At 47.9% G+C, this 101,456-nt stretch overlaps 1 protein-coding gene across 2 annotated transcripts; it reads left to right on the forward strand.

Moving 5' to 3' along the window:
- The first annotated feature begins 13,320 nt into the window (after positions 1-13,320).
- On the forward strand, positions 13,321-88,687 carry ralgapa2 (Ral GTPase activating protein catalytic subunit alpha 2). Of its 2 annotated transcripts, XM_056591253.1 has the most exons (38): positions 13,321-13,736; positions 28,349-28,459; positions 29,245-29,294; positions 37,129-37,186; positions 38,806-38,849; positions 38,985-39,165; positions 39,912-40,027; positions 40,194-40,332; positions 40,968-41,176; positions 41,632-41,925; positions 42,314-42,496; positions 43,404-43,538; positions 44,129-44,277; positions 45,148-45,259; positions 46,068-46,305; positions 48,106-48,294; positions 51,620-51,742; positions 52,443-52,531; positions 53,173-53,263; positions 53,463-53,642; positions 54,849-55,046; positions 57,307-57,500; positions 57,764-57,862; positions 58,402-58,557; positions 64,514-64,642; positions 65,417-65,533; positions 65,986-66,044; positions 66,149-66,257; positions 68,227-68,337; positions 70,399-70,467; positions 70,897-71,034; positions 74,270-74,453; positions 76,345-77,176; positions 77,835-77,906; positions 79,056-79,179; positions 79,661-79,816; positions 86,292-86,450; positions 88,080-88,687. In XM_056591253.1, exons 1-38 carry the CDS (start codon positions 13,631-13,633, stop codon positions 88,431-88,433), a joined length of 6,057 nt encoding a protein of 2,018 aa, XP_056447228.1. In that variant the 5' UTR covers positions 13,321-13,630; the 3' UTR covers positions 88,434-88,687. The 2 variants fall into 2 exon arrangements, with proteins under 2 accessions (XP_056447228.1, XP_056447229.1); XM_056591254.1 differs by lacking the exon at positions 54,849-55,046 and having other exon boundaries at positions 13,322-13,736; positions 88,080-88,686.
- The last annotated feature ends 12,769 nt before the right edge of the window (positions 88,688-101,456 follow it).

Genomic DNA, 101,456 nt, shown 5'->3' on the forward strand with positions numbered 1-101,456 from the left:
AGGAATAATATATACTGTATATAAATAGATATATAGATACGTAAACAGTATCACAGGATTACACAGTAACTATTATTTATGCCTGGCTAAGGGCCAGGGATTGTTTTGATAGACAGGTTACTGAGGACAGCTTGGCCTGAGGAGTCCCTCTCTTTTTCTCCCCCCCTCTCTCTCCCTCTACTCTCTCTCTCTCTCTCCCTCTATCTCTCTCCCTCCCTCTATCTTTCTCTCTCTCTCTCTCTCCCTGAATCTCTCTCTCCCCCCTATCTCTCCATCTCTCTCTCTCTCACCTTCTCTCTCTCTCTCTCTCTCTCTCTCTCTCCCCCCTCTCTCTCTCTCTCTCCCTCCCTCTCTCTCTCTCCCTCCCTCCCTCTCTCCCCCTCTCTCCCTCCCTCTCTCTCTCTCTTTCTCTCTCTCTCCTCTCCCCCCTCTCTCATCTTCTCTCTCTCTCTCTCTCTCTCTCTCTCTCTCTCTCTCTCTCTCTCTCTCTCTCCCTCCTCCCCTTCTCTCTCTCTCTCTCTCTCTCTCTCTCTCTCTCTCTCTCTCTCTCTCTCTCTCTCTCTCTCTCTCCCTATCTCTCGTAGGCATGCGTATAACGCTATTATCTCAACTTATCCCTGGGAACAAGTCTGGGGGCCGCCAGGGGCCCAGCAGGGAGCTAATAGACTGGGACAGGGGTGGCCCCCTGGGGCCCGGCGCATTGTGTCACAGCCTTTTCTACTTCACACACATTAAGGATCACATGCCACAATTTCGCGCTACAGCGGGGGGACCTGCCCCGCAGCGCGGCCCCCTGATTGGCCGGTGATGGATGGTGTTGACAGTTACAAGGCGAGGAGAAAGTGTAGCAACAAGGAGGGCCAAGGTCAGAGCGGCCGGTGTGGTCTGCTTAACAAAGGAAGCTCTTTTGTCGGGGGACTAAGCGAGTGCCGCTGTTTACGTCTGTGTGCCGTTTCACACCGGTGTGTTTTATATCAGCAGCGACACAAAGGCCGTGTATCTATGGACACAGTCACGGGTGATTTATAGTGTTATTGGACAAGGTATTTGGCACGCGGGCAATGGACCACAGATGGAAAGGTGTAAACTCTGCTGCCGCCGATCAGGAGCCTATAGGAAGGAAAAAGTATTATTATACAGACAATGAAAGGTGTATTTTAACAACGGCGTGAAAAGCACCGCCGGCTGACAGGTAGAATCCGCTGAATAAGTCTGCACACACAGGACGGCCAAAAAAGCAAAAAGAAGGTGAAAAAAATAAATATGTCCAATGCAGTTGTCTTGCAGAAGTGAATTTTTTCAACATGCCACTTCAGGTTGAAGACATTTCCACTGTCATTTTCCTCCGCTACTTCAGTGTAATTCTTTTTTTTCCCCTCTCTCCCCTCCATTTTTTCCCCGGCGACTGCAGTGTGTGGCAGTCTGAATTGTGTGTTATTACCCAGCAGGAGACAATATCATTACCACATATTTGCTTTCAAGGGCCTGCAAAGAATGGTGCTGTCTTGGGCCTCACTGATCTAACAACCTCACACAGGGATACAGAATTACCCACTCCTGGTTGGGGGAAGTCAAACACTACCAGTTAGAGAGGCAAGTGAACAATAGAGAGTGACTCTATCTCTTTCAATCTCCCTCGCTCTCTCACTCTCGCCATCTTCCCTGTCTGCACCTCTCTCTCTCGCTCTCTCTCTCTCTCACTCTCTTTCTCTTTCTCTCTCTCCCTCTCTCTAACTACCTATCTGCCTCTTTCTTGTTCTCTCTCCCATATATATATATATATATATATCCTGTCTGCTCTCTCTCACCTCTTCCTCTCTTTCTCTTACTCGATCTACATATCTTTCTCGTTCTCTCCCTATAAATATAAATAAACACACACGCACACATACATATATATATATTGTGGCATCCCGCCCCGTAAACCTCGGCCCGGACCAGCCCGAGGGTTGGTCCTGGATGGCCTTTACCACCGTCACCCACCGGCCGGCGACGGAGAGCACCGACCGAACCCCAATCAGCTTGATTGGGGGACACCTGGCCGAAAGCCGAGGAGCCAATATAAGAGGACTGACATTTGGGCAGACCAGAAACGGGAGCGAGGAAGGAGGAAGCGCTCGTGTCCGCGAGAGGCTAGAGGCTAGAGGCTAGAGGCTAGAGGCTAGAGGCTAGAGGCTAGAGGCTAGAGGCTAGAGGCCCACGGAGGCCCTAGAGACCGCGTTTACTTTGTTTGATTTAAGTCGTCTGCAATAAATGCCTTTAATGGCTTAACCCACACTGCCAAGCGTGATTTATACCTGGAACCCGGCTCACTCGAGGAGCGGGTTGCCACTATATATATATATATATATATATATAACTATATATAACTATATATATATATATAGATATATAGTTATATATATATATAGTTAGATATATATAGATATATATAGTTAGATATAGTTATATATAGTGTGTCTGCTTTCCCTCTCTCACTCTAGAAGGTGGTATATACCACCTTTGCCGGATACAATTCTACCAGGCCTTGATAGCATAGTATGTTGGGTTCAAGTGTTAAGTGATATGTGCTTGCATGACCGACATAGACAGGCTACTGCTCTGACAGTCTATCATCTTAGAAAAAAGGAAGAAAATGTATCCCTGTTGTATATAAGGACCACTAGCTCACAGTTATGACAATTCTATGGAGCTCTCTCCGTAGAAGCTCTATACTCTGTATAGAGTGTACACGTACACTCTATACAGAGGGCAGCCATCAGTTTGTGTGTCCAGTCGTGAGATTGAAGCTGTATAGATCTGAGGGAATGTCAAGGATTTGTTGCTGTCATTGTTTATGTGTGTCTTAACATATCTCCTAAGGACAGGCGTATGAAATCATACAATGGATATTCAAAGGCTGTCGGAAAAAAAATCTTTGGAATTGACAAATCAATATTTCTTTTTTTTCTTTTCTTAAACCTACCAGACAGCCTTTGTAGATTTTACGTTTTTTTTACGCGACGAATAGAATTGCTATCATTTCTGTTGACAGCATACAGCTAACAGACAAGCGGTTTATGCATGCTGAGTGACAAAGCCATCTATTTTGTTTCCAGAAAAATAAGCAATACGGACTCTGGCAATTGAACCGCAAATGAGGAGTGAAAATTCAAAACTTACTTCCCCCCCTCCCCCATACCTCCATCATTCATACAGCGGAAGAATGCCTCGGAAATATTTGATTGCACTTGCATATCTCTTCATTCTTACTGCCGCCACGTAATCAGCTGAGCAAGACGCCGGGTGCTGAAACAAAGCCGAGAGGAGAGGCTATATCAGCCTGTTGTTTAAGAAACCAAAGGGCTTCCAGTTTACAATCAGACGAGGGTGAGGAAAAGATAGGCAGGAGTGGGGGGCGGGGGGGGGGGGGGGGGGCTACCAATGTTGAGAAGCTTTAAACAGAGGCTCTTGTCGAGTGAGAGCTGTGTGGCTGTGCATTCTAGAAACAGCTCTGTGCAGAAGACCAGTCCTTGATTGTACTTTTTTTTTTCTGAACAATGGGCCCCAGCCCTTGAGAAAGACACATTGATAGTCATGAATTAAATATCTATAGTGATGAATTATGAGTGTGTGCATCTCAGGCTCTTGCAATCACTCTTCATTGGGAGCACGAGGTCCAAAAAAAGAGAAAAAAGGATTGGGATGAAGAAATCACCCAGAATTATCAGGCACAATATTGATAATGAGTTGTTCTCAGATGGGCTATTGAAGGATATGTACGATGAATAATGCACAGCAACCTTTGCCTACACGTGCAACAAGCCTTAATACCAACTTTGCCTGCAAACTCCATCATACAAATACATACAATTCAAGATCAATATAGATTAAACTTGCCGCGGTATGAGAAACCAACAGTACGTTGTATTATTTTGCAAGTGATCTCCAAGATCCTGCGTGGGTGTGTACCACCATATTTGCGATGAACAGTTTTACCCCACAGGCGAAGAGCACTCAAAAGACACGGGCTGATGATATCAAAGCATTTTGAAAGAGTTGCCACTAAATTAACCTAATTCTAATAGGATTTGAGGTAGATAGCATGGAAAATTACTCTTTTCTTATCAAGGCAATACACAAAAAAATTGAGGCAGTACAAATTGATTTCCTTTCCCTTCTGGCTGCCACATCACACACAGACTCCCCCCCCCCCCCCTTACTATCCCCCACCCCTCACTATCCCTTCCCCCACCCCTTCCATTTTTTTCATAATTTGAGATGAGGCGATACAGCATTAATTTTCACAATCTTATCTTGTCACATCCTGAAATTGTTGGAGAGGATATGATTATCTGAACAATGGCATGAGAAATGCACTTTTATGAAGGCTATCCCGGTTTGATGACAAAGGGAGTGTGGAGAGGTGAGGACACAGGGCCAGAAAGCCGGCAGGATGGCAGTCAAATGCTCTCGTCCCTGGATCTTGATTCGACACAGTGGCGACACACACAATTACCGTTTGATTATTGTGTACAGGCCATTCGGAAATGGAGGAATACCTTTGCCGAAGGTGCAAAGGCTGCTCCGAAGCACATTTTTTGTGGTTGTTTTTCTGGTACAGGTTCAATGCACCATTAAGCCTTTTTCAGATGAGCTCCACCCGTCAGAGGCTCAAAACAAACAGGCCATTTTCTGGCTATCAATGGGCACCACTCAGAGGAGACAATGCCCTGTTCAGACCCACCAGTTTCCTCATCAATGAACATCAAAGATGAATGAGTCAGGGCAGACAGCTTTGTTTTGACTCCAATACCCACAAAGCCCTGCTCAGCATTGCCCCGGGCCTGTCCCTCTGAGCTGCCCCAACAGGTGCGACCCCTCTCCTCAATGCATCGTTTGAGGGGAGCAGGGATGGGGCATGTGGAGGGAGGGAGGGCGGTCTCGTCCCTACGGCCACCTTAAGCCAGCTCAACCGTAAAACACTTCAAAAACAAACATTTGTTTGGTCAAGGAAAATCCCCAAGAGACTGGGGGTTCATCCAAATGTCTGGCCAGGCTTTGGCCCTCTTATTCTAAAGTCCTCCTACAGGGCTCCAGCTTGTATGGAGAGGACATGTAACCAGGCCAAGGAGGAGGCTGGGTCTGTTCTGTCCGTTAACATAACAGGGTAATGCATACAGTTAAAGCGCTTTGTTTGGAGTTCCCTGCAGGAGAGAAAATGGAGAATAAAATAGAGAAATAATAGTCGTAACTGTTCCACACACAAACATAGTTGGTAATTAAAAACAAAACAACCACCCAAAGCAGCACACATATACTGCGAGGAATGCATCACACAAGCAGTGGTTTAGGTGGATGGCACCGGCAAGAAGGTTCATTCTGAATCTCTGCTTCGCAGCAAGAAGTGTTTGTGTTCTACCTGTGATAGTCTTCGGCTACTTGATGGGCTGATAAGAGCCTCTCCACTCAGGGTAATAGAAAGGCCTACGGTCTTGCAGACAGAGAACGAGAGAGAGAGAGAGAGAGAGAGAGAGAGACTGAGAGCGGGAGAGCAATATAGATAAAGACAGAGAGAGCGAGAGAGAGAGAGAAAGAGAGAGAAAGACAGAGAGTGTGGGAGAGAGACCGAGAGCGAGAGAGCGCAGAGTTTTTTAATGGAGAGTCACAAAGATAAGATGCTATTGCAGATGGGTATGTGCTCTATAGGGGCAGGGGGAGACCTTGTCTCTCTCTCTCTTTCTCTGTTCTGAGGAGCCTCTACCCCGCTTGGCCCGTGGCTTCATTTCCTCACACAGCAACAAACCGTGTTGCCACTGTCTGCCGTGCATCCCCGACACCTCCTGCCCAGCCACGTTTAACCCCTCGCAGCATGCCGCGCAGGCGGCTAACATCTAAACGGGATCACCCAGGAAATTCTACCAGGATAAATCTCTCCAGGAATCAACGTGACTGAATGTGTGCACATGTATGTCTACACTGTGTGCCGGCGTCTTCTATGTTTGTCCGTGAGTCTGTATAGGTTCCGCCGTGTGTCCAAGTGTGCTCATACATTGTATGTGTGTAGGTGTGTGCGTGTGCGCGTGTGTGCGTGCACGTGTGTGATGTGTGTGTAAGTGTGTGTTAGTGTGATGTGCGACAGGAGACATCGCTGAGGACTGGCAATCACTTCATTCAGCATTTGCTGCCACACAGCTCATATTGTCAGCGCCTAGTTTAAAGAAACCTTGAGCGGCTTCAAAGATCTTTTCAAAGCCCTAATCCTAATAGGTCGCGGTTTGTTCTGTCACATCAAAAGGGGGAGAGAGGGAGGCAGAGGGAATAATGCGTTGGGGGAGGGGGGAAGGCGCTGGCAGAGATTCTTAAGGGCGGAAGATTGGCAGAGGATTTGCGGCGCGGGGAGGACTGAAATCTGAAATATCGGCCGCAGAATGCCTGCTGTAATAGATATGAAATAGGTCTTCTCAACAGCTTGAAAGGCTGACATTTCCAGAAAGTTTGCCATGAGAAGGCCCTTTTATTCCCCCCCGCCTATCAGCGTTTGTACTGCCACCTTGTCCGCCGCCAGGAAATGTGCAAGTGTCACTCTTAACAGGTTACAGAACAGGATTGGATATTTTAGTCTTTTTTTTCTCCTCTCTCCTGGCTATGTTATCTTTATTGAATGTTTAGATATTCCTAGGAGAAAGCAATTGAGGGAAGCTATTTAAAATAAAAAAGCCAAAACTTCTTGCGTCATAAAAACAATTACCGAAACAGATCTCACATGTGTTTTGGGATGTTATTGCAACTGGATTTCCATTGTAGGCTATTATTATTCATCTTAGAAAAGTTTCTGCATTGTGCATGGTGCACGACAATACACATGACCTTGCCTTCGTTCCCTGTAAATCAACAAACAACCTCTAGCACAAAGCACATGCTCAAATGACAATCCGATAAAGTATATACATTCTATGACTACTATGCGACTATTCATTTCTCTACAGTAGCTGTCAAAAAAACAACGTTACATAGCGCGTATGCAAGAAGGCGGGCGGCCGGAAGAGGAACGTGGGTTTGACCGTCAGCCCCTCGGCTGCCTTGAGACCACCGAGTGGTAAACAATAAGGGTCCTCTGTGTACTAACCCCTGACCTCCCTGACACTTTATCAGCCGCCGTGGCAGATCTCATGCATTTCACCTGATCGACTCGGCGGACAAAGAGGGCCCCTGCCTGTGTATCAACGGGCCACAAGTGTCCGGCTAATTAGCCGCTCGTGGGAAACCAACGATTGATTTTCTGCCAGCGGTGGCCCTCCCCCCGGAGGAACAAGAAAACACGGCTGTTTGTCTTTGCGCGGAAGCATTGCTCGCCACAGATAACGGTGATAAAACAGGTCTCTCTTGACAGGAGCGCTAGCAACTAGCCAAACAACACACACACACACACACACAAACACACGCGCATACACACACACACACACACACACACACACACACACACACACACACACACACACACACACACACACACACACACACACACACATAGACGCAAACGCCTGTGGGAACCAATAAATAATGATGCTATTTTATCTATAGGATTTGAGTAAAGTAAATAAGTAAGCTGGGACTAGTTGTGAGAAAACTAAAGTTTTATGCTGGGGGGTGGAAATGAACTGAGTTGTCTGACACACACAAAAAAAACACATATTTTCAAGCCAGTGAAATGCAAGATATTCCTCAGGATGAGGCGAGTGAAATCCCTCTTGTGCTTGTTATTTCACACCCCTGTGGTTGCAACTGCAACCATGGCTGATGGCAGTATGAACAACAAATAAACAAAGCTCAAACCTACGGACACACACACACAATATAGATTCTCAGTGTACTAATGATCGGTATCACTGAAACTCTTACAGCCAGGGTTTGGTATTTGGTTTGAAAATGAGGCCAGCCGTTTATTCCTTTTTCTTTCAACCACAAAGGGTAGTTCTGAGTAATACATAATCTTCTACATGACTTAGGACTTTAACCACTACTCTGTTGGTCTTGTTTCACCCACAGCCCACCCATGCAAACCCATGTTTGTCCTTATGGCTGACTGCATGCCAGGGAGCGGTGGATCCAGCCAAACACAGGTATAGTAACCAGGCTTTGGGTTACAGAGGGACACCTGGCCGCGGCTCACACTGGCATTGATTCTGCCAGCAAACCAATCACCATCGGGGATGAACCTCAATTCTGTTAGGGGGTCATGGGTGTAGGTGGAAGAGGCAGGAGTGTGTTGAGCGAGGGTGTTTTGCACACAGCTACAACAGCGGTGGCAAAGCAGGACACACACACACACACAAAAAACACATGAACCCTCTTTGTCTATTAGGGTTGGAAGAGCACCGGCTCTTTATAAAAGGACGGGCTCCCCCGCATGCTATCCGTGCTGGACATGTCAGACGCATGCATGCTGATCCCTTCAACTAAGCCATGATACCATGAATGCCTGCTTCACTCTCCCAGGGGATGGATGTCTGAAGGTCTAAGCAGAGAACCCTGTTGGAAAAAGGAAAATAGACTGAGCTACAGCCTGCTCGTCGGAGTGGTTCAATTTACCGTTCGATAAAGTAACATTGTCAACGGTATTATTAACGGTATTGTGATTAAGGACATTTGAAGGGAAGAAATAATTGTAGGCTGCATGTGAAGGTGAAAGAGCATTTTTGAAGTGGAGTATTTCCTCTCAAGCGTTGCCTTGGTTTAAAGTACAATCCATGTAAAGAAGTAGCCATCTTTGAAATGCACGGCTATACATTGAGATGCATGTAGCCGTTTGAAACCGCCTTTAAAAAGAGATGCATTGTTTAGCACAGGCATCGTTTACGCTGCTTAACTGATGGATTGGGGAAGCCATTCCAAGTCTGTCTCAAAAAGCGTGCACGATTCTCAGGCAGGAGGTAATTTTACATCTTAACAGAATCCAATTAAAAGCAGAGGCGTTTCAATTTAACGTCCACTGGCAAGTCGCCGCTGTGTCAGACCACAAGTTAAATTGAAATCAGATTAGGGAGAGAACCAGCAGATTTTTTTTCCCATTTTTTTTTCCTTTGCATAACATGGATCATGCATTCCAGGAATGATAACTCTGTCATGCATACTGAAAGAAATAGTCTATCTTAGCCTCCATTACAGCTTTAATTCTCCCCTGTTCATTAATTCCGCAGCAGATTACCTGAGGAGATACAATATGCCGTCAGCATAGAGTTTTAATTAAGTATTGGGTTATGTTGAGACGAGTACCTTATGTGGAACTCCTGCCTTAGAATGCTCTTGTTTTAATTACCTCAGAGTGCCCCCTCATTAACCTCTATGGAGATGTGCTCACTAAAGCCGTGTGCATTACAAACACTGCACTCACATATTGGGGTTTTATCCATATATTAGGAATTATATTTGAAATGATACCACTACAAAACACAAGTAATGTGTTAGCCGTGGTAAACAATTCAAATTATTCTTAAATATGTTCAATAGTTGAATTATTATTATTATTATTATTACTACTATTGTTGGTATAATTATAATCATACCAACAATAATAATATTATATAGATACACATATGTATAAGTAATAGGATTCATGGTTGTTGTATAATTATTGGTTGTAGTGGTAGTAGAAGCAGTAATAGTGAGGGGTAGCATACTTAGTAGTAATAGTTATATTTATAGCTATTATTATTTTCTTTGTTTATTATTTATTTATTATTATAATTATAAGCATTATCATTACTAATATTAATATTGGTAGTAATGTAGTTCCTTTAATAATTTACAAGAGAAGATCTTTATCTTATTGCATTGAAACAAAAAATGACAACATGCAGGAGAATTATGCATGAAGGTCTTTCGTGAAGAGTTAACCTTGGTTCAGCCAAGGGCACTGTGACGACCCCTGGTGGGCTAAGCCAAGCCACCATCACCAACCATCACAAACCCAGTCTCCCTCAATGACTTCCTTCATTACACAACCATCTGGCCAGCACGCCAGAAACACAATGCAAAGTCACCACGAGACTTGAAAATATACTTCAAAATTGTAAGAAAAAGTATGAGGAATATATGAACCTTCAAATTGGGAGGGATATTGTGTGTTATTGATTATTATCTATTTAACACAATTGTAATTGATATTTTAGGACAGACCATTATATTTGTATGTTGTGTAGTCTGTCATATATGCTATGTCTCCAGAAAACGCCTGCTGCAATGGTAGAATGGTTAAGAAATTGCTTGTAATATAAATTTACGTTTTTATTTTAACTTGAACGATTTCCTTCCATTTGGAACAATAACGGATTACACCAGAAAAATGCACAATAATGTAGATGTTAACATATGGAATGCAAATGTGAAAGCTAACAGTGACACTGCCTTATGTGTCAGTGAACCTTTAACACACAGTCAAGCATTCTTACATTCGTCTCTTTGTGCCCAGACCGTGCTCTCTGCACAGGATCTCCATTCCGCCACATTTTATAGCTTCCTAGCCCATCCGTCTTACACATGTGTGGGTGGTCTGACAGCAAGGCGAAGATCTTCTCGTCTCTATCGACCGCTCCAGATCTTTTCTTCTGATCTTTTATTTCCATATCTGAATTTCCGTGCCTCAGAATGTGGGCTTTCTAATTTGTTTTCGGAAGGATTCACCTTAATGTGTTTTAATGGGATAGTCCTGCATTAGCGTTTAATGGCACTTAATTGTACAAAAAGGAAACCATAACCATAACCACACAAGGAGAGAAGTCAAGTATTTCCAAGCTCTTTAGAAGAACAATTTAGAGCAGACAAGTGCTTTTCAAACCTTGGATTGGATTCAGTCCGAACGCCTGGTTGTTAGAAGCGGGCTCCTACATTCATGAGGCTACAGTGCCACCATCTGGCCGTGAGAGATAGATAAACGTCACAGCGGCAGCATGCCGTTTATAGCATGCGGTTAAACTTTCAGCCCTGCATCGAAACGCACACATGATTTGTATGTATTGCGCCCAAAGCATAGGCGTACTATTATTTTAAGCATTCCTATTCGTACATACACACTCAAATATTCTTCAAAATCCATACACCATCTTCAGTAAAGCCCACCAAATAAGTTAATTCCATTACTCGATCATGAAGTTAAATTGTCTTAGCCTGTAATATCTTTGCAACACTATTTAGCCTGCCTCAAAATGTTTGCAGGTGCAGCACATAACAGACATGCAGCCAGATATTCAGCCCTATTATTATTGTTGTGGATCGATCATTTTTAGGTCCATGCCATTATAGATAATGAGCAAAAGCCTGCACTTCAAGAACGCAGGAGGCTTGCCAAGAAGGAATGGTGATTACAATCAATTAAGACTGATGACAAAGCACCAACAATAACCCAGTGTCTGTAAGGAGAGAGAGAGAGAGAGAGAGAGAGAGAGAGAGAGAGAGAGAGAGAGAGAGAGAGAGAGAGAGAGAGAGAGAGAGAGAGAGAGAGAGAGAGAGAGAGAGAGAGAGGGGGGGGGGGGTGAAGACAGAGGGAGACAGGAAGACAGAAAGAGGGAGAGAGACAGAGAGAGAGAGATTGAGCTTGTGTATTATTCATGCATCCTTCTAAACTACCCTGTTTTGTGTAATCAACATCTGTTGTGATGGGCAACCTCCCCTTTTCCTCAGAATGGCCCACTTCAGATAATGAGTGTCATACCAAACTGCAGGCCAAAGGCTGATTTTACTCTTCTTTTACTCCTCCCCTTTGGCCTCCACTCTCACTACCCTCTGTTCCCTCTTCTTCCATTCAACACATAGCCATTGTGTGGAACCTTGAGAACTGAGAGAAGCCGCCTGGCAGAAATGTCTGTGCTCAATGTGTGGTGGTGCTGCTGTTAGGATGAAACAGAATACAGTCTCAGCCGTCTTTGTGGACGACGTAGACACCTTAACAAGAGTCCTCAAGGAATGTGTTTTATACTCTCTTCATCAAACTCACTCTTTTATGAATCTGTCTTATACCTTGGCCACCTTTTTATATGAGCTTGCATTGTATAAACGCTTTGGATTTATCCATTGTACATTCCAGTTTTCAGACAGCATTTATATATTTGTATATTTTCGGGTAGTTTTACCGGCATTCCTTCGTTTTCTTTGTGAAAGGGTTGAAACAAGTATTTTTGTAAGGTTTTTTGATGGATCTATAGAAGTTGTTCCATTTAAATTAAAGGTCGGTTTATGCACCTCCTTGTGGTCATTATCAGTATCTCTTTTCCCTACAGAAGGCTGAGAAATTGCATCGACTGAATGATAGAAAACAATTAAATAGCGTTATAATCAAACGGGTATTAAAAAAAGGGATATTGACAATAATAAAGACTAGATTTCAGTAAAAAAATAAATAATTTACAAGATTTCAATTAAAGTTAGAGGTAGGATTAGGATCTGCTATCCCCCAGGCTTTACTTGGAAGAGTTATCCCAAAAATGCGGTGGCTCCACACAGGTAAAAACAAAGGATGGCTTTAAGTGTTCATTATGTGCATTTTGGTGAATTTATTCAATTTTATCAGATAGCTTAACTCTCAGAATTTTCTCATTTCCAAAATGGTATTTTCTTGTCTTTTCAATTATTAGAATCCATTTATATTATTTATTTGACTTAATATTGACGATTCTATTGGCAAGCTGCAATCTTAATTAGCCTACCCTTATCTTCATTCAACTTAAATAACCATTTTCAAACATGCATTTTGTTTGCGAAAATCTTTCAGATTCAAATGAAAATTACAGGATTTTACTAAGACTCGTCTGTATTCTATTAGGCCTAATTCTTTGCCCTGATATACATGTTGTGGAAGATATATCTTCCACAACATGTCCATCCACAACATTTTGATAATATGACAAAATTATTATCATTAGCAGTATTCTTAATATTACAATAGTCAACAAAAGTGGGACAGGTTAATCAAACATATACACGTTGTCAACTGATTGCAAAGTGCACTGACTTTAAATCGTGTATTCTTCTTTCCATACAGCAGATGGCGCTTCAGAGTCGATGCAATTAATCGACTCAAAGCATTTCCATCTTCCTGCATAATAAATAATCTTGAGTTAAACAGCATAATCTGTTAAGCATCGTGGTCAAACCTTGAGCAGAAGGAGTGTACGCTCAAACGCCGTAGACACCAGGATGAAATGCAAAATTGTTCATGTGTCTTTCCAAGAAAGACACTGTGCATGTTTCTTTTAAATAAAACATTGTTCATGTTATTTCGGTAAACTACCACGTGGTTAACAGCGAGTCTCCCATCATAACAAGGGGCCACCATAAAGCATCCACCCTGGCAACAACCACACATGCAGGCGCTTGTTTTGTCACTGAACGTCAACACTATTTCAACCGTAGGTGCGCCATATCATCTTATAAACAAGAGGGCGTACTCACATAAACGGACCACCTCTACCGCCGCGTCTGTAGCTGCGCTTCCGTGTTTACACACCCACAAACCAGGAGGAGGACTAGCTAGCCCTATGTTTACCGAGCGAGCTCAGAGCGGGGGGTATAGAAAGTGACACTGTCACACACGGGAGGCTTATTGTATGGTCCTAAATAGATAATTTCAGGTTCCACGATTGCATTTTACAGCGGCATGTTCACTCGAAGGGGCCATGGAGACATCAAGAAATCTACACAGAAAGTTCTGGACCCAAAGAAGGATGTACTGACTCGACTGAAACACCTCCGGTCACTGTTAGGTGAGTGAAATGTCACCGAGCAATTCACACGGCGTTACCGAGACCGAGCTAGTTGTGGCTAAGCTAGCCTACTCTGGACAGCTAACGTTAATGACAGCGCTGTCACCACAACACTGCATGCTGTCTGTTGTTTTAACTAGATAGATGCATAACGTTGGCTCCCATGCATGGAGTGTTTGCCCAAACGTGCACGTCTGATGTCCACCGTACGATGCACAACACTGAATAGCATATATTGTAAATATACCGGCGCGAACTGACATTACGTTTAATGTTAGCTTCTTTATTGCGGCTAACTAGCCAGCTAACGCGGCAAGCGCTAATAGTGCCTGGCAGACATTCGTCTTTGATGAGTAGTTGACATAAACAACAATTTTATTGTATTAGAATGTGTGGACCGTCCGATAGCACGGTCCAGTTTAAGTCTCATCTGCCTCGTACAGGGGGGAGTGCATGTATGGTGTTTGCTGTCAACCAGACTTCAATTAAGGGTCCTCTAACATGGGTTATTCTAGACAAAAAGCTTTGCTATCGTGGACCATAATCCCTTGTGAAGAAAATCTTCTTTTGTTATAACAGTGTATGACGGATTCATAACAATCTTCACTTGTGCAACAGGATCTTTAATTCATTAAGCATGGTAAATGTAAATGTGTCCTTAGGCAAACTGCTTGAGTTTCTACCCATAGTATATGAGTAGCACATATATTTATTTTTTGTAAGGGGATTGAGCACAATAACATTTTATTGCTTGTATACCCTCATGTCCCTGAGTTTTTAGGAAGCTTTCTGATCTTTGAAACATGATATATTGGACCAATTCTAACAAGATAAAAATATATATTTTAAGATAATAATATATTCTTCTATGCTTATCAATGGCTAAATTAACAATCCCAAAGTAAATGAAGATAGATTCCTAGTAATACTTACTATACTTAATACTTACCATCAAAACACAAAAGTGTGTTGGAAGTACAGAAGAGAAAGAATTAGTTGTGATTATATTTGTGCAGACCTAATGTCAACAAACCTATGTGGTCTGTTTAAAGTTTATTCTAAGCTAGCTGAGTCAGTCAGTCAGTTCACTTCGTATTTGATCCATATGTTTTACATTGGGCCTACACTGCAGTCCTATTGCCTCTTCAATAGCAAATATAAACCATAGCCTCTGAAGTCTCTATACTGCAGTGATAGCCCAGCTTCAATGTCAAGAGTAGCACTACCCAGCTTGAGGTCAGGGAGCCTGGTTCCCCCATGTGTAGTTAAAGATAAGGTTGTTCTGTTTGTCCAGTGGCTGATTATGGTGGAGATTTGTTGCTGTCTCCTTGCAATTGCCCTCTATTAGCAGTGCTTTTGGCCCTGGAAGGATTTCCTCCGGCAGCTGCTGCTTCCTCTGTGGCCAGGAAGAGCAGATAGAGATGGGTTGATGTGGAGAATTTATACTGAAAGGAGTGTCATTTACTGAAGAGAAATGGTGATTTCGATTAAGAGAACACATTATCGTGGTCTTTTAAAGAATGGCAAAGGGGAACCATTGGTATGATTGAGGAACTGGGGAGACCAACTGAAAAGTCAAATGAATCATCAAACACAATGATGGCAGTTGACTTGTAGTAACCTAACCTGTAAATGTCATTACGATTTCAAGAGATCATCCTTGTGTTTCAGTCTGTTTCAAGATTTTACCAGGAACTTCCAAGATATTGTCAAGGGGTTTCAGAGTTGAGTAACTTTAGTGCGGCTGGCTTATTATGTAACCTCAAACTGACCATTTGAAGAAAAATAGAATATTTAAGACACTTTAATTTAATGCGGGCCTGAAGGAACATAACACATTTCCTGGGTCATCTTGCATCAAGTGTTGCATCAGTGGTATTGGGCTTGGAAGGTCAGTTGTGCTCTCTCCTTAGTGGCCTAGTGCTGGTTTTCTGCTCACTGAGCAGATTTGTGGGAAAGAGTGTGAAGGCTGCTGCATGTTAATTTGCCAGTCATGCCTGGCTGGAGTTGGCTGTGGCTGTTAATTACTCAGGCCCCGTAGACCACCTCTGGATGTCTAATGGCTATTTCTGTGGCTCTGTTTATCTCCCTTGACTCATTATATATTCACTGTTGCATATTATCACTGCTTCAGTTTCTTCAATGAAACATAAGTTATACTTGGACCATGGAGAACAGGTTATTTAGTTGAAACAACACAAGAGAAAGTAGACCTAGTTTATGTTCTGCAAACCAACAAAACAGTTGCTTCCCCCCCTGTGGCATCCAAAATGCTCAAGCCTAACAAGTTTCTTCAGAGTTGATGGCATAGCACTCTGTGGTGCATCCCATAGAATGAGTGCTTTGTTTTCCTTGGAAATTAACAAAAGCTTTACATATTCTGGCTACCATGCAAAGTCTCTCCTTTACCCAGGCAACAAAAAATGTAAAGGTCCACACTAGACTAACAATCAGGGCTTCACTTGGGCTGTTTATGTTCAGTATACTGCTACAACTGTTCTGGACAAACCGGTAAATAAATGTAAGCTTTGTGGGAGATCTGAGAGACTGATGCGTACGGCATGGCTATTCACAAGCACGCAAGTTAAACGTGTGTGTGTGTGTGTGTGTGTGTGTGTGTGTGTGTGTGTGTGTGTGTGTGTGTGTGTGTGTGTGTGTGTGTGTGTGTGTGTGTGTGTGTGTGTGTGTGTGTGTGTGTGTGTTCGGCTTGTGGGCTTAAAGCTATCTCTGCACTCGTCTTTTGAGAGTACAAAGGAAGTAAGTGGGTGTTCCTTCCCTCGTGCATCTCTTCACTTGCACACTCTGAGACACAGGGTTCAGGGTCAACCTGCCGTCAGGCTGCTGTGTGGAGAGGGGAACTCACAAGGCCAACGGCCAGAAGGGAAGACAATAAACGCTCCATCAGAAGCCCCATCGAGGAGGTCCTCTGCGCGCCTCGATGGGCCTAAAATCTCTTCTTCACTTCTGGTACTCTCTGTTTCTGGAAATCCTCAGGACAAAGCTCCCCACTTATCCTCGTTTATCTCAAGACTGCGTTGGCAAGCGAAGCTGTTGGTCCACTTGTTCTTTGAGTGTAATTCAGTTTTACTGCAAGTATATGATAAAGGGTCCTGTTCTTGATTAAAGCTGTCTAAGGGTGTTTATTTTTCACGGGGTTGGTCATTATTTGTCTGTGAGGAGCTAACTCAACTTCAACTTGAAATAGCCTGAATTTGTACTGTGCTTTATGCTTTTTTGTTTAGTGGTTGTTCTCTTTTGTGTTGGTACCAAGTAGTGCATTTGCTGTTTTAAAGTGATTAATAAGGTCAAGGAACTTTTGTATGAAACATCATTGAATTGAACAACTCAGCAAATGGTTTTATGGATCCATGTACCTTTTGAGATTGTGGCTAAGCATTTCAGTGTCATAATGCGGTTTCAACATAGGAAATGTGCAATTGCTTTCTTGCAATGTTTCAATCATGTCTACTTAACTCTGAACACTGTGTTAGCAATGGTTAGACCGTTAAACCTTATCATTTTGACAGTAATTAAGTTGCTAGGTGCTACCTTGCGGTGATTAGATGCTAAGTGTGTCGTGGATGCCTTCACATCTTCAGAGTTGTCCTCTGCATTCTGATGCTGGCCCTGACGCATGGTCCTGATGCAGTGATGCAGTGTAGCCCCCCTCTCTCCCTTACTGCTCAATTAAGGGGATTGATTGGCCGCTCCTGTTAATCACTCTCCAGTGTCTCGTGTGCTCTGGATGGTACTGGACAGCCATTAGCAGGTATGAGGCTGTGGTTGCTTATTAGATCACAGCTTCTTGATTAAGGACCTGCAAGTGTTCATCTCTGCTCCTTACCTCAACATGGCTAGACTGTTCAAAGGTAGATCAAGGCATTCAGAGAGAGGTAGAGAAAGAAACAAAGCCTTTAGGAGTTTAATTCATGCTCTATTATGTTGCATTTTGTTTGTCCAATGTTTTTTGATTTTAAGTTTGATTCTTCTAAAGCCATATTTTAAGCATTTTAACAGTTTCAATTTAAGGTTTATATATTTACACAGAGATGCATTCAACACATTTGTATTGGTTGTCCTTTTTTGTGTAGTGCTGTTGGTAATACTCCTAGAAAAATATCACTGTCCTGGTTTCTTTACAGACTGCCTGCCTAATTGCATTTTCTGTCACACCCATCAACTCAGTCCACACAAGTGCTCTTGTCTGCCTCCTGGTTCTGCCTGTCAGAGTGAATCGTAGTCATTAGGGACATGATTGACATGGTTCCTTCCTAGGGATGGGTTGTCATTCATTTGATGCAAGTAGATATATTTAGTTGACTCATTATAAATGAATGGCCATTACTATTCCTAACCTAAAAGGGGCATAAAGGTAACTTATTCTAGCTGCAGCACTATAAGCAGTGTAAAGTGGTCTGCGATCCCTACAGATTTAGCATCAGTGTGTGTCGGAATAATGAAGTGCTACGTGGAGCATCGTTCTGCTGCCAGATTTATGTCTCCCACTGTGTGCAGCAGGCAGTAGGCCAGCATGTCCAACTTGATCAATCAAGCACTGCCCCTCTTAGCATGGGGGTTTGAAAGCATACTGCTGGTTGACCTTCAGTCAAGCTGCACTTCGCTAATTTATTTGTTTATTTTTTCTTTAATGGTAGCCGCCGCACCAGCTTATCCTTGCAACGTTTATGCTAGCATTGTGACTTTGTTACTGATTTGTGAGACATGTCATGTGACTGTAGTGTCATGTGTCGTGTACACTACTCACAGAAACGCAGATACAAAGGCCCTCCCTGAGTCTCAGGTGTTGTTTATGGCTTGATCGGTCATTTCCGTTGACTCTGAAAAATGAGTTGGTTAATATTTAATATCTTTAGTGTTAATATTTTACCAGAAAGGTCTGGTATAGGCCTTGTTGTGGGAATGTGACACATGAATGCACAAGAAATTGACCCAGGCCTGATTTAACACCCATCGTGGTTAAACCACTCTGTTTGAAAACATCCTAGGCTTGACTCTATGGGTGTGTATCTTGTTATTGTCTAGCATGGGGTTTGCTCATGTAATTAACCTTTCATCAGCGGCTACTCTGAAGCATGTATCTCGTCCACTGGCATCATGTTAATCATATCATGATAACTAAGCGCAGTGTTTGAATATTATGGTGACAAATCTCATCCCCGTCGAGTATAAAGAGGCTTCTTTTTTTTTTTGCAATGCCCCGTTGTTCAGTCGGCCATGTTTGATTAAGACGTCACATGAAAGTCAACAAAACTAGTTTTTCCAGTTTTGCTGGTTACCTGGACGACAACCCTGTAAAACCCAGCTCTCCATATAACCAAAGCTTCTGTTCATATCTCATTATCATACAGTGCACACAGCCATTGCCTTTGCTATGGTCGGTCAACAAGCCAGTGACAAATAAAAGGAAGTATATTCTTTTATGAGCATATTGTGGCAAAGTATTTATTGAATTGACTCACTTTTGATGGACAGCGTATCATATCCCTCTGCCTGAAAATGTGATTTAGAGAACTCTCGTGTCGCTGATTAAGTTTTCATCATGTAGTAGTGGATTGCATTATCTTTTCCTCCCATTACAGCATGTCTAAGCTTTCAATCATCATCATAATCATCATCTGCTCTGCTTCTCTTTAGGCTCCGGAGTGTTAGAAAAACCAAACTCTTTTATGGCTTAACTCAAATTTGTCACGCACTGTAGGAAAAACGCTGCATTTGCCGGGAGTTTAAATGTAACACTTGATTAATCTCCAGTTTATTGATGTTTTTCAATAGTGTCATTGTTTCTTGCACACAGTGTGATACTTAAGGTGGATTAAGGCGAGTATTTAAACACCAGCTAAGGAAGAGAAATACTGGACATTGGCAGTTTAGTCCCTCCCGAACACCCAAGATGCCAAGATCAGCCACTATTCGATCAATGACCCTACACTGTGTCAGGCCTTTGCCAATGCTAGACGGTTCACACTGTGCTATGGGTACACGCACATGGCCAGACCTCAATCTGTTGCACAGCCAGACACTGTTGTCATGAGGAGAGACATCCACTCAGTGTTTGGCACTGCGGTGCTGAAATCAAATCATATGCACCATAAGTCCAATGATTGCTGGACAATAATTATTCATCTTGTGTGTTTATGTTTTTAACGATAACTCGATTAGCAATTACTATGCCACAGAGTGCCACTCAGTGGTTGCCGCAAATAGGCTAGTCAAGCCTGTGGACATTTCATTGTAAAGTTTATCCTTCGTGACAGTTCAGTGCACCACATACAAATCAAAATCCGCATTGTGCAACTGTTAACTCATTGTAGTAGGAGTCAGTACATTTTCACCGGCTAGTTAAACACAGCACTCTGAGTAGATGATGATGCATGACATCCTGACGCTCTGGCGGCGCTAAATCTATACCTACAGGACCGTCAGTCATGCTGCCACCGTGCACACTCAGACCCAGCTGTGGACAGGGGATTTATCCGCTCAACCAGCAAATTAATCAGATCACTCTCTTGTCAATACTGATGAGGAGTGCTGATGGGATGGGCGCCCGCTCGCTCGGTGTGACTGGAGACCCTGATGTAATGCAGTGGGGGACTGAATTATGATCGACATATCGGCCGGCTCCTGGGGGGGAGTTCATTGAACAGCACAAGGAGCAGATGTGTGTCATGTAGACCTGTTAAGATGGAGGCTCATTCACTGCGCTACCTAACAGCACTCTCTTTAAATGACACCATGTGACACCCTCCTCTCGCTCAGCCCAGCCGGTAGCCATGGATTTATGATTAACCTTTCTTCAGCAAGGTTCAAAAGTCAACCCGCCGCGGCGCTGACATGGGGCCGTCAAGGGCTCTGAATGGTTCCATAGGTAGTTGTTTTTTTCCCTCTGCCCTCGCTGGCCATCGCTCAGTTGGAAATCGAACGTCCCCGTGGTGCAGGCTGGGATTGATTTAGAACGGACTGCTGCGCACTGCTGCTAGACGGGGAGGAGGCTACTCAAGGGACAGCAATAGGAGGGGGAACCTCCTGAGAGCATTTATATTCCTATCAAATGTGATCATTTGGAAGTGTCTGAGCTCGGCGACGTTCTTATGTTCCATCAATGGCTCCTTTCTCAAGCCGTGTGTGTGAGTGTTTGTGTGTGTGTGTGTGTGTGTGTGTGTGTATGTGTGTTAGAGTGAATCAGGTTCCCTAATAAACACAATATTTGTGTTTTCCTGGTGATTTGGTTTTTGGGCTGTTTGTGGTTGTCCTGGATATGGATAGGAGGGTGTCTATTTTCGCTCCCTCTGGCAATCCTGTAAACCATTCTCTGAGTATTCATTATCCTCTAAAGAATAAAAGGATATTATCCATCTTCTGCAGTCACTTATTTCCACCATGTCCACGTGTGTGCAGAGACAAAAATCCTGCTGTGTGCATCCATCAGCTTCCACATTAGCAGCCACCCCATGTCTCCCTGCTCTCTGCTGGTGCCCCCACAGGCTTCCCTGTGCCTGCTCTTTTAAAGAGAACCCCTCTGTGTCTGCTCTCCGCTCTCTGCCAAAGGAACCTATCACTCCCCTTCCTTTCTTTTCCTCCCCCTCTCCTTTCTTTTCCTCCCCCAGCTCCTTTCTGCCAGGAACTGAGTGCACCTGCAGCGCTAGCTCTCCCGGAGCTAATACTAATGAGGCTGAGTCTGATCAAAGGCCTGATGGGGCTTTTAACCCACCTCCGAGCCCCCCCAGGGGGGTTAAATATCATTTATCACACTCTACAGTACATGGGATTTCTGGGTCGCGAATGGCGTCGCCACCACCACCACCACACACATGGCAGGGCTGATCGAGTTTAAACAGGGATCTGTGGGCAGGCAGGCTAGACATGTTTGCCCGGGTAAATATGCCATAGGTGCCGCGTGCTGAATGACCTTCACCCATTGACTCAGCCGACACGGTGGACACGCGCAGTGTGCACACACAACTGGGTGCACTGCACACCCAACTGGCTGCACACACTCCTAACTGTTGGCTCGGCAAATCTAGGTAAACGGCGGCTCATTCGATTAGAATGACATTAATTCACCGTGAAAATGTTTTTCCTGAATGATGGGATGGGTTCATTTTAGCGGTGGGAATTTGTTGTGCATTTTATTTAGAGGTAACCTGCAATCAGGTTAAAGCCCTGCGACCCTTGGCCTCATATGTCGCTGTGACGCACACAGAGAACCTGAACTGATGACATCTGCCATGATGTGAACTCTCCATGAGCCATTCGAGGGGCAGGGGAACACTGTATAAATATGTTCTGCCTGACATTTGGGTGCGATCGTTTTCCAGTGAGTGCGGGGAATCAGTGGGAAAGAGAGCAGCCCAGTGATATCGGCCTCTACCAGATTGCGATGAGGTGAAGCCCACCGTGTCTCTCTCCTGAATATTTCATTATGGCCATCAGCGCGGGCAGCAGGTTGTTATTTCCCAGCAGCGTCCCCCCCACATGCTGTGAGCAACAGCTGTGCTTCCCTGACAGCCGGCCGGAAAGACCTTCCCCGCATCACAATACAACCCCAGCCCGTCAGCTCCAAACCTGCCATGGCTCCATCCTCTTTCGTCTTTCCTGAGAAATGCTAAAAAAGAATGCACATTTTAATAAAAATGTATTCCCCAGAAGGAATCCGGCCTGTTCACCAATAAGAGGGATGCTGTTGGGAACCTTTTTAGGAAACGTATCCCATGCCCCACTGCTGAAACTGACAATTTATTATTCATTCTTGTTGACCGAGCTCACTATGAATGATGTGTACTCAGTGGTTTTATTTCTCTTGGTAAAAACGTAGCGGGCTACTGATCCAACATGGTGTAGAGCCTGTGTTTCGTGGGTCTGTCCTCCTCCATGAAGCTGAAACCGTCCCTGGTGTTGCGTTGCTCGTCTCCTTTCTCGGCCTCCCGAAAAGCCCTGTGCTCCGTGGTGGCAGGGTGCTGTCAGGCTGTCGGATCACATGAGCACGCGCTTCTCTGCCAGACACTGGATTCTCAAAACAAGTCCGCGGAGGATGGAACCATCATCCCAGTCAGCTCTGCCCGGTCGTCAGTCCCCCCCTCCCCACCCCGGTTCGAAAACACAACACTTCCCCTCCCAGTACTAGTACGCTGGAGACAGCATCCCCCTTCAAGGCATCTGTTGACAGTGACACAGTATCTGAGCTCTCTCTCTCTCCTTCCTCTTTGCTGAGCAGGAGGAAGGGCATTTTAAGGGGCAGATTCATGAGTTACTCATTACTTTAGATCTGCTGCTCTTCAAGGTTTATTTATCTACATGTACAAGGAGATGTACGCAAAAAGTTTGCTGTCCTTGTTTTTCATGAATGGCTGTTAAGATGGTAGAAAAATAACACTCTCCTGTTTTCTTAACAGACAGGCCTAATTGCACTTTTTGTCACACCCATCTACTTAGTCCAAACGCGTGCTGGCGTCTGCTGCCTGGTTCTGCCTGTCAGAGTCAAGCTTAGTCATTAGGGACATGATGGAAATGGGGATTTGTGGTCATTCATTTGATATATGTATACATATTTATTTGACACTGAACTAAAACTGGCATATGTGTGATATATTCCAGCGTCAGCCTGATAAGCAGTACAGTAAGTGGCCCGCACTCCCTGAGGAACAGGCATCAGTTTTTTTGGAGTTCATATTATAGTGGTTATTATCGTTTCTGTATCTAAAAATAGGTAGAATCTTTTACAACCTTTTCTTGAGCTTCAGGGTTTCATTTACTGTTGAAGCAAGCCATACTGATGACTATATCAGACTGTACTGGGGAAGAAAAATAAATTATCGATCCCTCTATCTGCATTGTCAACATATACAATATATTATTGTTTTAATGATAATTTAACACCAATCGTCAACATATCCACGCTGTGATTTGGACTGTATCATGTAGGTGTTATTAAATTGTGTCCACAGGGCATGTTGGTGTTTGTCCTGGGTGGTATTATGGCTTAGGCTCCGCCCTATTGCATTCCTGGAGGCAGCAGAACTGGTTCTGTGCCAACCCAGACCTTAGTCTAGGACTAAGAGAAAAACAACATCAGGGCCACCTGCTAAATGCAAGGCAATTATTGGCTGTGGCGGGAAAACGCACTATAGCCATTTTTAGCTCGGCTTGATGTGTAGCTTGGTGTGTGTGTGTGTGCGTGTGCGTGTTATTAAATTTATGTAACCGCTGTTTCAGTGGTAGGTCCAGATTTCCATCTACCTTCAACAGCGACTGGGGGTGGGATGTGAAAATTAGTACCACAGGATCCATTGGAAATCCTTGGGAAGAGGAATTTCGAGGCTCTAGCTTCTAGGAACACCAAGATTAGTGTACTACCGTGTGGGCCTTGAAGTGTCCACTGTCTGCAACCCTCGTCGGCCAAGCTCCAAACGACTAGGCATGGTAGGCTGCCATCCTCCTCCTCCTCCTCCTCCTCCTCCTCCTCCTCCTCCTCCTCCTCCTCCTCCTCCTCCTCCTCCTCCTCCTCCTCCTCCTCCTCTTTAGACTCAAGCATGCTATCACAAGACTGCTCATTTTCGTCTTGCATTCAGGATTTTTATCTTTTTTTCTTTCACCCCGCTCCTGTGGTCTCATCCCCTCTCCGTCGCGCTCCAGGGGCTGGCCAGGGAGATCGACACAGATGGTAGAGCAGGGAGAGCGGAGAGTGGAGAGGGCTGGATGAGAGGCACTTTGACGCCTTTCTGACAAGCATGAAGCATGTCAAACGGAACACACACACACACACACACACACACACACACACACACACACACACACACACACACACACACACACACACACACACACACACACACACACACACACACACACACACACACACACACACACACAGGGTCTAATTAATGGAGTTGAAGCTTCACAATTAGATTCTAGCTCAATGATTTCATTTCCCATTTGCAGGTTGCTCTGATCAGTTCTTGCTCGATCTCCATTTTCCAGAAGGCACAATGTGAGTGTCCTAGCAGTCAGTGGCCTATCACAGGTATAAATCTGGCAGGCAAACCAAATGGTCAGTGTCACAAACGTATTCATTAGCCTTTTTCATGAAAGATGGTTCACAATGATAATGGTACATGTCCATTATCCTGTTTCTATTTTTTCGCCTGGATTGAGGATCTTGTTGGCAAATTATTCAGTGATTCAAATTTAAAATTAGTCATTTCTGTCAGGATTATGCACTTCCCACAATATGGGAGGAGGTATTCCAGTTCTGCTTCGGTATTCATAGCACAGCAATTTCCTCAATATACAAGAAACCAAGCCTGTATGGTAGCCGACTAAATACTCAATACTCATCAACCGCAACTGACACAGTCCTCGTTTGTTTATCTTTATAGAAGGATTTCCTTCTTCTTTCCTATCTCTTCTTCTTTCTCACCCGACCCATCCTCCCCTTCACCTCGGCTTCCCGTCATGGGGCCGTTCATGGGGTTCTGTTCAGGGGACAGCTCGTGACTCCACAACTAGCTGGCCCGCTGGCGGACAGGAAGGCCAGTCCGGCAGACGGAGCAGCGTCTGATGAGCCCCGGGCCATGTGCCGGCTCCAGATAAGAGGTCCCCTTCAACTCTTTGGGGCGCCTCAATACCACTGGGCTCACTGCTCTGTCATCAGTCCATACCTCACCTTGTTTTTGCGTTTGTATAACACGTCAGGGATACTTTTAAAATAGTTCAATCTTTAATTATATTCATGTTTCCCTGCAATGTGTGGTTATGATATGAAGACCGGACCGTGAGCATATGTTTCCTACTAGTAGTCTAGTGGCTAGTAGGCCCGTTATTGAGACCGGTCTATTGACTCCCTATATTGGCAATTCTATATTCTCTTTATATAAGAAGACACATCAGCTGATGTTGAAAGGCTTAAAGTGTATAGTGAGGCCTTTATGACTTTATGAAATGTAAATTACTGAGTCAACATTAAGTTATGAAAGGCAGTACAGGCTCAGATTTGAATGCAGAGCACAAATGAGGATGAGGCAGCATTTTACACTTTAATGCTTGTAGGAGCGAATATTATTTAATGAAGTGTTGTCTCCTTTGGGGAAGTGTGTGTGTGTGTGTGTGTGTGTGTGTGTGTGTGTGTGTGTGTGTGTGTGTGTGTGTGTGTGTGTCCAAAAAAGATAACAATCGTCGATCTAAAGCACAAATGTGATAAATGAGTCTCTTCGTGTTTGAGAATGAGAGTGCAAAAGAATGATGTCAGTTGATGCCAAACGGATAAAAAACATTGTTTTTGCATACACACAAACACACACAAACACTGTCTGTGTGTGACCCCTCATTGATTCCGGACTTGTTGTTATAGTAGTCTTAAGTAGAACAGGCTGACCTAACAACTCCACGATGTGACACAGCCTGCAGGTATATACCTGGCTCTGATATAACCCAGTTAATCACGTCTTCATTCTCATCAGCATTTCTCTGCATCAGTGGCAGAAGGAGAAGCCATCAGCGTCAACAGATAGGGCTCTACTTTCACAGTTGAATAACAATATTCAGAGAACGCTTGCCCCCCTGCATTTAAACTCTAAAACAACCATAATGACTAAATAGGATTCAGTGCTTCACTTGCAAACTTTTCTAAACGGGGACTTAGTCTTGCTTACATTGTGTACTTTCCTGTCTTTTATCTGCTTAAAGCGGTGTTATGTTTGGTGACATTTAATCCCACAAAGCCTGAATAGGCCTAGGATCTTCCATACATTTTTTTGTAAACACTGCTCATGGATTTGGAGATAATGCCTTGCAGCTTGACACTTGGCACATTGTTATGCATTATGCAAGCTTTCTGGTTCACTGCAAAAAGGAAAGATCTAGCCAAGATGCTCTGTAGCCCGATGCAGCTTTTCCTGCGTGTCCAGCTTTGCTTGGCTGTCCAGAGACACAGGCTTGTCAGTTGTTTCCTGTGCAGCTGCAGTCCAGCTCCTGTCCCTTCAACATAATGAGCCTCTCTCCAGGGAACAGAGTCTCTAGCAGGGAGGACAGGAGCTCTGGCTGGGGAGGTGAATTTGCCTATCAATCAAGCTCTTTTGCGTTTGTTTGTGTGTACGTGCACTTGGGTGCCCGCGTGTGTGTGTGCGGGCGTGTGTGCTGTGTACATTATATAAATATATGTGCTGTACTTGCAAGTATTTTATCTCTGTGCATTCACTCCAAGCCCGTTAAACAAAAAGGAAAAGTGTCATTACCACGGAGTTACGATGTCTTCATTGTCCGCCAACATTAATCTCGGCGCCTCGGGAACGTTGTTTTCTGACACGCTGCCCGTTACGTGCCAGCCCTCCTCCAGCGTGCCATGCGGGGCGTGGAGACGCGCAGCAGAAGGTGAGCCTTAATTGCTGGGTTAGAGTGCCAGCGCTCCTCCCCTAGCCTGTATCTGATCATCCAGGCCCGGGACGCCTCTCTCATGACCGGCGTTGTACGTGAGACACCCCGGTCGCCCGCCCAACACCCTGCTTTAGGAAGCGTTCCGATACCGCTGCGCAAACGACTCCCTACTTGTCTTTGTGTCCCGCGGCCGGCCTGCAGTTTCCCTCCTTGAGGGCGGTGGTGTCTGTGTGTGTGTGTGTGTGTGTGTGTGTGTGTGTGTGTGTGTGTGTGTGTGTGTGTGTGTGTGTGTGTGTGTGTGTGTGTGTGTGTGTGTGTGTGTGTGTGTGTGTGTGTGTGTGTGTGTGTGTGTGTGTGTGTGTGACCGAATCGTTCCCGGCCCCTTCAGCCCGGCCTGGACGGAGGCCAGGCCAAGCTATGTCTCCTTCCAAAACCAAAAACCTGATCATACCCACTGCCAAACGCACACACCGTGATGAAGGTCAGAACATTTTAGGGGATTTTCGGAAAATCCCTGCAAAACCGGCAGAGGTCACGCTGTATTCTACACACAGTCACACAGACTTACTTACCTACTTATTTGTAAGGGTTACTCTGGTGAAGCGAGGCAGATTGTTTCGTAGAGGGAGGACCGTGAGGATGTCCTAGATACAAGGCACAAGTGTGTGTGAGGTAATTCCCCACTGATCAACGTGTGTGTGTGTGTGTGTGTGTGTGTGTGTGTGTGTGTGTGTGTGTGTGTGTGTGTGTGTGTGTGTGTGTGTGTGTGTGTGTGTGTGTGTGTGTGTGTGTGTGTGTGTGTGTGTGTGTGTGTGTGTGGGGGTGGGTGGGTGGGTGGGTGGGTATTCAAGCGTCTTAGAGTACCATATTAAGCGCTATATACATTTCATTAATTATTATTATTATTCTCATCTGGCACAGAGACCCCCTCATTCTTTCAGTCTGGTAACGCACACACCAACCACACCCTCCCTATGGAGATGTGTCAACAGTGAGCGATGTCCACGCTTTTATGTGGGTCAGGCATTGATTTAATTGTTCGCCCTGGAGTATCTCTGTAGCAGTGTTGTTAATCTGACTGTTCTTTTATCCTTGACGTGTTGAGTGCCTGTTGTACGATGCCACCAAGTTTGGTCCTGCGATTATAAGTCTAATTATGCATAAATCCTTTCAGGAAACCTTCTATTCATGCACTCTGCCTTTGTTTCTGTTTTTCTGATTCACAGACATCAGCGAGAAGAGTGAGCTGAAGACCTTCTTCGAGAGTAACTGTTCTCAGATTTATTTTATCTTCTATGAAAATTTCATCACACTGGAAAGCAACTTAAAGCAAAAAGGTGAGGACCGTGGCACACCCCCCCCCTTTGCAAATCTTTCATTGGCATCAAAATAATGATAATCTTCCCTACAAGTTTAAAAGGTCTTTTAGTGGCTTTGGCGACAATAGCACACTCGCATTCCAGCGAGTTTCAAGTTCCCCACACCCAATCTGTGGTCCACTTCATAAAGAAGGTCCCTCATGTGATGATCGCTGTGGGCAAGTCGGAAAAACATAATTTAATACTGCTCTGTGCAGGTAACCCACTGGATGTGTTTTGTTTTCACCACCAGAGAACCCATGTGGGTCCCTCTGTTAAAATAACAAGTGGGGGAGCCCCAGGTTTTATAGACTCCATTATCACACTGATTTATAGGCCACCGCGGGCTGCAGACGCACTCTGGGGAATCGTCCTTTGCAATGTTTTGTTCTATAATATCCTTTCACTTGGCCCACATTGAGCACTGTTTGGTAGTCGTCATATAGCTATTTAAGTGACATTAAGGGATTTGATTAATATTCCAATTAAGCAAAAGTGTGCTCATGAGCGAATGGACAGTTATGAAGTCATTTTCTAATTAATTGCAAAGTTTTTTCGTCAGTGCGCCAAACCTGGAATGACGCACAATTTATGTATCATCACAGTGGTCATTACTTTGTTTAAGTCATTATGGAAATGGATTTACACACTGTGGCATTGCAATTAATTAATTGGGGTATAGAAGTTTGAGAATGCAATTTTATCATGTTTGCACTTCAACATTTCTTAATGTCACAAAGAACCATATTTTTTTTCTCTTTCAGGGAACAAATCTCAAAGGGAAGAGCTGGACTCCATCCTCTTTATTTTTGAAGTAAGTCTATTTATATCTCTATATCCAGTTCTGATGGCCGTCTATCGCCCCTGTGTCCAGTTGGAGAGGCCCTACCTTGTTTACTGAGCTGATGGGAGGGGCTACAGTTTCCATGACACCCCATGAAGAAGTCAGGCTACTTCCTGAAATTACCTCAAATAGCCTAGTACCCAATTGGAGGTTGAATTAATGAAAGCGAAAACAATTGCCTCTGATGGAGTGTTTTCCATCCTGTGTGTGTGCGTGTGCGTGTGTATACATATTTAAATTGTGTGTGTGTGTGTATATATTTCATAGTATATTTGCCCTTCCCATAATGTAAAGTGTGTTTCCGTGTGTGAGCTATGCATGGTTGGCCTCCCATCCAGGCGCGCTCTCTTCTGCAGGGTAAAGTCCTCTCCTCCCCTAGCTTGTTCTCCCACCTGACTGCGAGGGAGGCTCCTGTTTCCAATACAAACAGCCCGCTCTCCAGTTACATTTGCCCAGGGCGGGGCCTTGGAGGATGACAGGGGATAGACCTTGGTTCCTTTCACACCCAGTGAGGCAGGTTGGCTCAAACCCGGTCCGTAAAGGGTCTTCTTTTCCCAGGGCAGGACAGAGGAAGATGATACCGGGGAGGGGGGGGGGGGGGGGGGGGGGTCTGGGTCTGGGAGTATTGTGGTGCACGCTCACCAGTCTGTCTGTCTGTCAGGCTGTCTGTCTCTCCGTGGAATCAATTCTGTGTTAAAGCCGTGTCTGACCGTGCGCCATTATTAGCTGTGACGCTAATGGACCAGTTATGTAGGCCTAATGCATTCTGGGTTCTTTCTAACATTGTTACGTAATGTACCAATGCTGTGAGTTACGTTGCCATAAGAGCACTATGCACTAGATGTAAGTAGTTTTAGTTTGCCTGATACACAGTAAGCATGCATATAATTACCTTTGGTTCAACTGATGGTTCACTCAAATTGTGTGTAAAACAAAAAATTGTACTCTTCCCTACTTCAGAATCTGCAAAACTTTGACAGTATATTAGCATCCACATATTTTTCCTTAAAAAAAAAGGAAATGACTCCCTGTCTGTCCTATGGGAAAAACCTTTTTTTATGATTTTTAATATCTCTTATCAGTCCAATATCAAAATATTTTAAGAACTTTTCAAATGTAATCGCTTGCCAAAAAACAGTTTCACTGGAGAGATCCCGCGAAAGACCTTCTACTCGGTCCTGTGTGTTTTGCGGTTGTTTGTGTGGAGCCTTAATACGTCTGGCTTCTCCTCAGCCTTCCCCTGAGCATCAAACAGGGTCATCCCGCCTCTACGACATCCATACAAGATGCCCACTATCAGACCTATGAAGTAGAAAGTCCAGATTCACTTGTCTCCCCCGCACTTTGGGGGGGGTTCATGTTTTTAAAAGGGAAACCATTACCGAAAGCCGCTTGGCCACGTCAACGTGCGCCTTTTTGTGGTCGTGTCCTACGATGGCGGCCGCTATACGCTGTGGCTAGGAGATAAGCTCACGGCGTGTACAGGACTGATACCCTGTCTGCTCTGATCCACCCCGCCTGCGACATTCTGTCAAGACGCCACGTTCGATTACCCACGCTGGATCACCACCACCACCGCCGACATCGCCACCCCGTTGAGGGGAAAACCATTTCCATGCGTTATTTTGTGCCTGCACAATTACATTTACACACGCTGTAATGGTTTGAAGTCGCGTTAACACCGAGGGTGGTTTTGTGCAGAAAGTTATGTCATGTACCGCTGCGTTAACACAGATATCGCCGCTGCTATTTTCTCATTCACTTAGATTATTTTGTTTGTTGCCCCGTGTTCCCACGACAACGCTATGCCAATCCGAACAATGAGCGCCAGTCTCTGTGTTCCGGGGGTTGGTGTGCAGATGAGGTCGCGAATAGAGACGGACCCCCGCAGGAAGCGATCCAGTTGGAAGCTCCGTGCCTTCCGACACTCCCCCGCCACATACAACCGTAGTCTGAGAACAACCCCCTCCATCCCCCCTTATCCACAGCCTCAACATGGGAAAATACGGTAGGATGTTCTCTCCGTCTTCTCTTCGTTATGAGGTAATCGTCTCTGTTACCGCGACTCCTTGTTTGCAGGACATGGAGGTCTTTTCGTAAGCGCTTTGGTTTTTTTATTTATTCCCCCATGCACCATGGGGGTAATGTTACCATCATAATGTGACATGTGACCCCCTTTTCTCTATGGGTCGCACATCCAACCCACTGACCCCCATTATAAACAACACTGTAGTGGTGTGTGTGGGTGTGTCTGGTGGGGGGGGGGGGGGGGGGGTATTCTTTTGTTCTTCCCCTTAAACTGTGGTGTGTTGTGGTGTCCCCGCCCCCCACCTCATCTCCAGTCCGGGCTCTCTTTGTGTCTGGTACGACGGAGGCACCCACAGCCTCGTCGGCCGATGACGCAGCACCCGGGAGAAGAGCCGCTGCTAGTGCCTCTGGGAGAATGCCACGGCAGTGCGACTCCCCGACCCTCGGAGCCGTCTTTGTTGTCCCTTTGTTTCAGTTTTTGGCTGGCTCCCCCCGACACACACGGGGGGACTGGCTGGTTTGTAATGCCTCGGGTGGGTTTTTCTTTTTTCGATATCGTTTTGTATGCTGCTGGCTGCGGCAGCTGCCCTGGTAAATTTTCTGTGCATCCTCCAAAGGTTGACCGTCACTCACTGACCTAAATCACCAGGCTTATGAGGCCATATTGTGTTTCGACAGAGAGATTAGACCTCATCCGATCACATTTGAGCTTGAAAGAAGTGTCTTCTGTTTAAAGATCCCACCAGTGGTTTTAGCTTTACTCATCCAGCCACCTGCCAAGCCCACAGGCTGATGGACGCCTTGATGTGCTCCTTTAGGAAAGAATATAAAGATGAGTCCCTTTTCATGTGAATAGCCCACTTTGTAGTGTATCTGAAATCTGAACGTGGTCTTATTTTATGTATCGTGGATTGTTTACTCGTGAGACGTGTTTTATCTTTTTTCCCACGAAGCATGCTCGGTAGAACAAGAAGGGATGTGTGCATTGTCAGCTCATCTGTTATGCTACTGCTGCTCTGGCTTTTGTTTCTAAAGCTAACTCATGAGAAAGTTCCTTTGCTCTAGTGAGGCTTTTCAGCACCCATAAAAGGCACATTCGCTCCAATCAGTGACTATGAATAATATATGGCTGTCGCTCTTCAGTCCCTGCATCAAATTGATGTCAAGGCACATTATATCAAATTGACTCTGTATAACCGCCCCTTCTGAACTTGATTACCATTGCAAATCGGGGTAGATCGATGTGGAACAAGCGGCTTTCACTTTCGTTATGTTCGAGTGAATCTCGCACACTGGCCGTTTATATTCTGAGGGTGGGAAAACTTGCTTGGTATGGACTGCTGTCATTATTCTTCCAATACCACGCCAAACGCCTCAATGAGCTGACTCAGGGCCCTGGTCTGAGCGTAGGCCTCCCTCGTTCACGCAGGCAACCTTTTAATCTCTTCTGAGTTCCTGGCTCCCAGCTCCGGACAGATGTTGACGGACAGACGATGAGTGATGTCCGTAGCGCTGTGACCCAGCAACCTTCTTCTGAAATGGTACATGTCAGCTCGCTTCCCCAGGGAGCCACGTCTAGCTCCAGGATGTGACCTCACTGTAACCTTCGCCGTTTATCATCCATGACTCAGTGTTTTGAATTCCAGACCACTAAGTCATCAACCCTAGCAATCTGGGGTATATTTTTATCCGCCCGAATACTGGCAATGTTTTGTGATGATGATAAGTCATGTAGACTGATTACGAGCAGAACCTTTTGAATTGGTTATTTTGTACCGAGCATCATTGCTTGAGCCGACAGCAATATAGGCTGGAAGAAACTACAGTGAGGCATTGAGCGAAAGAGCTTCAGACCGTTCCACACTCTGTCAAGGAGGTCCGAACCAGAGTCTTTTGACAAAACAAACATCTCTTTCAATAAGTTCTCTGCCTGATATCGGACATCTGTAACGCTCGAAAAGGCCATGTTGTTGGTGTTGTTTCTTTGAACCCGATGTCGGCCTTTTACAACCTCTAAACAATGAAACCATTGTGCATCTGAACGACTCTGTTATCCTCAACACACAGGACGGTTTGTGGTAGGTACCCTCCCCTCTACCCTGAGGGTAGTTTTCCCCAGTGTCCTGGGGAAAACTCTGGGATGAGGTGAGGCCAGATAAACACTAATGATGACGGTGAGAGATAACTCGGCCCACATTATTGCGCAAACCGTGCCCGAGCCAGGACCCTCCGTGGCAGCCAAGCGATTGGCTGTGATAGTGTTTTAAACGGCGGCACAGAGACCCACCTCCCTATGCAAATGAACCAAGTAGGTCATGAATAATAGAACGCCAACCTGTATCATGGCCAGCCATCAGCTATCTCGTCTCTGGCTCTTTGTTTGGCTTCTCCCTTGGCTACTGGCCCCAGACACCTCCTACCTGGACCCCTCCCTCACCTTCCCATAGAGCGCACTTCCTGGTGAAAGTGACGGAAGCCGTCCTCCTAATGGAAACATAAAGCCTTCATATTTCAAGCAGAAAGAGCAAACAACCATTAGTCTTGGTTGAGGTGTTTTTATTTCCCTATAACGTCCAGATTGATGCTGACCGATCTGGAGATTGACTTTAAGCTATATTTAAAATTCTAATAAGAAAATGGTCTCAAACTTTGATTGCATTTATATAAAACCTAATGCTTTGCTAATGATTTAAAGTCATTGCAGTGCCTTTCCCTTGCCTTAAACCGGTCATTGTCTAAGGCTGCTCCTGCCTCCTCACCCTGGTGCTGCATTTGTGCTCCTTGGCTCTTGCCACTATTGTTGTATTGATGAGCAACCTGGTTACGTTGCACTCTGCTGCCACCTGCTGGGCCCGAAGGAAAAGTTAACATTTCTTTATTAACTTAATCAAGGCACGTTAAGGTTGGTTCTAGTTATTGCTAAAGCCTGTAAGGAGTTTTTTTTTGTGATGTTAGAACTATAACTCTACTCTAGGCTTTGTATTTTGAGGGAATAAGGGATCTGCGCTGCTGTGCCTTTTCAGATTGTTTGCCACATCCACGCTAGCTAGAGTAATTTGGTTAATATGTAAATAACAGCACCTAGTTTGCCCTCGCAGTGCCCTTATGTAACACAGATAGTTATTTTTTTACCAACAATATACAGTGTTCAGTCACTCGTCTTCCTTTCAGCTCACTTAATAGGCTCAGATCTACTTGAAAAACTTTGAATACAAGTGCACGCCTGGCAAATGGCAATGTGCTGATTTTCATGTCACTTACATTTTAATTGAATCCAAGACATGGTTTACGGTATTGAACATGCACAGTTGTAAGCATGATCATGTTACGCCTTTATGCACATCTCAACCCCCTGTACAGGCAATACAACAAATGCCAAAGGTTATTGTAGACTATCATTACCCTGTGTTTCAGTTCTTAATATGGTCTAAGTCTCCGAGCTTTGCCTCATCGGCTTGTACACACGGAGCTCATCCCCATCGCTCAGTCTCATACTCCAACCCACCACGCTGGCTCTAAGTTTCCCCAAAGCGCCTGGACTGCGCGCCACCAGCTGCAGTTCGGGGAAAAAAAAAGCCCTCTTGCGGACCCCCTCCGGAGAGGAGCGTATTCTACGCCATGTCCAGGCGGTGCGGCCTGAAATCTAAGCGCGGATCATGTAAATGTGGCGAGGCCTGTGAGCGCGCCACAGTAATGCCTCCATCTCTATGCTGGGAGTACTGCTCCAGATTAGAGCACAGCCTCCAGCCCGCCTGCACAACACACACACACACACACACACACACACACACACACACACACACACACACACACACACACACACACACACACACACACACACACACACACACACACACACACACACACACACACACACACACACACACACACATTGGACTCACGTCAGCCGGTAAATTCCCCCTTTGTCGCAGTGGCCGTTGCTTCCCCACGGGGGGCCTCGCTGAGCCAGCTTCCCCTGCTCATTCAAGGCCCTCCCCACCCCTTGGCTGTGTGAGGAGAGCGAACAGAATATGTCATTGTGTGTGTAATCACACACACACATGCAGGTTTACATATACATACACACAGCAGCCACGCACACACGTACATGTACACATTCAGACACACACAGGCAGACATACAGGGATAAGGCTTAGGCAGGCTTCCCTGGTGTGTTCCCACCAAGGATAGTGGATCTGCGTCTCCAAGAATAGAGACGGAGAGAGTGTGGGAGAGGGGGGTACACGATGCAGACTGTAAGCGGAGGTGAGATAATCCCAGGCAGGGATCAATATCGAGGTGCAGCAGCACGCCTGCACACGCATGTTATCACGTCCTCTGGATCACAGAGGAGACTACCGCGACGCGCAGACACCCTCCACCCGTCCTCCAGCCACGCCTTGTCCCCCCGTCCCCGCCACCTCTCCAGTGTTACGTCTCTCTCGTTCCCCGAGGCTGTTGAGAGCGACAGGGGTTTGCACTCCATGGACGGAGTGGAGGAAGACCGGGGAGAGGGAGAGCTGGTTGTTGACAAACCGGAGCTTCAGGTTGTAGTCCAAACATGAGGACATTCACACTGGATCATATCAGTGTGAATGTCATTTCCCCATTCAAACAAAACTGATGATAACATGAAATCATTTTAATAGTTATAGTCATTTAGGCTTGATGTATTATGACAACGATCAAGGGACAGCCGTTAAAAGGGAATGGGACGGGAATTCAAGGCTGAAGGTCACAACATTTGGTCAACCGCTGCGCCCTCACACAGCTCTGAGGACATGCACCGCCATCCCTTCTCTCTCTCTCTCTCTCTCTCTCTCTCTCCCTCTTCTCGCTTCCCCTCCCAAGCTCTCAAACGCCTTCGGTGGCGAGATCTCATTCCTTCAAGCTGTCCAGCAATCATCTCAACCTCCAGCCCGTGATTTTTCTCTCTCTCCTCTCTCTCCTCTCTCTCCCCCCTCTCAGCGAGCCAAACCTCAGTGGTTGTTAGGCGGCTAACAGCCGAAAGGGGTCTCCAGCTGGGGTAGTTTTAATCAGCGCAGCCGACAGACACGGCGGCGACCTGGAGCAGCGAGGCACAAGGCTTGACCTCTCGCCTTTGCAATCACAAAGTCTCATTAGGTCGGCGATTACGGCGTCGCCGAGTGGCGTGCCAAATGGGGCATCGACCGCTCTGAACAAAGGAGAGGACGAGGAAGGAGGAAATCAACCATTAACCGCCCACGCTAGGGCACAGCGGCAACCACTCCGCATCGCCAGTGTGTTGACACACGCACACACACACACACACACACAGCATAGCATTACACCTACACCGTCCGTCCTGCCCCCGCCCTTATCCCCTTCCTCCTTCATCCCTCTCTCGTCTCCCCAGAGGACCTCATTCCCTGCAGGCCGCTGAGAGGCCCCGGGGCATCTCTAATTGAGTTGGGGAGCATTAGTTCGGCCACACGATGACATTTGTCACCGATGTCCCCTCTGCGCTGATGCCAGACCAGTCTATGCTTTGCTGGTTGTCGTCTGCTCGCCACTTGTTTCTCCATTAGGGCTGATCTTTGAGTGATGATCTATCGATTCCCCTCCTATGCGCTCCCGCAGGATTTCTCTAGCGGTGTTGTGTCCACAGTTGGAACAAATGCTAGAGTTACGTTTGCTGTCCGAATCAACAGAGCTTTATTGGAGCAAAGAGAAACATGATTTATATGCTAATGCTACATTTGTTTTTTAACGTTATTGCTAAATTTATCCAACTTGTTTTTTTTCCTTTCGACAGAAAATCCTACAACTTCTGCCAGAGAAAATCTACAGCCGATGGCAGTTCCACAGTATAGGTATGTATGATGAGAAGGTTCCCAGAGTGTACTATTAATTGAGCCTGGTTATGAGAGTTGGCTGAGCAGTGTTGTTGCCACACAGCTGTACATTAAGATAGAACAAAACCCGTTGCTACTTTCCTTATGTAAGCATAACCTCTTGTTATAATATGAAAGAAAAGGAGCCAAACAAAAAAAAAAGCAGCCAAGCCTAAGCCATTCTTAAAAAAAATAATTAGTCTTGGAGTGGGATGTAGATGAAAAAATGCAAATGAACACTTAATTTGAAATGCAAATAAGTAATCAAATTATGCCGGCACAGTTGCAGCGCCACGCCGGCAGGAAAGACCCTTCGCAAAAGTGATAACCTCAATTATAACGGCTCTGTTTGACAGACATTTTGCAGCTAAATGGTCCTTGTTTTGGCGGATAATATCGACTGACCCTTGCCCCGGGCTCGCTACTGCAGATATAGAGGCTTACCACCTCCTCCAAACAAAAAGAACAAGCCACGAACACACACGACAGCTCTTTCACCTCTTCCCCCCTGCTTCTCCAGAAAGGGAAACGCCGGCTCCCAAGTTCCCTCTTCACTCTTTTACTTCCTCGAGAGCAACCCCCCTTCCCCCACACCCAGCAATTTCCGACCCTGGCGGTCAGGTTTAGAGAGAGAGAGAGAGAGAGAGAGAGAGAGAGAGAGAGAGAGAGAGAGAGAGAGAGAGAGAGAGAGAGAGAGAGAGAGAGAGAGAGAGAGAGAGAGAGAGAGAGAGAGAGAGAGAGAGAGAGAGAGAGAGAGAGAGAGAGAGAGAGAGAGAGAGAGAGAGAGAGAGAGAGAGAGAGAGAGAGAGAGACCGTTGTCCTTAATACTAGACTAAGACGACGAGGCTTGCTCGAGTTTTCAGTGTCCGAAAAAAATCAACTCTTCCTCTCCAACGTGCCACTTGGAAGGCGCCGAAACACCTGGGCCCCGAGGTGCTTAGCGCCCAGGGAACTTCGGTCCACACCCCCCCCCCCATCTCTTCCAAACTATTCTCTCTGAGCCCCGGACTAGCAAAGCAATTTGTTTTGCACTCTTTGTTCTGAACAACGCGGTGAACATCATTGATTTAACCTGATGAGTCGGGGACCGGTTCCTCCAACGACATCTACACACACACACACACACACACACACACACACACACACACACACACACACACACACACACACACACACACACACACACACACACAAAGATACACGTACACACATCGAAACACGGCCACATCCACATGCACAAAGGCAGGCACACAGCACACATCATTTGGCAATAATCAAGCACATGTCTCATTTGATTGCAGCGGAGGCCGATTAGCTTCATAAATTTGTCCATTTGATTTCTATCAGGAAAACAAGCGGCACACACATACTCCCTCTCTCTAACACACACACACACACACACACACTGTTGCACAATTACTCCCTTCCCTGTTGATGTGTTGTGCATGGTGGTAAAATAAACCCAACATATTTCAACAATTGTAGCTTCTGTTATTCCGGCGTTATATTGAATCATCCATTTACAACGCCTTCGAAAACAAAACACTACAAAGCCCAACGTATTTATTCACCGTGTTGCTCTGTTTGTTTCCAACAAGGTTCTATCCTGAAAAAGCTTTTGCACACTGGAAACTCATTCAAGGTAAATCCCCGAGCCTATTCCCTTCCAACTTCCCTTTTTTGTCGTTGTTGTCCAGGCCAAATGACGCACTTGTGTACGCTCACGGGTGACTAGTGTTTCCGTTGGCAACAGACAGTGGTCCCTCTCCCCCTCCAGATCCGTGGCGAGGGGATCCGTCTCTTCCTGCTGTGGCTGCAGGCCCTGAGGGACAACTGTGCCGAGGAGCAGCTGCTGGTGTTCGCCTGCCTGGTGCCTGGGTTCCCCGCCGTGCCCTCCACCCGGGGGCCCTGCACCCTGGACACCATCATCTACAACCCCTTCTCCAGCCCCCCCGACGGTCAGACAGGCACCCTCTCTATGCCATGCCACCCACCCCCCCCCCCCCCTTACCCGGCTAGTGGGTCCAAATAAAACAAATTCAAACATTAAAACACATAACTCGGATACGGACGGAAACAGATGCTTGACTAGTAGACTTGGTCACTCTGGCAGGTAATAACATGTACATTTTGGACCCCGCCCTGTGCAAAGAGCTAGAAGGTGGGGACATCTATATCGATATAGTTATTTATAACAATCTGTATTGTCGCGTATCGTCTAGGATATTATTTATCCAAGTGCGTTGGAGCTTCAATTATGTTTTCTTCCCGGACTCAAAGGCTGCATTACAGCGGCTATTTTGAGTGGGACGGTCTTGGGACAGCTATAGCCGACGGATAACAACGATGAGTCCTTCTGTGGGCTTGGTCATCATATCTATTGATTCTTTCTATTTTTTGAGGTCTGCGTAAAACAAGTCAATGATTTAAAAAGCCTCTATGCTTTTAGTGTTGTCGTGGACGTCGATAACATTGTGGTTGTCACAGACACAAATACCTGCGTCTATCGCCGTGTCCCGGCTCATACATAAACATATCAGTCTTATCCTGCCTTTAAGTCAAGGAAAGTGCGACCGAAAAAATAAACTCTGTGTGTGTGTGTGTGTGTGTGTGTGTGTGTGTGTGTGTGTGTGTGTGTGTGTGTGTGTGTGTGTGTGTGTGTGTGTGTGTGTGTGTGTGTGTGTGTGTGTGTGTGTGTGAGCAGCCAAGGTGGTCCCTGAAGAGATCACCCCGCTGGTCCCCGCCCTGCCTGGGGAGAAGGTGGCCGACGACCAGACCTGCCACGTCCTGCAGACCCTCCTCAAGTTCATGGTGACCCAGGTGAAGCCACACGGCAACAACAAGCCTCAAAAAGCACAAACTCAATATGTCTTCCCTCTTGCACATTGTTCCTCAAGGTATCAGCGATCGTCTGATGTAGCTGTAAAAAAAAAAATCCACCGAGAGCGACGTCGTCTTGATGTTTGCGGTGACGCCTCTCTTCCAGGCTTCCAGCTTGGAATGGAAGAACAAAGACACCCAAGACACAGGCTTCAGGTTTCTCTTCAGCCTGTTCAAGAAGTACTACCTTCCACACCTCTTCCCCTCCTTCACCAAACTCACCAACCTCTACAAGCCTCTACTGGGTAAGCCTCAGCCGGCGCTGCAGGGCGTTTCCACTTAGCCCTGTGGCTGGATTGTACATTTGAATGCAGTATGGTTTGGAGGCAAGAAAATCACTTTGTTTTCTCGTGTGTACATATTATTGAACTGGATGACTTCCGGGGAATACTGTCGAGCAAAGTGATATAAAAGAGTCACTGCTGTCATGTAAAGACATCCAGTCTGTAAAGAACATGAATTATTAACCACTCTAATCTGGGAAATTATATAATGAATAATGGTGTTTGACGGTATGTTGTGGGCTGCATTAGCAGCTGATTTCTAGCTCAGAAATATACAATTATATTTGTCCTCCAGATCTGCCTAGATATGAATAAAGGTAATTTGCTTTTTCTGTGATCTATTGTTGTAGTACAATTCAATTAATCAATTAATAATAACTCTCTCTCTCTCTCTCTCTCTCTCTCTCTCTCTCTCTCTCTCTCTCTCTCTCTCTCTCTCTCTCTCTCTCTCTCTCTCTCTCTCTCTCTCTCTCTCTCTCTCTCTCTCTCTCTCTCTCTCTCTCTCTCTCTCTCTCTCTCTCTCTCTCTCTCTCTCTCTCTCTCTCTCTCTCTCTCTCTCTCTCTCTCTCTCTCTCTCTCTCTCTCTCTCTCTGCAGACCTCCCCCACCACAGACCAAAGCCCCTGTACGTGCCGGTGACGCGGAACAACGAGAGCACCTTCTGCACCCGGGACCAGTACCTGGCGCCCCGCGTGGCCTTCATCACCTGGCTGGTCACCTTCTTCCTGGAGAAGAAGTACGTCAGCTCCGCGGCCGCCGTGCCCAGCGCCAAGAACGGCACCGAGGTCATCCCCAAACTCATCCAGGTAAGCGGGGGGGGGGGCCCGGCCTGCCCCACAGAGCTGCTGCTGTTTTAGACTGAAGGGTTAACCAAAAATGAATACATCACGGCCGTCGTTTGCAGGGTCATGCGGCCACCAGAGAGCCAAGCATTGCCACCTTGTAGACTGAACACATGGCCATGCGTCGACTTAACGAACGGCACACAATGTTTTTTTCGCATATTCTTTTACCTGATCCTCATATCCAACATTTTAAGTATTTTTCTCTGTGATGTTGTCGGATGAAAGTTACAGTATAAGTTATTATTGTCATTATTATATTAATTGTATCATCTATAAGTGTTTTTGCCGTACCATCCAGTCCTCAGATGGCAGAAGGGATCTTATGCCACGTAGCGCATCAGTAAGCGCGTGGGCTTGACTGTGTGAACATAACCCCAGCAGGCCGTCCTCTAAACACTCTGCTCCTCTGCTCCCAGACTGTGACTGCAGGCAGTAGCAGCCAGGAGAAGGAGCGGGAGAGGGACAAGGAGAAGGGGGCAGGGGCCGGTGGAGGTGGAGGGGGGGGGGGAGGAGGTGAGGGGGAGCCCAACGGCCCCGCGGGGGAGCCGGAGAAGAGCCACTCCAACAGCAGCACCCTGTCGGACCGGCGGGCCAGCGACTCCAGCCTGTGCAGCATCGAGGAGGAGCAGCGCTACGTGTACGAGATGGTGCACGCCATCCTGCTCTCCACCCGCGACAACGTCAACTTTGTCAACGAGGTCTTCCACCAGGTAGGGGTTCCAACCGAAGATCCAGAATATCAGTTATAATATAAAATTAAAATGCATAGAAAAGTGAGGATATGCCTTGAATGTATTTAGTTGTTTATTATTATTATTATTATTATTATTATTCAAATATTATCTTGATGTTCTATTTTAATGAAATATATTGCCTGGCTTTAAGTTGGGCCGTGTCGCCCTCTAGTGGGGGTTTAGGGTGAAGGTTCTTTTAGAAGTATTCAATCCCTGCAAAACTCGCATACTTGTGTGAAAATGCTGGCAGAGCTCCCTTTTAGAACGAGAAGGCTTTAAATGAGAAACAGCCATGTTACCACCTATTGCAATCCCACCTGCATAATGTCAACATTAAACGTAACGATGACGTCTCCGGCTACAGGCGTTCCTACTGCCGTCGTGCGAGGCGTCGGCCACCCGGAAGGTGATCAAGGTGTACCGGAAGTGGATCCTGCAGGAGAAGCCCAGCTTCATGACGGAGCCGGACAAGATCAGCCAGGAGGACGAGGTGGACGCCGTCCCCCAGCCGCCCCCCGTCAGAGAGACCCCCACCGCCTGTCCACCGGTCAGAACACGGACACACGCACACACTTGAAACACACACGCGTCCACCGCCGACGACATGTTAAAGAGGGTGCAGGTGGATGCGAGAAATATGGCCGTGGAAATATGCTGACGCTAGTTTACACTCAGTGAACATATGGTATGCAAATTAACCCTACGGTACCCTAGCGGCTGTAAAGGACACCCACTAATATTACCATGTATCTACCATCTACCGTGTATTTGAGGTCTAATTATGCAGAGAGCATTTAAATGCACACGAATAAACAAATCGCATTAGTGCCAAGGCGATATTGTGATTATGTTGTAGTATGTCATGTTAGACTGTAATTGCATTAAAAGCACAGCGTGTAATGTTGTCTAGTGTTTTGCCTCTGGCTGTGTACAAGGAGAGCGCACAGCTTAAATGGCAATTCATTTCTCAGTATACCTTTGCGGACATTTGTGTTTGACTCACACAAAAACATATCACCATCGGTCAGCTCATCCTGCCACTAAGGGTTACTCATCATATGAATCAAATGTTAAATATTGACATAATATTTGTCAATATGTAACTAATTATTTATGAGCATATCAACATCGTAAAAACTTATCTTTGTATCATTAACAGAACACAAATCACAAAAGACAAAACATCCTTATTGTATTGTTGCAAGGATTTGACCTTTTTCACATTACTCAGCTTATGCAATGCTCGTTATATTCTCATCCACCTCATCTACTCCTGTAATTGTCATCCAACGTCCTGAGGCAGATACATCTTGACAATTCAGAAATTGAATACCCATCCTTTCACCTCTACGGTGAAAGAACAAACGACTAATGAAATTGATTGGCTGAATCCCAGCGTGATGTGTGTATAAGCCGCCCCCCTGACGGACGGATGCTTGTCTTAACCCGGGCAGGTGGCAGAAGTCCCCGGTCACAAGCGGACGTCCAGCTGGGGGAGAACCTACTCCTTCAGCAGCGCCATCAGCCGGGGCTCCATGACGGAGCAGCAGAACCATGACATCAAGGCTGGCGTCCAGTCCACCCTGCAGGTCTGCCCCCACCCCTCTCCCACACAGGGTTGAACCCAATACATATACACAGGGGTTGCATTGGTCAAGCAGCACACCAGAAACTCCTTTAATCCCCGCTGCCATTAGAATCCTTCACAAAATTACCCATTGATTTTCTCCGGATTGCACTTCAGCTCTGTTTCCTTTTCATTTCTTCTTTCTTAACTGGTTGCTGTAAACTGTATGTATTGTATTTTATTAGGAGCCCCATTCAAATGATAATTTGGTATGAATGATGATGGACAATAAGGTCCTGGACAATATTATCTGATCTAATCCAGTATGCCTGTGAGGTTTGACACGTGTGCTTGTATCAATGTTCTTTAATATCCAAGACTGTGTTCGACCTCTTTGACATTTTTCAGTCGTTCATAACCCTGATCTCTCTCTCTGTGTGTGTGTGTGTGTGTGTGTGTGTGTGTGTGTGTGTGTGTGTGTGTGTGTGTGTGTGTGTGTGTGTGTGTGTGTGTGTGTGTGTGTGTGTGTGTGTGTGTGTGTGTGTGTGTGTGTGTGACTGCGTGTATGTGTATGTGTGTGACTGTATGTATGTATGTGTGTGCGTCCTCCAGGTGTTTCTGACCAATTCGTCCAACGTGTTCCTCCTGGAGCCCTGCCAGGACGTGGCCAAGCTGCTGGACAACCAGGTGGAGGTGTGCAAGGGCGTGCTCAGCATCTACCGCCACATGATCATGGAGCACACCATGAACACGCAGACATGGTCAGCCCTCGCCCTCTCACCAGCACACACTCCAAACGGGTCTGCAGACTGGATCTGATTCTTTGTGACTCCTCCCTCCTCCTTGTGTTAAAGGAGATTGGAACCCCAGCCCCACTTGTACATTGGCTTCATTGTAGAGGGCTCCCTCTACAGGTTAAACACCTGCTATAGCATGCCTTACCACTGATTGGCAGAAAGGGTTGCCCGGTAACCTGCTGATTTAAAGAGCTGATTGGACACACCTCTCCGCAGCATATTGAAACTGAATTAAAGGGGAGCTTACAGCTCTGCCCCGAAGGTTAAAAACCTGAAAGCATGTTTAAAAGGAAGGATCAGGGGGTTTGGTTCTCTTTAAGGAATGATTGGATTAGAGTTGGAGAGATCTAAAGCCCTTTGACAGGATATTATACTATTAACTAACATCTTCGTGGAATGACTGCATCTTGAACTTTGAGACATGCGAGATGTTATTCAAGAGATATGAGAGGAAGATTGAAAGTTTGGGGGCGGGGGATGTCATTATTGTATCATTGCATCTGTGTATTTATTCAGGTCATTGAATTATGTATTTTTACACACAATGGGGGTGGGGGGGGGACAAAGTGTGTGTTTGAGTATCACAATCTTTCAAATATAGACATACTTTTCCCCCTCCACATCTTGCCTGACTCTCTCTTCTTGTGTTGTCTCATGTGGTAACGAAGCAATCAGATTTCCCGGTATGGATGCCTGCGTGTCTTGCGTAATGAAGAAGTAATTTAATGATGCTTGTTTCTGCTGTGTGTGTGTGTGTGTGTGTGTGTGTGTGTGTGTGTGTGTGTGTGTGTGTGTGTGTGACTGTGTGACTGTGTGACTGTGTGTGTTCCACAGGGAGCAGATGCTGCAGGTGCTGCTGAGGATTACGGAGGCGGTGATGAAGAGGCCGCAGGAAGACCAGCGGAAGGACGCCTTCGCAGAGAGCTTAGCAGCCATACTGTTCAGGGTCAGTCTGCGCCGTCTGCTCCCTCTCTGAGGCACACACTGCTTCATAGTGTATGGCGTATCCGTGTTATATGGATGATAGGGTTGAGGTGGATGGAGGAAACAACTCTGCTCAAACAGAAGCCCACCAGTTCCCAGCATGCACAATGTCCTCGATAGAAACCAATAGGCAGATTGCAGTGTGTTGAGTACGCCTATATATTGAGTGTTGACAGTCAGAGAGGATGATGCTCTTCATGTAACTACTTAATTGAATCGTGTTCACAATGCTAATATATTCTCTGTTCCCTTCATTTAAATATCCTGTTTCATTTAGATTCATTACCCTGTGTTTCATGCCGATGTACGTGCAGATCAGTAGATCTCTTTTATTACTTATTGACATGCAATGATTTATTTAGTTTACATTTTCCAAAGCCGGACCACATATAATATCCAGCTATTATACAGCTATATTTACTGTAAATACGGTAATACCTTACCCACGCAGAGAATATAGATGACAGCTGAAAAATAAAATACAATGATTCTTTCACTTTCTGACATTGGATATAAACGTCATGTTTTAAGACAAATAAGTGGCTCAATGGATTCAATAAAGAATCTTCTTTGAATTCATTGCAACAATTTGTAGTGATGTGAAAAAATATTCTACTACACTAAAATTCCTATTATATAACAATCACAAAGTTGATTTGTATGTGAATTGTAAGCGTCAAAAAGACAAAAAAAAAACAATTAAGAGGAACTAACATCTGTACCGCGGCCTTCCTTTCACTCAACGTCTCCCTCTCCCCGCCGCTCTCCAGACCATCATCGTGGCGTGGGTGCGGGCCAACCTGTGCGTGTTCATCTCGCGGGAGCTGTGGGACGAGCTGCTGGCCGTGCTGTCCTCCCTCACGGCCTGGGACGAGCTGGTGGCCGAGTGGGCGGGCATCATGGACTCCCTGACGGCCGTGCTGGCGCGGTCCGTCTACGGCCTGGACATGGCCGACCTGCCGCTGGACAAGCTGAGCGAGCAGAAGGAGAAGAGGCAGAGAGGGCGAGGTGAGGGGAGGGAAGGGGTTGTCACAGTACAGCACAGTACGGGTTGTTTATTTACCCTGCGTCCAGCTCATTGAACGGCAGTGGAGTGCAACTACAAACAGAGAACTTGGATCAACAGACTTTAGACGGACAGGAGCGGATTTCTATCCTTAAGGTGCGTTCACACCAAACACGAAGGGGCGACACGATCCCATACAAAGTTTACGTAGAGACGCGATTCTGGCGAATTATCGCTAGAGAAAAACCGGCGACAAAACGTGTCGCGCCACACTTTCGCCCTGCACAGGCAAGCGCGTTAACGAGGATTTGTAGCGCGAATAATTTGCTGGAGTTGAAATATTTCAACTTTGCCGCGACATTCGTGTGATGACAGCCAATCAGCGTTCAACCGGCCAACCGTTCCCTGCAGTGCAGTCTGGGGTGAACCGCAGCAAATTCGCCTGACAAAACTTGCACAGCGACAGTTTATGATTTGTCGCGCGACAAAACTTGGGCGACAAAACTTGGGCGACAACGCGAACGGGCGACAAATGTGTGAACGCACCTTTAGTCAGGTTGTGTCTAGGGCTGGGCAATAATTCGATTACGATTATTAATCGCGATAAAACTCACGTTGATTAAGACGATAAGCATTAGACATAAATGCTCGATAAAAAAAACAACTTCTGATATGGATTTACCTAACAGCCAATCCCACAGCAGAAATAAACCTACAAACATTTGAGATTGTTGCCTCCCTGCCAAAGGAGTTTGATGTCATAGTCACTCACAGATCTTTTAGTTTTAAACCCATTATTTTATGTAGCATAATATCTGGTTTTACAATGTTTACATTTTGCTCTTACGTAAGCACTACATAGTTCATATTTTATGTATCAAAGTTCAGTTCATGTGCCAGGGCCTTTGTTCATCCACTTTTTTACTTTTTATCTATTGGTTGTGCCTCTACATGATTTAAGATGTTTTCTGAAGCCCTGCCAAAGGAGTTTAATGTGAAAGAAGTCAGAGCTTTTAGTTTTATTTTTATTATTTTCAATAGGTTACAAGGCAAGCTATCTTATATTGTTCTGTTGGGGGCAGATAAAACATTTCTGTGAGGTTAAATGTTTATATTTAAATGTGATTAAATGTTCCCTTATCACAAATATGGTAATAAACAAAAGTGTTTGTTTTAACTAATGAACACGTTTCTTCAGGCTTAAGCAGCATCAAATTATATATCGTGATTTATATCGATATCGAAAAAATAATCGTGATAATAATTTTTGCAATATCGCCCAGCCCTAGTTGTGTCCTATGTTATTGAACACACAGTGTTTACTGACGTCTTTGCGTCTTTGAGCTCGCTCATCCAGGGCATTCTTCCCCTTTGGTTATCACTTGGTTATATTATTGACATGCATAAATACATCCTCCTTTATCTCCGTTTGAATCCAGGCTACAAGACCCGCTATGCATCAACACATTTGTTCTGTGTGAAAGGAGCTAAAGGACTGCATCTATATGGCGCTCTTCTAACCAGTGGTCCCTCAAAGTGCTTTATATTTGCCTAACATTCACCCATTCATGCACACATTCACAGCCAGGGTAAGGTATCTTGCTCGGGGTCACCTCGACACCCAGCTAGGAGGAGCCGGGCGATCCCCTAGCAACCTTCCGGTGACCAGCCAACACGCTGTACCCTCCTGAGCCACATGGGAATACTGCGTTGTTTAAATCCATCTGGCCCCAGTGGATCCTTCTATTTTTCTCTGCCCAAGACTGACGCATTCCCCCGCTGTGTCCCGTGTCGTCACCCAGGGGTGATCCCGGACTCCCAGAAGGCGGCGGCGGCGGCGGCGGTGGCGCGCTCCTTCTCCCTGAGCTGGAGGAACCAGGGTGACCAGGGGGCTCACGCGGGCCAGGAGCCCATGAGGATCCGCTCGGCCACCACGTCCGGAGCCCCCGGCGTGGAGAAGGCCCGCAACAACGTCCGGCAGAAGGCTTCTGGTGAGAGCTCCTCGAATGTGCTACGCACACACACAGAACATGGCAAACATTGTGGCTGCTGTCGCTGTCAAAGGATGTACACTGCCCCCTAGGTGCTGGACATGACCCCCCCCCCCCCCAAGGTGCGGCACACTACCCCCATGGTGATGCCCCCTACCCCCATGGTGATGCACACTACCCCCAATGGTGCTGCATACTACCCCCCCAGGGTCTTGCACACTACCCCCACGGTTCGCACACTATCCCCAAAAGTGCTGCACACTGTCCCCCAAGGTGCTGCACACTACCCCCCCAAGGTGCCGCACACTACCCCCCCAAGGTGCTGCACACTACCCCCCCAAGGTGCTGCACACTACCCCCCCAAGGTGCCGCACACTACCCCCCCAAGGTGCTGCACACTACCCCCCCAAGGTGCCGCACACTACCCCCCCAAGGTGCTGCACACTACCCCAAGGTGCTGCACACTGCCCCCCCAAGGTGCTGCACACTACCCCAAGGTGCCCGACAGTAGAAGATTTGACACATGTTCCGGACTAAGGAAGGTCTTATCTTTACTATACTTATCTGTACATTCAGCCAATCTGCCAGGTGTTCAGAACCCAAACATGTGAAATGATAAGCCTGATCTGTAAGCGTATGGGATCCCCCCCCCCCCCCCCCCCCCCCCCCGCCCACCCATCCCAGCGGCCTCGGCAGACCCTCGTATTGACTGCATATGAAAGGGCTCCAGACAGGTCATGTGTACGCAAGCCCAGGTGCCATTGAAAGAGCCCACGGCGGGGACAAAGGGGGCCAGCAGATGGCCCACATTGTTCCCTTCACATGTCACTGGACAATGTCAACATGTTTCGCTGTCAGCTCAAAGGCAGGCACCCAACGCAGGCGCGCCCACTCCATCTGGGACATGTCAGAGCGGGGCTTTAGACGCCCATTGTCATGGGGGAGCAGGGTTTCAGGGAAATGCCTCTTATCTGATCGGGAGGTGGCAGGCTGATTATGTACGTGGAAGCGAGCAGCAGTGTTGCAGAGGTAAACACAGGCCCAGAGGAAGATTTTCTTACACTGACTCAACGGTCGGGGTCGACCGTGCGCTGTAACGTGAGGCGTGATAGAGAACAGCGCTGTTGTTGTGGTATATTTGGTGTTGAAGTGAAGCTTTCCCTCTGCTTTACTTCCTGTGCTTCACTTCCTGTTCCCCCAGCCCAACCAAGCGCTCAAGTGAGCTTGGAGTAGGTTCTTCTTTTTCTTTCAATTCCAAACAAATTAACCCAGGTGTGTGGGTGCGTGGGCGGGCGGGCGGGCGCGCCTGTCGAGTGTTTGCTTACGTATACGCTCGCTGGTTTTTGTGCTTGTTATTGTCTCTGCTGCTTATCCAGTCTATCTGTGCGCGGGCGTCTTGCGTGCGAGGAACGGCGTTTCAGACATGAAACGCCGCTGCCGCCTCATATTCCATCTCTTTCTCTCCCGCCTAATTGAATTTCTCCCACATTGATCTTCAAACGGCCAGGCGCCCTGCCCTCGAGAGAAGAGCTGCACATCAATTGCACTGCGTTTTCTTTTTTTGGGGGGGGGGGGATAGTTTCATTAAGAGTGTAATTAATGCTCATTAATATGCATACGCGGGCACTATTGGCGGGAGGAGGCGGAGGCAATGTTATCTGGCCCTTCAGTGAAAGGCAGTAATTAAAGTGGCGCTAAGGCACAGAATGGAAACCTTTTGCTTTCATTGCTCACTTTGAGATTAGGCCTGAAGTGCCATTCAGACACAATGGCGCCGCCGCGGCACGGACCACCGTCAAAACTTGGTCGTTCTTAGGTATGCAAATGTATTTTGACATTTTGAGACGCCGGGGCCAAGAACACAAGATATTCAGGCACGTGCGCACATTACGCCTCGCCCGGGCACAGCCACTTGAACCCACGCGAGTGGTGCTATCGCAGCGAGGATCTCTCGCCACGGAGGTAACGCCACTGAATGGTGTGGGAATGCTAATACCTTTTTGAATGTGTTACCTGCACAATGGCCAGGTTTATTTTATTATGATTCCACCAATTCAGCAGTACTGTGGCGAGGCAAGCGCAGCTTCTGCTGTCTTTTGTCCTAAGCCTTAGAGAACTAATTAAACTAGTCTCCGAAAACAAAAGCAACGCTGGATATTAATTATGCTTTCTGAACAGGGTTGGTTCCTTTTCAATCATTAAAAAAACAATGTTTAAAAAAATGAACCAATAAATAAATTTAATGTTGCCCCATATCTGTCTTTGCCGCATTGCTTTGTGGAAGTGAAGAGCCCTCAAGTGACAAATTAAAACGAGTGTACGGTTCCACATGACGCTTTTATTGTCTTGATAGACACTGCTTGGATGATAATTTCCTGTTTCGGTGAATCCACTCTGACGTTGGTGATCACGCCCCACTCCGCTACCCGCACTGTAATTTAGAACCGGGGAAAAAACGGGTGTAATCGTGGTGTATTTATAAAAGCACCTTTTCCTGAAATAATGTGCAAGTCTGTCACTGAATCCTTCTATGCTTGATTATTCATCTTCTCTTCTCCTTTCCTCTCCTTCTCCCTTTCCTTATTTCCTCTTCCTTTCCTCCACGTTCCTCTGCTCTCCTCCTCCTCTTGTCGCCCCGTCCCTGCTGGAAGCTAAGAGAAGCCAGTCCATCAGCAACTGTGTCCATCTTTACGAGGCTTTGCCCACTGCTAAGAGTGTTCCTATGCTGCTCCACACTGTGAGCTCGCTCTTGCCCGGTATCTCCTCTGGTAACTCTGCTTCCCCTCACAGACTCTCAGGTAAGGTGTCTTCTGGGAGCTGTCTGTCTGTCTGCCTGTCTGTCTGTCTGTCTGTCTGTCCGTCTGTCCGTCTCCCCTTAAGTCTGTCTTCCCCTGCCTGATTTTCTTCTTTTATTCTATTTCTTGCTTTTTTAATCGTCTCTTTTTTTGACGTAGCACTGAGTGCAGACACCATAATGGAATCATAAATCAAATTTGGAACGAATTGGGAGTTGAGCATGCATTCCTTAAATGTGTTTCTCCTAGGTTACATGACATGTATTTCCATCACCTCTGCATGTTCCCATTCATAATTCACCTGTCATTTTTACGTAGTAATTTCCAATCATCCTACGCACTCCAACAAAGATACCGTTGAACATGTGAACATCTGTGTGTGTGTGTGTGTGTGTGTGTGTGTGTGTGTGTGTGTGTGTGTGTGTGTGTGTGTGTGTGTGTGTGTGTGTGTGTGTGTGTGTGTGTGTGTGTGTGTGTGTGTGTGTGTGTGTGTGTGTGTGTCTGTGTGTGCGATGCTCTCGTCCAATCAGACGTGGAGGAGGGCCAGCTGTCGGAGTGCGGGCTGGAGGAGGAGATGGGAGATGGCGACAGCCCCCTACCTCGTAGCAGCAGCACCTCTGACATCACCCAGCAGCTGGCCGACACCTTCCCCGGTAAGGGAGGCGCCTTAAGGGTCACTCAGAGGAGGAACCGTGCTACAGTGTCGGAGCCAGTCCCAAAAACAAATAGCTAACCAGATCCTCATAATATGCTGATACTAACACCAAATTGCTAACCGAATACTCAGCCATACTGACATACCCTTGTAAAAGTTGCTGTGACCCCATCACAAACAGCATTAGGGGATGTGAGATGACGTCACGTAGGGCGCTATCTTGTGAGCAGTAGTAGCTTTGTTCCTGAAACAGAGGAGGCTGCGGTTTGACTGGTTTATGGGTGTAATAAACCTTTATAACTGTAGGGACTTTTAAAGCTATAAGCGCTTTGACTGAAAGTTAAATCTATTAAAATGGACGTGGTCCTGAAACAGCAGCCTCTTCTATTGCAGGAACATAACAGTGTCCAACAGAGGTAGTGACCTCTGTTGGTCATTGTTATGTTCCTATGTTCCTGTTCACATCAGCCCACATGGCGTGTTCAACATAGCGTTACAACACGGTGTGACGTCAACTCCCCGTTCCCTATTGCAGTGTCCTAAGAGTTAATGGCTGTCCTTTTGTTTTGGTATTGGTGTTCGGTCACTCTACTTGCCTCTTCAGGTCACTCTGAATACCCTTTTTAAAATATGTTCTATATAAACTAAACAGTGAATGATATATCCTTCTGACTCAACGGCCCCTGTTCCTCCTCCAGGCCAGAAGAGGGAGCCCTCCCCAACCTCCATTGGCTCCGACAGCAGGACGTCAGAGTGCAGCAGGAGAGAGAGCAGCGAGCCTCCTGTGGTGAGACCAATAGTTCTGGCGAGGCCAGCGGTTTACAATAGACCACTCCAATTATCCCCTCAAGTCACACACGAATGGCAATCTGATTAATCAAATCATTTAGTACAGAGTGAGAGAGCCTCATTGAGTTAGTACGATATGTTGATAAAGTAAAAGGAAACCCTCCTGGCTATTTTCTTAGCCCTTCCGACTGAATCTGTAAGCACGACAGTGTGACCCGTTATTAGATAATAATATACTACGTGATTGGTGATGCGGGCGAGGTGAGGTGGTTGGGCCACCCCCACCCAGAGTGGATTATTCCGCTTACACCACAGTTACCAACAATAAGAAGATATCAGTTACTTTAATCTTTAACCCTAGTGTCTTGATATCAACTCAATATTGTCATTAAAATATAAATATTATTCCACAATGCTGTCAGTATATTGTTCTTGCATTGCTCAATTGCTCATTGAGCTAAATGTCTCCTTCGTGTCTTCATGTTGGATTTCTAGCGATCTGGAACCGTTTAAAGGCAGGGACGTGTGAATGTGTGTGTGACTTTAGAGACATTAACACTGGCCAGTCCAGGTACAGATGCGTAGTCTCACCTGTTGACTCTCCGTCCTACATGTTGTATCCACTGTGCCACGGTCCAGATCCTGATCCGGAGAAGCAGCAGTCCGGTGGAGCTCGACAGCACTTCCGAAGGACAGACCAATCACATACGGCCCCAGCTCCGAGAGAAAAGTCAGACGCCACACTACCATACGATATTTATTCCTGCAATGATCATTACACTATTTGACATTATTTCAAGTACTCCGACATCGTGGCGTCCTGTTAATCCCTCACACTGTTCGGCCACAAAGCGTCGGCCCCCTCTGGGCCCCCCCCCCCTTGCGGACCTCCTCCATGCCCACCGGGTTTGTCTCCCCTGCCCACCCAGGCGAGAGCATCAGCAGCGACACGTCCAACGGCTGCCCCGCGGACGCCGAGGCCGCCTGGCAGACGTGGCAGGCCTACGAGGAGGAGGCCGACAACCAGTCCACGCAGTCGGCCCACATGGACGTCACGGCGGACCCCCAGAACCAGAGGAACCTGCTTCTCAGCCAGGAGGCCCTGGCAGGTAACGGGGGTCGAGGGGTCGGCGCCGGGGGGGGCTCTCGGACTGCTCTTTGTGGGACTCTAGGCCTTGGAACAGTTGCTCTTTTATTAGTATTCTTTCAATGTTCCTTAATAAATGTATTAAAGGCTTTATCAAAACGGTGGCTTGCCCTAACTAATTTGGGTTCTCCTTCAGGGTTCATCTAGACTCTTATTTCCACCTCGTTATTAGCAGTAAAAATATTATAGCCCTGGGATTAGTTCTGAGGCAGATCCTAGAAAAGTTCATTAAATGGCTTTTAGTGGAAGCTCTTGGCCGAGGGCCAAAGTCAAACTCAGGCTAAAAATATGCAGTGAAAAAGGCAATTAGAGGGAATTGTGATGAGAAATGCTACAATTTCCCGCAACCATTCATTTCCCCTCCACCATTCCCTTTTTAAATAATAAATATCCAATCAGGCCGCTGAACAAATCACTTGGGCTGTTTTTAAAAGGCAATCGCTTGCATAAAAGCTCCTAGGCCGGCGCGGATTGAATTGCCCGAATTAATTACAGGTGTGGATGTACTGCCCCACTGGCCATAGGACTTCGGACCCCCACACACACCCTGACCTTTCCGCAGATTAGCTTTAGCTGTGGGCCCTGTTAATGTCCTCGTGGAGGTGGAACTCGAGCTGCATGGGAGTGTCGCAAAGCCTGCTCTCTCTTCACCTGTAGCCTTGACCGGGGGTCAAGCCCTCGGTCAGTCTGGATTAGCCATACGATCACCTGGCAGGTGTTAACTGCTTGAACACACACACACACACACACACACACACACACACACACACACACACACACACACACACACACACACACACACACACACACACACACACACACACACACACACACACACACACACACACACACCCTTAATTGGGAGGTTTACTTTGCTGTGATAGTCATGAATTTGCATCTCGACTCATTGTGTAAAACCAAGGAAGAGATGATCTCTCTACCCGAGCCCCTCCCCTCCACCCTACCCCCCCCCCCCCTCTCTCTCGCCCAACCTCCCTTGACGGATTAGATGTTCCCCGCCTCCCTTGTACACAGTGTATTGTCTGGGTCAAATCCAAGACTAATCATTACTGAACTCCTCACGCTCCCTCTGTCTCCCTCTACTCCCAACCCTCTCCCCTCCCCTCCCACCCTGTCCATTTGTTGTTGTTGTTGTTGTTTGTTTTAGGTTCTGATTGTCCCCTCCTCGCTCGCCCTGCGCCCCTCTCCCAGCACAACCTTTATCTCACTCACAACTATCATCATCCCAACCTCCACCACCACCACCACCATCAGCACCGGAACCAACACCCCAACCCTCCGTCCTCGCCGGCCCTGCTCGTGCACACCGAGTGTTCGCAGTACTGCCACCTGGAGAACTCTCTGAGTCAGTCTACTTTATATAGTCTACATATACCTCATGATCTGGACCACGCCCTGAGTCCAGTCTACTTTACATAGTCTATATATACCTCATGATCTGGACCAGGCCCTGAGTCCAGTCTACTTTATATAGTCTATATATACCTCATGATCTGGACCACACCCTGAGTCCAGTCTACTTTATATAGTCTACATATACCTCATGATCTGGACCACACCCTGAGTCGAGTCTACTTTACATAGTCTATGGGCGCATTCACACCAGGAAAGACCTTTTTAGTTTGCTCCCTTCGGTCCGGACCAAAATACAATGTTTATTTTTTGGTTTGGTGCGGTTCCTTTTGGCATTGCAATTTTCGCAACGGTCCCAGAATTTGACAACAAACCCACATGCGTGCAAAGATCGTTCAATCATTGGACAAAAAGGTCTGGGGTGGGGTAAAGCGTTGAATAAAAGAAAGGGGGGGGAAAGCGCCGGTGAAAGTAACCAATCATCCAGCGTGATATACATTGATCTGTGGACCGGTCAAACACCTTCTCCCTCATCCTAGTGCTGAATGTGTAAAATCCATCGGCATTTTTAGTGTTTTCCAGCATACCTTTTACGTGCATTTGTTGGACCGTCAGCTGAAAATGAGTCATGGCTCAACAAAGAGGAGACGGTATGTCTATTGGATATCAGACCCAAATATCCAATTGACGTTCCGTCTCCTCTGCTCCCGACGGTCCCGACAATGTGCTGCTAATCTGGGAGTTATAGTTAATCAAACAATGATTCCAATAATGCGTGCGGCTGAGTGGGTGCCTGTTACGTCGAAAGCGTCGCATGATTTTTAGAACTGGATCGGACCGAGGTGCGGTCGCTTTCACATCTCAAGCGAACCGCGCCAGGATTCGTCTGGAAGCGAACCAAGACCACCTCTCAGGCTGGGTCTCCGTCCGACTGCTTGGTCCGCACCATAGTTTGATGGTTTGTATTTCACACCAGCCCAAAAGGTCTGCACCAGCGATTTTTGTTTTTTTTCGTTCGAACCAAACAAGGCAGGTGTGAATACGCCCTTTATATCTACCTCATGATCTGGACCACGCCCTGAGTCCAGTCTACTTTACATAGTCTATATACACCTCATGATGGTGTACACACCCTGAGTCCAGTCTACTATACATAGTCTATATATACCTCATGATCTGGACCACACCCTGAGTCCAGTCTACTATACATAGTCTATATATACCTCATGATGGAGAACACACCCTGAGTCCAGTCTACTATACATAGTCTATATATACCTCATGATGGAGAACACACCCTGAGTCCAGTCTACTATACATAGTCTATATATACCTCATGGTCTGGACCACACCCTGAGTCCAGTCTACTATACATAGTCTATATATACCTCATGATGGGGACCACTGCTATATATTTACATAGATAGATAAGACACCGGATGAATAAGTCTACTTTACATAAGATCTAGACACCGGGTCACTCTACTTGTAACCCCAATGATTTATACACTCAATACATGTAAACAGGTATACTTAATGCAATTTATACAATTAACACATGTCCATCTACCTTTACAATCACAACCTGAAAAATATCCTACAAATATAAATCTACAAAATATCAATTCCTCATCATAAAATTTTAGACATAATCATATTCCTGCTACTGTCCACTCGGTGGCGCTGTCGGCTGTTAACCTCGTGTTGTCATCCTGTGTTCATCTTGATGTTACATGTGTTACATGTCACCTGAACCGTTTTCCATAAAGCTATGAGAAACATGGATGACTTAGTTGTGTCCCACCCTCCCATCCCACTCTGATCCCATTGAAATGTTGACAAATTGCTTGGATGCAATTGTGCAACAGGTTGTTTAATTTAGTATTTTATTTTATTTCAATGCATCACACACTTGAGGCCTCAACCTCAAGAACAATCGAAGAAGAAAATAAATACATGCTTACAGTAACCTGTCTAAACAATGGGGCTGTTGGGTGAGTAGGTTATAATCGGTTCATCTAGCTATACGTTTTATGGAAAGAGACACCCAATCGCACCAATCACAAACATGCTATCACAGTAACCAAATATAGCCTTCTTATTTTTCCTCTACCTAAGCAGTGATGTGCACCACTTGATTGCAATGAATGTAGCATTTTCAAACTCCCACTCAGGGCATTAATATTCTACGCATTGCCATAAGCCTCCTCAGTAATCAGTTCCTCCTGACTTCCTGTGCTGGGGCCGTGCAGACAGCAGCGAGTGCCTTGCGGACGACGTCAGCATCATCGCCGGCGGCAGCCTGACCGGTTGGCACGCCGACTCGGCCTTTGTGCTCTGGCGAAGGATTCTGGGTATCATGGGCGACGTGAACAACATCCGCTGTCCCAAGATACACGCCAAGGTCTTCTGCTACCTCTACGAGATCTGGCACAAGCTGGATAAGGTAACTTATCAATTACTCAACAATTTTGTAGACACGGAGCATCTGCCCTGTGTATTGTCCGGGCAGTTGCACATTTGGGCTGCGCGAGGTCGTTCGCAATGGGCCGCTGCTGACGTTTACGTCACACGGACCAAAGCCGAAATTCTGAATCTGAATGGCCCTTTGAGTCGCTGCATGGACATTTGTCTCCATGCTGTGGGTCAAAGTGCAAAGTGTTGCAGTGTGTTGATGGGCTGTAGCTGAGTGCACATGTGTCTCCTCAGATCAGGGACAACCTGGGCATCAGCGTGGACAACCAGTCCTCGCCCCCCCGGCCGCCCTTCATTCCCCCACTGAGGATGCTGGCCTCCTGGCTCTTCAGGGTAACCACACCTCCTTCACCCCAGACACGCACCCAGCAGTAAAATGTGCAGAAATGTATTTCATTCAAATTGCTATTGGTGGTGAATAAAGTGAAAAAACAATGGTGTTTTTTGAATAATGGAGATCTAAATCGCCTGGCATTTGCAAAAACTTCACATTTATATTTTACCTTGTGTTTCTATTACCTGTCGTAATATAAGGTTAATTACACCGAAGTGTTTGTAATTGACGCCAAATTAAACATTATTATTATTATTATTGTGGAAGATACCATAAAACTTAACATCCTTTTCATTTGGAGTGAGTTCAGAGACTGACATTTATGTTCAGTTCCTTCCCTGCAGCAGGATAGGGAAAAACAAGATTAAAGACACATACACAAAGCATGGATCACCCCTAGATGCTCATGCTAGTATCTCTCTTTCTCTCTCTCTCTCTGTGTCTCTGTCTGTGTTTCTCTGTCTCTCTCTGTCTCTCTGTCTCTGTATCGCTGTCTCTGTGTGTGTGTGCGTGTGTGTGTGTGACGTGTCCTTGGCAGGCCACCACGTTGCCAGCAGAGTACAAAGCAGGCAAGCTCCAGGCCTACAAGCTCATCTGTGAGATGATGACCAAGCATCAGGACGTCCTCCCCAACAGCGACTTCCTGGTTCACCTCTACCACGTGATGCACCGGGGCTTCACCAGCGACGACCAGGTACGGCCAGCAGGGGTCGCCAGATTTTCAGTCTTTCTGCCATTGTATTTTTATTCCGTTCTTTGTCTGTGTTCCTCATCACCCGCAGTAGATGGCGCAACAGCCCAAGCTACCTGACATGCAAGGCATTCAGCCCCCGTTTTTAGATAGTTCTGCAGCATAGTAGAAATGCCTGATTTGATCTCGGCCGCTATAGAGAGATGCTGCCACTATACCTGGCCACTTCCCCCTTCCCACTGCTGGGGTCAGTTGAACCCAAACCCCACGGCCCCACCCTGTTATATCTTCCCTCCGTTCACCACCTAGTCGGGGTCATCTTGAGGACAGATGCGGACAATGGGAAGAGTGGGGGGGGGCGGGGGTCAAAGGGGTTTCCCCGTCAGCTGGTTAATGCTGTACACTCGCCGTGACTGACTGACTGACTGACTGACTGACTGACTGGCGAGCAGTCCTGTTTTGTGTTGTCTTGGCCCCACGGCGGTTCCTCTCCTTCCCTCCCGGGCTGAAGCCACACCCTGGGTCTCTGTTTAAACCTGGCCCGGCTCCATCCCTACCAGCCCAGGGCCTGGCGGGAGGCGATTGAGCCCCCCAAAACAAAGGGTGATGGGGATAAAAGCGTGGGGTGGGGTGGGTTGGGGGGTCTGGGGGGGATGCGGAAGGGTGTCTGTGATTAAATTCCTTTGTTTTGGATCTGCGTATCTGTGTGTGTGTGCGTGTGTGTGTGTGTGTGTGTGTATGCGTGTGTTTTGCGCGGTCACCCCTCGCGGCCCGGGTTTCCATTGCGTCTTGGCGGCGCGACAAGCTTATTAGAATGTTTTCCGTGTCGTTAAATAATGTTTGGAGCCCCCGCCGCGTATACGTGATTAATTAAGGATTGATGTCTGTCGCGCTCCGTCAGGCGCACACGTTGGGCCAGGGGCCCCCGAGTGGCCCTTTGTGTGTGTGTGTGTGTGTGTGTGTGTGTGTGTGTGTGTGTGTGTGTGTGTGTGTGTGTGTGTGTGTGTGTGTGTGTGTGTGTGTGTGTGTGTGTGTGTGTGTGAAGGAGCGGAGGCGGGTAGGTATTATTTTTTGGGGCGGTGGGCGGCTGAGCAGGAGGGTTGGGGAACGCAGTATAGAGTGGAGCAATGATTGTGTGGGTCGTGGGGGGTTGGGGAGGGACACACACACACACACACACACACACACACACTGAGGGACAAGGCAGCATTCTCCAGCTTTTGTTGTGGCTCTGGATAATGCAAGGGGGGGCCCGGTGCAGGGCTGGCCACCGAAGCGTGCTCAAATTGGCCGGAGAAAAGGGTCCTCACGCAGCACAATGGAGGACAGCCGCACGCCTGCTTAACATAAGAAAGTGCCTCTTACTCACCCCCCCATCCTCCCCCTCCACCCCCTTCCTCTCTGCCCCCCCCCCCCCCTTCTTCCTCCCTCCCTCCTCCTCTTTCTTCTTTCCTGCCACACACACATGCACACACTCCCAAAACACGTCCATTTTCCAGTCCATCAGACTCTCTCTTTCTACTCCATCCCACCACTTTCCTCTCCTCCTCTATTTTCCTCTTTAGCTGCCGGCCACTAGGGAACGACGCCCACCTTATGCTTGAATTGGATGATTGGATGATTGTAAGATGCTTAATAAGATAATAACAATAATGGCACCATGAATAACTCTTTTACATATTTCATTCATCCTTTTTGCTACTGTACAGACGGAACTGCCGTATCACGTTTAGTTTTTCATTTCTATATCTATATTTTTTTTTTATCCCTCTGTCCGTCCGTCGTTACTAAGGTTACCCTCTGGCGATGCGCACTGCCGGCCACAATGGAGGGACTCCCCCCCCGCCCCCCCCTCCCCCCCCCCCCCCATGCAGGCACACGTGAGCGCGCTCACAGGGTAGACAGCAGTCACCCTGGAGGGGCTGCAAACCGACAGAGTGCCAAGGTCAGGGCTGTTGACCCGGCTGTCCGCCCGCGCCTCTGGCCACCGCAAGCTCCGCTAGGCCGCGGCACAATGGCAGTAACCTATCTAATGGGACTGACTAGCCTTGTCGCTTGCCAGCAACACAGTATGTGGGCCACCAACCTACCCCGACTCGATTTTGAAACAACAATGGAAGGAAAACAGCAATTTACACAATACCTTGAGCCTTTTGCAGTTCTATAGGCGGAGGCATGATTATTTGCCAATGAATGTAGCGTCAAAGACGCGGGTGTATGTAAACCTAATGCCATATCTGCAAATAAACAACATGCAAGCAATCAGGTACTGCTTTGTATGAACTTGATACTGCCTTCCTTGTGCATTCGAGGAATTTCCAAACATCGCCTGAAAAATCGTGTGTGTGTGTGTGTGTGTGTGTGTGTGTGTGTGTGTGTGTGTGTGTGTGTGTGTGTGTGTGTGTGTGTGTGTGTGTGTGTGTGTGTGTGTGTGTGTGTGTGTGTGTGTGTGTGTGTGTGTGAAGAAGGAAAAATAAACTGCTACCTTTCCTTAAGAAAGGAACCATTTTCGACTCTTTGATTGCAGTCAGATTGCAGTGATTACATTTTGCCAAGTGGATACCCTTGGTTAAACCCAGAGTGGTTAAATACATGTCTCAAAAAGCTGCTCTCCTGGCTCCACACTAAACATACCCCCTTTTCCAATGGAGTACATTATTGAACAGGTGGGAACAGTAGCACCTTTGTCCACCTCCTCCTCCTTGCCATTAAGCTTAGGGTTGGTGCGGTTCAGCATGGACTTGGTTTTGGCACTATCCATTTTTAAAACCATTAAAACCTCTCCTCGAAACATTGTGGTTTAGGGTTGAACTGTCAAAAAGAGCTACCTGTATAATTAAGTGACCGCACATCTCAAAACCTCTGTTTCCTATTTGTTATGAGCTGCTTTGCTCTCTTCTGCCACAGGGTGGTAACAATCGTCTGCAAATCGCTATTTTCCTCCATTCTTGGTTCATGCATAATAAACCCATTAACACATCCAGGATAAGGCTACTTGGAGCCTGGTTTACTCGCGATACATTATGACCTTGATAAGCTCGCTATTCATAACTTTGTCTAAGAAGGCTAGGCAAGGCCATGAAGCCGAAAGGAATTATGAAATCAGCATTTTATCTGTCTATCGGTTGCTTCAAACAGCGTAATAACAAGCTGTTTCACCGAGAGATGGAGCCACGTTGCCAGCCAGCTCGGGAAGCAACAACATCATATTTCATGTTTTGCCAATATAGTTTTTGCTCATTTTACCTAACTCATTCACACATCTTCCCTGCTTCTTCCCTGCTTCTTACCCGCTTCATAAAGTGTGCGGGCGGGTAGGTAGACAGACAGGTAAGCTAGGTAATCATTTAGGGCCTTATTACAGGTCTGCGACAGCCACAGATGGCAGATCATTGAACCAGGGCATTTGATTTATTGATCGGTGTCATAAACAAGAAAAATCCTCCTGAAATGTCAAAAATGCTTCCAAAGTAAATTGCCTACCCCAAATTCAAAGTCAACAAATGAATGTATGCTGAAGGTCATTAGTCAAAATGCCTTTTATTTCTGACAAAAAATGTAAAAAAGCATTTTAGGTGCATCCTCTGTTTTTAAACTAGCTCCCTCATGAGGGTAGCACCTACTGCCATTTGAGCGCTGTCACTATCATTGGCTCGGGCCTCATGCTCACGCAAAGCTCACTGATTGGCTGACGTCAGATCAACTCCTCTAGCCTGTCAGCAGCAGATGGTAGGCCCGACCCCTGATCAATGGCAGTTGGAGAAATTGTGTGAAAAAAATAAAACGAGTAGATGCATGATTTGAGACGGTATTGACATGGACACCGTGGTAATTGTATACAACAGTTAGAGAAATTGCCCAACCCCTTCCCTTGACTTCCACTCCTGGGTTGATGATTAAACGTCTCCTCGCATAACTGTACAGGTGCACCGCGGAAACCCCCAAACCTTCTCTGATAAAAGGTCCGTAATCCCCAAGGGAACCAGGAATTGAGCCCGGTGTGCCACAATGCGAGGGCCACCGTTGAGGGGCCCGGAAACATGTGTACACTTTATGGACCAGAGTGAACCTTGGGACCCCCAGGGTGTGTGTGTGTGTGTGTGTGTGTGTGTGTGTGTGTGTGTGTGTGTGTGTGTGTGTGTGTGTGTGTGTGTGTGTGTGTGTGTGTGTGTGTGTGTGTGTGCGTGTGCGCCAAATGAAAAGGTCAGGGGCGGCCCTTTCAGAGGCGCGTTAATGCACCTTTTGTTAAGGAGGTGACTGTTCCTACTGCCAACACAAGACCACACGGCGGGGCCCAAATTCCCACTTTTACGAACACAGACAAACACACAAACGCACACAACCCTCCTACTCACGCACCTTACAGACATTGTCCCTTGCCACTTTCGTAGGCAATTGGAAACACTTTGTACTCTGCGTCGCCGGCTTCCTCGAAAACGCTCATTTCAGGCAATCAGGCGACCAGTTTGTTGCATGTTAATTACCTCCAACTGCTCGCCGCAATATGCCTCGGAGGTTAATTACCAGAGAAACGAGGGCGAAATGGGCCCGCGAGCCCACCACTCGTACTCTTTCTCCCTCCTCTCCCTCTCTCCCTCGTCTCTCTCCCTCCTCTCTCTCCCTCCTATCCCTCCTCTCTCTCCCTCATCTCTCTCTCTCTCTCTCTCCCTTTCTCCCCCTCCCTCTCTGACAATGTTTGCCGTGTGTCAGGGCGCTCGGTGTTTTGACTCCCTACTTATGGCCCCCGTGTGTTTACTCTGCTCCTCCTTTGTTCTGGGGCGCTCGGTGTTTACCAAGGCTTCATTTGAGGTGATAAATGCCACAGGTTAGGGAGAGGGGAGGGGGGGGGGTGGTGTTGCGGGGAGGGAGGGAGGGAGCGAGGGGGGTGTACAGTACTGTGGCGGGCACAAGCGTGTCTGCTGTTTGCTAAGGTGCCCCCCCCCCCCCCCGGGCGCCCTGCGCGAGGCGCGGTGGAGGGGGATGTTTGAACTGTGCGATTTACACGCGTTTATGGCCCTGGAAGGAGGCAGGTGTTTCAGGCGCAGCCAGGGCGGGCCTTTGGTACACAAAAGCATGCACACGCACGTCCCCCTGATATGAGGGCCGCTGCCCTGCCTCAGGTCCTGGTTCCTCTGGGGCGTTCTCACACCGTCCCACCGCTCTCATATGTTCCCCAGGGCTCCGAGATCAACCGCACGTTAAATTTTCTTGGTTTGTTGTTCCTCCTTTTTAATGTTTTTTCGAAAAGGGGGAAAAAATGCAACGCAGGGTCAGTGGGGAAAGCGCTTGTGGTGTGTGTGTGTGGGGGGGGGGGGGGGGGGGGGGGTTGCGTGTCCACATACGTTGAAGTGAGGCAGTGTTTGTACAGCGCGATACCTCTGCAGTACAGCATATGTCAGAAGTGGGGGAGAAAAAGAACCCATCTGCCACTAAAGCCGTCTGTATCTCGACAGGACAATGCCCTCTACCTGGCTTTAATTACAGGTGTGTGTGTTTGTGTTTGTGGGTGTGTGTGTGTGTGTGTCTCAAAAGGTCGGTCTTCTTTGCACCCATCCTTTGTAGTGGACAATACCTCTGCTGCATCTCTCTCGCTCTCCCTTTGTCGCTCTCATTCTGACGGCTTTCCCCTTTCTTTCAGGGAAAAATGGACTGTTAAATGCCTTTACTCTGCGAGCACGTTCAAAAGAGGATGTATTTAATTCTGTGGGGGGCTGCAATGATGTCGATGGCTTTGCTGCTTTTTTTTCCGATGGCAGTATATAACTCATTGTTCTTACTCAACTGGAAACCTAAAGTGGTGGTCCTAGTCTCATGTGCTACCACATAAAACAAGACCACGTAGTCCTGTTCTTATTCAGAGAATCACCTTCTGTTGGGATCCAATGTTTTTCTTACAGAGCTTATTGTATGTATGTGTGTGTGTAAAATGAGTGTGTGTGTGTGTGACTTTGACCTGCAGGACATCCTCAACACCATGATCCGGTCCTGCTCCCCGCGGTTCTTCTTCCTGGGCCTCCCCGGCTTTTCCATGTTGGTGGGAGACTTCATCACAGCAGCCGCAAGGGTCCTGAACACTGACTCACCTGAGGTATACTGACGCAACTGGGATGTCATGACACTCACCTGGGATACACTGACACTCACCTGAGATATGCTGACGCTCAGTTGAGGTTTACTGACTCAGTTGAGGTATACTGACTCCCACCTGAGATATACTGACTCTCCCATGAGGTCTATTGACTCTCCCCTGAGGTATGCTAACTCTTACCTGAGGTATACTGAATCTCACCTAAGGGCTACTAACACACTTGAGGTTTGCTTTCTCACTCTCCACTGTGGACTCGTATGACCTATTGTATGTAGGTCATACGACCTACATACAATAGGTATGTATCGTATCTCCACATGTGGGGCGTTGAGAAAGGGATCATGGCTCATCTATGGTGTGCTCTATAGCACCCTGCTCCTGCTGTCCACTTCCTTGGTACTAATGCTCTATGCTTTGCAAATGTACACACATTAACCCTGCCTAACCTTCGGCAAGGGCAAAGAGGTAGAACCTTTTGGTGTATTCCATGTTCACAGAGATCCATTCAAAACAACACTCGGGAGTCCCATCATTTCACTTTAACATCCAACCTATTTTATTAGAGAATTACAAGTAAACAATAAATGTGTAACAAAATAAACCCATCCATGTTCCCTACGGATGGATAATTCCCCCCCCCCCCCCTCCCTCCCCATGCCCGGTGAGCTCCTGTTATTTATGCTGCGTGTTCCAGGAACCGGGCTGCTGTTAGTTTAGGGCAGCATTAGTCCGTTAATGATGATGTTGTTGTTGTTTTCCGCGCTCGCCTGCCAGGCTCCCCGAGCCGAGGCTCAGATGCTGCTGGGCTCTCTGGTCTGCTTCCCCAACCTCTACCGGGGGATTCCACTGCTGCAGACCGAGCACGTCGCCGCGGGCCACGAGGACATCAAGGTGACGCGCGCCCCCGCCACCTTCCACCGCCGCACGCCGGCCAGACGCACCGTACGCGGCCTGGCTCCTATGTGGTCGCTGTTGTTTCAAACAAACGAAATTCTAGTCGATGGTGGACACGAGTCAATATCCATTAGTGCAGTTAAAAAAAAAAAAAAGATGGTGAATTAAAGGGGGGGAAAACATAAACGGAGGTATAATTAATATTCTAAAATACATGTTGTTCAATGTGCCAAACAATTTACTCCAAATACTACCAGCTGCCCTAGATCAGGATATTACAGGATTCTACACGAAGGGGAAGTTGATTAAGGCCCAATCCCATTTCTACCCCTTCCCCTTCCCCCTCCCCCCTCCCCCCTCCCCCCTTCCCCCTTCAAAACAAGGGGGGAGGGGTAAGGTGTAGAAATGGGATTGGGCCTAAATGTGTGCGTCGCTTTCTCTCTCTCCAGGACTACCTGGTGAACATCCTGCTGAAGGAGGCCCGCACCGAGCCCTCGGAAGGAGCCAGGTACGAGGCGCTGCGTCCCCTCCCCCCGCTCTCCATCTGAGGGTTGTGGTCTGCTTGTCCTGTCAGGTGTAATGACCTGCGGTGTCCTCCCCATCCCCCACCAGGTGCATAGCGGTGTGCAGCCTGGGCCTGTGGGTGTGTGAGGAGCTGATGCAGAAGAACATCCACCATCACGTGAAGGACGCCATCAACGTGTTGGGGGTGACACTGAAGGTCAGCTCTGCGGCCCGGGCACATGCCACTTCTAACTAGATCCAGCCCCCCCCCCCCACCCACCCACAGCCACCACCTTCCCCCACTCGTTGAGATTGCATTGTAGTTTGTTGTATGTCAATTAATACAATTTATTCTTTATTGAAGTTAGGTTTCTCCTTCCTCCTCGTTGTTGTTATTGATCACGTGCAAGTCCCATGATCTGAAACCTCAAGACGGCATAAAGCCGCCAAAGCAATCAGAGCACATGACAACAACGTATAAAGCAGCAATCAGAGCACATGACAACAACGTATAAAGCAGCAATCAGAGCACATGACAACAACGTATAAAGAAGCAATCAGAGCACATGACAACAACGTATAAAGCAGCAATCAGAGCACATGACACCAACGTATGAAGCAGCAATCAGAGCACATGACAACAACGTATAAAGAAGCAATCAGAGCACATGACAACAACGTATAAAGCCGGCGGGACAAAATGACACAAAACAGGAAGCCCAATTTCAGCGCCTGTGAGGCCACCCCGAGGTAGAGTGTGATGAGGGGTGATCATGGAACAAGAAGGGGTGGTTGTTTCTCTTTGTCTTTTTCCGACTATTTTTCTCCCCCCTTCACCGAGTGAAGGGATGCAGAGACCTGGAGGAAGCTGCTGTGTGTTTTAGTATTTTTTTTGCGAGAGAGGTTTTGGGTTGGTGCTGTAATTCCCACAGCCACTCACTCTCTCGGTCCGTACGGACCATTTTAAGCAGTGGCAGCACCAGCATCTCCTGGTTTCCTGTCCATCCCCTCCCCCCCCCCCCCCCCCCTCACACACACACACACAGACACACAGACACACAGACACACAGACACACAGACACACAGACACACAGACACACAGACACACAGACACACACACACACACACACACACACACACACACACACACACACACACAGACACACACCCAACGCCCCTCCTCCCAATCGAACCAAGCCACCAATCGCAAATCCCCCCCATCTAATGGAGCAGTAATCACTCCCCTGCACAACTTGACACACAGACTCAGCCAGCCCCAAAATAGAGGGGTTTGGGGTGAGGAGGGTGGGGGGAGAGGAGACGGGGTGGGGGTGAGGGAGGGGTGGGGGGGGGGCTACAAGGGGAGAGCACCGCCGCGAGTCTCTCTTTTCGAAAAGCAGGTGCTGAACTCTCAGGGCCCCTTTTTTGTGTTTGGCCATTTCTGCACTCCCCGCATTGTCTGTCCTTGTTACATGTTGAGAGGCATTCAATTGGAAGAAATGGGAAATTCTATTTCTCCGCAAAAGATTTTTTTTTTCTCCTTTTAAATCACTGAAGAAATCCACATTTGACCGAAAATTGTCAACAACTGAAGTCCCCCCGCAAATCAGTCCAGTTGGAATGAGGCCGTGTCTGAAGTGGTAAAGAAATTATGCTGATTATCTGCACAGTGAGAGGCAACGCAATCCGGGAGAAAGGGGCTCGCGCAACTTTTGTTGCAGGCAATATGTTGGGAAACTTCCCTTTCATTGTGACGCCTGCTGTGACGCCCTGTCATTTATTTTTTATTTGTCCCTTTTTCCTTCGTGACACAGCGACATACAATAGGACCACAAGTGGGGGTAATGTTAAATACCTGTTTTTTTTGTTATGAACTGCAGCCCTACTACGTTGACCTGGATTTTATTATTTTATCATTTCCAATTTTCTACTGGGAACGGCAATTATTTCGGGGGCAAAACGTCAACAAACGGTACAAAACGCTAGATGCACACTGAATAAAAGTGGTGGAAAATAATCTACTTCAGATGGCCGTAGAGAATGTATTAATATTCTCTACGGCCATCTGAAGTAGATTATTCTGCAGGCTGTTAATATTGTCGTGTATAGTAAGTACATGCATAAGACTTCTAGTGAGTTAACTGCCTAGTGCTGTGTCCATCGCCCCCTCGTCTCTGTGTACACAGTTTGGGAACAAGGCAGTGGCCCAGGTTGCGTGTGACGTGTTTCAACTCCTGATTTCCCACTGGAAACACCTCCAGAGGCTGGAGCCCAGTCTTCCAAAAAAGATCATTGAGGTAGGACACGCACACACACGCACACACACGCATGCACACACGCACGCTCACCCGCACGCACGCACGCACACACGCACTTGAATTCCAATCAGCCTGTAATGGGCACATTGTAAGGAAGATGAGAAATTTCTCCCAAGCCATTGAAACTTTTAGAGGTTCTTCATAGTAATAGGTCCACATGTTTTCAATTTTATCAAGAATTTGGGCAGCACACCTGAGTCTAGCTTCAGAAATTCAACATGCTGAACGGTAGAAACCTGCCTTTTGGGCTTGATGCTTTTGTCTCTTCACATTTTTTGTAGTTTTTTCACAAAAGACTCTGTGTTAAAGAGACAATCTCTTGGTTGCTCGCTTTGTGTTTAGTGGAACGTGATCTTTGACTCCCGTGTTGATGGTAAACAAACATATTTATTTGACAGGATGATTTAAAAATACAGGCAACATTTCCATTTCATCAGTTAGTGTTACACTCTCCCCTGGACACACCTGCTGGAAATAGGAAAACGGAATAGAATTTACTTTCCAACTATCTTCATTATTCCAGATACATAAATGACGACTCCATTATGTACCTTACTGACCCTCCTCCCTTCCCTAAAACGAATTGATGCTCCGCTGTTCCTCCTCTGGAGCCGTTCATAAACAAACAGCAGCTAAGAAGGATGGACAACCAGGCAGCCCAGGCGCTAAGAGCTCCAATTATCAACATAAAATACAAAATATAACTAAAAAATGCATTTCCTGCAGAAAATACGGTGAGTGCTGTAGTACAAAGTGAGGTTGAAAATATTTTTTAATAAATTCACATAGATTAAGTCATAAAGAAAGTTTAATGGCTTAAAACAAGTGAAGGGATTTGAACAAAAGTCAAAAGTCTCTAAATTAAGTAAACAATGTATACATGCACAGTGCACACACCATTTAAGAAATGTAAATGGTTGGAAACAAATAAAGTGACAGCTGAATGAAAAGTGCAAAGCATTGCTAAGAATGCAGAAAAGTAAAATGAATTGAACTGAAGAATCTGAAAGGTCAAATGTATTGTGTGTGTGTGTGTGTGTGTGTGTGTGTGTGTGTGTGTGTGTGTGTGTGTGTGTGTGTGTGTGTGTGTGTGTGTGTGTGTGTGTGTGTGTGTGTGTGTGTGTGTGTGTGTGTGTGTGTGAGAGAGAATAATAAAGAAAGAAAGAAAGAATAACACTTATGAAGGACAATAGTTGAGCCCTGCATGCAGCACTCACCTAATAATCAACATTTCCTGTAAATGCAAGAAGAATCACACTTAGTTCTCCTGGTCTCAGAGTTCCCTGGTTAACGAAGTTTTGGTGGTCTTTTTGGAAATGCAACGTTTATCTCGGCAATAACAACACAGACAAGAGCTGAAATTCCCTGCAACGTTTTTAAGGAACTAAATTGGACTAACAAGCAGTCTAAAAGGCAGTCCGACCATCCCAGCCTCAGCCACCCTTAAGTCCAGCGATGGCATCAACAATCATAGGCTAATGGGAGGCTGTTCCAGCCTAAAGTGCCGGTCGTAGCAGTTGAGAGAACAAAATGACAGCAACACGCGGCATCAACAAACGTAATGATCTCAAAACATTGTTCTGAGTCCACGGAGAGGCTGCATGAACATCCACCACTGCTTACTTTTAAACAATATCCCGCCCATGGTGTTTGTGTGGGTGTGGGTGTGTGGGTGTAAGTTTATGCATGGGGTATGTGTGTGCACATAGTCACACACAAACACTGCTTTATCCTACCAACTTATCCACACTTGCATACCAACAGTATACCTTTGTATATAGCACCTTCACACTTGATACAGAAACATCAAATGGATGGCCTTTTAATAATACAAATTCTCCAAAATACTCCACGTATTCAATTGTTCAAGCATGTCATTCCGCTTCTTTTCCATTTCAATGTAGCCACCCTAAAAAACACACAGGCTCACACACACAGGTAGCGCTGCTTCACCTCAAGAATCCCAGTGTGTGATCATGTACGTATCTTTCTCCCTCTCGCTTTTGTTCCCCCCCCCCCCCCCCCCCCCCCTGCACACAGATCTTTGTGGCCACAATAGCCTTTCTGTTGCCGAGCGCGGAGCACTCTGTGGTGGAGGCGGACAAAAAGGTACATTGTGGGGACTGGAAGGGAGCGTGAAATGGCTGAGATCTAAGGGACCTTGCTCTTTCAAGGTGCGGCGGTGCATTTGCGGAGGAATTTCTCCGCCAGAGTGGCTCAATTTATGGCGAGCCTTTGCTCACTTGCACCGGCGCTCATTGTGACTCGTTCCCGTGTCTCTTTATGTGTGTCTCTCCTGGGTTGGCTTTCACTGAGTTAGTCTATCTCCATTCCTGTTTATTCAACCAGACGTCTTATCCTGTCAAGTGCATCCTTTTTATGTAGAATAAGTATATTATACCTTTTCCCACTTATAGCACAAATGCCTCTTCTTATTTGGGAGTTTGTTGCCCTCCACCCCCGTATCGCGTCGTCTCACGCCCCGACCACCACAACCTGACCGGGGTGTCCTTCCTCCTTCCTCCGCCCTCTCCCCAGCTGATGGTGTCCCTGCTGCTGTGCCTGTTGGACTGGTGCATGGCCGTGCCCCTGGGCCTGCTGCTGGAGGCCATCACCATGCCCGTGCTGGACGACCCTGCCTCCCACAAGGCCCCGCTGCTCGACTACATCTACAGGGTGGGTAGGGTGGGGCCGTCCGACGTTGAACCACCGCCTCAACTTTGACCCCAAAGCCAACGTCTCCCCCCCCCCCACCAAAAAAAAGAAGCCCATAAGAGCTCATCAGAAAAATTGGTCCCCCTGCCCAACCCACAGACGTGGTGACCCCAATGAATACATCACAGTTTAGTGTCATGCTCCAGCCCCCCCCCCCCCCCCCCCCCCCCCACCCCGAGCCATGGATCATTCCAAAGGCAAACACTAGCCTGTCGCTAGCGGCCCGGGCTAGCTCCGTGTCCTGCATTCTCTTTAGAAGACGCCGCCGCCGCCACACATCTACCGCTGATGTTTATTAGCTTGTTGTGTTGCGGTGTGTTGTTGTGTGCGTTTGCTTATTGAATCCCCTCCCGCTTTCCCCTGGCGTTTGCGCTGTCACTTCCTTTTAACGTCTTGCTTTACGGCCCCGGCCGCGAGGAGGATCGCTCTGGAGATGAATGAGCCATTATGCGCCGGCGCCTGCCCGGGCAGATGCGGTCAACGGCGGACCTTTGTTGGGGATGTCACCCCCCCCGATAAGAAATGGTCAAATTATTCAAACAGAGTCCTTTGTCGACTTGATAAGCAGAGGCTATAAATGCTTGTCCCGGAGATTTGAATTGAATATGTCTTAATATGGGAGCAACTGCAGCTGCTATGGAAAATGGGAAAGAGGGGAAAGGAAAAAAAAGAAAGCACTATTAGCGTGATTAGTTGTCCAATGGCGCATACAATAGACTTGACCCCTCTGGTTTTAATTGGAAATAATATATTATGCAAGGGGTGAGGAGGTGTGGAAGTGTCATCCGGGTAGAAAGCGCGCAGCGGAGTATCAACCGTGTCCACATGTGTAGGCTAGTCGCTGTTGGCAATGGCCTTCGCTATGCCTGAATGTGGCAGGGACCAGTGGGTGTTTGATTTGATCATGCTAATTCTAATGTGCTTTCAGCTTTTCTGTTAATTTTTCTTTCAAGATATATTTTCGCGCATTGATTTATTCTCTTCTTTTTTAGAAATTAAAAGGCCAAAGTAGCAGCAATCTCTTTCTCATCTCACGATTGTGAGATTGCGGGGGATTCCTAACATCCAACATTTCTTGACAATTTTGTGAATGTATCCATGCTTGTTGATCTATGTGTGGGATCGTGTGCTTATGTGAGCTTTTGTTTTTGTGTGTGTGCGCGGGTGTGTGTGTGTGTGTGTGTTTTATGTGTGTTTACTGACTATAACAGCATGAGGCAGCTTGCTGTAAAATGCCAAGATTGCTTTGGACCCTATTGGTTCGCTGGAGTTCCACTCAAGCTTCTCCATCTGCTCCACTCGCCTGCCACAGCAACCAGCTGCATCCCCTATGCCCTTTGTGTGTGTGTGTGTGTGTGTGTGTGTGTGTGTGTGTGTGTGTGTGTGTGTGTGTGTGTGTGTGTGTGTGTGTGTGTGTGTGTGTGTGTGTGTGTGTGTGTGTGTGTGTGTGTGTGCGTTTGCTCGCTTGTGTACACGCATGCATGCCTGTGAAAAATAGCATGCTGGCGGGTGTGTGTGTGTGTGTGACTTAATTTGCTTTGCTCTTTAATATTTGATGTGTGTGCCTCAGCACATCCATCTTTACACATGTGCCCCCTTTAACTACAGCATGTTTGTTCCACTGTGTATTACCTTCCAGGAACTGTTGCTATGTGAGGTGTAGCCACTTAGTTGTCAAGCACAGCCTTGACTATAGCCTCTCTCTCTCTCTCTCTCTCTCTCTATCTCTACATCTCTCTTTCTTTCGTTCTTTCTTTCTCTCTCTCCCTCTCTCACCCTCCCTCCAGCTCTCCTCAGAGCCGGCTCTTCGGGAGCTTTGCTGCGACAGCTGTTTGGCTCGGCTCTTTTCAGTATCAACCTTCTAATCCCTCCCCAAATGCAGTCGGCAGCTCCCATGGAAGAATTCATCCACATACTGTCTGCATTGCCCCGCACAATACAATACTGTTGCACATGCCCAGCCGTCGTCTGTGTGTGTGTGTGTGTGTGTGTCTGTCTGTGTCAGTGTGTGTGTTTGTGTGTGTGTATGTCAGCCAAATTAACGTGTCTGTCTTGAATGGGATTATTTTGCATGGCTTCCACTAAGTTGGTCTCCTCAATGAGAGAGGCCGTGGCATATGCAGGCTTTCACGCAAACCCCATCTTAAGCACCTTGCCACACACACACACACACACACACACACACACACACACACACACACACACACACACACACACACACACACACACACACACACACACACACACACACACACACATACGCACGTATACGCAGGGGATACTTCTCAGCCCCTGAACAGATTGCCATTTATATAGGTGTGTGTCTGTTTGTGTTACTCTGTTCGTGTGTGTGTTTGTGTGGCGGAGCAGGCATGTGGTGGAACTAAGAACAACGATAAAGTCTTAATTAAATCAAACAGTGTAAACCTGTCCGATGGCTGTAATCAACTGGCCCAGTGCGCCTTATCTGGCCCGGCCAACGGACACGGCGCCATCTGTTATGCAGATCGATACGCTTGCACATCACAGGAGAAATGGATTAGCAGCAATGAAGAGCCTCTCCCTCTCTCTCTCTCTCTCCATCTCTCTCTCTCGCTCTGTCTCTGTCTCTGTCTCTGTCTCTCTCTGTCTGTGTCTCTCTCTGTCTCTGTGTGTCTCTGTTTGTCACTCTTTCTCTTTGTGTCTCTCTGTCTGTGTGTGACTCTCTTTCTCTCTGTGTGTCTCTTTCTGTCTCTCTGTCCCCCCCCCCCCTTCGCGCCGTAGTGCACTGTCTTAGGATGTCATGGACTGCATATTCTCCCTGTTTTCTGTTGTTGTTTCTTGTGAGATATGGCGTCAGTGCGATATACATCATTTCAAAGACGGCCCAATCTTATCAGTGGCATTCATATCCCCTCCCCGCCTACGTGCGTGCAGTGTCAGCCATGCCCGCGTGGGAGGACTGTTGATCGTGTTCCCTGGGCACCGTGCAAACAGGTGTGCGCCACGCAAAGACGCTGAAAGGATTTAATTGGCGTGTTCCCGTGGCACGGCGCCCACATAAGCCGGCGCCGACACCGCCGCTATACCGGATCTCTCGACCTTCGTCTGCCGCGCGGCGCGCTCCGAGTCTGTCGGCGCTTTTTGTTGTTGTGTTTGTTTTTCGTTGTCACCCGAACAACCGCTCCGTTGTCTCTCGTCCATTGTGTCTCGTCAGGTGCTGCACTGCTGTGTGTCGGGGTCCAACCTGCACACGCAGCAGAGCCACTACCTGCTCAGCCTGTCGGACCTCTCCACCGACTACGAGCCCTTCCTGGTGCTGGGCCAGGTGAAGAGCACCGAGCCGCCGCACGCCCACAACAACACCGCCGACTTCGGCAGCCTGCTCACCGTGGCTGAGGGTAAGAGGCCCGCCCACCCACCCAACCATCCACGCACTGACTGGCTTGCTGGCTGGCTGGCTGGCTGACTGTGTTTGGTAGAGACTTAGCCCCAGCACGTCCGCAACAACAACCCCGCCGACTTCGCAGCGTGCTCACCGGGGCTGAGGGTAAGAGGCCCGCCCGCCCATCCACTGAGCGACTGTCCGACTGACGTACCCCTCGCCGCCGAGGTTGCCCCCGGCTGGAGTGGAGCACCATGGTGGCTAGAGTACCGTATTCTCCCACGTGCGTCCCTGTGTCTCCACGTGTCGCTTTGGCCCCACCGCCCAGCAGCCGGAGCAGAGTTCAAACGGAGCGGCAGGCTTCGAGCATCACATGCCTATGGGGGTGGGTGGGATTATCGCCTGTTCGGGTGGCACACTGGTCACAGGCCCCAGAGGTAAATCTATCTGAACAAATCTCCAAAAGATAATAGAGGGAGATGTAACCTCTAAGTGGCCCATCCATTTGGAGGCTCTCCATTAAATGTCTATCTTATTAAAAGTCTGAAAAGGAACCCGACCATCAGGGGCCCAGCTAATGCTCAGCCCTGGAGAGAGGACCCATTATAGATTAGTTTTTTATATATATATTTATATATATTAATAATGTGATTTTTTTTTTCTGACCTTGCGATTCCATTAGCCAATATATTTCCTTTGCCCGTCACACATGTCTAGGGAGGCCCTGAAAGGCAATATGAAAAAGAATGCCTCCAGGATGAAATGGCAACCGGAAAAAAGTCATTCAGACTTTCTTTTCAATAATGTCATTGAGGAATTCACCACGGTGGAGCAGCACAATTCCTTACGTAGCTGAAGTGGGTCTCCTTCAGAGCCATTAGGGTTTCTGTGAGATTCAAGAGAACATACAGAAATCCCAGAATAGAGAGTACAGAGAAACATATGATCACTTACGGGTGTCATCATATGGGGGGAACCCCTAGCCGACACTCGTATATATATATATAGATATACAGTATATACTCTTTCAGGGCTTCCATACATGGCCTTAACCTTTCCTGCAGCCCAACATGGAAGTGCACCCGACCAGTGACACCCGACCAGATGGTAGCTCGCGGCATTTGTGGGGACGGAAAAATAAAATCCCACCGCGCTCGCTCGTACTCCCGAGGCGCTGAGAGCCTCGCGGCATCTCGCTAGAGACAACACAGCGCTATCAAAAGGGTAAACCAAAGTGCCCCGACCTGGTTATATGCATCCCTTCCCCGCCTCGCCCACATATTGATCAAGCCACATCAAAGGGAGCGCTGCATCTCTAATGCAGCTTGGGGCCACTTTCCAAAGAGCTTTCTGCACTTTGATGGGGGATGATGGTATTGATACCGGTGTCACAATGCGGAGTCGAGAGCGCATCTTCTTGTTTTATTTACCCCCCCTCCTCCCCTTCCAAGCGCATTATAAAGCACAGCATGCCTTTCTCCTGGGAGTAAAACCTGTGCATTTACATTAACAAGTCCCCCTAAGTACTGTTCTATTCAGGCCTGCAAAGAGTGGGTCTCATTAGCAGCGGGCCGGTCTAGCCCCATTGTGAGGAGGCTCAATGGGCTTTTCAAAGTTGTCACCCATGGCTAGATGCTACCTACTTAGAGGTGTGTTGGTCGTGCCATGGTGTGACAAAAAGTAATGAAATACCCCCGATTTAGACATTTTATAAAATGGGACTTGGTTTTGGGACGCGCACACAGATGACGGCGTGTCTATACACGAACACGCACACTTCTTCTACACAAAACGAGGGGGCGAGCCGAGGCTGGTTTGCGGGCGTATCGGATCCGCGGCGCGACGGGTCCACGTTTCAGCCCCCGCCCTGGTGTGAACATTTTTTCCCCCTCGTTCTCCTTCTCCAGAGAAGAAGCGGCGCAACATGGAGCTGATCCCACTGACGGCGCGCATGGTGATGACGCACCTGGTCAACCACCTGGGCCACCACCCGCTGAGCGGCGGGCCCGCCCTGCTGCACAGCATGGTGAGCGAGAACCACGACAACCCCTTCGTGGAGTCGTCGGAGCTCTCCTCGGAGGTCTTCAAGAGCCCCAACCTGCAGCTGTTCGTCTTCAACGACAGCACGCTGGTGTCCTACCTGCAGATCCCCGCCGAGCCCCCCGCCTCGGCCGGCCGGCCGCCCGCCCCCTCCGCCCAGGTGCGTGTCATCGTGCGCGACATCTCGGGCAAGTACTCGTGGGACGGCGCCGTGCTGTACCGCACCGATGAGGAGGAGGGGGAAGACCCGGCTGACGCGGGGGTCTTCTCCCCTCCGCGGAAAAGGCAGCCGCCCGCCTCGCCCACGAAGGCCCCGCCGGACCCCCTTCGCTGTTCCATCGTGGACTCTGCCTTGTTCGGCTGCTGCGAGGAGCGGGAGGAGGACGAGGGGGCGGACATCCTGGACCGGCTCCTCGAGGAGCTGGGCCACACCAGCCCGGAGGTGCTGCCCCACGCGCAGCTCCGGCTCAACCAGCCGGCCCCCTCGCCCTGCGGCATGAACTTGGAGCAGGAGGCGGCCATCCTGGAGGCCGTCCTGCAGCAGACGGCGCAGGAGGAGGAGCAGGTGAGGAGGTGGGACGCCGACGTCAGCGTGCGGGCCGCCTGCCAGAAGGAGCCCGTCCACCAGGGGCCCAAAGCGCCCTTCTACTTCTGCCGGCTCCTGCTCAACGACCTGGGCATGAACTCCTGGGACCGCAGGTAACGGCCGACCCCGCACCTCAGCGCAGTGTGGCAGTGTGGGTGGGAGCAAGAGGGGTTGGTTAGGGCTGGGAAAGAAAAAAAATACGAAAAAAGTACACTTCTTCCTTATCCGCCAGCGGAACTCGGCAAACACTGATTACTTTAACGCTGGCCTGAATGCCATCTATTACTATTACTTTTGTGTCTCAGCCTCTCGCTCACCCTCGCTCTGTCTCTGTCTCTCTGCCTTCATTGTCAAAGTGACCCAGCTGTGGACTCGTTACTAAAGCCCCCTGTGAAGGGGGAGAAAAAGGAAAAGCTGTTAAAAGCACGCCAGAGTCTGAAGTCTGTTAATCTCTTCTCGGCGGGGTGAAAAGTGCCCAGCTGTTTTCACTTAGGTCCACCGTGGCGTGTCACATCCTTAGAGCGCTGCGCTCCGTAAATTAAAAGCTCACACCTCTTAATGGCCGACGTGTGGCGTGTAGCGGGCCAAAAGGAGATTGCTCTTGGCACCTGGGCCTGCACTTTGTTTATCTCAGAGAGCATAAAGAATCCTGGAGTTGGGAATCAGGAGGCACCTGCTCTGCTCTTTTCGCCCCGCCAAAGTCTCACGGTGCATTAGGTGTCACCGAAGGTACGTTTTCCCTAAACCATTTGTCGTACTCCTCGTTTACAGGAAAAGTTTCCATCTGCTGAAGAAAAACTCCAAGCTCTTGAGGGAGTTGAAGAACTTGGATTCCAGGCAGTGGTAAGAATTATTTGATAGACACTGATACTCTTTTGTCTGTACTTAATTTTACATACGATGTGAGACTTGCGGTATTGCTTTTTCTTTTAAATATATATCCAAACTTATTTTTGTGATAAAAAGCTCTGGATAAAATAAGTTAAATTGCTACGCGTGGTAGTTTTCCTTGTTGTCCTTTCATCTACTGTCAGCCACTGTTGAGGCAGAGGACTGAAGCCTCTCTGAGTGTCGGAGTACAAGTCCTACGTGTTTCCATGCAGCAGCCGTGTGTCCTCAACTGCACTGTTGCCTCTTTTAGCATCCCTGCACACCCCTCTGCCTCTCTTACACGCACACGCACGCACGTGTTTGTGTGTGTGTGTGTGTGTGTGTGTGTATATATATATATATATATACTCACTCACTCACTCCTGCCAATCTCAGAACAACGCTGATCCTTCCCCACGCCACCTAACTGAATCTTCCATCTACTGAATATCCATTGTATATTCTCTCTCTTTTTCTCTTACGATCCTCCTGTCTCCACATTTAGCGCGCTCTCTCTCTCTCTCTCTCTCTCTCTCTCTCTCTCTCTCTCTCTCTCTCTCTCTCTCTCTCTCTCTCTCTCTCTCTCTCTCTCTCTCTCTCTCTCTCTCTCTCTCTCTCTCTCTCTCTCTCTCTCTCTCTCTCTCTCTCTCTCTCTCTCAGTGCAATCAATGGGCACTCCTCTCTGCTAATGAGAGGGACTTATTAAAGAATGCTCTCAGGATTTAGCCTTCTTCTCCCAGATGGTCATACCTGACTGGCTCATAGCAACCTGTGTCCAAGTATGCAAAATGCCCCCAATTTAGCAACAGCAACACTCACCGCCATGGCAACGGAGAATTCGCTGGGAGAGAATTTAGCTTGGGCTCAAATAAATAAATTGTGTTTTATTTATTTATCATTCTTTTATTTAATTAAAGGGACATTAGTTCTGGGGGGTAAAAAAAAAGCACAAACTTCACTAGCTCCTCCCGAGACTAGCCAACAGGATAAAGGTAATTAAGGTGCAGGGCTTTAGGTTCAGAGCATTTCAGCATTAAGTGTTCTCATCTGTGTTGGAGTATGACTTCCTTTCATGCGTTTGGTTGTTTTTTTACATTTTCTGGTTGTCGTTCGTTTCTACAGTCGGGAGACGCACAAGATCGCTGTTTTCTACATCGGAGAAGGGCAGGAGGATAAGTGCTCCATCTTGTCCAACAGTGCAGGCAGTCGGGCCTATGAGGACTTTGTATCCGGACTGGGATGGGAGGTAATATATATATGCACAAATTCTTGTCTACTATGTTAAAAGACTAGACATTGATTGGCTTTCCAGCGGAGTCTCCTTGTCTCAACGGTGGTTTTTTTTACGATTTGCAGATAAGGTTTATGCTTTTTCCACCTAAATGTTAATTTAGAATGAACATCATTGTTTCCCTGATTAATTCCTCTTTTGCGAAAAAAAACAGACGTATATATTATGATCGATATCTGGTTATTTCCACAAAAAAGGGTGTTCTTTTGTTATCATGAAATGTGTTTCATTTCTTCAATGTCGCTAAAATCTCTGACTCTACCTACGATCTCCAACCAATCCATAATTTACTCACACACACACCCACACACACACACACACACACACACACACACACACACACACACACACACACACACACACACACACACACACACACACACACAGCCAGCCAAGCCTCCTTTCCACACACTTTGACCTCATAATGTGTCTCCAGGTGGACCTGGCCACCCACTGCGGGTTCATGGGAGGTCTCCAGAGGAACGGCAGCACCGGCCTCACAGCACCCTACTACGCTACCTCCAACGTGGAAGCCATCTTCCACGTGTCCACGCGCATGCCCTCCAACTCGGAGGACTGCCTCACCAAGAAGGTACAGCCCTGTTGCTGCGGCACCACCACTGACATCAACGCAGTGGGAATCGCAACCGAAATAACCACTATTTATTTGTTTGTTTAGATGTATTTATCGTTGTTTTTTTAGCCATTCTGGTCGTTATCCCGCCCTAACTAACCATCACATTATACGCTATAAGTTTCAATCATTGAAGACCAAGACAAGTCTTCACTTCTTATAGTAGTAGTCAGCTGCAAATATGACTTGACCCCAAAGAAATTCTAACAAAAGGTTTCTCAGTGGATTATAGTAGTATCAGATGTACTTATAAACATACTAAAAGTTTACCAAAGTTTGATACCAAGAAAGGGCCCATTTCCAAAATGGCCGCCGTCAGGTCCCAAAAAGTAGTCCTTGTCTTCCTCCTAGACCAGGAATACTGGTGCCTGATACATGTTTTGTAGTATCAGTATAATTATATATTAAAACAATTGGTTAAAAGCATATTCAATGTGAAAAATAATTACAATTTCCCTGAAGTAATTGCATATTTCTCCTTTTTCATATCGTTTTGCTTTGTGGTGGTGGTTTCTATGGTTCATAACCATTCTTTTGATTCCGATAAAGAATAAATTCATTCGAACTGTGTGGTACTGTAAAATTAGTCAAAACAGGGCTGTCATGTGAAGGCTCAGTACCGCTAACCCCTTTCATTTTTGGACTTTTTTTTTTGCCTGTTATTTATACATATCTTTTTTTTTTTTCTTCAGTTGTTTCCTCTTATTATGGTTATTTTTTTATATTCTTTTGCACTGTGACCTTCACTAGATAGACTATTAGTCGTCACTCTCTTCCCCCCATAGAGGTTGATTATAATTCCCAACTTGACATGGTCCACAAGCAGGCATACATGGTAGTCCATATGCCCTGCAACTGCACCGTTGTGTTCGGCAGGCAGTTGTGCAATTACAGTGGATCATCTTCAGGAGGCCTTCTGGGGCAGCAGTCTTATTGCTCATAACTGGCAGGAACTGGCTCTCCACTAGTTTCCATCAACAATCGACTGTGTTCATGTCACCGTCCTTTCCAAACCAGACCATAAGCTGGAAGTACACTCTCTGGCAGTGATATTTGGTTGAGGACTCAGTTTGAGGCAGACGTTCTGGGGTAACAAATTACTTGGTGGTAACGATTTTCTTGCTAAAAAAGTTGTAGCGCAAAGAGGCAAGAGAATCTGTACTCTTTCCGCCAAACAAAACTGCCATTGCCTTGGTCCCATGGTCCTCTATGACATTCCTTGCTTGATGTGGGAGCACAAACACATTTGCACAGGATTGGATGGTGGATTCCCCATTCACAAGTTTTTGGAATGCTGTCTGTTTGCCAACACTAAAAATGCGTGAAGTTGTATCACATCCTGTGAAGGCATGAACAAACAGCAATTGGGAACAATAGTCGCTACCCAGGACTTGTTTACATCACTCCGCAGTCCGGTAACTTATCAACCCCAGCGTATTCGGTTGCTAAGTGACGTCAATGACTTTGGCAAACTATTTCTCTGCTGATCAACGCTACGAATGATAACAAATACATTGGAAAAAGACACACTGTGGGAAGTTGTTTTTTCGATTTGGCGAGTAGCCATTACTAATAATACCAATACTCTTTGGCTGGGATGATGAGGCATCAGACAGTCAAGTCATTTTAGCCTGAATACATAGGTAAAAAGCACCAGAGTAGGTTGCTAGTACCATGGACAGTATCAGAACGATTACCTGTTGAACCAAATGGATGTTGTAGGCTACACCACGGGGTGCATCTGCAGACCACTTATGACCATGGTCATAAGATTGATCACTCCTTGTTTGTTTGAAGATCTGGAAAGGAAATCATCCTTTCTTCCCACAAACTCAGTCTCTGCATTGAATTTAACGATGCATTGAATGTTTGCACCATGTCTCTGATGAGTATTGTCTTTGATAGAAGGATCTTCGCTATAACCATCAAAAATGACTGTTGCTTTACCATAATTGCGTATGGTAAAGTCTGCATATGACTATGCAATGGCACAGCCCTTTTCCAGGCCAAGCGGTGAACCAGGGAGCCACCGTCAAGGACATAACGCTCAGTTGGTGGGATGGAATCTAGGACAGTTTTGTTAGATTTCTTGCTTGAGAACTCAGTGACTACCTGCACTAGTTGGGGCTTGTTGGCTTTACGGAAGATCTCCTTGCCTTCGAACAGGGCTGCAGGAAATGATCCGAGCTCATAGCTCATTACATCTTCGAGTGAAAACTGTCCAGTTTTCAGGAACCGTTGGAACGGCAAAGTAAGATCAATGGTTCGGTCTTTTGCAACTTTGACGGTGGAGTCATTTGCCCGGTCTTTCGGTTTGAAGGATCCAAACCGTTGGAAAACCCGTTCAAAAAACGGGTTTTCCAATCATCTTTTCAGTGATCTCATTGCCAACGGTCTCTAACTCATGCACATTCACCTCCTCTTTGGCAACAACACCAGTTACAATGTTTCTCAGAGATGTGTCTGGAGAGAATGGTGTGCAAATGCGAAGCTTTTCCCTTGATCTCTTCTAGATCAGAGTGATCTCTATTCATCCATGCTTCTGAGGATTCTCGGTGCTGCTCGCTGGTCGTGTAGTTGAGGTCATTGAATTCCTGCATGGCGTTGTTGTATTCCAATGCGATGGGTGTAGACATGGTCCACAATGCTCCAATTTCCTCAGTCATTCCACTTCCTTGGGTCAAACCTCCACTGCTTTTTAAGGATCGCATCAATGCCTGCTCAATGGTCAGATATTAGGCCTGCCCAGTACTGGTTGCTGCGGCGCATCACATGGAAACCCCTGGAAAACTTGTCATGTACATCAGGGTGTCTGGTTTCGAGTTGGCTCATTTCTTGGAGGTAGAAATATGCAGATTTCAGGTAGTTGTAGTGCCCTGCGGTGGCAAATATTGGCAGACAGTCCAACATTGTGCGTAAGTGCATCTTCCAAGATCCTGTGCGATCTGCTTTGATCAGAGCTCGTGCTGTCTCTGGTTCACCCCAAAAAAAGATAAAACCTTACAGTAATCTCAAAAAATCATGTTTTCCATAAGTATGTAATCATGTCAGTGCAATTTAGACAAGTGCAATGGATTCATAGACCCAGAAAACATGGGGTTAGACACCAAGATTACTTGGCTAGGTCAAATAATGAAGGAGTTAGGGTATTTTAAGGGCTTCCTGCCCATCTTGGACGCCATCTTGAAAATTACACCTTTCTAGTGGTAAACTTTGGTAAACTTTTAGTACGTTATTGAGGATGCCTAATATTACAAACAACAGCTGAGAAACCTTTTGTTAAAATGATGTGGGGTTAGGTGTTTTTCTTTCATATCTGCAGCTGTCTATAGTATTATATAGTTATTATCCCATTTTTATTTCCCCTGGATGCTAAATGGATACTCTAGACTATCAGAATGATGCCACTGAAATTGCGAGCATTGCTGTGGTGCTCGCTGTGTGTTATCTAAATTAAGCGCTTTTCTCCGGCTGCGATGGGGGTGCAGGGGGTATGTCACGGAGTGGGGGGGGAAGCGGTCGAATGCAAAGAAATGGCTGCTCAGCCCTGCCTCGGCTGGGCAGCGTGTCGCCGCAGCCCTGTGCTCTGTTTTAAACTGTGTTCGGGAGGTGTGACTCCAGAGTGCGGGCGTTGATTAGTAGCCCTGGCCGGCGCAGGCATGAGGAGTGGAAAAGGTAGCATGCGCGTGAGTGAAGAGAGGCCATGTGCCGCCGCGGTAATGACTGTGATTCCGCTAGCCGCTGGCCCCCCACCCCCGTGCGCTGTGACCAGGGCCCGGATTCAGACATTAGCTCCCCCTGCAAGGGCAGGCGCCGGCCCCGGATACCGGCAGGAACCTTTTATCCGATTCCTGGCGGCGCGGCGGGGGCGATCGATTGGGCGTTGCGCTGGGCTTCTGAGTCACGCTGCACCGGAGGCAGTTAGCACGGAGAAATGAGCCGCGAGGCCCCTGCCCGTGCCTCCAATCTTCTCATACAGCACCCTGTCGCGCAAGGAAATTCATCAACCTCGCCCTCATATAGCCCCCCCATCCCAATCTGACACCCGCAGACAAGACGACACATCCTCACCCCCCCCCCCCCACCTCATCCCCCGTGATCCGCCCTCTTCACCCCCCCCCCCCCCCCCCCCCCCAGCTCATTCCGAAGACCCCATACTGGAGCTGTGCTCGTCACCCGCGGAAATTAGTTAGTCGAGGGGGTTTGGATAGGGAGCGGCCGGAGGGAGGCGCTGGCGGGCCCGGCTGAAGTGTGCCGCCGGCCCGCTTCCACTCATTTGACCGGGAGCCGCCATAATTGCTCCTGCCTTCTTTGCACAGATCCCAGCACTCGCCGCGGGCCCCGAAAGCAAATTGGCAGGCGGGCGCCATGCATGCACGCGGGCTTAAGACCCAGATAGTAGGGGGGTGGGAGGCGGGGTAGACCGAGGGAAAGCAGGGGGGGGCTGGGACGTTGGAGGTTGGAATAGGGATGAAAAAGAGGCTTAATCTTGTGTCAAGGCAGGAAGTTTCCCTGTCAGTATTCAAATACAGCTGTGGGCCCAGCAGCTACACACCAGGCCACTGGAAAGCAGTAGCTGGGCTGGGAGCTTTCATCTGCTTGGACAGAGAGTGCAAAAAAAAAAGGAAAGAAAGATGATGGGGGGGGGGGCAAGCAAAAGCAGAAAGAATAGAGAAATGGAGAAGAACAAAAAAAAACATGCATTCCTCAATCCAATTGTAGGCTTTAGCCGAGAGATGGGCCCTGCAACAGCTGCCGCGGTAATGTGGTTAAAGAGGGACCTGCAGGGTGGGGGTCAGGCCCTGGGAGGTGTGTGTGTGTGTGTGTGTGTGTGTGTGTGTGTGTGTGTGTGTGTGTGTGTGTGTGTGTGTGTGTGTGTGTGTGTGTGTGTGTGTGTGTGTGTGTGTGTGTGTGTGTGGCGACCACCCTCAGGCACTGGGGCTTAACTGGCTCCACTGTGTTTTTATAAGGAAGAACTTGTGCTCTGGAGACCTTTTGGTCCTCTTTTGTGTGCGAGAGAGAGAGGGAGAGCGGGAGAGCGAGCCAGTCGCTGGGTGCGAGGTCAAAAAGGGCTAATTGGACAAGAGCCTTTAACTCGGGTCATATTTTATAGGAAAGTCTCGCGGCGGCGGCGGCATGAATAGATTGTCCACGATAGCTAGTGACGAAAGCACAAGCATCCTCATTAACCCTGCGATTCATGCCATCCAAATGCTAATACGCTAACTACAATTAGCACCCCCAGGTTGATTGGCTGCCGCGGATGCATATTCAACATTTTCCGTCAAATCGCCCTGTTGACTGACCTGCCCGGGACCTGCTTATCTGCAGACAGACAAACTGAACCGGCAAGCGCCAGCGTAATCAACATGCCGTGGATTTGTTTAACATTACCGTATTACCATAATTAAGGGCTTATAATAGAATGTGCTAATTGCATTTTTGGTGGCGAGGGCATGTTTTCTTAATGGCTCATTAGGCCCACAGTACATTGGCAGATGTTTTTCTCTCCAAGTGGAGGCCCTCTGCATACTACCGCAAGATAGGGATGGACTGATAGAGTGGGAATAGCTGGGCCTCTTGCTAGTTAGCCGCCCGTACTCTTCACGTAATATAATTTAGCTGTTTACATGCATTTGTTTGGCCCAGAGTAGGGGGTGGGAACGGGTTTGCCCATTTCAAACCCACAACAGTCAATTTCCTGTCTGCCCTAAAGTGTATCTTTTTGTCCGGGCCAGCCGTGTGTGTGTGTGTGTGTGTGTGTGTGTGTGTGTGTGTGTGTGTGTGTGTGTGTGTGTGTGTGTGTGTGTGTGTGTGTGTGTGTGTGTGTGTGTGTGTGTGTGTGTGTGTGTGTGAATAGAGTGGAAATTGGAGGCAATTTGATGTCATATGGGGAAAGTTAATTGGATTTAAATTATTATTTTTTTAAATGGTCAATTTTGAAGCATTTTTTTTGGCGTCCATAATTTGAACTTGTAATGAAAAAGCTTAAAAGGAGCTCAAATACGGACAAACTATGGATATATTGCATATTAAAACTGTTTTATTCAAACTACCTTTGTGATTGAATTGGGAGGCAAAAACCCGCCCTGCTCTAACATCTTTTGTATTAAGAACTGGACAATGGCTAAGCATGCTTGGAAGGGTTTATGTTGCTGGTTGATCTACAGTCTACGTCTCCATAGTGCCCCCTCCCCGCTGCTCTTAACAACTCTGTGGTTTCCATCATGTTGTAGCGGGGGAATTCTGTGTTACCACTCACATTGTGGTGTTTGATTCTAGCGGTTGTTTTCTTCCTAAAAGAACATCTTTGTTTGTGTGTGTGTGTGTGTGTGTGTGTGTGTGTGTGTGTGTGTGTGTGTGTGTGTGTGTGTGTGTGTGTGTGTGTGTGTGTGTGTGTGTGTGTGTGTGTGTGTGTGTGTGTGTGTTACAGCTGAGACACCTCGGGAACGACGAGGTGCACATCGTGTGGTCGGAGCACACCAGGGACTACCGCCGCGGCATCATCCCCACCGACTTCGGCGACGTGCTGATCATCGTCTACCCCATGAAGAACCACATGTTCTTCATCCAGATCATGAAGAAGCCCCAGGTAGGTGCACACGAGTCCACCAACAAAATAAAACACGGGACATTTGAGAAAGGAGTGTGAAATCAGTCAGCCAAACATTTCTGTTTTTTTATTAATTAAAAGATTGTTATTTATGGATGTCATTTTCTGTCTGCATTTATACTTCATCGATGTTCATTATTCATACAATGGATGAATAATGAAATCGACACTTTTACATGCATTACAATGGAGGTCATTGTTGGACGATAGATTCCTACTGGTCGCCTGGTTGCGGTCTTCCAGAAGCATCCTCTTAGTTCACCGCACTCGTGCAGCCTGTTATTACCCTCACTGTGGGCATGTGCTCTCAGCGCTGCTTACGTCCCTGCTTCATCTGGCTTTCATCTCCACCACTCTAGAGTAACGCATTTCGCCGCATCGCTGGTCTTCCCGGAAAAACACTGCGATGCCTTTATCTAAAAGGGGAAGGGATCACTACCCCCCCCCCCCACAACCAACATCTACATTGCTGTCTAGCGTCCATCCTTTACATGTATTCAGAGAACCCCATCCGGGAACTTGGTTCTCTGGGCTCCTGATTGGCCTCAGTTTTTCTCTGGAAGTACCTCGGGTGTCAGTGCTTTAGAGATCATTTTGTCCTTTACCAAGTCCTTCACTTCGCCTCGGATTTAAGAGATGACGAGTCGCACGCAAAAAACCTCCCGAAGACAATAGGGACCCGCTCTGTGCTCAGGGTCCTCTGGTGGATTATCTTTTGTGGGGTCAGTCTGAACAATGGCTCCAGCCTCGCGTCTGACGGCGGAGCAGGGTCGGGTAAAGCGGGGCTCTGGCGTGGCGCAGGGCAGAGCGAGAGCCAGGACGTGGGACGGCCTCGCCTGCTGCCCTTACCTGCCCCTGCTACGCCGCCGGAAGCACTTCGCCCAGCCAATGCCTTCGTTTCCCCAGGGTTGTCGTGTGTAACCGGAATGACGTCACACACGCAAGTTTTTATTTATTTTAGAAAAGGGTTTAAGATTTGGTCATCGGGTCAGATATTTGTTGTGTGGACTGGATCGTGTCGGTGCATAATGAGGGAACTCCTGCTTGGAGGAGACAGCGGGGCCCATCTGAGGGACTTTGACATTCATGTCCACTTCCAGGTCAACGACCATTCAGCTTCTCTTATTAAGGGCCCCCCCTCCGGTACGAAGCAACAGACGCGTGTGCGGACACAAACACACACGCACGCTGCCGCTAAAATGCATATTTCTCCATTGTGTTTGTGCACTAGTTCAATAGGAGAGCATTGTCTCATATTGATTGTCATTTTAATTTCATTTACCCGCCATTGATTCACATTAGATATGTGTGGTTGTCATGCAAAGTTAGGCAAAATCCAATTTCAACTTGAACCCTGGCCCCCAAAACAGATGGAGGAATGGTGCCTCGGAATCAGATTTTTAATCAACCCTGCCCGCTTGTAAGTGGACTTAAGTCCGCAATTATGCACCCTGACCAAATTAAAAGTCGGATCAATTCTCCGGTTTTTTGAAAATCCTCAACAATAATTTTTTATAAAAAGGAAAAATGGTTGGGTCTCATCATCTGCCGCTGTGTTTTTTTTTTTAATCTCTTCCTCTTTCTCTCTCTTTCCCCCTCGCATCACAGGTTCCTTTCTTCGGCCCCCTGTTCAACGGCGCCATTGTGACGGGTGCGCTGCTGCCCAGCGTGCTGCGGGCCACCTGTATCAACGCCAGCAGGGCTGTCAAGTCCCGGCTCACCCTCTACCAGAGCTTGTATCCTTCTGCGTCCCGGGGCGGCCCGTCGTGTGGCTCTGGGGCCTCTGGCTGGAGCGCGCTGGGGGGATGGAGGGATCCTGTGGGTGTTGTTCGGACCCTCTGCCACCCTAGCTCAGTGACTCGGTGGCAAATGTCCATGTGGCTATCCAGATTTCACGCTGTTCCTGCATTGCTTTTTAGCATCTTCATTTCAGGTTCAGAAATCTCCCATTATTACAAGTAAAGTAAAAACGTCTATTGTTTAAAAAGTTAGAAGGCTGATATTTTATATATATTTATATCTATAAATATACATAAATATACATTTGGCTTTCCGGTTGGACACTGTCACACACGTTGTGGTGCGACCAATCTCTGGACATGTGGCCGGCGTATCATGTAGGCCAGGGTGCACGGCTGAATGCTGACACTGATTATTACGGGCTGGCTCATTTACATACAGCTATCGGAGCAAGCCTGGAGTAACATGCACTGGGCTGTTTCTTTTGGCTTCTTTTTAGACGGGCGGGGAGGGGAGGGGTGATGGTGGGGCGAGAAGCACTGATAATGTGTCATCATCCATCATTGATGTTTTATGAAACAAACTATGCATCGCTGAAATGCTAACGGCATGCGTAGACACACACACGCATACACACACACACACACACACACACACACACACACACACACACACACACACACACACACACACACACACACACACACACACACACACACACACACACACACACACACACACACACATCCCTCCACTGGCCCATCCAGCCCTGTGCTGTTAAACGCCTGACTCCAGCTGTAGTTGTCAGTTGGTTTAAAGGGAGCGTAATCACCAATGGAGATGAATTAGCATGTGAATGCCAGGAGCACCAGAGCGGGGGAGGGTTGGTGGGGTGAGGGGCGAGGCAGGGAGGGAGGGAGGGAGGGAGGGAGAGAGAGAGAGGAAAAAGGGGAGGGAGTGGGGCGGCTTTCCCCTGGAGGGGAGAAACCTGATCTCCCATAATGCCCCTGCTCCTCCTTGGACAGCATGTACAGCACCGCCTCATCCGAACCACACTGCCACTCTGGCCGTCTCTATAGAAACCAAGCTCCCTCCTCCCTCCCACAAGGAGTTTCCATTTGGCCGCGTGACGAGCATCCATTGTTCTGAGGACGGTACCACACTGTGAGTTTACCAAGAGTTGTAAGATAGTGGGTGAACAGTGGTCTGCCGGACCGGTATCTCTGACCACATTGACGTGGCTCAGATCTACACATACCTTATTTACAAAGTTTTTTTGGGTACCATTAAGAATCTCTGTTTTCAACAGAGACCTGATTTGGTTGGGTCTAGACTTCATCATTGTTTAACTTTGCTCTCTGTCTTACACTTACACTTGTGATTGTGTGTGCCTGTGCGTGTGAGAGCATAAGCATCTAGGCCTGTGTGTGTGTGCGTTTTTTTGAAAGTACCATCACTGCTGGGCCCTACAGCCCCCACCCTAGCCCCCCACCTCCTATATGGGACTCTGCCTGTGTGTCCCTCGAGGCGTTCTGAGTGACAGATGTCCGTTACCCGACGCCAAGTGTATAACCCCAGGGGAAGGGGGGGGGGGGGGGGGTGGTGTAAAGGCTTGCTTGCCCGCTACTGAGAGCCTTTGGGTTGGACAATTGGAATGGCGGGGGGGGGGGGGGGGCTCTGTATTCAATGCGGTTCCGCGGTCCTTCCCTGAAGCTGGTGGCAGGGCCATGAGCCACGCTAATAGAGCCTTACCTGGCATTCCTCGGCATCAGGCGGCACAGGGAGGAGATCTGTGAGAGGAGTTAAGTCCCAGGCTCTGGAGAACTGCCTCTGATAGGCTGCCAACCTGCCCGCTATCCCCGTCCCATGTGCACACACACACACACACACACACACACACACAGACGCACGACAGACGCACACACTGATACACACACAGACGCATGCATGCACACGCACACTCTAACTGATGCACACATAAACACGCACTGATACAAACGCACAAACGCACTGATACACAGTCACACACATGCACTGATGCATGCACGGCACGCACACACGCACTGATACACGCACACACGCACCGATGCACACACACCAACACTCACCCACACAGACCCACCAACACAAAGACACACACACCCGCTCGCATACGCTGGAGATAAATGGACACGCTGAGCCGAGCCCACTACCAGCATGGGTGTCAGGCTGTCTGTCTGCGGGCTCCTTGGCTGGAGGGGCCGGGGAGAGGGGAGATGAATGTCCGCATGAGGGAATGCCCACAGCAGCCTGGGGGGCGTTTAGCGTTTTTGTATTTTCCCTCGCAAACCACACCGGCCGAGTCCCGACCGGGGCGTTGGGCGGTGGGCGGTGTTGAGGCACCGCTGTTGTGTAGCCGCTTCCCTGAGAGGCTGAGGAGTCGCTGAGGCGCTCTTGATGACTCAGCTTAGCGTGTTATTCCAGGAGCGCCGTCGCGGCCACGCAGAGAGCGACGGACACACGTCTGACCTGCAGGTGCACGCCAACGGGTTCCTCTTCATTTTTTTCTATGTGTGGATGCGTGTATGAGCGTGTGCATGTGTGGTTATGTGTTTGTGTTTGTGTGTGTGTGTGTGTGTGTGTGTGTGTGTCCATGTTAAAGGAAAAAAAAACGTGAAAATCCCCCCCCCCCCCCCCTTCACAATGCTTTTGCCATCCGCAATCTGCTCTCGGCCGGCGAGGCCACTCTCCAAGGTAATTAGTTGAATATTTCTTCAAAGAGAGGCTATATGACCCCGGTGTGTCCAGATAAAAGACCGGCGTGGTGCTGCGGCTCTCCCCCGCTCCGCCGTGGGGCTGGAGAGGGTTCCAGCAGCCTGGCGCAGGCCTAGTGGCAGCCCTCCACCTAATTGGATTTGGTATTGAAAAATGACCAGCAGACACATTGCTCCAGCATCCGCACACACAAACACAGGCTTATACCAAGGGCTTTTCAGAAAGAAAGACTTTCTTTCTCTGGCTCTCTGGCTCGCTCGCTCTCTCTCTCTCTCCCTCTTTCTCTCTCTCGCTCTTCACCTCTCTTGCTCTCTCTCCCTCTCTCTCTTCACCTCTCTTGCTCTCTCTCTCTCTCTCTCTCTCTCTTCACCTCTCTTGCTCTCGCTCGCTCTCTCTCTTCACCTCTCTTGCTCTCTCTCTTCACCTCACTCTATCTCTCATTTGCTCTGTCTCTCAGCCTCGCTCTCTCCACCTCTCTTGCTGTCTCTCTCCACCTCTTGCTCACTCTCTCTTTCCATCTCTTGCTCTCTTTCTCTCTATCTTGCTCTCTCAATCTCCTTAACGCCCTCTCTTGTTTTGCTATATCTGTACGTTAGTCTCAAGTCTGTTTTCTTCCTCTTCTCCTACTCCCTTTTGGATAAAATTGCATCCGATCGCTTTGTGTGTGTGTGTGTGTGCGTGTGTGTGCATGTGTCGCCCCTAGTCTCGTAGACAGCGGACTCTCTGAGTGCACTCGTAAAGTATCCTCTATAATTAATCAGGCTGATGGGGAGGCCCAGCTGTCCTGGCGTGGTGTGGCTAACTGTATTGTCTGTGTCCATCCTTCAGTGCGTCCTTCAGCTGTGCATTCCCTCATTGTACCTTTTATGAAGAATAAACAAAGAGGAACTATCCTCGGCAGTGTTCACACTCTCCCCTGGTTGTGTGGGTCGTTTCGTCACATATGACCGGTGTGTGATATCCATCCCTGTATTAAGTGTCGGACCCACACCGGACGGCTTGTCTTGTGTCCCTGCTGTCCCCGTGTACCCACACCTCCCGATAATGTCCTCATCCATTGGCCAGCTCACCTTTCCCCCTGCTCTGACCAGGCAGTTGTGTTTTGATGCGCCATCCGTCACTCCCGTGTAAAGTGGGTTTTTGTAAGGAGAGGAAACGTGTGTGTGTGTGTGTGTGTGTGTGTGTGTGTGTGTGTGTGTGTGTGTGTGTGTGTGTGTGTGTGTGTGTGTGTGTGTGTGTGTGTGTGTGTGTGTGTGTGTGTGTGTGTGTGTGGTTGAACCTTTAATAGGTGAGACAGAGCAGGACTGACCTTGATTTGTAGACGCAGCCTCCCTGCCTGAGAGAATCAATAGCTTTTGCACGCTGCCCTTACTCCCCATCCTCTGCTCCTACACACACACACGTACATGTAGCACAACCCTATCTCCTTCACTCACACACACAGTCACACAGCCGCAGTCACACACACACACACAGTCACACAGATTCATCTCCAGGCAGCAATCAATAGCTATAATCTGTTTCTGCCAATGGCCAGTCATGCGAGCTAGGCTTTTAGTTGTGTGTGTGTGTGTGTGTGTGTGTGTGTGTGTGTGTGTGTGTGTGTGTGTGTGTGTGTGCACAGCAACAGAAGGCTGTAGGAGAAAGGCCTTATCGTGTCAGAAGAGACCAGAAAGCTGTCCCCTGAAGTCTGTCATGCCCACCCCACTCCCTCTCCGACCCCACCCCTTTGCCTCTACTGAGCATGCCCGCAACCTGGCAGCTCCTACCAGCATGGTCAGACCGCCCTAAATGGGTTTAAATGTACATTTGAGTGACAGAAAATGCATGCGATTCATTTCTTTGCATTCAGCCCTTTTTATGCTCCTTGCCGGTGGCTGCCCTTCCCAGGCGCGGCCACCACCGCGGTGTGAAGCCGTACGGGCCGCGTTCTCACCCCCCCGCAGAGCTGCTTATTATGCCGGATCTTGGTCAGGGCAACAGCGTGTGTGTGTTTATTGTTTTCTGCATGTATATATACAATAAGCTGCAATACCTATGGGGAGAAGGAAGAGTGTGTGTGTGTGAGTGTGTGTGTGTGTGTGAGTGTGAGTGTGTGTGTGTGTGTGTGTGTGTGTGTGCGTGTGTGTGTGTGTGTGTGCGCGCCCCATAGGGTGTCATGAATAGGCTCTGCCATGTTACTGTTGTCTCGCTTGCATTATTTAGCATGGCTGATAGGTCTAATTTGCCAGCTGTTGTACAATAACTGTCAGCGCTCTCATGGATAACGCTCAGTGGTCCGTAGCGCCGCGGCGACACCCAGGGCTCGGTCGAGCGCAGTGTGATGCCCAGCCAATCAGTATCTCGCCGAGGAGGGGGCGGCGGGGGCTGTGCCTGCTGGGATGAACCTTAACTAGCCAACTTCCTCTTTATGGAAAAACCATTTTTCGCCCAAAAGTGTTGATTTTTTTTTTTTCTGTCTCCCTCAACGGGACGGGATGGCGAGGCGGAGAGGCTGGGGCGCGTGTCCCCTCGGCGCGGCGCAGCATCCCTGCCCGGTGTCCGTCCATGGACCACGGTGTGGCGGTCCTGAGGATGTGGGTCAATGGGGCGGGGAGGAGGCTCGGGTCTGCCTCAGAGGTGTCGGAGGTCTGCCAGCGTCAACTGGACGTGGAACGGCAGTGGCTTTGATGGAGGGAGTGGTCTTGCGCAGTACTGAGGGGAAAAGGGGCTACAAGGGCTTGGGGGGGGGGGGGGGGGGGGGGTCACAAGTTCCCCCACTGAATGTTTTAACCTAATCCCATTATCAGTGTAGCGCACAGCCTTCCTCCGCTTCCCCCCCCACCCCGCAGCCCCCGCAGCCCCACTCCGTCTCCAGCTGACCAGCTGTTCACGCAGGGCTTCACCACAATGTCCGATGTGTTCAGATCACTGTGAGTCCCCCCCCCATTCACTACACACACACACACACACGCACACACTCGGAATCCATGCACAAGCAGAGTAATGGACAGCTCCACTTCTGGGGGCTCTGTGTGTGTGTGGGGGGGGGGGGGATTTTGAGTTGTAGTCAAGGGAGTTAATGGTGTGTGTGTGTGTGTGTGTGTGTGTGTGTGTGTGTGTGTGTGTGTGTAGGGGTGCAAACGGGGAGGAGGAAGAGGGGGGCAGAGGGGGCCTGTCAAACCCAGAGTCCTGACTCAGGAGGCAGTCCAGCTCGGATGGCATATGGTGTCTAGCTTCATACAAAAGTATTGTTACCCCCCCTCCCCACCCTCTTTCTCTCTCTCTCTCTCTCTCTCTCTCTCTCTCTCTCTCTCTCTCTCTCTCTCTCTCTCTCTCTCTCTCTCTCTCTCTCTCTCTCTCTCTCTCCTCTCTCTCTCTCCTCTCTCTCTCTCTCTCTCTCTCTCTCTCTCCTCCCCCCCCCCCCCTGTCTCTGTCTCTCTCTGTCCTGCTCCACCCACCCACTCTCTTTCTCCCCTCCCCTGCTGCTAATGCAGAATGACTCATAGCATTACTCTTTTTTTTTTTTCTACTATCCCCCTCACCCCCCTTGCCTCTTCCCTTCTCCCATTCCTCCTCCTCCTCCTCCTCCTCCTCCTCTCCCCACCCGGCCTGTAACAAAAGGCGTTCCCAGTGCACTGAAAGCCCTGGGGGCGGCGGCCAGCCTGGGCTGGAAAGCTTTGAGCGGCGTGGGGGCCGGGCCCCCCTCTTAAACACAGGTAGAGCAGGCGTGGAAGCAGACGGCTGACAGCAGGGACCCTAGGCCCCGCCTGGAACACGCACACACACACACAAACACACTGTCGGTGTTAAACTGGTGTGTGTGTGTGTGTGTGTGTGTGTGTGTGTGTGCGTGTTTGCTTCCTCGTTTCTGTGTGCGTCTTTGTATTGTAAATGCCTTGGGCAGAGAGGAGAATACCTGTTTGTGTATGTGCATGTGGGCATTGTGCCGGCCGTGTGCATCTGAGGCCGGCCGCGCCATCTTTGTTCATCTTTAGCTCCCGACGCAGATGCTGCCCTCTGCATTGCACGCTGGAATTCGCCCCTCACACACAGCAAACATGATCCTGTTTCTCCCCTCTCAGCCATGAAGAGGGAGAAAAAAAGATACACACTTCACCCCAAAGTCAAGATATTATCCACCATATGCTGGTTTCCCATATGGTGGGCTGAACAGAACATGTCTGTACACGTTAGAAAAAAACTCACAAAAAAAAAAGGTCTTCATAAATAAATAAAATGGCATAGCATTTGCGGCCACTCTGTGTAGTTTCTAACTTGAACCCCGGCCCCCTGCCCCCTTCTGTGCGTGCTCCGTCTGTTGAGCCTCCGTGCCTGGCATCTGTCAGTCCCCGCAAAAACAAAGGCCACCCCCGACAGCTTGGCTTGTTGCTGTTGCGCTTGTTGGCAAGAGTGTGTCAGGTAGCATTACTTGATTAACCTAAAGTGCCTCAAATGCACGTATAACACGCATTTAAGTATCATTTAGACCCCGATGAACGAGGTTAGCGCGGAAGCGAGGGGGACGAGCCAGACACGATGCATACGAAGACTGATCGGAGCCGTAAGCATGAGTAGCATAGGTATGTTGATACCAAGAGCTCGGTGCTGCTGAAATGGGTAATTTTTTAATTTGAGGGATAATTGGTTGAGGTCATGTGGTGACACAGTGCTGTCGTTATGCCAGCCTACACCTGTTATTAAAGTCCTCAGTGCAAAACGGTCGGAAAACGGTTGTTTTTCCACCTTGTTTACTGGCCTCTGAAAAAAATAGATCCTCTTGAGCTGTTTTCAGGCGCTGTTAGTCACTGTCAGGTGGACAGACTATACAATGCATTTTTATTATTCAAATCCTATTGATTCAGTTTTGAGTGTTTTGGGTAAATTAAATAAAACAAAATTGAAAAAGTAAATTGAATCCTAACCTGGAAATGTTGAGCAGTGATACATTACCGTTCTATGAATGCACTAGGAAAGGTCATTCTATAAAAATAAAGAACAACAGCATGTGAACCAACGATACAGAAATGTACCAATAACTAAACGCATGCAGTGTCTCTGCGCCACCCAGCCGTCCATCACCCATATCTCCCCCTGACCCCAGTGACACCCACGGTCTAGCTGTCAGCCCGCCCTCCGTGCTGCGACGTGCCTCTGTCGTGGACAGCACTGAAGTGATGGCTCTTTAAGTGAGTGTGTGTGGGTGTGGGTGTGGAGAAAAGAAAAACTCCTGTCTATCTGCTCCACCCCAAGCTCGCATGCACGCACACACTCGCATACAAACACAAACAAACACGCACACAAATAACACACACACACACACACACACACACACACACACACACACACACACACACACTGGGTGTGTGCACATTGATTAGTTGTGTTTTGTTCCCCCCGCTCTCTTTTGTCTTCGGGGTTCTTGAAGGGAGGGTTAATGAGCATTTCTGGCACACTAGAGCACTTGGAAATCCCAGGATAAATGGGAATAATTCTGTTTTGTTTTGCAATAGGCTTGGCAGCGCTGCGGAGCCTGATGCCCAGCGTGCGTGTGCGAGTGAGCGAGGGTAGAATATGTGGGTTTGTTTTGCCACGGCTGAATGGGCGAGGGTGGGGGCGACGTAGCAGCTTCTCAGGGCTGCCGGGTCCATCGTTGCTCTTCAGAATGAGGGAATCTGGAGCGCTCTAACAGTTGGTCCCTCCCCATTCAACCTCCAGCCGTCTCAGCAAAACCCTTCTCCTCCTTCAAGTTGTCACCCCCTTCTCCTCCTCCTTGGCCATGCTAATTCTGTGTGTGTGTGTGTCTCTGTGTCTCCGTCTGTGTTACTGCCTCCCTCTATCGCTCTCTTGTCGCGAGTCAACGGACGGCCCTTTGTCCAGCCCACGCCGTTTTTCTGTTTCTGTGCTTTTATCCGACTGCTAATCGGCATTGGTCGTGTGCCTGTGTTGGGAGACCGTATTTCACGGCCGGCTCCCCTTTGTTTGGCCCACCGTCCCCGATAAGAATCCCCATGCTAGGACCTCTCTGATATTGAAATCGGACAGCGGCGTGGAAAGACCCTTCAATCATCCATTATCTGTGCTCCAGTGATTACCATTCAATCTCCCGGCCCTGGGCTCCTCATCAGTGGCTCCCCTGAACAGAGCCCCCCCCCCTCCACCCCCGCCTTGAAACTGCCAACAGCCCCCCCCCCCCCCCCCCCCCGCCGCTGTTTCACATTCAAGCATATCCACAGATATTTCTGACGCCGGCCGGAGACGGTGTTGAATGCTGCTGGGAAATGTCATCAAAATGTCACTCAGCGCTTTCCCCTGGAATCTCTCGCCGTCTGATGTGGCCTGAGGTTTTGGGGGACTCTTTTGTAGAGGACACCTTGTGACATTATTGGTTTCTTTGTCCGTAAATGCCCGTTCGTTTTTCCACTTCCTTTTTATGATAATGAGAGGAGAATTTGATTCCCCCCCCCCCCCCCCCCCCCACTCCGTCTACAGAAGGCCATGTTGCTTTTAATGTCACAGACTTAATTGGCTGTTTTTAAGAAGGGAACGGTTGATTATTTATAAGTTGCACGTTAATGTCTCTTTAAACAGTTCAAAGGCAGTGGCTGCTCCTTCCCTGGCCCGTGTCCATTGTCCTCCTCTTTAAAGGGTCCCCTTGTGCCCTCTGCAGCATTTGCATTTTTGCACTAAATGGAATTTTATGCATTGAGAGGCAGGGCAAAACAAAGCCATAACAAAAACAAAAACACACTGAAGTGTGCATCGCTGCGCATTGTGCGCTCCTTCTTGCAGAACGCACCCCTTTGATGTGTTAATGCTGATAGTCTGTGTTCCATTGTCAAGTGCCGGTCGAGGCTGGACGAGAAGCACTGAGGAACATTGGCTCAGGTCTGTGTGTCTGTCCAGCGTCAGCGAGCGGACGCGCTCCGCCACCATCGCCCGTTTGATGTCTGGAGAAGGGAAAAAGAAAAAGTGCTTTTTTAGCAACTGGCAACTATTTCAGCAGATCTCCCCCCCTTCCCCCCCCTCAATCAGCTCAAGACGTGTAACCCTCTTAGCGCGGCGGCTTTGCGCCACCATATCATAACATTAGAGTTAGCGTACAGTCACATGTGATTAGCGTCTCTCGCTGTGTTTATTCATTTAGTTTTCCCCTTATTTTTGCAGTTTCTTCTCGTTTGCTGCTTGAATCGCTGGACACTCTTTGTCCGCGAGCTGCACTTGTCCTAGCGAGCTGTGGTGGGTTGAATTTAATATTTTTTAACGGCTCTCTCCAGCTTTTGTTTTTATGTGGTGTGCACACCTTCATTAGCTATGTATAGCCTCTAATTACTATTGATGAGACTGCAGCAGATTTGGGTACAAATCTATAGCTTTTGTTATTCTAATGAACATTATTTACCCTCAGATCTCCCAGCCAGGGGGCTTTGGAATGGGGGGGCATTGTGCGCTCTGATATAGCCAGGGCCGCTCCAACTACTCCCACTTGTTTTTGTATCTGCCGACTTTGACAAAATCCAGTCCCTCTCCCCGCTGCCGCCAACCCCTGCCCCCCCCCCCCCCCCCCCCCCACGCTACCCCCCCCTGCCCCCCCCACTCCCATTGTCACCCGTCTGCCTGGATGTATAGCACTTCCCGCTCCTCCATCTGTTTTTGTGCGGCCATGAAAAGGCTCCATTATAATCTGCAGGATGCACAGTGGGCGTGCCGTCGGGCGGCGGCGCTGGCCAATCGGGCGCCGAGCCTCGGAACCTCAGGCCGCAAATCTGAGGGGCCCTTAGACGTCAGCCCCGGTCCACCCGCCATTTGATTATGTGGGCTCCCCTCTCCAAGTTTGAACAATTTGAGGCAAGTCGAACGTGTTTTTTAAGAACAACATTGTCTCCGTCCCAGGCGTTCTCCGTGAAAGCTTGGCAGGCTGAATGGGGGGTTCCATGCAGGCCCATTGGGCAACGGCAGGCTCCTGATTAACCCTGGAGTGACTAGATAATGTCATTGAAGGAGGGCCACCTGGCCATGAGACTGTACAGTCAGCTGCTTCTGAAGGACCAGAATGGGAGACGACCAGGTGTTGGGCTGCAGCCCCCCTAATTGTTGCCATGTAATAGCCTGCTTCACTGCACAATACAGCCCCGGGGCGAGGATTAGGAAAAAGCTGTTTCCAACACATAAGTCTATTTTCTTTCTTGCCTATGGTTGTGCAAGGGGCGAGTGTCTCTCTCTCCCTCTCTCTCTCTTCTCTCTTGCTCTCTATCTGTGAGTGTGTGTGTGTGTGTGTGTGTGTGTGTGTGTGTGTGATTAAATATTCCCTTTTGTCATTGTTGAGATCCCTTGTGATAATTCAGGTAGAGGGAGCTGGGCCCCCAGTCTGAGGGCATCTCCCGTGCCCCTCACCCAGCCCATCTCACCTCCCCCGGGGCCTGTTCCACCACCATAAGCCCCCTATCAGGGAAACTGGAAGCCTGAGACGTGAGAAAAACAGGAAGAGATAAGAAGAAATTAATGGCAGGCAGGAAATGACATTAAAACCGCCGTTACTATTTCCTTGCCTGATGGCGCCCCCCCTCTCACAAGGCTTCTCCCGGGGAGTGGAGAATCAATCTGTTTGAAACCAAGAACAGGGAGGAGAGAGTAATCTTGTGGCAGTCATCTCTGCGTCCGTCATGAGCCACAGTCATTTATTCGCGGCGCACTCCGCCAACATGCAGCTATTCAGTCATCATTTTAATTTCCAGCGTATGGGCAAATTCATCTGGAGGACAAATTGGCCCAACAGGGCTCTCTGCATATGTAATTTTAGGATAAGAGCTCGGTCTTTATGAGGCGCATAATGGATTTGATTGAAATATGACTAAAATGTGGTTCTGAGGGCAAATGAATACACCGACGGCCCCCTTGGAAACTAACCTTCTGTCCCCCCCCCCCCCCCACACACACACACACACACAAGCATTCAGGGCCACGGTGGTCATACATAACCCTGCGTTCATCATTAGCATTCTCGCCAAATGCCTGGCCAACTTAATTGGAGCGATGAGACTGATGAACAAGAGGAAGTGTCGGCCCTACGTCTCGGCCCGGCGAGGTGGACAGAGGCGCCATGTCTTTTCCCTGTGCGCCCCCGCTCTTATTCTGCCCTCGCATGCGGCAGAGAGCATCATTAAAATTGCAGAGGCCATGGCCCGTTTAGCTTAAATATTTAATTAGTGCTTGTCTGGTAAGTGTTAACATAGGGTTAAAAAAAAAAAAATCAGGGGAGGGCTTTCAGCCTGACTTGGCGTTGCTCCTCTGGCGATTACGGTGTCAAGAGTGTATTGTACAGTGTAAAACGGTCTGTAGTTGAACTTGCTCTGCTAGAGCTATGCAGGTTGATGTGAAAACTAGATATGCTAAAGATTGATAATGTTATCCCTTTTTTGATCGATTTAATGGATATTCATTATGAGTAAACCTTGGCTTTCCTGTTCAACTCTGGACGGTCGGCTTCATGTCTGATATTCACAAATTGATCGATTAAACCATTAACTTAATAATCGGTACTTAATTGATAGTGGCAAACAGAAACCAATAAAGACAATGTATTAACCCAGATTATCTACATCCAGCGTGAGACTGGTCTAGTCTTCCTGGCCAACAGAGCGAGCCGAGCAGGGCGTCTCAGTGATCCGTAGCACCTAGCCCAGCCACACCAGTGTATCTGTTCATCTTCATCCCTCGGCAGCCCTTTGTGGCTCATCGTATTATGACTTTCTGTTAATGCGCAGCAGAGAGGACTGGGCTGACTGTAAAGGGTTCTGTGTTTGATTAATCATGTCTGTCCATTGTGCTTCACATCTGAGGCCGCGCCGTTAGTGCTCATCAATGGAGACACGGGCTCCTTTGAAAGGGAGATCGGTACCAGGCCCACCGCTCAACAGCACGCACCCCCCCCCCCCCCCCCCCCCCCTCCCCCAGTGTCCTTAATTGCGTTCATGTTTCAGCGACTGAATCACGCCGCGACAAATTGTATTTTTCTGATCTTACCGGTAAGGAATTTAGTTTGACGGCTCTCTGCTTATGTCATCCATAGACGACGCTATTAACCTACACAAACGACCATCGCAGCGCAGTATGTCTGCTCTATTGCCAACATCCACCTCGTTGGAGGTGCTCGCCTCGTGATTTGTCGCCGAGTGCCGATCGATATTTAGTGCCCCCCCCCCCCGGGGGAAGGGTGGGCTCCCAGGGGCCTGGCATTCGAGGGGGGGAAATGGGTAACTTCACTTCCACCAGTCGCCCCATAAATCCCCAGGTCATGCCAGCCCGGCAGACATTCAAAAAGGTGCGTCTGCAAACCGCCGTCAAACCTGAAATCACTGATGGGCAGGGATGATGTCACAGGGCACAGCGTTGATGTCAGCGCCGTAAATCCCCCCGTCCCCCGCCCCCCCGTCCCCCCGTCCCCCTGTCCCCCCTGTGACTGAATCCCCAGATGGACTGTGTCAGAGGTGGGAACGTGAGACGCTGGTACTT

The sequence above is a fragment of the Gadus chalcogrammus genome, chromosome 5 (assembly GCF_026213295.1).
Source record: "Gadus chalcogrammus isolate NIFS_2021 chromosome 5, NIFS_Gcha_1.0, whole genome shotgun sequence".
In the NCBI taxonomy this organism is placed as follows: Eukaryota; Metazoa; Chordata; class Actinopteri; order Gadiformes; family Gadidae; genus Gadus; species Gadus chalcogrammus.

Bases quoted from the DNA above. Each gene is read 5' to 3' on its own strand.
- ralgapa2 (XM_056591253.1), top strand. From the start codon at position 13,631: ATGTTCACTCGAAGGGGCCATGGAGACATCAAGAAATCTACACAGAAA. The intron at 53,264-53,462 runs GTCAGACGCCAC...CTGCCCACCCAG, and splicing joins GCCCCAGCTCCGAGAGAAAA to GCGAGAGCATCAGCAGCGAC. The intron at 53,643-54,848 runs GTAACGGGGGTC...TGTTTGTTTTAG, and splicing joins CAGCCAGGAGGCCCTGGCAG to GTTCTGATTGTCCCCTCCTC.